The sequence below is a fragment of the Ischnura elegans genome, chromosome 12 (genome assembly GCF_921293095.1).
Source record: "Ischnura elegans chromosome 12, ioIscEleg1.1, whole genome shotgun sequence".
Taxonomy (NCBI): Eukaryota; Metazoa; Arthropoda; class Insecta; order Odonata; family Coenagrionidae; genus Ischnura; species Ischnura elegans.
Genome location: NC_060257.1, coordinates 4,201,109 through 4,345,287, shown reverse-complemented (window position 1 = coordinate 4,345,287; position 144,179 = coordinate 4,201,109). Strand labels below are relative to the sequence as shown.

Below are 144,179 nucleotides of genomic sequence, written 5' to 3'. Positions count from 1 at the left end.
CCAACACATGAGGCTTCAGAATTTTCGTGAAAGAGTAATCGCCAGTCTTATTTTCAAAAACTAGCCGGCAGAAATTCCAGCGCCAATCCAGCGAAAGGAAAAGATCCATTTGCCAATACAAATACAAAGTGAAAAGGGTTCAAGAGCACAAAGAAAAAGATGTCGTAACTGCTCACCGACAGGAATAAGAAGAGACGTCGTCACGTACTGCCCAATGTGTGATGGTGAACCAGGACTATGTCTTGAACCCTATTTTAGAGTGTTCCATAACTATTAATCGGTAAATATGTTGCAAAATCCAATTACAACTGTTGCAATGTTTATCCAATTACTGTTTGAATTAATAATGAATGTGAATTGTATTCAAAGAAGAAATATATTTCAGTTGAAGTTTTGAAACAAAATATCGTGTAATTATTTTGAAATACACATTTTTTTAGTATACTTAAATACATTTTTATGTTCAAAGTTTTTGCTACTCTGGCTTGCATTAGTCTAATCGTGAGACCAATAAATTAAATTGCTATGCGAGGAAAGAGCTTGCTTGCCGACATTAGCAGAATAGGAAACATCACGGAGAGCGGGTCGCCTCCGATAGGCGGCATGGTAATGACCTGAAAAATTGTTGGTAAAATTGTCGTCAATATTAATAAATTGGTCATAGATATTCATTACATTACAGAAATATTATCCGAAACAAATAGTAGGAAATAGAAAGATATGCGCTAACTTCTATTTTTGAAAACAATCTCGCCGATCGGGCAGCCGCCGATAGGCGGCGGAGATAATGTTTAAAAATTAACGGTTTAAAAATGAAATTCAGCGAAAATATTGGTGTAAAATTTGTTTATGTAAAGCAACGGTTGGTAAACAAAAGAAAAAGATTCCCGGTCCTAAGTCGTGTCCTGAATGTTCGCACCGAATGTGTTAACAGAAAAGTACACCGCGTTAGCCAACACAGACGTCGGAACAAAGCATGTTGTATTTCCAAAATATTTTCCTCTCTTCTGCCATCCAAAGAAACGTCTACCCATGTTAGTACCTACCTATCCATACGTCAACAACCTCTCCAACACTAATTTATCTGACGATGAGCTATCGCTCTTAAATCTCGGTCTTAACTTTAATGTCATTCCCAAAAAAGCTTCTCTTAATACTCACTTAATAGCCAACATCGAATCATCGATCAAATTCCTCGACATGGGGACAAAGAATCATACCCGTAAAGGCTGCTAACAAAGAATTAAAGCTAACATTTCAAAGCACAACCACGTGGGATCACTCCCCAATCTTCCATTAATTAAATCTCTCAAATTCTAAGAATGCTTCAGAAGAATGCTTCTACCTGAAATCAGATAAAGGCAATAGCTGTGTGATACTAGACATAAACACGTATCATCCGAAAATAACATCCCTACTGGAAAGCGGCTCGTACACTTCCGAACTTCCGAAAAATCCTCTTAACCGCTTGAGCCAGGACACTAAGGCTACATTGCCCGCTTGTAATAATCTCCTCAGCAAATCTCTCAAGTTCAAACTTTACGTCTCCAATCCCCGCCTGCCACGTCTATATGGGTTCCCAAAAATCTACAAAAAAAAAGATTGTCCCATGTGTAATGGTTCAAACACCATTACGCTGTGCCACCTTAATCGGCGCATTCATTTCTCTACCCGCCCTTTCCGATAACCTTTCCCAACCCCCAGACCACGGCTCGTGGGGGAGAGTGTGTGTGCGTAATGGGAATGAATGACAAATAGATAAGGTTGTGTGAGTGGGTTTGGAGGACGGGAACTCAGGTATTTTCCCGTTGCATAACGTGTTCCCCCTCCCTCCCCCTTTTGTGTTACCTCACCCCAAGACAGGGGAATATAAAAGGTTGTGCGCGTTTCAAAAAAGGTAGATTGACTTGTGTGTTGGGCGAAGCTTATGCCCGAACTAGGTGCGACGATATCCGAGACAAGGCAGTGAAGAAGAGGGGCCGATCAACCCATCATCTGGTTGATTTCTTGAAATCACGGTCTGAAATAAGAGACCCCCCCTTTCCGAGGAGCAAGGACCAGCTTGAAAAGACGCATCTCTTACGTTCTTGGTCCAGCTTCATCCAACAGAAGAAGAGAAGCCTGCAGTCGGAAGGAACGAGTTTGCTAGATCTCACCTGGTCTAACCATGGACCACGGTCGAGTAAGGTCGTAACCACCACCCCCCCCCCCCCCCGCAAGTCCCCTCTTTTCACCTGCCCAGTTTCAAGACGGACAGTCACGAAATACGTCAGTTATCCAGTGGAAGAGAAATTAATTACCAAATTCAATATAACACTCATTGGGCTGGACTATTATTTACCTCCCCAACAAGAAATAACTAAAGCAAATTGTATCATTCATTGCGTGTTATCAATCGAACTATTTTTGTTATTATTGTTTTTAATTTCAATTCTTTCATCTCGCAAATCAGTTTATATTTTTGTGCTTTCTCATTGATGTCTCATGAACTGTTTTCATCCACACATACGTCATTAGTTCATAAGAGGGTAATTTTCAGTTGTATGCAATGTTTTTTGTTTAAATTATATTTTGGTTAGATGGAAGTTGTGTTTTTTTCAATTCCTTCACGGGTCACCTCAAATATCCACTGTCGTTCCTTTTGTCCCGGTCATTTTCCTTTTTGAATGCGTTGTGTAGGATGATGGCATAGGCGTCAGAACGTTACCCTTAAGGTCATATCGGGGACCCCCCATTCGCAATTATCTCTTTAGAAGGGGAATCTTTTCATTCACCGTAATTGTACGAATGACATAGGTTTGTCACGCCGGTCCCGTGAGGGAGGGATCCACGCGGATTTTTATTTTATTTTTTTGTTTTGTGAGACATCTCCCTCCGTTTCTATCTAAATATCCGGGCGAGCCAGGGGTGGGATGCCACACATGAGACCTATTGTATCATCCATGAACTCTCCCATATGTGATGTATCGAAATGGCTTTCTAAGGAGTTTGCACAACTTCAATTTCACAGTAATTCCAACATGAAAAACACGTATGATTTCACCTCGAAAATTCAAGACACGACCTTAAAAAGATCCGAAGTAGTTTCCTTTGATGCCGAATCTCTCTTCCCAAAAGTGCCCATGCCAGATACCTTGAATTTCCTAAAAACAATGGTGACTGAGAAGACTGCCTATAATGAGGAGGGCGTAAATTTTTTATACAACCACATGCCTTTCGTATTACGCAACGCCCCTAGCCACGACCACCGAGAGAGAAGGCCTGAGCGCTCCATCGTGACGTCAGGAGGCGTAGGCGTAGATGAAATTCCTCCGAATTCTTCCGAACTTATCCGCCGAACTTAGCGCGAAAAGTCCATAGCGGTAAGGATTTTCGCCAAAGGCCCTTCGACTCAAAGGCTCGGAACTCTTGTCTCCGAACTCTGCCATCCGAACCAGCCATACCTGGAGATCAAGACTTATATAGGTAGTACGGCGCAGGAATACCTATTGGCAATCAAGGGAAGTGGGTGCTGAGGCATAAGAATGCAGTTTGTATAGAGAAGTACTCCACTTTATCCTATCATAACTCTCTCTCCTCCAACACCTCATCCTGCTGTCTTTCCCATCCTTGAATTCCAATGACTTGCCTCTACCAGCTATCAAACCACTTGGCTGTCTCCAACCCAGGAGATAGAGGAGAGAAAACCCGGCTGTACGCTGTTCTCCCCCAACCCCGGCTGGGATGACGGGCGTTTTCCAGAGGTCCAGTCAACACGGGCGCCTACCAGGAGTTTTACAACGAGGCAGCTAAGTTGGACATCGCTGTATTCCCCCCACTCCTTTGCAAAATCCTCCCCTCCACTCTGACAGTGCGCGGGGGTCGGTCAGCCATCTTCTTTCTCTGCGCTCGCAGTGAACACATCGGTTGACTGAGAGAGTGATTACTTAAAAATCATTTTTTGTGCTGGCAGGCAAACACAGCTTTGTAGCTTAGCTTTGGTAATGTTTTTTATGAGATAAATAGTTATCATCGTTGCTTTCTGTAATAATTTTGATTTTTGAATGTTTATGCTTTTAATAGATCTTGATTGAAAATGACTCGTAATTTTGTGACAATTGTTTCCTTAAGTGCTGATTATTCTTGTTTGTGGAGTCTTTCCCTCATGCAGCTAGTGACAGACGTTCGGAGTTCTGTGTGTCTGGGGCTTACGTTACAAATTTGCAAGATTTTAAAGACGTACTGCCACAATATTAACAACGTGGAGAGCGAGGGCAGCAAAATGGAAGCTGAGATAGCTAACCGTTGTTCTTTATTGAAGATCTAGAAGGAAGGGCTGCTAAATACACAGGGTTTATCCGGGCATTGATGAGTGAACTATTACAATTTCAGAATCAAACTCAGACCTTCTACAAAGGGGTTAAAATTTGGCAGGGGGAGGTCAACCGCATTCTGGTGGATGAGAGAAATTTGGCACAAATTGGCCATGCCTTGGTCAGTGCGCGAATGATATTTCACGACTGCGTCAGGCTCTTGAAAATTGCGTTAATGGTAGACTGAGCAGTGGTTCGATTCCTGAAATTGAAGAGTCAGGGAAGCGGAAACGGAAGGCAGCTAAGATTTTTCGTTCGAGTGAGAGTGATAGTGAGGACCAGACTCCCAGGAACATAATTAAACGCTACATCCACCCACTGTGAATGACTCAGGTAATGTAAAAGCTTATGTTTTTAATTTGAAGGCTAACATGACAGAAACCATTCATCGGTATTATTTTAATGAATTGTTTTTTAATGGCATGGTGGACTGACGGTAAGTGAATGCTACTGATATATTTTTCTAATTCACATACATTTGCAGCTGATGTACCTTCCCAGGAAACTGGTTATCAGGATGACAAATCATTTTCAACCAACATGAGGGAGGCAGAAGCTATAACTTCACAAGGCAAATATTCCCAGAGAAAAATATCTGTTCTGGAACTATGCTGGTGTGAACATGATGTAACTGTAGTAGACATGTGGACATTAGCTTGGTGAAAACTGTAATGCAGTTGAAACATTCCAGTACAATTGTCAGAGAAGTTGCTGGGTATTTTCCGCAGCACACTTTCAACAAAGATGCCACCTTTTTCCATAATAGAAATTACAAAAAACTTTATGTAGTATTATAATTAATGCTATTACTGAAACGTACTCTCGTAAAGTTTCCCAACTCCGATAAGAATGTGGAAACTCTGCTTTGTTTTTCGTAACCACTCATCACAAATCGAACACGTCTATGTTGTAAAATTTTTATTTCCTTAATCGAACCAAGCGGACTACACACTCGCAGCTTACTCTGAGGTCAAGCTAGAGCCTCTTAGTAGCTCTCATTTACCTATTTGTCCTTTTTCCAAATAATCTCTTTATAAATGCCTCAGGTAAATTTTATAAGAAGAGGTCTTGGTACCTGAAAAGTGCAATTTGAAAAGTACTCTACATTGGAAGAGCTAACATCAATTAACATAAAATATGAAACGTTCTGTTGTTTGCAGTATCTTCGCAAGGATCAGTGGCAATTGCCAGGTATTTGGAATAACTTGATAAAAAATTGGACGAGATACTACAAAACCAACTCGAGTCCAAAAGCTCTATAGCTGGTGTTCCCAGAAGCATATGTGTAGCAGATACATCAAAGCTGTCTTGCGTTAGTCATGCTGAGGTGATGAAGATAGAAGAATTTTTGAAAGATGATTTGAAAGATGACAGAAATTTTGTAAGTAGATATACATTATTACATTATCTGCATTTTTCATTATAGATTTTGTGTAATTAACATAAATGATTAACCACTTGTTGTTTGGATGATTAACATTTTGCCAACTGGCACGTCAAAACCTAATTATTGAAATTTAAGCAAATAAATGACTTTTTTCATGGGCTGATTTGATTATTGTTTTTGTATTTTAGGAACACTGGCTTAGCCTTGTAGGTGACAAGAAAGTAGAGCACGTTATTCGGCGGACGCTGGAAATGATATTCGCCGACAACATTGTGGCACAGTTCAACTGGATGGGTAAAAGCAGCAAATACCCTTTGAAAGACCTCAAGCTCGTCAAGGTTTTTTACAATAAGTGTAGTTGGATTTGGGAAAAAAATCTGAATGAATCCTCCCAGTGATGAGTTTTAACTTTATTATTGGTATCATAGTGCCAATTATTTAATTCACTTCGTTTAAAATTCACATTTTTAGAACAGAAACTGTGAGAAGGAACAATAAGACATCAGATTCCACTGATGATGAGAACAAACCATTTGCTGCAATTGTTTTAGATTCACTAAGGATGGTGATGGAGGGCGAGAGGATAAGCGGAAGAAAGAGGCCTGATGACTCCATAATTACACTGGCTTGTCCCAACGTAACAAACGTTGAACTATTTCTAATGAAATATGGAAAGTGCTGACAGGAGTCGGAGGGTTGCAATATTCTACAGGTGGATAATGATTATGTTGAAAATAATTCTGAAAACTTTTAACTGACTTCAGATAATGAGTCTTGTAATAAATCATCACTTCAAACTGAAATAAGGGTGTCAGAGAGTGGTGATACTTATTCCGCCCCACCCATCCCATGTGACGAGAATTTGCCTGAGATATTGAGAGTGCGGAACATGAATCACAATATTCCTGCCAGTGACATAACTGATCTTCTGCACATATTGAAGCCATTTCATGAAATTCTACCATTGGATGGCCGTACTCTACTGCGAACCCCTAAGTGCTTTCATAACATTACTTCCTGCTGTGGGGGCTCCATTACATATTTTGGCGTGAAAGGACGTTGTGTTGAAGAGAATGAGTTGCCTCTGGTTTGGCCTCTTGTATCCCTACGTCAAGAAATCGGCCTCTACATACAATAAAATTTTAACTGTTGCTGTTATTGTTGATGGTTTGCCCCTTTCTGCCAGCTCTACAGTATCCTTTTGGACTATCTTAGGCATACTAGATCGAGCTGTTGACAATGTGCCATTTGTAATTGGTATTTTTATGACCTGAAACTAAGATAAATAATTCTAATTAATTTTCAAATATGTTTGTTGATGAGTACTTGATACTTCAGTCACAGAGAATTAAAGCTAATAATTAGATTTATTAATTCCGGGTGAGTTGTATTTTGGCTGATGCTCCAGCACGATCATTTTTTAAATGTATTGTGTCTCATAACTCACTCCATGGCTGTGAGAAGTATGTGCAAGGTATGTTTGTGGGCCTAGAAACCTGGCCCTACTAAATAAACTTGCAACTGAGAGAAAACACCTTTTAAAATCTTGGCGGAGGATCATCTGCATAGCAAAAGTAGACTAGTGATTTGGACATAGGTTTAGACTCAGGTGCCCTTGGACTAAATGCAATTCACGTGTCAGTATGATGGTCCAATCCACATATGAGTGGAGTAAGTTCCAAGACATTGCAGACTGGGATCAGTTAGCAGAGATGAACTTTCAAATAGGTAAGTTCCGTTGTCTAACACCATACCGAAAGTTATCGCGCAAACCAACGTCTCCTAAATATTTCAAATTTTGAAAAACAACAGATTTTAAATCTCTTTTATTTTACCCTAGGTCCTATGTTTTGAAAGATGTTCCCCCAACAGACTTGTACGAACATTTCCTAATTTTACATTGTGCAATGCATATATTATGCAGTAAATGAGCTTCGTCAACTACAGAAGACTTTTCTGCTAAACGGTTATAGCTTCTTTAGATCCCTCCTTTACAACCGAAGACGTGACGACTGAGGAAGAACGCCAGAAACCATCTGCAAGGGCTGGGATTCCATTCGTATTCACCGTTTCAGGCAAAATTGCCAGAATCCTCCAGAGGCATGAAATCGAAGCCCATTTTCGCCCGCCGCCTAAACTTAAAGAGGCCAACTCGTGACGGCCAAGGACCCTTGTGGACTTCTGACTCCGGATATCTACCAGATACCATGCACATGCGGCCTGGTGTACGTGGGATAGACAGGGAGAACCATCGACACTAGATTAAAAGAGCATCAACGACATTTTAGACTCGGCCAGCCTAAAAAACCGGCCGTGGACGACCACAGCATTTCCTCCGACCACGCCATCTGTTGGAAGAACACCAAGGTCCTTTGTCGGATAGATACATTTTGGCGTTAGATAAACACCGGCGGTTGCCATGTAACTTCAGATCCCTCCCTCGACCATCAGTCTTTCTTCAATCTAAAATTCATTGCCGGCTTAAGCATTAAAATATCCGACTTTAAAAAACCCGCCGTTCTTGTCCAATGCCGCCGAGGCCAAGACTTTGCACACAAAAAAGCATTGTACTGTTCCTCCTAAGTGTGTCCGTTGTGGGGAAGATCATATTCATGGAGATGGAGTTGGCAAACCTGACCCGGTGGAATTCCCGAATAACCTTCCACGATATCATGAATTCGTCTGTCTGAGGAAAATAAATGGGTTTCTAATGTTTTAATTGCTTCGCCTCTTCGTGGAAAATATTTCGACATTGTACTCTAAAGATGTTTTGAAAAATAGTAATCACAACCTCTCACATGTATGTGAAGACGTCAGCAACTTTGGGAGCTTAGATAATTACTCAGCCTTTCCATTTGAAAATTTCATGAGCAGGCTTAAGCTGTTAGTAAGGGGTCCAAACATCCGGCATCGACGCCTTGGCCAGGTTCTTGCCCAAGCATTGAAGTCTTGTAGGGGAGACTCGGTACAATGTCTCAAGTCCTCATCTCCTCCAAATCGGCGAACTCCTTCTCCATGACAGCTGTCTACCTGGCAACGTGGGGACTCAGTATCTCTTCTTCCACGGACGTAAGCTCGTGCAGATCATCTTCTTTTGACAGCTACAGGGCTGAGTGGCACTCAGGGCAGCCACATGAGGAGGGTTAGTGCGATCTTCAGACGGGAATATCATCTTGAAGGATCTCTGTTGGCAGTTATTTTTTCTTCCAAGAGGGACACACAGTTTGTTACTAATGTTCCCTCCTAGAGGGACAGTACGCTGTTATTTTTCTTTCAAAGGGCACCCGTGAGTGAAAATGTCTGGGGATACAGGATGTCACAGAGGTGTTTCCGTCACTGAAATTGCTGGTCCTGCTCTTATCAGCATCGACCCTTCAACGTCCGAGATTTCCCAGCAAGTTCAGTGGAACGTTTATATTTCTATCTTGAAAAATAAACGTAGAGCGATGGACGTTCCAAATGAGAAAAAAGTTCCCCACTTGCAGAGTGTGGTTGGCTTTCAATATGCAGCCTTAATCACGAATTTAGCATACCCTACTAAACCAAAGGAAATGCCTTCGGATGATATTATGAAACTTCTTTAAGATGCAATTGAACCAAAGCACTCCATAATAGCTGAACGTTTTAAATTTTATGAGACCAAACAAGGTTCATCAGATGCGATATCGTAGTTCGAGTCTCACTTAAAATTGAAGGCCCAATCATGTCAATTTGGACCTGAAATGAGTTATGCATTGAGGGATACGTTAGTGTGTAGTTTTAAGTCTGAGAGTATTCGCAAGAGACTTTCGGCGGGGTAAGTCCATCATTTAGAGACGAGATGTTTAGAGATTGGTCAGAGTATGGAGACGGCTATGCAATTTGTTACATCAGTGAATAAGCTTTGGCCTCAATACGCCGCAAAATATCTCCAAGCAGCCCTAGACAAGGTGGTAGACTGGTACGCCAGATGGAGAATTGACCTAAACCCGTCAAAAACTAAGACGGTCATGTTCCAAAGATGGAAGAGGAAGAATCTTCGTCCTGCGGCCCCAGTATCGCTAAGAGGAGTGAACATCCCATGGAGTGAAAACGCAACATACCTAGGAATAGAACTGGACCGAAAACTACGCTTTCGCCACCAACTTTGCGGAATTCAGAAACAGCTCAGCAAAAATAACCTGCTCCTCAGACCAATCCTAAGCTCCAAACTAATACCTCAGCAACTAAGGCTGCGAAGTTTCAAATCAATCCTGCTCCCAAGTATAACCTACGCCTCCCCAATCTGGTCTGGGTTGGCCTTTAAAGGTGCAATTAGAAAAATCGACTAGGCCATCAGAAGAATCCTGAGAATAATCACTATGCCGAAGCGGGCGGGAACGAAGCTGACAACGGAGGAGTCGCCGCTGGAATAAAAACTCAAGACTGCAGCAAAGATTTTCTACGAGAAGACATCCTCTTCCCAAATTGATGATATTGCTTCTCTCAAAGTAGCACGTCTCAACCCATGGGATCGCTACTGCTGACCGGTCTCCTCTACAGGAGAAAACGATGACCAGCCGCCACAATGGAATTGATAATTCCCAGTCCTGGAAGACAGGACACGCGAAAACGCAACATAATCGTAGTGCCTGAAAAGGTGGGATGACGAGAACATGAATGAATCACCGGTTCGGCAGTTGCTCACGGATTGAGGTGGTGAGAGGGTCTCCATGACCAGCAGCAGAAGCTGATTGGACTGCAGAAGACTTAAAGGCACCATTAATGGGGATTATCGATTAGAATGGCTGGGGATCAATTTGAAATACCATTCAGCACGTTGCAGGACAGAATGAGGAGTGGAATTGCTTTTGATCAAAGCTTAGGCCGAAAGTGTGCCTTCCCTCCTGCACACGAAGCAGCTCTAGCTGACAACGTAAAAACTTTATCGGAGATTTTCTATGGTATCACTGCACTGAAATTTAGAAAAATTGCATTCGCATACGCAGACAAACTAACAAAGCTTTAGGTTTGATAAAGAAAAAGATAGCTAAAAACATATTGGCAGTGCCCTTATGTTTTTCAGCCCTTTTTTCCATGGAAAGATGTTTTTTAAATCATTGACTTCATAGTATGTCCATACTTGGAATTACTTTCTTGTGATTCCATGAATGCGGGATTAATTAAATAAAGATAAATATTTCAGTTTAACGTGTTTATTTCCTCGAAACTTCATATTTCTTCAGTTACAAACATTCAGTAGAACATGACGTTACCGACTATCTGTAACCCAGGGTAGGATTAATACCGGTCAAACTGATTTTGCAATATTAAATAGGTAAGGTTAATTAGGACTCACTAAACCATTAACCAGTGACGTGCAATTCTTGTTACACATTACAGTGACGTGCGGTCTGGGAGACCGCAATAAATCAAAAATTCATAAAATGTTTCAACGCCATATTTATTGTTTTGTTTAATTTTTATTTAAATTCTTAAATATTCTTAAACTTATGTTAAATTTGTTACATTCCTATTACGAACCAATTTGTCAGTAAAAATTGTTATTTGAAGCAGGATCAAAATACTGACGCCCAAAACAATTGAGTTATAATTATCATATTTATGCATCAATGTTTCTCCAGATTTAAAAATAACGTCTTAAATGTTAAAGTTTGAAGAATAAGTAGTAAGTAGCCATGAAATTTATCCCGCTTATTCCTTTTCTTCATGCATTCTGCAGGCGATCAAAATTACAAATTTTCACAAAAGCACACACAGGCTTTTTGCATTGGAAAAATAAGAAAGAGGTTTTCCGTAGTTTTTTTACGGCGGGAAAAATGTCTACATATTGTCCGTATCTCAAACCTTACAACTTCTTCTGCCTCATCCTACGGTAGACGGAGAATTTGCGCAATAATTTATCCAACCTGTCTCGGGAGTCTTAGATTTTACATTTTTCCTTCACATGTGGAGTCCAACGAGATCTCCACCATTGACTTCATACGGTTAAATCGTGTCATATCTCTCTTATCTTTCTCAGACTGCTGAAGCACATAAAGATGACAAAGGAAATATTCTGAAAAATACTGCCATTGTCAACCTCCCGGATGTGTATCTACAGTACATTTTATCTAAAGTATCTACGTAACTTTAGTTGCGTTGTAAAATGCAATTACCACTGGTTTCCCTAACTCTATATCATCACTCACCCTGTAGTGTATAAATAAAACTAAGCAAACAGGCTTATATATTTTGGGGACATTGGATATTACAGTCTTGTTCTCCAAGAATCCGTAAAATGAAGAGCCCATTATGCGTCCATTGGATGATGCAAAATCATTAGGCCCTTTTATTTTTTTATCGTACCAACGTATTCAATTGTCAAATTCGCTCATCAAAAATCTGGGACTAATTATCAAGAGCCTCAATATCCTTACCTAGATATGTAATGTCATCCTTCAAACCAGGTTTCTTTGTAACGGTGTTGTGGAAGGGTATACGAATTTTCCTCTTTGGTTCATTTGGATGACCACTTATAGCGATTTCCCCTATAAAAAATTGTTCTTGCGTGGGGAGATCTTTTACTGCATCACTTCTGTCATCATCTGTGATCCCTCCTTCACTATCAGTTGTATTTGCCGGCATTTGTCGACAGATTTCCACACTACTTCAGAAACAACGCACTCGATGGTTTTCTGGTTGCTTGAAAAAATAGGGCCAAAAAAACGCTTCGGACAAATGTAGACGCAACGTCACTTGCTTTTCGACCTTTCACTCTCGATGTTTCCTGGGCTCTTTTTTATATCTTATGGAGGTAAAACTTGATGCTGAGATGTTCTGTCCCCAAATACTCAAGAGGGGACCGACTGCTCAAAGATACCCGTAAATAAATGCTAAGCTCCAGCCGTGGGCGCGAGAAATTTCGGGTTTCTATTGGTTCCAAATTACAAAGTACATTATATGTGTACTGCCTGATAGGGGTATGAAAACTTCACCACTATTATATTATAATTATTGATAAAATGTATACAAATATTATCATTTAAAGAAAAAAATGAGTGATATTTCCAATAAAAACTGGATTTCATTTGTTTTGCGTTCACCTTCAGAAACTACTTGAATGGTCATTTATTTTAACGCAATGAATTTTAGAAAAAATAAGTGCTTAAATATTCACTTTGTACAACTAAAGAGGCTTCTTAACAAAATATTAATTATTCTTATGCGTAATAAATAACTACGAATTGTTTTTAACAACTTTTTGAATCATTTCCTTTAGCATTACCATAATTAGTTTTTTCTAATTTAGTTACGTGCGGTCTCACAGACCGCTAATCGAATTCAATTGTAAATGTACAGAAATGAATAAAAATAACGTTAAAATTTAAGAGTGGGATGTCCTTGTTATGCAAAAATATGAAGATAACGAGAATTATATATATTTTGAAAGATTTATTTTGAAAATATTTATATTTTTAGAAACGCAGCTGTCTCTCAGACCGCACGTCACCGGTTAAGGTTTAAGGTCTGGAATAGGTAAAATATATTGTATGCACGCGATTCCACATTGCGATTGCGTTCTAAATTTTAAATAAAGTGAAGTTTTACACTCATTTTCTCTTAGGAGACCGCCATTACCCCGGTCTCCCCTGAGTTCAATGTTTTTCTTCAGCCTCTGTAATCGAATGGAAACCAAACTCAGCAAGTATTGCCGCCTTGGAAAGTGCGGGGAAGCAGTGGCTGCGACATGCAGGAGAACGCATAAAATATGCAGAGGAAGAATTCGAAATAAAGTTAACTTGTAAAAATGTTTGTTTGAATCAAATTAATATTGTGATGAATAAATCGTCTCTATGCCATTTGTTTATTCTTATGCCGAATTTACACCTTTTGCACTCATTTCATGTGCTCTTTTACTTTATTTTTATTTGATACGTTTACGATACAATCGGAATTATGATGAAGTGGGTCGATTTCTGGTTCTTCTAGTAGTTCCATAATCAGGCTCAGGGAGGCGCCACATTTTCGACTACTTCACATTTCTCTTCCATCTCTTACAGGAGTCCTAAAAGACCTCTTGTATGAGCTCCTAAAGACTCCTGGAATACATCTTTTAGGAGTGCATATGACATCATGAAGAAATTTAGAATTTTCTTATAGAACTCTACTATAGGACATTCGTAAGACCTCGTGTGTGAGTCCTGTGTTGACTGGAAACAAGCAGCATGTCTGCGTACGTTTCAGAAATAATGATCATATCTCAGAGGTTATACGATATAGATGTCCTAGCAGACGACGAGTACCCAGCCGTGATTTTGTCTAGTGCTCTACCCCCCTTGTACGACCTTGTGATTACGGCATTGGAGAGCTTTGGTCACAGTATCACGACCGAGACAGATTCGGATTCAGTTTCCGGACCGTAAGACCTCATCGCGAGAGAAGAAGACTCCTGTGGAGATAGTTGGGCTATAGATGATAATTGTATATATTAGGGACTAAGATATTGTGGCTCCGTCTTATACGAATCGCGCACCACAATTGCGAATGCCCCGCGATCGGCAGCCTGTATGCTGCCTGGCTCCAAGACCATATGAAATACCACAAGTGGTCTAAGGCCTGGCTGACGCCGAACGGGAGTCATTCTTGAAAGTGAGCTCTGTAGTGAACGAAATAAATCGTGATTGTTTTCCACTCGTGTTAATTTGTACTTGTAAAGAACCTACTCCTACTCAAGATCAAGTTTTGAGGATAGAAGTGAGTAGGCAACGATGAAGAAGGCGGAAGATTTTGGAAGAACGATATTGGGGAAGAACTCTATAACTTTTACCATAACCACGTTGAGACGGAACTCAACGATGATGTCGTATCCAATAACCAAAGCCCTCGCCTTCAATTGCGGATATTCTGTCATATCCCACGTTGCTTTCAACTTACAGGAAAGATCACGCTCCAGTTGACGAAATGGAGAAAACGGAGACATTTTCGAACCAGAGTGGAGAATAATTTAGGGTCTCGGATTTGTCCCCGGGAGCATTCACATCGAGGGCAACGAGGGTATCGTGGACTTGCGTTTTTTGCGTGGGCCAAGACATACTTTGACACCTAACTATGGACATGTTAAGTCCGAAACTTAGCAGTCGTCTGTGACAAGGGATTAGAAATAGACGAGAATCCTCATCGGTGCCCCTGCACAGCGGATTTTTTAATCATAGAAAGTACGTCACTTTGCTCACCCCGAAAGAGTTCAAATTGGACTGGGAGGAGCAGTGTGTTGAATACAAGTGGGAATATTTGTCAAAGGAAACAAAGTATTGGATTCTAAAGCAAAATTCAAGATCCTAGAGCAATGACGTAGTACTGAAGGGTCTAATTGGGGATTTAACTATGGAAAAGGCAGCAATCTTTTCTGAGCACCATTATTAGCTCCAAGGACATATCAATGGTCATATCAGGTTGATACAGCAGGAGGCTTATTTGCTCGGCAAAAGTGTGGATTCCGAATTAGAGAAGAAGGCAAAAGAACTGCTGGTTGACCATTCACAACTCTTCAACCCTCGCCGAACAAGACTTAGGCCCCTATTAGCCGAGGCAACCAGACGCGCCACCGGTGGCGCGTCTGGTTGCCTCGGCTAATAGGGGCCTGAGCAACCCAAGGTGGAAGGCGCGGTTGCGGGGCTCAGGCGACTGGTTTCGGTGGAAAGTCTGGTTGCGCGTCTGGTTGCCTCGGCTAATAGGACTCATTTGATTCTATGCCCCACGACTAACCAGTTCCACCGGACGCGCAACCGGTGGCGCGTCTGGTTGCCTCGGCTAATAGGGGCCTTAGACATCACCCTTTGGATGACGAATAATAGGAGCAGCGGATTACTGATGCGTGTTAACTTATTTCTTTATTAATATCTTTCTTAACTTATTTCTCTTGTCATGTTTCTCGTTATTTCTTTCTTATTTAATTCATCTCTTTCTTTAATAATTTCTTTCCTCGTTTATTTCTTCTTCTCTTTCTTTCCTGCTTTCTTACTTAATTCATTTCATTATTTACTTACTTATTTATATATTTATTCCCATATTTATGCTACAGGCGAGGACTTAACCCCTCCGCCACCGGCAAATTTCACGAGGAACACAAACATCCATTCCTTGAGCAGCTGAGAAACCACTCGAGCGAGAATCGAACACACTAACTCCAAATTGAAGGCGAGAATTTTACTCCCGCTACCACCGAATTAAAAAACAATTACTTTTCGAACAAGGGAAGGAGAAATTGCGCAAGGAGACGGTGCAAGGCACTTATTCGTGAAAGGGTATCATGACGCGGCTAAACAACACATTACTTCCATTACATAAATCAAGAACTGTGACGTTTTCCCAATTTAAAAGATGATTGGCAGTATGAACACTTCTTTCTTCAGGAGAAGAATTTCGTCCATATTCATTCTGAGCAAATCCATACCAAACACTGTCAGTAGCATGGATTGGCATGTCAATGAGCCTGGCTCCGGTAAATCTCTGCTTGTACATTCAGAAGCCCAAGGCGTTGACGAAAATTTTGGAATATGACATCAGTTGCCGGGAACCAACAGTCATCAACTGCCTATCCACCTCTAACAGCAGGACGACGTGATAGTCCAACCGGGACAGGAAATAGAAGCGCTTCGAAGGTCGAAGTTCACCTTTGGCTATGCCTAAATAGACCGGGCACCCTGGAGTTGACGCCCTTGACTTATTTAGAATTCTTCAATGTATTCATAGCTGAAGCCACCGGGAAGAGAGGAAACGACCGCTCCCAATGGAAGGCATTTCTTGAAGAAGTGCCAGCGAGGGAATTGTGTTGCACGACTTCGGTGTTGCCGACACTGGGAGTTATTTTTCCTCATGACATTGCTAGTTGAATTCCCGTGCAAGAGTTATGAGGATCTGTCCACTGTAGATGGCATTATTCACGCGACATTTCAAGAAGCAGCGATGGCCAGAGGGCTGCTCGACGAGCATTCAGAATTTGATCACGCCCTTCCAGAAGGCACCGGCTTTCAAGATGGGACGAGGCCTCCTCTGCCACTTGTTTTTCGCCGTCATCATTGTCGGAGCTCCGGCAGCCATTCTTTGGGAAGCATTCCAAGTTTCCTTCAGCGAAGATTACGTGAGAAATCAAGACAATGAGTGGGTTGCGCACGACCATGGCACGATGCAACATCGATCAAGTGCTCCGTCCGCACGGAAGATGAATGCGGGATTCGGGTCTCCCGGAGGGCGAAAATGTCTCCACGGAATTAGGAAGAGAAGTCGCGCGATGGGATGCCGAGGAAGCCGCCAAGTCAGCCGAGTAGCGGCGACTTAAACTGAAAGAAGAACAACGGAGTATTTCAGAAGCTATTACCACTGCCGTCATCGCATAAGACAAGGTGAACAAAGTTGTTTTCATCGATGGGCCCAGCGTTACAGGAAAAACCTTAGTTTTGCACAACATAACGGCCAGATTATGTTCTGAGGGCGAAGTTGTGCACAGCTTCCACGGGAATAGTCGCTCTAAATCGTCTGGGAAGAATCAAGGCGCACTCCATGCCCCAGCGGTCATTAGACTCAAACGGCCCTCGTGCGACTTAAGGTATATTCGGAGGGAGTCGAAGAGCAGAGAGAATTAGAAGGGCCCCTTTGATTACCGGGGTAATGGGGTGACTTTGTGACAAGAAATAATTTCGCACATTTTTTAATCACGCGCCGAGACGTTTGAGCGAAAATAGTGTCCAGCACCGACAAATGTCAGCGTGACGCGTGCTGACACCAAGCAACCAGGTTGAAGAAAAGAGACCGGATGGAGTGCTTGTAAGCGCGATGGAAAAGCGTGGAGAAAATTGGAAATGGTCCCTGACACCCGACGTGATTTTGTACACGAGCGAAGTTTTATTCCATATTAAGCCTCCACAGAGGTATTTTTAGACTATAAAAGAGGCATTTTTATATTATAAAAGAGGTATTTTTAGTGTTAAAGAATTGGACTAATTTGAACTGAAGCTTCCGCCTGATTTTCTAAAATTTATCAAAGAATAACTTGTCAATTTTTTTTATATTTCTAATGTCCACATGTTCATATAATGTTCATATTTGTATGTTATATGTTCGACCCTAATGTATAATTACCTTGTCTTGATTTATTTCTCTATTGGTAATTTTTTATTGTTTTGAATTGTAAAAATGCCTTTGAGTATAATAACTAAGGTTTGAGTTAGTAATATTCCATTCTCCCGTGTATTTCTTATGCAAAAATTTTCATGTCAATTAGCAAAAAATGGCTAAGTCATTAATTATTATCAGTATGCGGTTTTGTACAGGAAGGATAGAGTTACAAAAAACACCGAATATTACACGGATCTTATAAATCGAGTTGCCGCGACGGGAGAAAACCATCAAATTGTGTCACAGAGTCACCCCAGTTTACGGTATTTGGGATTAGGCTACCATGGCCCACAGATTCATAGAATATTTCCTCCACCTGATTATCGGCAAAAGAAACGTGGATCATGTATCAATCCTTTGAAAAGAAAATGTTCACACTCTTGCCACGCTAAGGAGAGGATGACAGTGTACTTTGATGGGTTTGATGAAATTTGCCCCAAAAGCAAGGAGAAATTCTCTCCCTCCCTGAAGGCTTTGTTGAGGAAGAATGCGCGTCCTTCGTCGAGACCACGAGAACCAATGAGAGAATGGACCAAGTGAGGCGACTCTCCAACACCGCTCACTCCTTGGTTTCCTTCGATAAGCATAAGCAAGTGCTGTTCTTCAACAGTCTGTGGAATTCCATGTTCAGGACACTGCCGAAGGAGACACCAGAGGAAAAAATCGGATACTTCGCTGTAAAATACAAATCCCGAGTGTATGATGAGAAAATTGTTTCAATGAAAATTGTCGGCGAGACCTCTAACCAGGATGACGATGCTAACAATTTTAACTTTAAGAGGCAGCCGACGATTGAATAGAGAAAGGACATAGCCTTAAACAGAATTTAGGGTATTCTTCGGTAATTCCCTTGCACATATACATGATGGTCACTTCCTTTCAGAATGATGTGTTTACGGACGAATCACTGAACCTCCTAGCCTTCACAAGAAATACGCAGATTTAAAAATCGAATTATACACCGACAATTTCGACTTTAAGAGACAACCGGAGGCTTTTTAGAGAAAATGAATCCCATTATAAAGATTGGGTATTTTTCGGTAATTCCCTTGCACGTATACATGATGGCCACTTACTTTGAGAATGATTCCTTCATGAATAAATAACAACCTCCAAGCCTTCACAAGAAATTTGTGGATTTAAAAATCGAATTATATATTAAGGAAACAGAAAAGTGTGCCCAGACGACAGAAAGTTGAGGGAACACTGTGCTAAGTCAGTGCTACCAATATTAAATAAATTCTCAGAGCACTTCTTACATTCAGATTTGACCAACAAGCCAGCGGAAATTGACATAGATGGAGATAGGAATAGTGGTGAAAAGATTCTTTGTAGCTTATCCATCGAACATTTGGAGAAGACCTCTTTCGTTATCGGCTCCTCGAGAAGGACGTGAATCTAAGGCATTTACTACCTATGAGCGGCTGCTATTGCTCCAGTATGGATTCGCCAAATTGAGAGAGTTTTTTGATGAAATACCCACAGCAGTGAGAGACAAGGGAATACAGAAAGCAGCAAACGAAAGGGCTATTGCTAACCCACACTACATAATAGAAATTGTTTCGATTTGATTCGATTAATGTCCTTGGAAGCAATTAGGGAGGTTCGTGTCGAAATGCTGCAATATCTGGAGGAAATATTCAGAGATCTTCCTCTTGTTGCATTAACATTTTCCAAAAACCACGTCGATATTTGCGATTTCGTTGACCAATAGAAAGTCGGAGAGCAGAATGGGCAGACCGACCTTCTTTTGCTTTTTGCATTGAGTTCAATGTGCCGTGCGCCGTCAAAATTTTGCCGAGTGTCTTGGAAGTCTTGGTCTTGGTCACCCTGAACCATTCTAATCCTAGCATCTGGAACTGCCCTTTCGGTGATTAATCTCTCAGTCGCACTCATGTAGTGGAGCCACCCTCCTAGCTAGTCGTCCTTGAGGATTCGTAAAATTTGCAACCGGCAATATTCGCGTAACGTAGCCCTATGAAGAGAGGCGAAAGAGTTCGCAATATGAAACGGCGACTGTAATGTATTGTCTGCTATAATACGCATAGTAATATTCATATGTCAGCACATTATGTATTTCATTTGTTTTTCGCTTTGCGCCGATAAACGCGTCGGGACGCTACGGTACTCACGACTGAACCTACATGTCGTGCAGCCATTACAGCGACTATATTCGACAGTTTTAAGATCCACGAGGTTTCTGTCTTACCCTATGTCTCTACACTAAAAACGAGATTTGGAAAGGAAATATAGGAACTATTCTTCTCTTCCCGGGGTCCGTCGGGAATTGTCTACAGGTAAAGGAGGACCACGGAAGGGTTTACGAGTGGGAGAGGACAAGCAACGTTGTTCCTACACTGCCTGTAGCTCACCTCGTGTCTGAAATACTGCCGAAGCCGCTCGTCTACGATGCCACAAAGTGTTGGGATCTGCCAGTTGAATGGTCCCATGTTAGGCGTTAGTTTTTGACAGAATCGCCTCCTAAGGCTAGCCTGGTCCGTAGATAAACGGAAGTAGAGAAAAATAAAAATTAACATTGGGCACCAGTGCGAGAAGGATGAGGGAGGAATCCTCCCGCCAGCACACATTAGACAGAGTTGCTTTTTCTTCTGCTTGAGTTAATCCCGCCCAAAATGATTTCCTGTGTCTGCTTTTTGTTTCTTTATTCGAAATTGTGGGTAGTGAGTTATACCTCACTTCCTGCGCGTTCTTCACCGTGACAAGTTGTGATTTTTTTGGAGGGCGATCGCTATCCCTTAACAATTGCTGTACTGCCATCAATATCAACATATAAGGAAAAGAGAATTAGGAAAAGGGAGTGATTCCCTCAGAATACTGATGGTGTTAATAATGCACTAGTTTTTAGTGCCACCCTTTCATCACCGGGAATCAGGATATAAAGTGGAGGACTTTAATAAGAAGGGCTTTGAAGAAAGGTGAGCAACAAGGAATTCAGGAAGGGCAAATACAGGAAAAGAAAAACTACGGAACTGCAAGGTAGCTTTAGCAGTCCTTCACTAGTTCCTGAATCTATGCCTTAAGAATATAGTCGACTAGGAATCTTCTATGGTTTTCTGGCATTTTCCACAGGTAACTTCTTCACATGAGATTGATCAATAATGTACTGGCAATCATTAGCATGTGTTCAGAGCAGAATTCAAGTTGCCTTCCCCCTCTTTCATTTCAGTTTTCTAATCCACATTCTTTATTGCATATTATTCTGCACCGGATTCCTCCCTGCATATTCAAGGTGTGGTCAGATGAGGGTGAAGTAGCACATTTCTTTTGCTTTTTCATCCAAAAATATTTCCATAATACGCTTGATGAATCATAACTCTTCAGGGCTCTGACGATCCTGGTGGTGGCACAGATTTTTCAAAGGCTGCTCAATCCCTGCTGCAGTGCATAGTTGAGGCAAGTACACCACTCTGTTTGCAGGATGGGACATCAAGCCATGGTCCCCTCGGCACCTTTTGTTAAGGGCAGGCAGGCAAATGACATCAGGTTTCTCTCCACCCTTCCCTCCTCCCCCTTTCGTCATGGTGCACACGACCTCCGATTTTGGTCACCCCCTCCAAATGCCACAACCAAACTTTGAACAGATTGCATGCAAAAAGGAGAGATACACACCTACATACATGATGGGAGAAAAATCCCTGCTACGATGGCTGTTCAGCAATTGCACTCCTTCAGTTCTTTCGTCAAAATTGCCTGGGAATTTTTGGGAATTTCGTCAAAATTTGGGAATCACATCAAATATTTTTCCATTCAGAGTAATTTCTCATTTGAGAAACAAGAAGTCACCAGGAGCGAGAGCTGAGCAAGGTGCATGGGAAAGAAGGATGTTCGAGTGTTTGACCAAAATTTTAAGATTTGTGAGGGCTGAATACAATTGGCTTTTTGGTCGTCTGTCATCGGGCTTGAGAAAAATTTTGCATCAACACAATGCATTTAAAAATTTTCATTTGATATATTGTAACGTGATCGAACTGATATCCCACAGCCTTTTGCAAGTTCCCTGATGATAAAATGTTGATTTTCCCAATCTAGGGTGTGGATTTTGTTGTTGTGAGGGTCATCAGTTGATGTGGAAGGACATCCAGAATAGTCTTTGTCTTCATTCCACTGAAAGCCAAAAATTTTGACAGAAACTCTGCTTGTTCCAGTCAAACATTTGGAAACCTGCCAAAAGAAAAAAACAACCACATAACTAGGTAAACAATCATATAAATTGCATTCAGAAAACTGCACTGTAATCAGCTTACCTCTAAGAACAAGACGACACCAAGCAGATTTAATTGGAACTAACTGGGTCCACACAATTCAAATAGTCTATCTTTTCAAACAACCCTTGTACATGCTGAAGAATCTTTCATTTCAAACAGACAACAATACTGTCAAGACAATGGGAGGTCCTCAAGCCAGTACACCAGATTACTGGATGTTCTGGTAAACAGCAGGACTTATTTACAGGGGCTGTACCATCAGGACATCAACTATGAAGCAATTAAATAATTCCCAGAGATTCCCATGTTTTTAAGGGCCATTTAATCATTTTAATGCTTAGGGCAACACCTCCAGGTGATAGGAACTCATCTACACATGCAATGAATGCAATCCGATTAGATGTGGTTCAGTAAACATCTACATGTACTATAAAACTTCAGCTCACCTAATGTCAAATGAGGAGGAAAATAACAGGCATTAATATCCTCATCATTCCAAAAAATTACTTTCTTTACTTCCTCCTACAATAGAATCTACTATAAATTTTCTTAAAATGAAATTTTAATTATCACAATGAAATGTAATACATGGCAACTGCATATGGAATACACAGCAAAATGAAATACACTGCATTGAAACTGCAGACACCGGGAATTCACGTCTCATATGCAAACCGTTGTGCTAAATAGTTTCTGTAAATGAGCTGGTTGTATGCGAGTAAGTGAAGAATGCCCACAGAGCTACTATCCGGACAGAAAGTTCCAGCAACAGAAAATTACAAATTACTTGAAGAGAAATTGAATTAGGTACTTGAAATCACTTCATGCATCCTTGACTAATTTTTCCTGGTCGGTCACAGAATTCCCTGAGTTTTCTCAAAATAATAAAATCCCTTGCGTACTCAGGGTTTTCCACATTATTGGACATACAGATTGTAAATCAAATTCGCAGTGCTCTTTACAATTATCAAATAAGTAATCCTACGCCAAGTAGAATAATCTCACATGGCACAGCATTACAGATACATACATACTTTGGACAGACAAACGTGGCCACTGGCCAATACCGAATCAAGAGCCTTTTCCTTCATAATGGAAAACTCTTCTAACTATGTATTCAAATGTGGTAACTGCTCAAACAACCTTTCTACATTTGCTCCATCTACCACATGGCTCTAGGCCAGAGAAGACAAATGCTTGCAGCATAGAAAATGAAATACAAGACATCAGAAGAAAATAAATTTAATGCAAGTGATCGATACAGTTGTCAACCAAGGAGCATTTTAAGAACCCTGTACGATTACACTCAGGCTACCAGCAATAAACCCCTTCATCTTGTTTCATTTTTTAGCAATCAAATTTCTTAATTGTAAAAGCAATGAAGATATGCATGAGGCTATCAACTAGTATGGATTACACACTTGATTACACCAAAGCTTGAATAAATATAAGTTAAAAAATTTCCATGACATTTGATGTGGTAAGTCCCTTTAAAACAGTCCAATTCTAACAATTACAAAAATTATCAGAATTAAAACATCATGCATAACTATATTGCATTCCAAACAATAGATGAAGGCACACAAATGATCACTTTTATGTCACAGCTCAACCAGTCAATTTGATTAATTATGGAAAAATCGGACCTTGGCATGTGGAAGACAATTTTGAACTCATATGTTCATGAGGTTACTGAAAATACATTTTTCTTCAAAAACTAGATCTATTCTCTTGCTCCCCCAAAGGAGAGCAATTGGAAGACATTGACAATTGGAAGACTTTTTCAAACAACACTCATGGCATCTCGTGCTCAAATACCCCGTCTAGAACATCCAAACATCCTTTTAAATGCAATTAGCTCATTCTACACTTATTTCCAGCCTGATTGACCTGTTTTCATTCCCATTCTTGTCGAGTTAAGCAAATCTAACCAAATTCGTATCAATTATTATCACTTTCACCTGCTTTGATGGTTATTTCCCAACAGACTAAAGTCATTTGAAACTGATTTTCAATAAATGCACCCTTCAATTTGAAAAATCAGAACTGTGGATAAACTGGAGATGACAAGATAATTTGGCAAAAACAATTTAAATCATCTGGAGAAGAGATTTTCTTGCCTGAAATCATTCCATTTTTCAGAAATAATCACTCTGTATTCATTCCTGAGATTTCTAAACGAGTAACATATTACATAAATACAGACCCAAATTCATCATCACATTCATCTGCCATAGTAAAAAAAACAAGTGAAAGCTGGCATTAGATAACAGATTGAAATTAGCTATGGGTCCACTCTATTTGTAAATTCTTCTATTGCATGGGGATCAGTAAAAGAACGGAGCAAAACCCATTGCCAGCGGAAAAGTCAACTCGTTTCTCTAAAGTTAATTACTGTACTGCTGATACCTCTAAGTTCAGGCAAAAAATACAAAATCAACGACTGATGAGATGAACACCGAACTACACATCAACAGATAATTGTAATCTACCACATATTGCCATTGATAAGGATCACATTTCATGGTAACTAATGTTCTGAGTTCTAGAAGCACATAAGACTAACAAGAAACTTCTCGTGTAGACAGATGCATCTCAGATGCGATTCTGAATGCAAATTAGAAAAGGACACTAAATAAATTCTGAGCCCCAAGCTTTGTACCACACATTACAGATTTAAGACATTAACAATGGAACTCAAACTGGAAGTTGAAAATCATACTTTTAAAAATAAGGAAATATGATATGTAGTCTACTTAGCACCAGAAAAGCAAATATTAAAACATAAATGCATATTACTCAGAGGCATGAAATTGAAATCACAAAACTGACTAGTTGAATGTTTTCTTCAATGAGGTGGAAAAACAAAGGCACTGTGCCCAACAACTTGCGTAAAGGAAGATGTATAACGAAACCACATGTAAAAACTGCTATAAAAATCCCTGAAGAAACATTCGTATTTTTAAAAATTCGAAAATAGTAATTTCATATAAAATGAAATACCAATTAATTACCCACAAAAGCAATCGAGATGAGGCATGGAAAACAAAAATTTGCTCAAGAACAGCTAAAAATATACAATGCATCCACAAAATGAACACTTTGACAGAGTCCAGAAAACAATGGAACATTTTCCTTGGGTGAGTATGAGGGGAAATCTCTAAAAGAGCTAACAGACCAAGTGGAATCTGGTAAAACAATGAAGAAAAATGATTACTGCAATAACAGTGATGGAACACTTATGTAGTTGGATGATGAAATGCTTTAAACAATAAAGTTTTCTTTGTATTTTTATGCTCAAGACAGTAGCAGAGCTCTGAAGCAAGAATTTCTCTTTTTTCTATTTTGGAAGCAGTTAGCCACAAAAGTGTCTGGTGCTTATCACTCACAGTTTTTTTTCCATTTTCCTTTGTAACAAAGAATATATTTAATGCTTTGAATGGGTACATAATAATGTTTCCATGAAGTTCCGTCATTCAAGGAATATCAAGAGTTTTGCTCCAAATAATTGAAAATTATATAATATCGCATTAGAACGTAAACAAATCCATAAAAATGAAAACGCTACATGTTATCCAGAGAGAAAATCACAACCTTCCAGTTGTAAAGCAATTATTATTTGCTATAGAATTGTAAACTTAGAACTAAGATTTTAGCTCCATGCCTCAATTTCAGGATAAGTTACATTATCCATCACTAACCTTCAGTAATCACCAAATTTTTCAAGTAGAAGATTCCCTCGAACAAATAACGGAACTCCCTTTGGTAGACTATTATCTTAGACTCTGAAAAAATCCACAATCACCACAATTAAAGAAATGCAACGAAATGCAAATCACAAAGAAAAGAGAAAACATCAAATATTTACAGAAACGATTATAAGTTCATAGAAGAGAATGTGATAGCAGCCAATCACAGGGGAATTGTGACTGATGATGACAGTCTGGAAATGCATACTCTAACACTTAAAATGATACATTTTGATGGCTGGTTGAGTCTCCAATCGTGTGGAGGGTAGAACACATCATTTCCACAGAGACAGACATTTCCATCTATCCTTCCCCGGTGAACTCCTTAGTTTGTCTCCTTGAGCACTTCACGGAATTTGTCGAGGAAGATGTTGGCGTGGTGAGGCTGGTAGACGAGGCTCGGACGCATTCGGATGGCGCTGTCACCACATCCACCCAACTGCACACCTGTCCACAAAGAGACATCTCCATTTAAGATGCTCCATCAAAAACTGCACAATCAAGACCCATTCATGCCCTTTTGTTTACAATAACACCTTCAACACAGTCATGTTTCAGAGCTGAAGGGGCTAAAATTTTGTCATTATGTTTTGGTCAAAATGTGTCTTGGTTTGATGAGCCGCTTGTGTCATTAGAAGGTTTCAAAGTGCTTTTTGTATTTTTACATGTTACTTGTGACTACCTATAAAAAAGGCCATGTGTACTCATAAGGTAGGATAATTAGTTCAATTTATTCATAGGCGATGGTGACATTTTTACATTGATTGCATTATTTAAATGCATGTGCTTTGATTTTCTGTATTACTATACCCCTGCTTTATTTTAATTGTCATTTGTAAATAAAGTTGTCAGAAAAATGCACATGCAGTATTCGATATTCGAGTAGGGTGTTTGGAAAAAATTAGGTATTTGAATTTGATATCATAATTCGAGAAAAATGCTATTTATGTCATCTCTAACTTAAGCTTAATACTTTCCTCTCCCATAAGATCATAGTGATCAATCTCACAAGACTGTCCACACAGTTGTGCACTTGAGCAATGCAGCACTGGACAGAGAAGAAAACCACCAGAGACCGACAAACACAAAGTGAACGGCAAAGAGGAGGGAGGTGGTGGCTGCTTGTTAGAGGGGATGGGAGTTGCCTGCCACATTGAAGAAATAGATTTTGCCCAGCCAATGGCAGGGGTGGGAGTTTATGCGTTCATTTAACCTAGGAAGAGGAGTTCCCCTGATAATGATAGACTTCACCTCAAGCATTCGTGAGCGAAAATCATTGAATAATGTTAGAGCTCTCAGCATCTTAAAATGAATGACATTGCGGTAATGTATTATAACAGCTAGGAAGAGATTGTAAATGTAAAATATATCCAGCCACGACATCAACTTCATTATGAGCATTTGTAATCCTTCCAGTAAGCCTACATTAAAAGAATAATTTCTTACGTGACCTAAAGGCCTTTTTTGACAAGGGATGGCTTTCAATTCATTAAAAGCATGAATTTCCAACATGCGGGTTCATTATACATGGACTCCACTATTTCAATGTGTTACTGGGCAAAGGGGCTTGCTTTTAATCATACCACTTCTAGTGTTTTCAATTTATGATGCAACAAATCTTGCTTGAATTAGGGCATAATGACCTATAAGTGAAATTTCCTAAGTTTTTTCTTTTTAAAAATTCCTGATAAGCAAGCCAGATACTTATTCTTACCTTGTCACTACAGATTTCTGTTAATGAAATTCTTCAAAAAAGAGACATTAGAAATCAATAAATGATATGGATAAAATCTACAATTCTTAATGCTACGGATCTGCCACCACTCCTACACCAACTACACATACTTATCCCAAGTGACCATAATACAAAAAAGCAACATTTTCAACCTGACCCAGTTAGATTTACTTCAAATTCGGCTCATCAATTGATCCTTGTATGAAGAGAAAAAATGCCGAGCAAATTTCAAGTAAATTAAGAGACAGATTAAGTTGGGATGCTTTTGCAACCACTTCAACCCATATATTGGCAGATGTAGGCACACTAGTCAAACTCACATTTTTTAAAAGTGGAATTAGCAGAGATTTAAATTGATAATCAACACGGCCTGTTAGTAAACATTTCAAACCAAAGGCCACTAAATTTAAAACTTTGACCTAGCATGTACACAATTTTCCATCTAGCATGCCGCAGGTGATGAGTCGTACTCACCTTTATTACGCAGCCTGGAGAGGATGTCGTCTCGTAGTCGGCCAGTCGGGCAGTTCATGGCGATGAAAGTCCCTCTGCCTCGAGCAGCACTCAACAAATGAGGAAATTCATTCTGGAAGAACAAGACATTCGGAATATTCAAATCAGTTGAGTGTGGACAGACATCACAAATGCGAGCACCCCTGTATCATTGAGTCATAAAGGCAAAATTGCAAACGTACTGTTTGGTTATTATGGCTGAGATCCCGGAATATATGGGAATAGCAGGTAATGAGATGCAAATGCAAAGCCAAAGATGCACTCAGGCCTTTGGACTAAGAACAGCCTTTGGTACCAGCGGAAGTGATACCAGATATATAACTCAGCAAAATTAGAAGAATAAATGGCTAACGATAAAAGACAAGCTATGCTGTAACATCTGCGTGGCAGACTTCCGTGAGAAATAAGGAAAGAGTGAAAATGTTACTACCAGCTGAACAACATCAAGTCAAAGACAACAAATATTACATGGCATAGGAGAATGGTATGTACTTCATTTTGTAGCCTAAAAATAGGATACCAACTGTGCTCATCTTCCATAAAGGCATCATCATCTGCAATTGTCAATTGAGACCTCAGTGGATTGTCGACTATTAAGTTTTTCCTCGGCATAACCAACTTGTCCCAACTAATCTCCATCGTTGTTATGAAAATCTTTTAAATTTGTGAACATAGTGACACAATGGTAGTTCTATGGGATTTCAACACTATATTTTATGATGTCAGTCTAAAGCACTCTAAGTGCCTTTTCAAGCAAAATTGCTTCAGAAAGCCACCAGTACAACACAATCAATTGATTTTGACGTAACTTGGCACTCCATGGATAAAAACTAGGGATGGTCAATTTGGATACCTCGGATCCAAATTCGCTGCAGGCATCACATCTGGATCCAAAATTTTAAATTTATGCTTCAGTGAATGCAGTGTCCCATACCAGGGAGTGGGAAGAGTTCCCATTCTAACCTTCGCATGCACCGTTGCACTGCGATGCTTGCCCTACTCATGAACCATTTTGTTTAAAAGCTCTCGTGGGGATTTTCCAACAGAATTTCAGCCACGGAAATTTTTACAGCGAAATATGACAGGCGCACAGTGTGACTCTTATAAATAGATTGAACAACCACGAGGAGAATCTCACCGCCATAGGATAACAACCACGTCGAAAGCGACTATGTCGCAGATATCTGACACATTTGCCCTTGACTCCCTCATTCGTGGCCTTATTGCTTGAAAGATGTGGGGAGTGTGCTCCTTCCCCTCCACCTATCCCCTACGCACTTCTGCTGCCCACCCCTTCCTTTCACTGAGTGTTCATCTCGTTCTGTTCCCGAAACTCGTCGCACGTGACGCTAATGTTGTTCTAAACATTATTAATTGTGTTGCAGATTGGGCAGGTGCAAACGCAAGCATAACAGTTTGGATCCTTAGTGTGTAAAGATTATATCATTTTTTTTATAATTTGAAAGCTTATACCAATGATTTTTAATCAGTAAAAATATTAAAATGTGTATGTAAATCTAAAAATCATTCCCTTGATTGTATGCACCCAGAAGAAACTTGAATAATTACTTCATTTTATAGCAGGAATTTGAAAATGCATTTGAATATGAAAATATCTGAAGATCCCGCTCCGAAAATCAAGGATCCCATTTGGATATGAAAAAAATCCTGGATCTGTCTAGCCCTAATAAAAACCATTCGATACATGGCAAAATTACGGAGCACTTTGAAAATACATTATTCACATGCATTCACTTTGGCAGGCCTTTAATTTCAGACGATACGTAAGCAATGAGGCATATAGTTGAATCTACGAATAAAGCAATCACTTCAATAATAAACATGCACTTCAATTATAAATTGCAGTCGTAGATGTGGAATTTATTAGTAAATAATAGTGACTGTTTCACAGTTGTTCTTGGCATCAGAGTAATAAAGGTTTATATGGTAAATGAAATAAGATTGAGGAATTTCCTTAACTTGCATCTTATAACTAGAGGTCCGTGAATTTTGCGAGAATCGATATTGCGAAATAATGCGAAATAACACGAAATAACGCGAAATCGGTAATTAAAAACATAATTTCAGGTTATTTGCGATTTAAGGTGGATTAGCAAAAAAATCACATCTAATGAGTCATAATCCAATGTTTAACGCTGCCGACGTTCATTTGCTCTATCTCATTACGATTCCAAGGTCAATTGGCTCGTTTAGTCTCGTGCATAATATCGCGCACTGTAGTGATTTCTCCGCCAGAATTTTCCGTTAAATTTATCACAGCCTCTCTCTTTGATTCCCATGTATCAATCCTGAAATATTTAGAATGAGGTGCTTTCTCACCTGAAGAATTAGATATTGTGAATTTAAAATGTGCGGAAATAAATTTAACGCGGCCGCGGAAGAGCGGAAATACAAGCTTACGCGCCCGGTACACGTCAATGCCGAGCAGTAATTCCGGTGACTCAACGCGACGCATTAGACAGCGTTATTGGATAACTTGTAGCAGGAAAACCTTGAGTGTGGGTCTAATGTGACAATTTCGTTGGCTTAAACACGGCCGCTGGCTGGGACCGGGCCGCCGTACACGGCGCGGCCCACAGCGTGACAGAGAGTCGTTTCGTCTGAAAGCGGCCTGAATTTCATGGCGTCGTGACGTGAACGGTCGCGAAAAGTCGTTTCGTAAGAAAGCGGCCGCAATGTAGCACTGACTGTATTTCACGCCTTACACGACGCACCGCTGGGCCGGATTGAAATGGGCGCTGTGGTGACCACGGCGGCCCTCAACGGTGCCGTGCGGTCAACTGTGCGATTCGTTTCGTTTAAAGATATCCATAGACACGTATGGTTATTTGAAAGCGCAATGCGCTAGCAGTTGAGGGAAGGGAAGGAAGGAACAGAAAGGATAGGAGGAGAGGGGGTTCTCCTTATTAGCAGACGGATCGTTGGATATTCGGCTCTTCACTGAGCTACAATGCAAACAAAATCATTTCGACCTTGGCCAAATCTAATATCTAATTCTTCAGGTGAGAAAGCGTCTAATTCTAGATGTTGCAGGATCGATTAATGGGAAATAATTTTTCAAGTTTCTTTGAATCCGATTATGTTTTGTTATGTGTGCTTCTTTCACTGCCTTCCCTGACCAATTGGCAACAGCTGTAATCAAAACTAAGCGATTTTGTTGTATCTGGCTGCTGTCCTACCTTCCCTCAACACCTAGGTGAGGGGTATTGAAAGGGAACCCACGACATTAAACATTTCCGCCAATTTGTAATTTATACAGTACTATGGTTATACCGTAGCTACCTGGCACTCAGTTTGAAAACACCATCATGATGGATTGTGTTTTGCGGTTGCACTGTTTTTTTTATCGTAATTCCAGCTTTAAATATCGAACGAAGGATAGGAATTTTAAAATGCCAAAAGCTAGTGATACTGTTCATACCAGGGCAAGAGAATTCAGTTCAGAAGGATTTTATGTGAAAGACAGAGTATTACTGTGCTAAGTTTACGATAAAAGATTTGAATTTGAAAGATGTGACACTTTGTTAAAGCGCATCAGTAGTGATACACATATATACGTGCGAAAGAAAGGGGACCCGCAAAATGACAGCTATCATTTGAACACACAGTCACTCAGTCAAAGAAAGCGAAGGAGGAGCTTGCTGTTGCTACTTCTGAAGCATTTTTAAAGGCTTTATTTAGTGTAGAGAAACTTGACAATCCAAAAATTCTGGAATGGCTCTCGAAGTATACACCCATGAGGTAGTGGGAATTTGCTGTTTGCCGATCGTATTCACCAAGACTACATACTTGAACCATTCATATACCTTGAACCAATATAAGTTGAACCATTTCTTTCATTTAGTTTTGTCAGAAATTTTGTACAGTCGAAACTGTGTTAAAAGTTATGTAAAATGCTTAATAAAAGTATAAGTATGTATTCATTAAACGGGTAGCGTAAAATAATAAAACGCCTATAAACATGGGAAAATTGTTGCATTAAAATAACACCACCAAGATTTTCTATAACACCAAAATCACATGGTATTAAAACGAATTTTAGCAAAAAATAAAACCACTTTCACGGACCTCTACTCATAACATTCAGAATACTGGGTCATAACGTATGTTCTGCACAAAAAAAGTTTTCAGAGCAGCTTTCAAGCTAATTACAAGTCCATCTCCGAACTGGAACTTAACGTTTTCCCTTCCAATTCCAGACCTAGACTCAAGAGAGAGAGGAATCGAGGACCAAAGAACCAAACCAAAGCATCCCCAAAATTCTATTTAGAGAAATGTCACTTCAGTCACCCTCACCTGTAACTCTTCTATTCCTTTGAGAGTCATCTCCCCGGTGACCTGGGCATTCTCGAGTAATTTATCCTTCTTGATCACCCCCAGAACACTCTCAAGCACCAACAGTTTGCTTGGGTCTCCCATCCATGTGTTGAAAATGCGGTAGCTCTGTTGTGGCCTGAGAAAAATTAATGGTTAACCAACGGTAACAGCTTCCTCCTTCACCCTATTACATATAGAAGTTGAGTTCTTGCACATGGAGGTTAACTTGACCAACCAATACACCCCTTCCTAATAAAGCTGCATGAATTAAGTAAGCAGGTTCGTAAATAGGTGCAAAGTTATTTGAACCAAATGTGATGTTAGTCACGAAAAAATCATTTGTCTTAGACAGGATTTAAACCTGGATCTTCAAATTGTGCTTGGAATCAAAGGCTTTTGGGAGCAGCTGTGTATTGCCCTTTGTCAGGCAAGGTTTCGTAGCCATTGCATGCAGCATCATCAGGCAATGAAGATCATCATTCAGCTCTGCAATGGCTGCATAAGCTCGGGTGATAAAGCACTATGTGCAGCAGCTCCCGAAAGCCTTAGATGTCAATGAAATTTGCTGTGAAAGCCTACGTTTCAAGTTCTACTAATTGCCAGTCCGGTACAACACCACTTAAATCACCAAGCTTTGGATAGATTCAGAATAACTGATATCAAAATGTTTTTAAATAAGTAAAGAGAGGATTTCCCATGCAAAATATCAACCACATTTCACATTATAATTAATGAGAATAGTTAGCCAACATTGTAATAAGTCAAATTACACCCATTGTGTAGATCCCCAAAGAACACTTCAAATTGGTGAAGTTTATTTCTTGAGCCCCTATTTCATTTAAACACTCTCCAGATCCATATTAATGCTATAGAAAATTCTTACTGCAAATTCTCTTTTATACACTATGATTGCCATGTACACTAGGGCGGATCGGAAAAATCGATTTTTTTCAAATCCATCTGGCCCAATGAAAAAAAGTTGTCGGACCGATCAAAAATATGGCCTGAAAAATTTGAGACCTCTACGTGAACCCCTGACCCTCGCTCAAATGCAATTAAGGGGGGGAAGGTCAAAATTCGAAAAATGTAATAGTTTATGGTCATTTCCTATAGATTTTGCTGAGTTACTGCCCTTCTAGTACAAAAATTTCGTGCATTTTGACGTATCTGCCACCGTTTAGCCACAAAATGCCTAATTTGAGTCCGCGCCCGCGAAGAAAATATTCCAACGCCCACGCAGCGTCGTGGATACAAGAGCCGCAGGCCGATCCCTTCCCCTCCCCGCTCGATTCTCCCCCTCCCACGCCTCCAATACAGCAAAACTCATCCCGCGTGTGCTGCTAGGAGGTCGTTTATCCTTGATTATATAAATCGGAAGATGGTAGAAGGTAATAAAGGAAGCGTAGTGAGACGACTTGTCGCTTATTAGGCGCCTCGTCGGAGTTAAACAAATCGATGTTACCAACTTTTAGAGAAGCGATGAAATACTTTTAGATCCGAGAACGCAGAAAGGAGCCTACGGTCTATGTAAAGTCCTCTTGTGTGGCTATAAAGGTGTGCGAACTATGGTGACGCTTCCCTTCAATTATGTGTGTGACCAAATGGATTTAGCATTACCATAGGAAGTACTAAAACTTACAGAAAATGCGAATAGGCCAAAAGTAGGGTTTTTGTTGAAGTGCAAAACTCACACACTTTTGAATGAACATTTGAAATTATGCAATATTTTTGTGTGTAAGTGCAAGAAGGAGCATAAAGTTCCCCCTAATGAAGGAGTATATTGAGATACCAGCTGACGAAACTGATTATGATGACTGCTGGATTGAGTCCTAAAGAAACTCAACAACTGAGGGAAAAAAAGGGAATCGTCGAAGAGCGTTGAGTCGACATCGTCAATTCTTGTATGGGATTCTTGTATTCAAATGTGATAGAGGTATATGCAAGAACCAAGAAACAGCAATGATCATCCCCGCATCTTTAGCTGACGCAAAAATCATCACTTCTTAAGATACATCCAAGGCAGTGTACCAGAATTACTTACGTAGACAGACAAAGATGCTAATTATTGTGAATAAGAAAAGAGAGGTATCAATGGGCTACATTTTGATGGAATGAAAGACTATACTTTTGTCTGATGAAAAAGGGCAAGAGGACTTATCAATCCCAGTTTAGAGGGGAATGTGTGGTGTTAGTTGAAGAAACAGGGTCCCACTTTTGGGGGTTTGCATCCCCCGTCGGATGATTAGCAAAAGTTATAAAATCTGCGATTCTCGATTCCTTTCCGAGTGAAAATTATGTAAAAAAAATTACAAAGGATTTGAATGCGATGGTACCAAGTGAATACCGCCCAAAAAGGAGGCATCATCCCTCTGCTACAAGCATAATTACAACATCCCTTGCTGTGTGAGTAAACTCTTCTCGGGATTCCCACCGGGTTATGGCGAACGTTTCTAGCTCCGACTCGGGGCTCATCATCAGGGATAAATTTTGTTGAATCCCGAGAAGTGTTTACCCACACCATTCGCCGGGAAAGCATCAAATCATATTTCATTCCTTGCAAAGGTCTATTTGATAATTGCACTAAATTGACTTAGATTTGCAACATAAACATTGGGAGGGCAGTCTAGTGACCGAAATTGCATTGTTGCAAGGATGCGTTTGGCGGCCAATCCGAGATTTTTTTAACTGCTGGATTTTAATATCGACTTTAAGGACTACCCGCTGATGACATATTGGGAGAGACCACAGTGCCTGCGGCTATATCTGACTTTAGTGCTGTGGATTTTCAAAAATCTATTGATGAACGTTCAAATTTGAAGATAAATATTTCTTTTTATCATACATACGGACGAGAGATTCGTGAAGAAACTCACAAAAACTTTGTTGACAACAGCGAAAGACGAGGAATGACACTGACATAAGAAATACAGATTGGAAAGCAGATAATTGAGTAATTCTTTCGTGATTGTTCCTCCACAGACGATACTGAAACTTTAAATATTAGTTACAGTAACGAAGAAAGACATACTTGGTGTGAATTTTGGTGCATTTGGGGCATGGAAGAGGCGTGCGGGGAGGGGACGCGAGCGACCTTCGCACAAAATCCATTTTGCCACATCTGCCGGACAATGCCGAAATTGAAGCGCATATGCAAAGTTCGCACTCCTTTATAGCCACTCAAGAGGACTTTACATAGACCGTAGGCTCCTTTCCTGCGTTCTCGGATCTAAAAGTATTTCATCGCTTCTCTAAAAGTTGGTAACATCGATTTGTTTAACTCCGACAAGGCGCCTAATAAGCGACAAGTCGTCTCACTACGCTTCCTTTATTACCTTCTACCATCTTCCGATTTATATAATCAAGGATAAACGACCTCCTAGCAGCACACGCGGGATGAGTTTTGCTGTATTGGAGGCGTGGGAGGGGGAGAATCGAGCGGGGAGGGGAAGGGATCGGCCTGCAGCTCTTGTATCCGCGATGCTGCGTGGGCGTTGGAATATTTTCTTCGCGGGCGCGGACTCAAATTAGGCATTTTGTGGCTAAACGGTGGCAGATACGTCAAAATGCACGAAATTTTTGTACTAGAAGGGCAGTAACTCAGCAAAATCTATAGGAAATGACCATAAACTATTACATTTTTCGAATTTTGACCCTCCCCCCCTAAATTGCATTTGAGCGAGGGTCAGGGGTTCACGTAGAGGTCTCAAATTTTTCAGGCCTTATTTTTGATCGGTCCCACAACTTTTTTTCATTGGGCCAGATGGATTTGAAAAAAATCGATTTTTCCGATCCGCCCTAATGTACACCATAGGCCTCTATGAACTTAATAGCTATGTCAAAGAAAACAGAGAGGTTGGAAGTGTATGCAATTTTGTGATGGTTGATCAAAAGGATTGAGCAATCCTCACCTCATCTCGGCCGTGTGATAGAAACCACCCGTGGACATTTTCTTGGAAAAGGTGACGATGTCAGGGGGTGAGTCCAGGTTGAAGTACTCGTGGCACCATATCTTCCCAGTGGACCCTCCGCCTGTCTGCACCTCATCAATGAGCAGGGCAGCACCGTTCTGCGTGCAGAGGAACACAAGAACTGCGTTGATAAAGTACTCAAATACAAGTCCATGCTTTGAATTTAACATCATCGGCTTGAGCATTGCATGCCATCATCAAGTACAACCTGTTGTATGGCTTATCCTAATACAAATACTGTCCCATTAACTGTGTGTCATTTCCGATCTTTGCAATGATGACTTTAGGACATCATTAATGAGTGTGTCACACTTCCAGACCCAAGAATTAAGCACAGAAGGAAACAAGTGACACTGTATGCAGTCACGCACACAGGTACAAAGTTAGCAGGAACAAAATATTAAATTAAACTTCGTTAATCTCACATACGATTTTAAAAACAACCAGTTTTGTCGCTGTGTGGTGTGTGAAAACTGGTTGCTATTAAAATCATTTACGTGAAATTTACAAAATTTTTCATTTAACCTGAACCAATTTCACCAAATCACGCCTTAAACTAACTGTATTATCAAGGAGCAAAATGATTTTTTCAAGGCAAACTTCATCCTTGATGTATATAATTCCACCAATGTATGTGACTACGTAAAAACACCCTTCATGAGGTGCTTTGAAATACATCAGTTGCGGATTAGCAACAAAAAAGGGTTTATTTCTCCAACGTGGTTTAGTAAGCAAGACCAGTAACACAGTGTGGACTTGAGGCAACAACTCTTTGTTAGGCAAACCCAGTCTGAGATTCGCCTTGGAAGAAAATGGAGGATGGTGCAACTGGTAGCACACCTGACCGGCAATTGGGATATCTGGGTTCGAATCCCGGTCAAATCGCATGATTTTTAATGGCAAATTTCATTTTTGTTGCATATAAGAGCGTTTCTACGTAACTGTCATATCAGGGTTCAAAAATTCAATTTGAGATAAATGAACCGTTCAAAGTCCTGAAATGGTGTAAATATTTCAAATTTTAATAATCCGTACTTGTTTATCCCCATACTCCAACCATTTTTTACGAAAACGCCGCGGAATTGAGCTCTTGTTTCATATGAGCAAATGATTCCGTTTACAGAGCCATTCTTTTACTGAAGATTTCGCAACGAAGATACGATTTTTCCGTGAAAATTTTCAGTTAACCATCCTCCCCAATCATGACTATTACTTACCAATCCATTTCATCAATACTTGAAAGTCACATGTTCCTGCAGAGGAATGTAATGCAACAGTGCGTCGTTTTGGTGTCAGTCAGTGACGATTGACATCCATTTTTTTCCGCTGACCGAAAACGAAGAATGCGGGAGATAAATCGTTTCGTACCCTAATCAAGTCCATCCCAAGGATGAAAGATCACAATAAAAAAAATCCCCAGTATTCACCGATTTTGTTCCTGAGGGCCGTCACTGACTGACATTTTAACTTTTCGTAGCGCTCAAGTTTTAAATTTCGGTGCGCGCGCTTCACTGCCCCCGAATGGTACCCTAAATTCCTCGAGTAATATGTTCCTCAAGTAATTATAGTATATCAGTTTTATTTTTATTGGTAAATTTATTGTTTATTCAGCGGAGCATTGTATTTTTTGTCAATTGTTGGCTTCGGCGTAACGCGTACCACCGTCACCTTCATTGTCGTCGCGTCGCATCGGTACGTTTGTTGTGAAAGCGGAACATAGGAGCGGAATGATTGTTTGGAACTGCAATCGTTACTCGTGGGATAAGTCAGGATTGATTAAGATGGGAAAGTAGGGAGCAGAGAGACAGCGCGAGTATCTTGAGAGAAAAAAGCGAAGCGGTGAATACGAGGAATTACGGAGGAAGAACAGAGAGCAACAACGAGATCGTCGTTCCGCTTTTTTGTCACGTATTGTACGCCATCAGAACAAGAAGCACCAGAGTGCACGTCGAGAGCGGCTAAGAGCGGCGCCACAAGACCAACCTTCAACTTCGGGTATTCCGGTATGCTGTCTGTCATCTAACAAGATAAATAATATAAATGATAGTGTACATGTTTACTTTAGTATTAACTGCTTGTCTCCATAGGTTAAGGCAGGATCTGGAACTGCTTCGAGCACTTTTGCAAGCCGTCAGCACCGGGGAAAGTGCATCAAGCGTGTTTCGAATGCGCTGCCAGCGTCGCCTCGCAAGAGGAAGGAGCTCATCGTTGAGATCGCTCGGATTAATGGTCTCGTGGTCAAGAACGCCCCTGCCCCCATCCAGCCGGTTCGTCGGGCAGCCAGAGTATCCACAGTGGTTCGGAAAGCTGTCGACGAATTTTATAATAGTGACACTATATCATTCCAGTGTCCAGGGAAGAGAGACTGTCGGAAAGTACAGGTAGATGGGGTCGCAATACTTGTACAATGTTTGCCAGGCTGCGGCCACCGAATGTCTTGCTAAGAAAGGACACTCCCCATTATGTATGCACATGCATTGTTCATGAAAATATTCGTTTCTTGTTACTTGCATTACACCAGAAAGGCTTGCCAATTCATACAGAGTTTAGACAGTTCATTAGCCAGGTCGTTTGTGACCAGACATCTAGTGAATGCATGCAGTCAGGATGTGAGCATTGTCCAGGGCTCGCGTTTATTGAAATGCCCGACTACGTGGCAAATGATACCTGCGAATGGAACCGGTGGGAGGCTAGTGAAAACAAATGGGTAAATTTGAATGCTAAAAAAGGAACAGTCCTTGAGTGTTTTCAAATGCTGACTGAAAGTTTACCGTTTTTCTAGAGCCATACATATGTGAAGCGTCAGCAGAGTGAGTCTTTTAAACGTGCAAGGGAGAACATTGCGGCCAAACAGGTAGTAGCTCAGGTTGACTTTGCGAGCAAATATGAGTGTCAGCATCAGAATGAGATTCAGAGTGCGCACTGGGGTCATAAAAAGGTGCCCATATTCACAGCTGTATTATGGTACAAAACGGATCCAAACGGACCCCTTGAAATAAAATCTTATGCTATGGCATGTGATAACACGGATCAGGACAAGTACCATGTTCACTGTGCATTAAAATTTCTACTAAGAGAGGCAATGGTGGTTAAACCTGACATGGAAGAGTTGATAATTTACTCGGATGGCTCTTCAAGCCAGTTTAAAAATAAATATACTCTGTGTAACATTACATATTTGTCCAAAATATTCGGAATTTCCATTAAATGGAATTTTTTTAATCATATCATGGCAAAGGTGCTGTTGACGCAGTTGGGGGCAAAGCCAAAAACATGGCTTGGGTAGCTTCTAAGTCGGGTTCTATTCTAATGAATGCCGCTAATTTTGTGCAAGTGTGCAGTAAAACCAGCAACAAAATAAAATTTGCAGAGATCCCTGTGTACGAAATTTCTGCCACCAAAATAATGCTGGACCAACAGTGGCATGATATTAAAACCATAAGGAACACTCTCTCTATTCATCATGTTGAGGTTGTTGCTGTAAACGTTATCAAGGTGTCTCCTTTGACATTAGATAACAGTGCCAGGCGTACTCACCGTTTTAAGTGAGAATCTAAAAATCGAAAAACTTACTGGAAAAAATGGATAATAATCATAATCATAATCATAATCATAATCAAATATGTGTTTATATCCCTATAATAATATGTGTTTTTATATTAATTTTTTCCAAAAAATGTATGTACTTTGTAATGATTATTCCATGGAAAATAAAAATTTTCAAGCATTAAATCACAAGTGTCAGTCAGTGACAATTCCTGCCAGTCAGTGACACTCCGTTTTTATGACCAAAGTGAGGAAACCATTACTTACACAAAGTCACGATTTTCCATACGTTTGGGCAACACTTAAAACTAGTTTATGTATTTCGTGGATTTTCTTTATCTTGCATAATTTCAGAGCAATGCGAAGAAATGTGACAACGTCACAAAACGGAGTTTCATTTTTGTCAGTCAGTGACGGCGACTTAGAAGTTTAAAATCTCCGGTTCTACTGGGGTTAGAGGGTGGTACCAAAGCCAATGTACGCTTTCACTAACCTACTTTTGGCAGAATCCTCCAGAAATATCCCAAATTTATTTGTATTAAGTCAAAGGGGAAATATATGAACAAAAACCGGGTGTGACGGTCAGTCAGTGACGGGTAGAAACGCTCATAAAGCCACATATTACCAGCATTTTACCACAAATGTTAGATAAGAGTAATAATTACCGTATAAGCACGTGTAAGAGGCGCACCTTTTTTCCCAGAAATTGCAGCCGAAAATGAGGTTGCGCCTCTTACACAAACTTCTTATCTTCCCCCCTCCCCTTCACCAGTCCCAAGTCTAAGGGGAACTGAGTATCCTTGGTTTTCAGTGTGAGTCAGTCATCTGTAATCCTAGGTAAAAAACAAGCGGTAGGCAGGGGAGTTTCCCCCTTAGTGACGTATTTTTAAAATGCTTCTGTTTGCTTTTCTTGTAAGCATCGCGCCGTCACGTCGGTACCCCGGAGGTGAACATGGAAAAGATCGCGCGGGGGTTTTTCGCTCCGGAGGGCGCGCTAAATTTACTGCCACGAGTGGGCATCCCGCGGCATTTATACTGCATATAGTAATCGGTTATCAAACGTAGAGAAACGCGAGTTTTTGGAAGACATACCTGGTCAATAGTCAATATCTGTCTTGCCGAGTGATTTCCATTACGCTGAGGACCTGATTTTCCAAAAATCATCTTCAGACGCTAATATGAGGATTATTGCAACTGAAAATTATATTGGTGTCAAAACCTGCGCTTTAAAAAATTCGAACGAGTGTGTTCATTGTTGGACTAAATTGTGGATGGAAGAAATCAGAAATGCTTATAAGTGAAGAGCGCGGAAGGAGAGATCCAGGGGAAGGAGCGCGCTCCCTCCCCTCCGTATTTCAAGCTACGAGGCTATGAGCGAAGGAGCACGGGAAGAACACGTCCGATCTTGCATGCGACGTCGTTGCCTTCAAAGCGAAGGGGCAGCAATGTGATATACGCAGTTTGCGTTGCCTAAAGTTTCCAGTCCGTCTTGTCTTGTTTGAATGCGCTTATGCTACGCTTGTTTCTTCCGAAATTGTCCTGTTTGCACTATTTTGAATATTAGTAGCCTTGTTGTAACTATAAATCTTTGTGTCAAACAATTAGAGCTTAAAAAACTCAAATTCTGTCTGATATGCGTCGCGTTAGATCTTTCTTTTTTTTGAACCTCGTGCGTGTCATACAATTATTGAAAGCTATCGAGATATCTTCGGGCTCAGTAGATGACTCACCTAGCATTTGGCCTCCATAAAATGGGAGATCGATCAAGGTCAGTTGGTGAGACGGGGTAGGGATGAAACACGTTGCCATTGTTCCCCTGTAACTTGATGTTTTCCTATTTTCCTGTGGGGTCTCGGAAAGGAAAAAAAAAACGGCAGAGGGATTGGCTGATGGAGGGCCGAGTGTGGTTCCGTTAAATCTACGACGTGGTTATTATCCCACGGCGCTGAGATTGTTGTCCAAGCTCTTGGGAAGGTTTATGCTATGTGCCTGTCGTGTTTTGCCTTAAAATTTTCCACTGCTGCAATTCTATTGCAATACTCTTGCGAGAGCATTTAAACAAAATTCTTCGTGAATAGGACAAGCATCTTAGAGCAACGGCGTATGCGAAGAGAGGATCGGAACTCTTTCTACTCCCTCTTATGCCGCTATTATCGCCGCAGTTATCAAAATTTCCTCTTTTAATTAATATTGAAAGAGGAAAGTTCGATAACTGTCGAAATTCCAGGCGTACGTCTGCAACACCGCGCTATAGTATTAAAAAAATGCCGCAAATTTTTTTTCTTCGTAGCTCCGATGCTCAAAATAGGGGTGCACCTCTTACACGTGTGCGCCTCTTACACACTTTTATACGGTAATACTTTTCCATGCAGTCTGGAAATAGTTATATGATTAAATTTTGCCTCACAACTTTTGCTACAGCACAGCCATGGCAAGCACTCCCCACCAAATGTATCTCTATGGCTATGGCAAATGTTACATATGCAATTTGTTGTCACTTACAAAAAACATGGATACCATGTGTCTCGCTGCAATTGCAATTACATAGATTTTTATAATTAACAATACATTAAAGATCTCTTAAGGACATATTTTAAATTTAGCACTTTTGACTGACACAGATTTTTCAGATGCAGTTTCCATGCCAATACTCCATTATTGAAACATAATTTCAAAAGTTGACAGCACATGCAAAACAAATTCAAGTGGGGCTGGGTGGAATCTCACTGAATTTCCTCCTCCCCCATAATTGAACAAAAGTTTTTATTATTGAACAAGGTGTGATTTTCATTTGACTCTTTATGTAAATGCCTTGAAAATTACACTTGACTTTGGAGCATATCACATAATGAATTCTCACCTTCTTAGCAATGGCTTGCAGCCTCTGAAAGAATTCTGGCGACGCATGGTGATCACCTCCTTCCGACTGGATCGGCTCCACCACAATGCCTGCCACTGGCATCTTCTTATTCTTCCAGTCTTCCATCAGTGACTCAACCTTCATAAAAAAGACAAATTACACCACCATCAATCAGAAAAGTAGTGGAACTTTACAACAATGACAAAATAAATTAAACTTTTATAAGAGTGAACATGCTTCACTGCACTGCAGCATCATTAGCCAGGGGAGGGATCAAGGGGGATTGAACCCCCCCCCCGAAATGAAAAAAATAAATAGATACTTTATGCTCACTTGGTGCTCACAGGATGATATTATATAGCGGCGCAGGGACATCTAGTAGTCCAATGCGACTCAATGCGAATGCGAATGAAGTCAATAATTATCTAAGCGAATTTGTAGGTGCAGTGTGTGTAGTTATAGTGCAGAGTGTGAAATAATAGTGCTGTGAATTAGTAGAGAGGTGAGTGACTTATGAGCCTCCTGAGGGACCGCAGAAATGACATCGACACCGAGGAGTTAATTCATTTGGTCGCTGCAAAAAAAAAGCTAGAAGTCTAAATTCAATTTTATAATAATATTTTTATATTTTCCTGTAAGGGTTTATAATAAATATGTATATTTAACCGTACACGCTATTTTATTTATTGTAAGGGTGTCGCTTGCGGTCTCATGCCAGCTCGGTTTCGCTCTCGGGGTAATGGAAGAATCGCAGAGTCACGTTCGAGTGATGGGTCTAGCATCCGAAACTCGGTGCAACCTCTCGCGTGGGATCCATCCTCGTGCATGACTCTGACACCCTACTCCGATTAACAACTTGGAACTTGCTCTCGCGTGGGAATTGGTCTCCGCGTATTCCTCCAACACTTAATGCCGTAACACGTTGCAGTATCTTGGCGTAGGAAGGCGTATGATGTGCATGATCATGCTGCCTTTTCCGGCCAATAGGAAGACGCCGAGAGGGTCACGAGACGGACGCGACACAGGAGGAAGCCTCTTGGAGGGAATAGACACGAGGAGTCTTACGCTGTATCTCGGAGGGGGAGTTTGTACCTTGCTCTGACAATTAAACGTGTGGAACCAGACTTGTCATCTTATTCTGCCTTCTACGAACCTGGCCCTTCCTATGAGCTTAGTGCTTACATTATTTTATAAAAATAATTTTATGTTTCTCTGCTACATATTCCATAAACCCCCCCCGAAAATATTTTCTGGCTACGGCCTTGAGCATCATCAGGACTGAATAAATACAGTGAAACTCTGACTAAAGGACGGTGTTCAATTCCTTGGCTTATACATTCTCATAAGGATAGACACTCTAAAATACGTACTCTCCCACTTATGGACACTTTATAGGACTCTTTTTGCAAACACTATTGCCATAGGTTTTCAGACCAATTTCTTAAAAATTGTTTCGTAAATTTAAGGATTTCATGCAATTGGCTTAAATTCCTCCACTATAATACTTGCTTAGGTAATATTAAGCGTGTAAATGAGGTTTTCTTTAGGTCACCTCCGACTTACAGACACTTTTTATTTATTCCCAACTTCCCCACCAACAGCAGATAGAGGCCTTTACAATGCAGGAATTAACAAAGCACGACACAAACACTCATGCCCTGAATAGGGACCACCTACGCAGGTGGGGTTCGAACCTGCAACCTACCGTTTGGCAGGCGAGGACTTTGGCCCAACGCCACCAAGGTCGGCAACTTCTCACTTACGGACACATTTCAAAGGACCATTAGTGTCTGCAAAAGAGAGGTTTCACTGTATAGCTAACTTTGTTGTGAGGGTTTGTTCTGGAATATCTGTGGTAGGTCAATGAGCAAGGTATGGAAAGGAACAATGGTCACCAATTTCTCCATGTTTCCGGTGCAACCGCGTCGGAAACGTGGAGAAATTGGAACCAGAACACCACAGAAACCTACGTAGTCACAATGGTCACCAATAAATGGCAAACACACTTGGCTATTAGATACTGGAAAATAAAAACTTCACAATGTTGATTACAAAAGGAACAAAAATTGGTATAAGAAATCAGAGTGAAGATCCAGTCTGCAATAAAGATGGTGAATAATTTTGTTAAATATAACATTTTCAGAAAAAAATTAAAACTTCATTGATTCAAATGCACTTTCAATGGTGGAAGAGGAAATAAGATATGAAGGCCAACGACAGATGATTGGGCAGATGTGCAACGACAGATGATTGGAAAGGAAGCTATGGAAAGTGTAGCGCACGGTAACTATGTTGAAAAATCGAGTTTGAATATAATCAGACTCTCCAGAGGAGCGACTTCCAAAAGTGAATATTCATCAAAAGAGGGCACAGCAAGTAAACTTTCATCCAAAACATGCCACCTTGCTCAGATGCACTAAAGTGGACACAGGAAGTGCGCTCTTAGAGCATTACAGCAGAAGCTTCAGAGTTGGGTCCTGAATGCTCCACTCTAAAATAGCTACAGTGAGCACTGAGATCTTCCTGAGTCTTTCACTAGCAATGATAGTGAATGGATCTATCTTGTGCTCTCTGCCTCCAAAGGTAGCCTTGGCTAACCTTGAAAGTTTTTCCCCATGCCGAGCAACCGTGCTGAGTGCTCCTTGGCCATTACACGTGATCAGAAAACAGAGATTTGCTGAACACGTTGGGAGGTATATCAACTGCCCTGTACTGCTCTCAGCGAGGCTGACTGACAACTTCTGTAGAACCTTAATCATACATGGAACTGCGTACCCCACACAGAAAGGAGCCATTCCAACTGTGGAGAAGAACCCAGTCAAATCCACGGGTGTGTGATGACTCTCTGATTGACATCACTTCCACTAAAATTAGAGCCTCACTTAAACAAAAACCTTTAATCCCTGAAATTGAAATTGGTGCCGGTGATCATTTGAATGTACAAACCTGCTCCAAACACCGATCATCTTCTTTCTTATTCTCTGCCGCATTTTCGTGGAGGGGATATTTGTAGAGTGGAAAGGGCGCAATGGGCCAATCAAAAGAGGGAACGTCCATCTTGTGAATCGGCTTGGAATGAGTCGTGGCCAAGGCACCAAACGTCCTCCCGTGGAAAGCCCCTGTCGGCAACAAATGAAAGGAGTTTTAGATAATGGCCGGAAATTCACCATTCGCAATCATTTCCCTCATGATGACCCAGGAGTTGAAATTTTGGAGGTCATTAAACACTCTGGTATGCAAAAGCAGCTCCTGAACATAATTTGCCCGTAAAGCACAACGTCATATTACACTAGACTCTTATTATTACGAAGTTAATGGGACCGAAAAACCAGAGGTTCGTAATAACGAAGTTCGTATGAACATTTCGTTTAGGAATAATTGCATAGAAAGTACTTGATCGAAATTTCTTGTCTCTTCAATCTCCCGTAGTTAAAGTTGCACTGCAGAATAGCCACAGCCATGCATAAAATATACGTGATTAAATCACGTGCTATATATGATTTTTCAATAGAAGAATGTGGTATGACACAATCGAGGGTCGATATCTTCCAGAATACAGTAAGTCCTCGATATACAAACAAGATGAGTTCCGAGAGCTTGTACATAAGTTAATAAACCTACACAAGCCATCGAAAAGTGCTGTTATCCTGAAGAATGCAACACTTCATTACAATTGCATGTTAACTCACGATTGTGACAACCTATCTAGCAGCATGAGTGACACAGCTGGAGCCGAAAAAATCGTGGTCCGCAGCAAGGAAGAACGAGTGGAACTCTGATCACGGAACAGTTCACGGCTTCACAAAGGATTACATGATACTTTGTTGAGATTATGCCCGAAGTGAATGTTCCTCTACACCGCACCTTGTCACATCAGCCAACTCCAAAAGCACCAAATTTGAAATTTCGGGAATGCTTGAAATTTTCGACTGTTTGTACCTCTGAGAGTTCATTAATCCAATGTTGGTCAAAAGAGGACTTCCTGTACGTCCAATTTACAAGCAGTAATGGGCAGGTCATCATGATTCCACAGAAATGAAGCTTATTATATGATGTTACGTACATACTGAAGTATCTCCTACTGAAGAAAGAACCATAATTGATGCCCTTAGGCCAAGTGCACGAGGAGAACTTAAACGTAGCACAATGATTATTAAGTAGCATAGTGTACATCCACCTAAATGCCATTCATTATTCAGGGAACTTCGTAATAATGCTCTTTTCGTAACCGCTGGGACCGGGACTGAGGTTCGTAATTTCATAATTCTTTTGCCATAGATTGGATGAGCCTTTTGTCGGGACCAATGATTTGCTTTGTAATAACGAGAACTTTGTAATAAGGTTGTTCGTATTAACGAGAGTCTACTCTTTTCTTATTTTGATTCATATTTTTTACGTACTGAAGCAAAGAAAAACACAGAAAATTTTCAGTCACGTTTCGTTCTTACTTAATAAACAGAAGCAAGGGATGGATATTTTGAAGTTCATAGCACTGCAACCTTAATTTTCCAATTCACCCCCATCTTTTAGAATCCAATGCAACATTCATCGACTCACCAAGCCACACAAAAATCATCCCAACCAACACACAAAGCATTTGGCATCCTGTTAACCCCTAATACATGTATAGACTCGTAGCATGAAGAATTGCTTTTTTAATAGCATAATACCTCAGAAAAGGCTTACATACAGCCATTGGTAAATAAAAATTTCCGCAAGTTATATTAACACTTTCTACTGTAATAATATTAATATTTGAATCCCCCAGATGGAAATAGCATTTTGTGACTCAACTGTATTCTAAGGTATGGCAAGAGCTACACATTGTGATAGTGAAGCTGTCTTTACTAATACAGTAAAACCTCTATGTAGTGTACCTCTTTACATTGTAAACCTCCATACTTCGTACCAACCCTCTGGTCCCGTCAGATTTACATGTAAATTTATAGGCAAACCTCTATATAGTGAACCTCTTTTATCTCGTAAAACCTCCATATATCGTACCAACAAGACAGCCCCGAGACAGCCTAACTACCTCCGCAAATCGTACCGAGACAACTAGAGACCATTAATGCAGCCGCGATTACCTAAATAGAATGACATTTTCAGCGATAAATGTTTCACGCTTATTTTTTCTTATACACCTTTAATAATTTTCACGTTAACCATTAGTTAGGGCATCCAACTATCCTAATCATATTAAGTGACGGTAAATGAAGACAGAACACAACGTTTTCTCTCGAATCATGGTCAAAATCGGGCGATAGCACTCGCTTTCTTTTACTGATGGCTTTATTTTCTTGTAAGTGCCTACATACTATGTTCAGTTAATAAAAGAGGCGACCAGCGCAGCATATAATCACTTGCTGACGGAAATATTTCAACTAACTTCACTCCCATCCAAGGAGACAGAATTACTCGACCGCATTGCTACTTGCGCTTCTAAAATGAAAATATTTCATGAATTTTCCGCGACTTGAAATAAATCAAATACAGTTTCGCAGTTATTTTATTCCCATATTTCCCGGTGTAGCACTTTCTTACTACCGCCTTGGTAATTTTTTCGATGCTTTCGTGAACGATCGTAGTTTAAAATTTATTGCACTTAGCGACAGTCATATGTCTTGCCAGCGTATTTATGCCGCGAAATCTGACATCGAGACTCCGGGACGTCAATTTCTAGCAATACTGAACGAACATCAATCCATGCGCGACAGTGTTAGGTGAAGGAGACAGCTAATTAGCTGATACGCGGTAGGGCAATGAAATTTTTTACCGTCGCCGCCGCATTCTGAAGTAGTTCGCCCAGCATTTTCACCGGGAAATCACATCCTTTCGCAGACCTAGCGTTTCTGTGTGCCCTTGACAGAGTTTTTCTTTGGAACGCTATGTGCATTTTATTTTGGAGAGAGGGAATTCAACAAAATTTTCAAAATTACGCTCAATTTTTTGTCTATTTTTTTGCAGTAGTCACGCGTTTATTTATTTTTTTTTTATCTTAAACAAGTCACATGTTATAAGAATGATAAATCAATTCTAAAAGATATAATAAGTAGTATTTTCAATTATTTGCAATAAAATATGAAAACTACTTAATTAATCATAGGCTGATGATGGATTCGAGAAATAAAAGAAGGCGACTGCTTGACATTACCCCATAATTAGCAATTTTCCTGGCCATCAACGAGGACAGGCAGAAGGCAGTGACCTTTGGAATACCATCATTCACCCTCATATCTATTTTAAACAACCGAGGAAAAACAGAAGAAACTGTATATCTAGGCTGCACAAATGAAGACACTCAGGCAGTTAAATACGAGGATGAAGAAATTATGTTCAGAAACATAAAACTATTGTTCTTTCCTCCGAACACTATTAGTAAATTACAACCCTTAGACCAGGGAATTATTTCTTAGGTCAAAAGGCATTAACGAAAACAGCAAGTGATTTATTTATAGTGAAAATGACATTAAAAAGTGCTCGTGGAATTGAAAACATTATTTCGAAAGAGTTTGAAAAAAAATTTAAGCAAACCCATTAACTAATTTATTTTCTAAAAAGGCCTCTTGAACAATTTACTTTTACCTTTGTGTAATCATTAAATTGTAAATATAAAATGGTGCCTACCACTAAAACCTCTCTACAGTGAACCTCCAAACATCAAATTGCCCAAATTTTGGTGCCCTCCATTACGATGTAAAGAGGTTTTACTGTAAATTGAAATGCTACTTATTGCTTCACAAAGATATTTTATTTCCCCAAAAACTGTTGTGTAGACTTTTGAGTTTCTAAAAGGGAAGAGTTCCATGATTATATTCATTTTTTACAGCCTTGAAATGGCATTTTGAAATCATTGAGAAAGGTTGAGCACACACTTTCATTCATAATATTTGGAAAAAGCAACTTTAAATTGTCATAAATGAGTTATTTTTGTTTTAGCCTGACGTTGTATGTACTGCCAAGTAATGCTTTAATGGCTGTTCTGTTATGGGACATATGCAGACATAGATCATTAAGACATAAGACAGAAGCCATAATAAATTGCTTGTCTCCAATGGGAGATGTAAGCCATAACAAAAAAATTAAAATTCTAGCTTCCCATGGAAACAGTTGAGTTTCAATAACATACCTGGAACTAGAGATTGTGTTTTCTTTTTTGCATTACATATTTAGAAATTTTCCAACATATTTCAAATTGTATTTTTCTGGAGTATAACTGGCTTTCATTCACCCTCTGAGTAACTCTATACAGTGGAACCTCGATTTATCGTTTTTCGGGGGGATGGATGAAAAAAACGATGAATGCAGGAATGTTTCTCCGGGTTGCCTATGTCCCAGGAAACGCTGGATGAAAAAAAAAAAAAAAAAAAAAAACGATGAATGCGGGAATGTTTGTCTGGGTTGCCCATGTCCCAGGAAACACTGGATTTTTGCGAATTATGACATTCATTAGTGGATTCAAAAAAGATTTTAGCTGATTACAGGAAAATTATTACTTTATCGAAACACTTTGGTCATATTGTTGATTCGGATTATATCTCTTTCAAATATCCTAAAGGAACACGCCGCCTTGCTAAAAAAGTTTCACTCCTCTCGGAATTTTCACTGTTATTTTACTGTAAAAATTCTTATCCATCAAATGCCATTTCAAGTACACGTATTTACGAGAGAAATGTGCGTGTTATGCCTCAAACAACTGATTTCGCCGTCGCAGTGATTGGTTATGAGATGGATCCAGAAGGCCAAAAATATTTTATTATTTGAAATGTTCCTTTCTTGCATTAAATTTTTAATATGATTGAGGCAATGTGGCGTTAATCGTCAGCGGCACGCCCACCTGATCCTCGGCTTCATCCCACTTCTTGTTTTCACCAGGGATCTCGCTCTACCCCCACCCCTGCCGTCATGTACTAGCGGACATACCGAGGCGTGCTGTAATACTCACGCATTTCTAGCCCGGATTCTTTTCTTCATCTTCAATTATTTTCAGTCCATCTTTTAAAGTTCTCACTTGTGTCTTCGGAAGGGCCATGGTCCGAAGACGAATAAGAATAAAACTAATAAAAATGAAACCGGACTCTATTGAACCCACACGGAAAACACTCGCCGGTTTTAAGTCAACCCACCCTGGAAAGTACGGAACCACTCGTACGAGGTGAAGTTCGGCACTAATGCTATCGCGTACGGCATAAGCAGAGCTTACTGCAGAGGGTGAAGCATGACCATATGACTGCGCAAATTTTTTATCCTATGGAGAAGGCAACTTACCCACTCATTTCTAACAATAAGTAGCGTAGCTCTAGATGAGCATATGAATTCAGATTGCTAGTAGGGAGAAACAAAATATCCTGAGAAGACATAGCTTCGTTAGCACCTCAGACAAGTGAGACTTGTAGCATAACTCGTAAATTGTAACCAGATGCCCTGTTTTCGAAAAAAATCCGAATCAACTGCCGTGAAGCTCACTATCAGCTGCGAGGATATCGATATTCGCTTTTCGCACCTTTTGGGCTAACCGGTGATTCATGCAGCAGTTGACCTCCAGGGGGTCTATTCTCTAACTCGAAGCTCCCGTCGTGGTAGCTTCGAACTAGCTACCAGAATTGGCTACCAACCTTATTCTCTAACAGGGAGTAGCTTTCTCAGACCGAGAATTTCTGGTAGCTTTCTCAGACCGGATATGGGGTATAAGAAATATTTCGTGCGAACTCAGATTTTACTCTTAGAACCAATGAAATCGCTCGTTTCATTTCGTAACCTGCGGGAAAATCATAATGTAGTCGTTCTCGGCTGACTTTTTCTTCTAGTTGAAATTAATGTGCTTTGTAAATTACGAAATGCTGAGTGCCTTCAGCTTTCATAATAATAGAAATACGAATAATAATAGAAATACGTAGAAATAATTATATTTGGCTAAGCGGCTTTTATATCAATTCAATAGTTTCGATCGATGCAGCAGTTTATGTCACGATTGATAATCATGTAGGCCATGTAAATATAATGAAGAGAAAATGTTAGTAAACTACCAACACATTAAACCAATGCTATCGCATTGTCGTTCTAATTCCCGAGAACTTTACACTCAGCGCTCCTTATGTTTTTGCCTGTTTGATGCAAAAATTTTGATGACCAACTGTTTCTGTGCTGGGATTGTTCCTTCTTGCACTCCGAGAGAACATCGCAATAACATGTGAATACGATAAGTGTATATTATTTCGGGGAATATCTTCAACAAAGTTAATGGGAAGGTGGAGAAAATTATGTTTGAAAGTTACGTCATTTCACTCAGATTGGCCTAAGCAATCATTTTAGGCTCACAATATGCTTCAAACGATATTTACACAAAACTCTACTGTCGTGCCGTTCTCACGACGGCTAAATTAATATTTAAATGGTTTTATGAATAAGTATTATATGCCAACCGCCAAGCTTGCACTATTGCAAGCGAGGGCGATTCATTAGAACTTGACCATCATTATGAAAAAACAACCTATTAAACGTAGTTCCTTCTCCCAATATTAAAGTCATATTATATTATTGTTTTTGTGATGACTTCCTCCGTGGGCTTCTGGAATATCCATGGCTACACTTTCTCAAAATTCAAAACAAATACACCAACTTAACTACCGGCACTGAAATTAAATGCGTATATACGGCCAAAGACACACAAATGAAAGCAGAATGATATCATGAACACATTTATTCATTGGAAGAGCAAAAAATTTATTAATAACTATCATGAAACACCTTACATTGCATTATAACACAATAATATATCCACCTCTCTCCGGTCTGCATCTATGTAACACTAAACTCTCTTCACACAATCACTTCACAACAAAGATCGTTGCTAATAATGCACGGTAAAGTTAATCATAAATGTATAAACACTTGCAAAAATAAGACATCCATCTCTGTGCAGTGGATACATTGGCATTGGTAATGATTTCAACGCATCAATATTGATGAAATATTTGTACCGTCACTACAACAGTCTCTCGCAACATCAATAATAATCACTGTTTTCGGGGTTTTTCTTCTCACTAGTAATGACTTCATGCAAAATAAGATTTCACGTGATACAAAATGATTGAAAGCAACATTTTTCTTCTCCAAATAATGAAATCAACTAGTTAAGGCGATCGATAGTTCACTCCGAAACATATGTGTTTAGTCACGAAATTTTTCACTCATGCCCACTACTTTGTTAAGAATACAATAATTGAAGGCTTCAAATAATTTACGCAGCATTCCCGACCTCATTAAAGAAAATAATTACGCAAAACAACAAAAATAGTCAACACTTTTCTTGTTTACCACTCAATCGCTAGCCGTGTCAAGGGGCGTAGTCCAGTACACGCTCCCAATGCTCCCGAGTGCTCCCGCTTCAGACGCTACAGATTCGTGGTCCACTTTCGCTCCTATCGCTCCCAGTGCTACCCTACTGGATCACGGCTGGAGCGATTGTAGCATTTGTTAGTCGTTTGTTTTACTAGTATCGTCTGCTCGGATATTAGATCGCCTGAATTAGGGATTGTTATAGCCCCTTGTACTTTACCTAGCTTGTTAGAGAGGTCAGTAATATAAATGACAAAAAGAATATGACCATGGGGTACACCACAAGAAACCTATTTAATATTAGATCTTCATTGGATACCATGATCGGGCACCACAGCAGACCGATCTTATCCTGAAGATTTTACCCACTGGTTTGCAAATCCTCTAACAACAAGGTGATAAACTTAAACTATAAAGAGCAGATCATATGATACATATGAAAGAAGATAAGACTGATTAAATACCTTGTGGCGCATCGTCCGCCACAATGTAGAGTTGGACCAGTGGATAAGTGTCCGCCTACTAATCGGACGGCGCGCGTTCGAGTCCTGGCGCCGGCCGGTATTTTTTCCTATATATTTTCAGGAATTCTAGAAGGTTCGAGGAAGATCCGGCGCGGCGTTCCAGAATATTCGCCGCATGTATATAAGCTAGCCATCTGGGCTACCCAGTTCAGTTCTGTATTGTCAAGTCACAATAAACGCCTCTCCGCAGATAACCGAAGTGTGTTATTTAGCGTAGCCATCGCTACAACCTTATTAGAGAAATTTCAATGAAACCAAAAATAAGCCTTAACTCACCTAAAAGCCTGCGTTTAAACGATATACACGTACAAGTTAATGCCTATTTGCGTGAATTATTTTTGTGGACCGAAACAGAACATGTAGATACGGATGTTTGAACCAAGCTAAAATAGGTTAAATTTGCCGATCATGCATTTGCACAAGTTGAGTGGTTACACGTGTAACCACTTAACGTGCAACAACGCAACCGTACGGTACATTTCGTGTTCTTTCTCGCGTTCATACATTTAGACTTGTGCGGATTTATGTAGGTGTAAAAAGGCCTTAAGTGGAGTGTCCTTTATACGATTTATCAATTGCACTCATGACATTGTATGACAGTCTCAAAAGCAGTCCTACACTTGAACCAATCTCGTCAACAACGAGCCTTAAGCATAAATGCAATGCGTGTCAACCTGGCCTTAAGAAAATTACATAAGTAAAATACAACCGAACATCAATAATTGATTAAACTTCAGTTGAAGATTAGAGGAAGATATCATCATTTAACAGAATACAATCTTCATGGGGAAAGCTTGAAGAAAATCTAGGTTGGCCGCCAAAAAGCAACAAACGGAATGCTTTAACTAGAAGTTCAATACCCTAACCTAAGAAGTCATATTCTATCTCAATTTCACGCAATATCAAGTTCAAATAACTAATAATTGATCTAAATAACAAATAAATCAATATAACTTACAAAATTAACATAATTCTTATGTAACGGACGGAATGCTTCGACCGGAAAGTTCACTCACTACATGTCTTATTAATTTCGAATAGCCATTTTCTATCTACCCTTCTCGCTAGCTCAAGCTTAAACCACTAATAATTAAATAATATTATATATAATTAATTATCACAACAACAAAGTTCATAAGATATCTTGGTCTTGCCGCTCAATTTCTTCCCCGATCTGGCCCGTGGCGACTCTGAATTCTGAAACCATTGAGTTACAGCCATTTGCCTCACCGTAATATCCCCCGAATAGTTCTTTAACCATTTGTTTTTAGCATTTACTATCCAGGCTCTCTTAGCGACTTCTTCCATCAACTCCAAATGGTCATATTATTGCCGGCCAGGTCCACAATTGTTATGAACACCATTTTCTTTTGCCTTCCTTCCCGTTCAAATTCGCGCTGAAAACCGGTTCGCTCCAGCCGCCCTACCTATTTCTTGGGAGCGTTTGTAGCGAGAGAGAAGCGAATATAGTGACGTCATGCGTGACGTACGAGAGCGCCACGGGAGCTTTTGTAGCTTCTACTGGACCACGCAAAGACTCGCTCCCAGTGCTTCGGAGCACTGGGAGCTTGTACTGGACTACGCCCAAGAAAGACTGATGGGATAGAACAAAAGATTAGCGACACGCGCCACTTGGTTCACGGCGGTTCCGGCGGTTCATAGGAATTCCCATGGCCCTATGGGAATTCCCTATGTATTTTGATGGTAGCTAGCTGAAGCGCGGGGTTCGAGGGCGCGCTTCGCGAAGCTACCGTGGTAGCTAGTTTGAAGCTATGGAAGTAGCTTCAAATCCCATAGAGAATAAGGGTTGGAGCCTAATACAGTAGACTCTCGTTAATACGAACAACGTTGTTACGAAGTTCTCGTTATTACGAAGCAAATCGATGGTCCCGTCGAAAAGGCCTATCCAAGCTATAGTAAAAGAAACGTTATTACAAAATTTTCGTTTTTACGAAATTACGAACCTAAGTCCCGGTCCCGGCGGTTACAATATGAACTTTATTACGAAGTTACACGCACAAGTCACGGCATTTAGGTGGATATTCACTACACTTAAGTTTTAATAATCGCGCCACGTTTAAGTTATTCTCGTGTACTATGCTTAAGAGCGTCAATTATGGTTCTTTATTCAGTTTACGCGGTACATCATATAACAGCCTTCATTCCTGTGAAGTCGTGGTGACCCACTCATAACCGTTAGTAAATTGGATGTACAGTCAATCCTCTTCCTATGCACATTCGATGTACGAATTTTCAGAGATACGAGCATTCGAAACTTTCAAATTTGGCGCCTTTCGATTTGGCCGATACTACGCGGTTTGGCGCTGTGAAACTCTCACTGTAATCACCATCTGAATAAGGTATCATTGAATCTGGTGTGAATTTAGGAACTGTTCAGCGTTTCGCCCGTTCTTCGTTACCGCGGGGAGACATTTTTTCGGCTCCGGATGCATCGCAGGCACCGATGGATAAGGTCGCCACAATCGTGAGTTAGCGCATACGTGTAATGCAGTGTTGCATCCCGCAGGATAACCGTACTCCTCGATAACTTACATGCAGTCCGGCTGGCGGCACAATAGGAGGGGTGGATAGTCCTGCGTCAGCACAGTTTAAAGCCAATCGCTGTCCCCCAAACGCACCTCACACCCTCGTCTAGTCATACAACGTTGTCAAATGCATTTTCGAGCACCGAAATAAGCCTGACCAACCAAAATAAGCCCATTCTTCGAATCACAAGAACAAGTAAGTATCCCTCTAGGTCCTTCACGCTCGTCGTCCCTTCCGGTTATTTTCTTCATGGAACACTTTGCAAGCGTTTCCCTTTCTTACCTGGCTCCCATACCCCCTACCCAGCCCATTGTCTGTTACTGGACAACTCTCGGTGGCCGGACTGTAATTTTATCAACCTTGGAACAAGGTCTTGGGACGCATCTAGTTTGAACATCGGAGTTCGTGTGTTCGGGAAGACATCAACCTTCGATTGCGTCATGGCGCAGTCTTCTGTTGAAAAACTGAAACGAATTTTCTTGTATATATATATTTCCGCGTAATTTAATAGCGTTTATAATACACTATTTCTTTCGACGATTCTTAAAAGAAACGTTCTTACGAACTTCGTTATTACGAACCTCCAATTTTTCGGCCCCGTGAACTTCGTAATAACGAGAGTATACTGTAAGCTACCGGTAGCTTCTGCAAGCTCCCTTCGCCGAAGCTTCAGCGTTAGAGAATACAAGTGGGAGCAAGTACCTTAATTAAGCATCTTTCCACCAGAAAGCTACCGCGCTTCGAGTTAGAGAATAGACCCCCAGAGGTGGGGATCTTTGAAGCGAGTCAGCTAAAAAATGAAAAAGGTTTCTTTTGTTCTCAAATAACTTGATATTTTCTTTCGAAGCTAAGGTCTTCGTAATACGATCCCTGCTCCAGCTAGAACCTTTTTTTTATTTCGGAGAAGAGGAAAGCTTCAGACGGGGAGAGGCGAGTGCTGAATGGAGGGGGATAAATCTTGGGAAATGCGCTAATGTAACTATCCCACGGCACTCAGCTTCTCCCTTTCGTATTTCAATCTCCTGGGAAAGATTTAAACTTTGTGTCTGTCGTTATTGACCATAAATAACACATTGTAAACACTTCGTCTCATTTTTGTCAAATGATGGATGCGGGAAAATTATACGACGGGACCGCGATCTTCAAACGATCAATGCGGGAAAACAATACTTCGGGGAACGATAGATGCGGGAAAAAATTACATTGTCTTTATGGAACTTAATTTGGGACCAGGAGCGGCGAACGATGAATGTGGGAAAACGATGAATGCGGGAACGATAGATCGGGGTTCCACTGTATATCTAACCTAGAAAAACCTAATATTTCAATATTTTTAATCACATCAAGCTACTTGATACTTAAAGTATTGTTGGTATCACCAACTAGGAATGCCAGTACTTTATTATTCTTTGGAGCTAGATAACTTTAGCTACTAATTTCGGAAATAACATATGCAATATTACCCTCAATAAAATCCAAACTTTATTTTTCCTTTGATATTTACTAGCGTTATATGTGTCATGCCTTTCCCATAGTTTCCATTTCAAGGACATGCAATTGTGGTCCACTCCATTCCCTACCCACCACTTCTGGTTTGGCAAAATGCTGCACTGACATCAGTTGTGCCCAAGATGCACTCTGATTGCTTATCAGTAAGCTGCAATTTATAACGATGAACATAAACTTCTATCTAATCTTTCTAACGACTTATACCCAATGAAGAATACCATTTTTGCTCCCTTACATCTTGTTTCACATTTGGTATATCTTATTTCATCAAAATAAATTATATTTTGTCAAGAACAACTACACAACAAGACTGCACACAGATAGCTGACCTTTGAAGGACAGAATGGATAGCTTGGGTGCTCCAGGTGGCTGATTGACCATGCATGAATCCATATCCTCCTGGGAGAAGGGAGTCTTATCAACGTCAACACCCTGCTCCTTGCGCTGCTTAAGGCGGTACCAGAAGAAAATCCCCTTGTATGCGTTCTCATTAGAGCAGGAGCCACAAGCCATTGTGGTTACTTGTTTAAGACCCACAGGAGCTACCTGCACAGAAACAAATCATCGTGATTAGGAACTGAACTGTTTGGTTCCACCACTTCTGAAGCAAAGAACCACAATCAGAACTGATGCCAAAATAATCCACATGGAAATACTCCCTTTATGATACTAATATGTTATGGAGGACCAATAGTAAAGTGAATCCCCTCATATGCTAAAACCATTATTTTCAGATGAAGAATCACTACAAAGTGCATGTGAGCTTTGCCTTGTTAAAAAAAATGTGATTTATAAACAAAATTGACAAAACTTGAAATTTGAAAAAGCACAAAATCAGCTCAGATCTGCCTCTCATCCAATGATGATGTTACCACCAGAGATCAATGGATAAGCGAATATATTTCACTGCATGCCGTAGTTAATTCCTCATAACACCTAAGAGCAAGGGCGTACCCAGGATCAAAACTAGGGGGAGGCAAGCCATGGTTGTTCAAGTTGTTGGTAAGATTTAAGCATGGAAACGGTGAATGCAATCAACATTTTAAGGAAACTGTAACAGCTCTTTATTACTTTTTAAAATTATTTACTTGAAAAAATATTAGGTATTTTCCTTAGTGACATTAATGATTTTTGCTCCTAGGGGAGGCAGCTGCCCCATCGCTGAGTACGCCCACGCCCATGACAATAGGGATGTTCACCAATTAAGATTCGACTCCAGTTTCAGCAAAAACAGGCCACATTTTACTTGTGCTCAAATTTATAGTCATCTGCCTCCTAAACTTAAAATCACCTCTGAATAAGTAAAATTTAACAGGCAATTTAAAAAAATAAAATCATACTAATCCAATATTATGAGTTGTAAATTTTATGAATGCAAGTATGTTATGTGCTCTTTTTGTGCGTTTTTATGTTATATACTTTTCTCTCTAATTTAATGAGATATTTTTTTAGCTCCAACCCCTCCCCTTCCAATGTCTCTAAGGGCATACAGAAATAAAGACTATATTATTATTATTAATCGATCATCAATTTTAAGTCTACATGAAATCCTTCATTCTAAAAGAATCAACACACACTTACATCGAGAAGGACACTCTTCAATTTCGACGGCCACTCTGCACCTGGAAACATTCCCAAGGCTGGACGGTTCACCATCGCACTCTGTCCATTGGAGAAAAAATAACTAAGTAATATCATTTTGACCCTTGATTTCCAGGGTCCACAAACAATAGTGAAATCTACTCTATAGTTCCACTTGAATGTATCCCTGATGTCCACTTTCTACTGCTAAAGGGTGTTGAAAAATATAGAGACAAATGCTGTTTGGTCTTCAAAACAATACTTGAGACATCAAAATTGTCCAAATTCATATAATTTTAGAAGAACTTGTATGTGTTATCTCAATCAGGTCTATTGTTAATGCTATTTAACAATTCATGTTCCTTACTAAGTTGACAGCTACATACAATGAATACACAAGCAGATTTTATTTCCCACGAACTCGAATGGGATACTAATTGCAGATGTGGGAATCAAAGATATTGCAACTTAGCTATTTCCAGATGTGTATTTAAATGAGTTATATATTGTTTCAAGGATATAATTGAGAGCTTTAAGGGATAAAATAAATCAAAAACTTACGACAGCTTCAGGGGACGTCGCAGCTTTGACAAGAGCAGGATGGTTGTAGCCAAGAGGTACAGATGATATCTGAGTAAACAGGTCCAAAATAACGTTTCCATCAGCATCTACAAGGTAGTTGCCCAAAGACCTTCTGTAGTCACTGAAGAGTTGCACAGACCCTGCTTGCTGAAAAGAAAATTACTTAGCATAGTCATTCCTGCTGACAAGAAAATTCCTTTAAGCCTGTTTGTCTCTTCCCGGACCCGTAGCGCACAAATTAGCAACAAGTTCAGGGGTGGGTGCACCAGGGGGAGGGAACGTGGAGGGGAAGGCAACCTAGAGTCTAATCTCGGGAGAAGAAGAGAAAATGATCAAAGGTCGTTGAAACGGAGGCCAACACCATTCGGTAAAGATAGCCACCCTAGGATGAGTCGTGGGAGTGAAAGGAATTTTGAGAGTGCCTATCACTCAACTGAGCCTGGAAACAGCACAAGCGGTGAAAGTAAACGATCTGAGTGGAGAGAGTGAAGAGGGAGAGGAAGACCCCCCACCAAACCCAACTGGGAGCCGTTCACAAAAATGGACTCGCCCCAGTCAAACAAGTTTCTGCGCACGGGTCATGACAAAATAAACTGACTATAGTTTAGCCAGTGCCTCAGTAGTCTTCTTTTCTGACACTTAACAAGAAAATAAGCCAAAGCCTAAAGTTTCCAGCACAACAACTTCTAACCAGAGATTGGAAAAAGTCATAACTTCACATTCATACTGCTGCACTGCTTGAAACAAGTTAACTTGTATGCAGTGACATGCACAGTTGCAAAGTAATACATCATGGATGAAATTTGAGATGAAAAAATATTTGGCTCAGCCAGGATTCGAACCCAGATCTTCTGACTGCAGTCAGGTATGCTACCAGTTACACCACCAAGCCATCTTCTTCCACGAATTTCTTCATAACTAACGCCATCCTTGGTGTACATAAATTTTCACCCGTGCACGTGACTACATACAAAGTCATTTGTATCATGCTTTGCTATGAGTATGAAGTTTACGACTTTTTCCAGTCTCCGATTAGGAGTTGTTGTGCTGGAAACTTTAGCCTTTGGCTGATTTTCTTCGAAGACATCTACGTCTAGAGAAAAGGGAGAGGGCACGTGATAGGCTGATGACTGTTTAAGCAAATAAAAATTAATATCTTTCAGAAAAAAATGGAAAACATAATCTTAGAATTTCACAACATTTCCATATCTGATAGAGACAAGAATTGACTGAGATATTTTCCCAAACAGTTAGGTATGGGACTTTAATTTTCCCCTGAATAATAAAGATTTTTCCCTCTTAGTGACACTGAAATTTGGTGATACTAGCAAAAAGAGCCAACCTAAATTGAAAAGTTTTGTAGCACTTTATGAAAAAACACAATATGAAGTTACTATTTTAGATATCAATGCAATGTTTTTTTTTATTTTACTAAAAAGGAATTATTTGTTGATTATAATATTCTAATATATGGGATAAAGGATAAATTTAATTATTACAACAATATTGGTTAGAAAATCTGGTCTACGCTCGAGCCGATATATCGGCTCATGACACTGTACACTCGTGGAGCAAAAGCCGATATATCGGCCCGTGGCACTGAGAGGGTTAAATAAACACTCAGTGGATCTCAGCAGTGGCAGATCCATGGGGGGCTATACGCATTGGGTCGAAGCATACACTGTATAAAATCAAAATTTTTTGAGGTTTGCACGAAAATATTTAGTAATTATTTTTTAACAAATTAGTTTTAAACTTGGGTCATACTTGCATCTTTTCTTGTCAAAGAATTTTCCTAAAACAGTGAGCCTTGAAAATCCCACAGCTCCAAAATTCCCCAACCTCCCTTGGCCAGGGAGGAATTCCCCAGACCCTTTTCACTTTTAGATCTGCCGCTAGATCTCATGTCAGCAAGCTCATTTCTCTTTTGTTCCTTATTTTTGTAAAGAGGGTGCATTCTGAAACCCCCACCACATGCCGATAGAGGCGGTTTCAGCAGGTAGAATGCATGTACAGAAACAGAATAATCAGCATGTCAGTGTACATGAAACTATCAAATCTTTTCACACGCTTGACTCAAAATTCACAACACCAGCAACATGAAATACCTGAATGGCATTGAGTTCCTTCAAGAGTTCGTTGGATTTTGGTCCAGGGACTTTGGTGACCATGTGGGGTGCTTTGGGCTCCCCAGCCACAAGACTAGCTGCAGCGCTTGCATTTCCACGGCAGCTAACTATGCAAGGTAAAGAGAGAAATTTAATACATTATTTAGGTTATAGGCACAAAAGTATATCTCTAAATTATAACACTTGTCCCACTTCCACCACAGATCACTGTTGGCATGCAGGAAGGGGCGATTTCACCATGGCTGGGACCACACCCCAGCCTCCAGCCTGTAATTGTCAACTAGAGATGGGAAAACAACATCTTTCTCCTGTGGACATTTTAAAACACTGAATGAAAAATGTTTTTCAATTGTTTTCCATTAAACTTTTAATTGCAGAGGCATCTTGAAAGATTAACTTAAATTATTTTTTACTCTGTGGATTTTTCGCACTATTTGTGCATTGCGGGTGACTCCATAAAAAGTTATCACCGTGGCTAGTCCCGGTATACTTTCATAAGTCCAGAGCGAACACCTCTAGTGTTCAAAGTTCGGGCTTTGCTCTCCGGCTGTGGCGCCATGCGCACGACCTGGACTGCTAGTCCCATCATATGCTCAGCAGTCCATACCACCTTGTCCGGTATAGTCCACAAATTTCCACAGGGGAGAATGACGCTTCGGTAGCTTAACTGGCTAAAGCACTCGGCCGGAAATCGAGGGATCCGGGTTCGAATCCTGGTCAAGGCGAATGATTTTTCCTCTGTGGATTTTTCGCATTAACTTAAACTTTGTATTTCCGGAGAATTTTTTATTAAAACACAATTATGGTTTCGACGACATTATCTGACCAAAAGATGATGTTCACCGTCAAAACCATGGTCATCTTGAAATAAAAAATTCTGCGGAAAAACAAAGTTTAAGTTATTCATTGAAGATGTTCAGCAAATTCCAAAAGTTTTCGCTGGAAACCACCAACTAGAGAGACATGTCCAAGGAGCATTTAGTTTATTCCCCAGAAATGAACACTTCCCAATTATCACTACAACAACTATCACATCCAACAGCTATCATTTCCATGGATTAGTAATAACATGGAAATACAATAAGTTATATTATAACCAATGGTATTTTCAATGACAACCTGCATGCATTAACCAATATTTTGATCATTCTTTAATGCTAAGGCCTTAATGAATACACAATTAAAATGTTGATCTGCAAGTTAGTACTCCATGTTTGAGAAAATATTCACAGAAATAGCACTGTTATGAGTGCCTCAAAAAAGGTTGGCACTCCTGTGTGTTCCTCCAGTTAGTCACCACCGCCTGTGGCGCACATGGGACTATGGCAGAGGTCAGTCAGCTGTGAGGGCAGTACATTGTAAGACGTGACTGTAACATGTACTTTCTGTTGAGTTAATAAAGATAACTCCATTGGAAGTTTTATATTAATTTCAAAAGTGATTGGATTACATCACAACAAGCACCATTCTCAGGATGAAAATGAAATGAAATTGCAATTCTAGAGATTACTTCGTCAAAGAGTGATTTCTATTTGTCATTATGGTGAAAAATTTGACATTTTAATTGTGTCACATACAGTGGTACATTTGTGATACATTACAGATACATTTTTTCAGTACTTAACCCATCACCGTCCATAATCAGGAAAAAAACAAATCATACCACAACCATTGAATTGACATTATCTTAGACATGAGTTTCGAAGTGAATCACAATTAATCTGGCTTGATGACGATGAGAATTTATCACACAGCCTCGGTCACGAATAAATAAAATTTAGAGGTATGAGTAAATTTGTCTCATCCATTCATTAACAACTACATGGAGGGCATGGTAGTACATTGATTGCAAGGCTGGGCAGCCTCCGTCAGGTTGTTAGACCTTTCTTTGCCTACTGCAACAACCCAATTTTAACACTACCTGCCAGTTGCAGTCAACAGACAAGAGCAACACAATTACGGTATGAATGGTGACCCATCCAACGTTATTCCAGGAGCAACATTACTTGAATTCACTGATAATAAGTAAACCGGTGTATAAATGTGGCCCAGAGAATAGGGAACCTAGGAATTGGGAATTTCTAGTGAACTTATTGGCAATCTTAACGGGAAGACGATATCGCAATTACACTTGCAGGTTATCCCAAGGTGACCGGATGCTCAAACTTTTGCCTTCCGAAAGACACAAATGAGAAATAAGACGTAATCACCAGTAAAATTCTAAAGGAGGAAACACCTGACTTCATTTTCTCGACCGCTGCAACTATAGCAATCAAAATAATGGAGGAAAAGTGTACCAGAGGATCCTTATCCCGCGTGTAACTGCGATTCTGTGGCTTGAAGAGAATAGAAGACAAAATATATCTTTACCATTTCATTTAGACTACGAAACTTAATCCCGAAGAGAATTAAAGCTCATAATGTAAAAACTTAAGTTATTCATAATGTAAAACAAAAAATGTATTCTATTTCGAGGATCCCCTAATCAAAAGATATGCCAATGCTTCTGTGACCAATTAATCTTTACGACGCAATTAACCTACTTAAAAACCGTTTTAACCTCTTGGGTTGGCCAAAACTAACTGAAAATTTCAAGGCACGACACTCCGTTTGCAGTAAGTGTGATGAATAATTCGTTGCATCCGTACGATAAGAGCACTCATAAATTCCACCAACTTCGCCCTCATCTTCTGATTAGGTGGCAGGTAAATAAGTAAATACGCCAACCCTCTATTAAACATGCCCTAAGTAATTAGAAAAACAACACAACTTACGATGTTGAAGAAATAATTTCGCTGGACGAGTTGGAACTCTGCAAATAGACATAGCGACGGAGATGTAACCCTGGTGGCTCAAAAAATCACAACGCGCCGAAGCAGTCCGCGCAACCAGCGAAGTTGACGCCGTGGGCTGGGAGGGGGCGTGAAACTACGGCACACGGATGGGGAGTGGGGTGTGGGAACAGATGAACAGACACACTGCGCCTGCGCTGACTTCACTGCTGCCGCTGCGTTCAATTGAGAGAGACCTTGAAAATTACCAACGGGATGAACGTCATTGGCTTCAATGAAGACGTCTTCATTTCAATCAATCGCATTATCAGAGTTTTGAATTTTTGTATCTGTGGTGGATAGTTGATGCCTCGATAAGAATTTATCTTTCAATTTTAGCCCTTCAAAGTTCACTGGAATGATGTTAATCCCTTCACAAGTTTTTTCTTGCCGTTGACACCCTCGGATTAAGATAAATGTCCACATACATTTGATTTCAGCGCCAAATTAGCGTCGGTTTCATTAAAATTAAATCGTTTTAATTTTAATTACTTTCAAAGTTTATAAAGGTAATCAAATGTATGCATTTTGATTGAAATTGCGATTAATGGTTTATTTACTCAGATAAAAATTGTATGCAAATTATTTTTATTTTCTTATTTTAAATTTGCCACAAATATTTATTTATAAATCCAGCTATGATAATTACTGTTTAATTGCCCGCATGCCGCGCAGGCGACGTAGGTAAAATTGATATAATCTAATTGCATGTTTTTTTGCGCATACAATATGAAATCTGTGTATAACATATAAAACAAATAATATTATGTATTTGTAAATATTACGTACGGTAAGATGAAACGCAGCGCCCAAAAAAACAACACACATACCACGGTATAGGTGTGAATAGACGTGCTATAAACTGTGTGCCACGTGTCGCAGCGAGGGGGGTTTTGGGGGGATAAACCCCCCCCCTCCCGAGCTCACAAAAAATTTTAAGGTGAATCTATGTTACTTAATTGTATTAATATTACGTGTAGAATAGTGTGAGGATTAATAAAATATCCCTCACCTAAAACTAACCATTTATCTTAATTTTTTCTGGCGGAAGGCCTCCGCACCTCCCGCTTATCCTGGCGGGTATTCCATGCCTCCTGGCCCTCGAGTATTAGTTGCGCCTGAAACCCCCTTAGCCTTAATATCTAGCTGCGCCCTTGCTGAAATCATTCAAGCACCGTCATCACATCACATCTGATGTGATATATTGTCATTGTTATTGTTTGTAACCTGCTAGACATAATTTAGTGTGTCATTTGTTTTGGCGCCAAACAATAAATGGAACGCTACCTTTTAGCGTCACTTGCACGGTAACCATCATAGCGTCAAGTCATTACATTGGCGACGAGGATGGGATGCCGAATTTTATGGAGAAGTTTGTGTTGGGGGTGGACAATTGGGAGTCCTATGAGGAGAGATTGGACGAGTACTTTATTGTGTTGGACTTGGGAGAGGAAGAGGTGCCCGCAGCTAAGAAGAAAGCGTTGCTGTTATCGTCGATAGGGAAGGAGGCGTACGAAGTCGTACGTAATTTGTGCGAGCCCAAGAAGCCGTCGCAGTGCTCGCTTGATGAAATCAAGGGTAAGCTGAGGAGTCATTTCAACCCTCAGAAATCGGCAATTGCTGAGAGGCACAAGTTCCATCAGAGGACACAAGGGAAGGAGGAGAGCGTCCCCGAGTTTGCGGCTGGCCTTCGCAGCGCGTCGCGTCATTGCAAGTACGGCGGATTCCTGGATGAGGCCCTGCGAGACCAGTTTGTCCTGGGACTCAGGGATTCGGCTATCGCCCAGGCATTGTATTTGGAGGACGAAAGTTTAACTTTCGCCCGAGCAGTGGAGATAGCCGCATCCCGGGAAAAGGCACTGGTGTACGCGGAGACGAGTAAAAACGCAGCAGAGGGAAGAAATTTGGAAGTTGGGGGAGGCGCAGCAGAAGTGCATTATGTGAAAGGTGAGATGGAGGAAGACGACGACGCCGAGGCGGTGCATCGAGTAGGCACGGGAGTGCCAGGAGGAAGCTCCCGTAGATGGCAGAAGCAGGAGAGAAGGCCACCAAGTGTAGACAGGTGCAACTGCTGTGGTTACGTGGGCCACAGGGCTGCAAGCTGCAAGTACAGGTCGTACAAATGTGACATTTGCAAAAAGACAGGGCACCTTAAGGCAATGTGCAGGGAAAGTAGAAGGATAAAGTGGAAGCCATTGTAAAATCACCAGCTCCGAAAGATGTCCCCCAACTAAGATCTTTCTTGGGTCTTGTAGAATATTACTCCAAGTTTTTACCGGGCCTAGCTTCTGTGCTGTTTCCTTTGCATGAACTTCTTAAGAAGGGTGTCGTATGGTTTTGGTCAGCAGACTGTGATGCAGCCTTTATGAAAATTAAAAGGTTAATCACATCACATAGGGTATTGGCACATTATGATCCAACTGTAGATGTGATATTAGAATGTGATGCTTCACCATTTGGCGTAGGTTCGGTGCTGCTCCATAAATACACCAATGGAGAGGAAAGGCCAATTGCCTTTGCATCTAGGTCACTGAGTAGTGCAGAAAGGAATTATTCACAAATAGATAGAGAGGCTTTGGCCATCATTTTTGGGGTGAAAAAGTTCCATCAGTATTTATATGGTCGTCACTTTGTTTTGAAAACAGACCATAAACCGCTGCTCCACATTTTTGGGGAAAATAGAGGGATACCACAAATGGCTGCCAACAGGTTACAGCGCTGGGCAGTAATATTGCAAGCCTATGATTATGAAATACGGTATATCAAAGCAGAGCAAAATGTAGTTGCAGATGGATTATCTAGGTTACCCGTGGAGCAGGAGTCAAATATTACAGAGGAAATCTCCTATTTGCAGGTAGGAGAAAGTGAATTTCTTCCTGTTACCTCAAAGGTAATAAGCAAAGCTTCTCGGGTGGATAAATGTGTAAGTAAGGTAATTGATTTTTGCTTGTTTGGCTGGCCAAGTAAGGTGGGTGAGGAGTTGAAGCCATATTTTGATAGGCGATATGAGTTGACAGTGGAGCAAGGTTGTTTGATGTGGGGAAATAGAGTTATAGTGCCAGAAGGGTTAAAACTGAAACTATTGTCAGAGTTGCATTCAGGGCACTTGGGGATGGCAAAATCAAAATCATTGGCAAGGTCATATGTTTGGTGGCCAAAGTTGGATCAGGACATTGAAAAGATGGTAAAGTCTTGTGAGTCCTGCTTATCAAATAAGCCAACACCAAATAGGGTACCATTAAAGAGTTGGGACTGGCCAGAGAAACCATGGCAAAGACTACATTTAGATCTGGCAGGACCCTTCGTGGGAAAGATGTTTATGGTTTTAATTGATAGCCACACAAAGTGGCCAGAGGTAAAGGAGTTAAGAACTAGTTCAGGTGAGGAGATCATTTCTCACCTAAGAAATGTATTTTCTGTCTTTGGACTCCCGGAGCAGATTGTTACCGACAATGGCCCCCAATTCACTGGTGGAGAATTTGCAAAATTCTGTGAAATGAATTGTATAAGACACATATTTTCTCCACCATATCATCCAGCAACCAATGGGGCTGCTGAAAATATGGTAAAGATTTTCAAAAACAAACTGAAAACCCTTTTGCACTCAGGAGTTCCCTTGCATGTTGCCTTGCCCAGATTCCTTTTTGACTATAGACTGGCACCTCACTCTACCACGGGGGAAGCTCCAAGCAAACTGATGTTTGGAAGACTCCCGCGTTCTCGGCTCGCGGTAGTGAAGCCAAATACGAGAGAGGTTGTTACAAACCACCAAAGGGCTCAAGGAGGAGCTCAGGGGGGTTCTTTTGAGCGAGTGTTTAGAAGTGGTCAAGAGGTGATGGTGAAAGTTTACCCATATGGTATAGGGAAGTGGGTGAAGGGAGTGGTGAAAGAGGTTCTCGGTACAAGGAACTACAAAATTTTGACTGATGATGGGAATCTCATTCACAGGCATACTAATCAAATCCAGGGCAGGGAGACAAGAGTGACAATGAGGGAGAGGCCAAGTTGTGTGCAGATTGAGGATGTAGCTGTTGCTCCAGAAATAGCTCCCAGAAGCGAAGAGGTAGGCATGTCAGAAGAGGGATCGGTGCAATCTGTGGGGGGATGGGAGTCTCAAAATTGTGTCTGGGGACCGAGGCTGCCCAAAGTGGGAGGGAATGTGAATGACCAGAGTGTGACGGGAAACAGTGTCCCTCAAAGGAGGTACCCTCTTAGAGAGAGGAAAAGAAGGGAGTGTTTGGATCTGTGAAGTTTTTTTTTTCTGCTTATTTGTAATGTTCAATTTGTAAACATGAAGTATGTCTCCTTTGGTTTTTCTTCTCTCTCCAATATAGAGTTTCATTTTTTTGTGATGTTGCAAAATTGTAATCGAATTTTTTTTTTTTTTTTTTGAGGGAGGGAGATGATGTGATATATTGTCATTGTTATTGTTTGTAACCTGCTAGACATAATTTAGTGTGTCATTTGTTTTGGCGCCAAACAATAAATGGAACGCTACCTTTTAGCGTCACTTGCACGGTAACCATCATAGCGTCAAGTCATTACAACATCTAAGAAGAAGCGTGTTTTCATCAACTTATTTTAAGCGCAGAGTGTGGCAGCGGCGAAATTGGGGCGAAATGAACACGTTGGTAACATGAAAAGCGGGACATTTGAAGACCATTTATAAGAAGGCCCTCACAGGTTCTCCAAAAAAACATCAGATAAACCCCTCGACTACAGTATCTACAGCATAATCTAATGGTTTATATCAGCTGTACATCAGTATGAATGCTTCCCCAGTAAATCCCAATAGGCCACTGTTGGATTGATCTGATCTCTTAAATCTTACGTCGCAGATTACTGATAAAGATGTACAGAATCGCCGTAAAATAAATGGGTAATAGTTTACATTGTACTTTGGGGGCTAAAATAAGATCGCTGATAAACAGCTCTTTGTAAAGAATGCATAAGCACAACTTTATATAACATTTCATAAATTACATTACGGTGTTCCGAATTACATTGGTCTTCCCCCCGCCAGTGGCGGATACAGATGGGGGGCGCAGGGGGCGCGCGCCCCCCCCCTTGTGGTTCCGCATGTATTGCCGAACATTGCAAAACCACAATAGGGTAGTTTCCTTCATCAAAGAAAACGAAAGGCATTGATTGCGATTCATTGCCCACCATTAGCGTATTCATAATACACAAATTATTTGGTTTTTGAAATACCGGTTTAGACGAATGGCAAGGGTCAAATTTTATCCTCATTTGAAAAAGGCCAGATTGGCGCCCATGCGATTCCACTCCGCATGACGTCACAGGGACCTAGTTTCTACACGAGAGGATAGGAGTTATACATCGTCTGAGGTTACCAATGCATGCATGAGGCACAGAGCTCAGGGAAACGTGTCTTAATAATCACCTATTAAAACTGGCTAAGTTCGGAAAGTTTTCTTCGTTTGATAAGGTATTAATAAACCTTTTTTAAGCCAAGCGCTACCCTTCAGCAAGGTACTCAGCTATCCGCTAGCATCCTGCGACGTATCAGCGCTAAGCCTCGCCTCAAGGTCACCTCACCGGGCGGGAGGGGGAACCAGAAATACGACGTACGGGGATATTTCCCGACATTCATACTTAAGCGTCGCGTTTTCGCGCGCTTGAAAATTTTCACTTTTCATTTGATCGCGAAAAATAGATGTTGTCGTTTAAAAATCTAAAACCGTGAAATACGTACTCCAGGAGTAATAATCTTTCGATTAAAGCAATAAAAAAATAATAGGAAACCACCCTATTGTAACTTTATTATATCATAAGATGGCATTGTCTTTTCCATGTTTATAATCACTTTTTAAAAAATTTTCATATGCTCTGCCTGTGACTTGATCATCTTTTATTACGATAAAATTAAAGACAATTCAAGATATGTTGCGCCACCCCCTTGAGTTTTTTCTGTATCCGCCACTGCCCCCCGCACAATATAAATGGAAGTTCCTCGACCGGGCCCAAAGATTTGTAGCGCTGCTTTCTCCATGCTATTTTCAACTTCACAGGCGCGATACTTTATTATAATCCTCTAAAATGGTCATAATGCAAAAATGAATCACTATCAGAGCTAAATCAATACGTACTACATGTACAGAGGTGATATTTACTTTTCATCGCCATTTGTAACTATACTTACGACTATCCGACGACCAAAATTACTTTTAAGACAAGTTATGAAAAACCCGAAAATTTATTCTCTAAAATACCCCGACAATTAAACGCATACGTTATCGTTAATGTGTTCCTTAACGGCATTATTCTCAGCAGCCCTTTTCGCCTGGAGTGGGGAGTTACTACCATTTTTCCATTGCTTACGTGGCAAAAAGTGTTCTTATCATTTATCAGTGGTATTGCCCTAGTACAATTAAACATCAAGGGATCTTGCATCAATGTACGTGTACGTGACACGACGAATCCACATCAGTCGACACAGTAACGTTTTAGTCTAGATTTGGCCTTGTAGATGATTTATTACACGTACGATTCAGTACACATAATAGTCGTATACGTCATTTCCGATTTACGACCAATCCGACCTGTGACCAAGCCTTCGGAAGGAAGGAAGATTTCTCTTTTCTTCGGAGCGAAAATTTTCTCTCCGAAACCCTGAGGCTATCTCAACCCGACTAGATACCCGAAAACCATTCGGCAATCATTAAATCATATTTTAAACTCCTTGCAATTCCCCATGTATAGCCATTATGTTCGTTGTACCGAAAACAACTACTGTATCTACTTATGACTTTCGCCATATGTAACTCTTATCCCGTTGCTGGTGAAGAGCAGAGGAAATTATATTACTTACCTAATTACTTGTTTCCACGAAGAATTACTGGTTATCAATCGATACGGGCGTGCACGCTGCTGGCACGAGGTGAATTGCATTCTTCACTGGGAGATTATGACACGTTGACGGAGACATCGTTAGTAGATAAGATAAGACGCCTCCAACACAGGCGGGAGTGGGTCCCACTGATTAGATCGTATCGTGCGTGCCTGGACACGTAGCGCCAGGCCACACCTCGAACGGTTGTCCCCTTGTGGAGACCACCCGCGATACATCTGATAAGGAGACCTTAAGCCCATGGGCACCTATGCTCTCATACGCCGTTATTCGATATAGATTACATTTAATAAAGTTTTAAACGGGGCACGTGATTGCGCCGGTTGGAATGGCATGAATTTCTGACTATGGCGTGAAATTGCGCGAATGCACGAACGAAATTAGTTCACGCCGTTTTACACGAGGCACGTCATTGCGCAATCTGACGTATGCACGAAGGCGCAATCAAATTTGCGTCGTGTAAAGGCCGTTTTACACGGGGCACGTACTTGCACAATCTGACGTGTGTACGAAGGCGCAGTCAAAAAGTGGTGAATTGGTAGAACACATAAGAGAATGCGTGGACGTGAGATGCCAAAATAGCCCTAGTTCTGATTCCGTTCATGCATTCGCGTAATTCCACGCCATTTTAGAAATTAATGCAGCTCTAACCTGCGCAATTCCGTGCCCCGTGTAAAACGGCCTTAAAGCGGTGAATTGCTAGAACACATGCGAGATGGGAGACGGCAAAAAAGCTCCTGCTCCATTCAGTGGCGGATACAGAAAAAACTCAAGGGGGGGGCGCAACATATCTTGAATTGTCTTTAATTTTATCTTAATAAAAGATGATCAAGTCACAGGCAGAGTATATGAAAATTTTATTTAAAGTGATTATAAACATGTAAAAGACAATGCCATCTTATGATATAAAAAAATTACAATTGTGATTTTGCAATGTTCGGCAACACATGCGGAACCGCAAGGGGGGGGCGCGCGCCCCCTGCGCCCCCCATCTGTATCCGCCACTGGCTCCATTTCCAATATGTTTTCAGTGCTAACCTGCGCAATAACGCGCCCCGTGCAAAATGGCCTGACAGGAGTTACTTTGCCATCCCACGTCCATGCTTTCTCGCACGCGTTCCGGCAATTCATCGCTTTACACGACGCAATTTTGACTGTCCCTTCGTTCTCACGTCAGATTGTGAAATTACATGCCACGTGTACAACGGCCTTAACGTCTGCTCCCGAATCGCTTTGCAGATAAAGATAGGTCAATCCCCTTGGCAACAGGACCAGTGTCGCAGCGAGGAGGGGGTTTTGGGGGATAAACCCCCCCCCCCCCCCCCCAGAGCTCAGAGAAATTTTTAAGCTTTTTTACTTGATCGGATTGATATTACTAACAGAATAGCGTAAGGATTAATAAAATTGCATCTAAACCCCCCCTCCAGCCTTAATTCCTAGCTGCGCCCCTGAACAGGACCACATTTCGTGATAAATACACTGAAAGAGCCAGTGCATGAAACTGATGAAAGGCAATCACAGAGAGTAATATCATTATCACCTTTGTCCACAGGGCCCGGCTTTACCGTAAGGCAAAAGAGGAACGTGTCCAGGGGCGTCGCAGTCCAAAGGGCGCCTTCTGTCACCTCATGCTATGCCTTATCATCAAAATCGGAGCTCAAGTGAGGAGGGGCGCTCAATGGAGAGGTGCCTATGGCGTAACGTTGGGTAAATCCGGCCCTGTTTGTTCAGAGAAGACAGAGGCGAATGATAAGACTGCCTGCCAGGCCTCCGGACAGCTAGATTAACTGCAGATGAAAACCAAGTTGGCTATTAATTTTAGCATAATGAAAACGAAATTAAGAGGCTATTTTATGAAATGAAGGTTTTCCGATGCCTTCCGAATGGACAAAACATTTCCGTTGTAGGTAGTGGGTGCTATTAAGAGCTACTCATTCCAAGAACAAGGCGTTGAAATAAAAGTTCAACAATGTTGATGCTGCTTGAACGTGATTTTCATGGCCCATTTAACTCTGTCAGACAAGATCGTAGCGAGCGAGGGATCCAGGGGTTCAGAACCCCGAATGTTTGGGAGACACGGTATCGGGTAAGCCCCCTCTACATGGACCCCTCCGAAATTCCGCCTTCTCCAAAATTATTTTGCCAAACCCCCTGAATGGAAATCAGTTTGCTTCCGTACGGAGAGCCATACTTCAACTAGCGGCAACTTGGCCGGTGGGTGTGCTATTAACACCGTTCGCAATTATTCCGATGGGTTTCCATTCCGGACAATTGATTTCTATTGGTTTGCAACGCGATCGGAATTTGTATTGTTTGAAAACTTCCATTCCCATGACGTTATGAATCCTCACACCAGGGGCGCTGCTAGAAATTAAGGCTAGAGGGGGGGGGGGGGTTCAGGCGCAACTAACACTGGGGTGCCTGGAGGCGTGGTATACCCGCCAGGGTAATCGGGAGGTGGGGGGTTTTGTTGAGTTTTACGGCCTTTTGAGGGATATTTTGTTAATCCTCACACTATTCTGTAAGCAATATTAATCCAATTAAGTAAAATAGATTTTAATTAAAAATTTCTCTGAGCTCTGGGGGGGATTTTATGCCCCAAAACCCCCACCTCGCTGCTCAACTGCTTCGCACTGACTCGTCGGAGTGGAAATTTTCAAACTTAGCAATCGCAATCGACCTTTTGGAATGAAGACCGACAGTAATAATTTCGAACAGAGTCATGAGCCCCCCAGGGGTAATTAGCGCAACAATGTAAGGGCTTTGTGGGTTTCAGGCCTCCCCTTTGAAAACAATTGCTTTTTAGCGATTGCACTCAGGAAACAACTACCACACGGCTAATTATCCTCTGACTTTCTCTTAACTATTAGAATCGAAATGATCCCAAAATCGGATAACTAATACCGCCGTTGGCCTCAAATTTAATTTTCTTTTCGAAAAATTCGGCGGATTTCGGAAATAAATACCAACGGAGAGCAAGCCGTAATAACTTCGGCTGTTTCGGTACGCACCAACGACCACTATTAATTTCATCAATATAAAAACAAAATTATTAGCTTATTTATTGAAATTCATGATTTTCCTATGCGTGGAAATTGAAAAATATATATCACTGAAGGCAATCCGCATTCCACCCAAGCGAATTTCTGGCGACGCGTCTGCCAATCATACTCAGGGGAAATACTTGAGAATTCGTTATCATATTCGAGATAAATGATTCAATAATAAATGGAAGTGATAAGATACGGAAAAGGCCCTGCAGCTGTCGAACGATCTCGTCGTAGAATGGTCGCAAAAAAATAAAACTAATATAAAGCAGTATGAGTGAGTGATATATATATATATATTGGCAAGGCACGACCAAAACTAATGAAAGGACAGCCGTTAAATCATAAAGATATATTCCTTGCATCATATATAGACGAGCTTATAAGAATTTTTTCGAGAAACAATTCTTGGAGTAGTTATAACCCCATTAATATAAAAATTTTAACTCCATAAGAAAGGCATTGAATTCTTTCATCTTAAAACCTTTTTCGAATTTTTAAATCACTCACTCGAAATATGTGGTGAAAATTTACATCATTGGACGTAGAAGGAATGTTATATTCAATTATTTTGTTTTTTTTTCTAAATGGTTTGACTTATTCAGGTTAATTTATTTTTTAGTTCCAATATATCCATTTCAACAATAGACATCAGCAGTCGGCGGCGCCGACTCCATGGGGCCCGAGCCCCCACAAAAATTCGTTACGGGTGTGAGGAAAAAATGTGTCAGGCTTGTCGATTTTCCCCCGTAGTGTCCAGATATCGAGATTCGAGTTATCAGGGTTCTAATGTTGATCATATGGCTCTTCAAAAATGCTTAAAACTCACTAATTATAAAATTTCCCGGGGTTTATGCCCCCCCAATATTTTTTGTAAGTCGGTATCCCTGTCAGCAGTGGCAACCAGGCGTAAACGTGCACTCAAAGCAATTAATTAAGCGATATAAAATATTGCCATTTCTAACCAGAAATTGTCCACCTTGAAAATAAAGGCATAAGACTAGACATTATAGAGCGATTTGAAACTGTGCAAAGTGATACGAAATGTTTTCATGAATGAACAAGTGCTTGTCACCAACTCTCCTCTCCTTATTAAGATCCCCTTCCCGAAAACAATGGTCTAATTTTTTCTGCACCCACTCCTTAACCGACTTCAAGTCTTTGGAGGAGGTAAAAGTGGCTCCGTTACAAATTATTCGATGGCACTGCTTATCATCTCAAATTGAAATACTGTATTATCTCCGAAAGACTAACAAGGATAGTCCCTCAAGTGTAACCACTAGATCTCGTTCAAATTCTGTTAGATGATGGAAATGGATACCCATGAGGTTTGGGTTTTTTTTTCAGCCACTAACGCTTACTACTTTTCGATATATTAGCGAAGGAAAGTAACAATAAAACGCCTAAATATACACTACCCGCATCGTAACAATAGTCCCCTTATACAATCTACCGATTCGATCGATGGATTTTTCTTCCTCATAGGAAAATCCACTAGGATTGGTAGAAAATTAATTGCATATTCATGCTTGGTTTCGCTAATAGTAGAGCCCCCTTCGCTTCCATAGCGTTGGGGTATTCTTCCCTCGTCCCCTCCCTTCCGCTCCTATCCCTTCCCAGAGGCGTCGGCGGGCTCCCATCGCGGCGGCGCCTCTATCCTTTTTCCTACATCTCCTGCCCCTCCCCGGGTGATCGGGCGTATAAGCCACGGGCTTGGTTCCCGGCCCCGGTGTGTTGTATCCCTAAGAGGGTTCACCTAGAACCCTCATAGTCTCAGTCCCCTTATACTCCGCTGCTAGGCTGAATAGCACTGACGGCGCAGTGTTGTGCTGCTGGTTGCATAATTTTAGCCGTTTTCCTGATACTTTCAATCGCTAATATCTCGAAAAGTATTTAACGCTGGCGGCTGAAACAAAAACTAAACCTCGTGGGAATCCATTTCCTATCACCTGGAAAAATTCGAACGAGATGTGGTGAGACACTTGAGGGAATTTCCTTTTAAATCAAAGCTAAAATCAATCCCATCTCTATGAGTTTAGTCTAAATCACACGATCATTTTTTCCATCCTTTTCGAGCTATATTGTGGAATGATGATTGCGTAAAAATGACTGTTTCACGCATCCATTTAGGGCGATGGCTCTGGGGATGAAAATCCCATCTGTTTTGGCTATCACTTGGCACGTCCGTTTTTCCACCGCTGAAACTGTCTTTCAGGGAATCATAACACACGGCTGCTAACAGAAATTGTAATGACATGCATGGCTCATAATTGAATGACAGTGGTAAAAATGGAAAGTGACGGAATGAGCGATGGAAAAGGGATGTAGGGAATGACTGTGTGATTCAGACTTTACACGCGTGTTTAGTTTGAAAGTCTTGATAGACTGGTCTAATAAAGCAGGAGCTAATGAATAAACTCATGTAGCCCTATTTTCTTATGCCGTTAGAACCATAGCCTATATTTAAAATCCATATTTCCAAATCCGAAAGAAATTATGTGATCCCCGGGGAAGGCAAAACACTGGAGAAATTTCGCACTTTTTCTGGATATTTGCTTTTTTCTCCTGAAATATGCGTTACTTAGGGCAATAGGGAGTACAAATTTTAACAACGAATAAATTCTCCACAAAATTAGACCTAAGTCAGCTCTGAACTCATAATTGACCTGAGCTCTTCAAAAATAGGCCATTTTTTCAAAAAAGTTTACTTTATACTGTTTTTATAAACTCTCTATATTCTCTCTCATCTTGTCCACGCCAAATCTTGCAACTCTACTTCAACCCACTTTCCGTCTACTTATTACGCTGAAATTTTCAGGATAACTCATAATCAGTTGGCACTTTTCTTATATTCTAACACTTTTTTAATGATTCTAAGTGAATCTCAATATAGTTATTTAGAATTTTAAATTAAATATGGAGGGACCACAAAAAATGGCCACCAAAATCCAATGGTGCTGCGATTATTTAAAGGAATAAGAATGATAGAGTCAAAATAAAATATGTATTATTTTTAATCAATGTTCATTGAAAAATTGATTTAATATTTAATAAATTAATTTACTAACAGAAGGAGGAGCTTAAACATAAAAAGCAGATTAGGTAGGAAATTAAGTGTAACTTTTGAAAAGTCAGATTCTTCAAAAATGCTATTTTCTAAAAATTTATTTTTTTAAATTTCCGATGTACTTATTTTCTAAGTCAAACATTATTGGCTATAGTACTTACCCTAACAAAAAGAAACTATAATAAATATTGTAGTTAAAAAATAAATTAAATGTAGATCCTTGAGCCCTCCATCTTAGAATCTTTTGTGCCATGTTTCGGAATTAAATATTCATAAAAAGGAATCCCAAACAGTCAAAAGGAATGATAATTGTTTTATGAATGCGGGTGGCATAAACCAGAATTTGGTGATATGTAATTACTAGAGCGCGGAAAAAAGTCTCCAATTTTTCAAAAAAAGTCGTCAATATTTTATAAAAAAGTCTCTTGAAAAGTCTGAGTTATTTTCATGAGAAAGTGGCTGAATTTAAGTGAATTAATGGAAAAAAGAGGGAATAGACGCGTATTCGTGGGTTTACTGTTATATTATGGACTTTTAAGACATGAGATCACCATAATTTACAAAATATTTTGTTAAATTATGAATAACACTTGCTTTTATGATCAGCAATTGTTTAAGAATATAGTTGACCCCTGTAATTATTTAGCTGATCAATAGCTATCTTCATTTTGAAATAGGGATATTGAAGTCAAGTTAAAGGCTATGGATAACAGATTTTATTCATTAATTGCATGATATAAAATAAAGGAAAAAAACTTATTTTCATTCACTTTGAGTTGTATTACCAAAAAATTATTTAATGAAGTATTGATAGATAAGGTATTTTTCTACGTTTTCCATGGTAAATGTTGTGCGACGTTCGGTGAAAATAAGTTTATACGTCGAAAACGATCGCTCTACTTCACATGTTGCAATAGGAGCATATCGCAGCGTAGCCACTTCACTTAAGGTGAGTTTTTGTAAAACATTAGATGTCTGCCCCTTGACCTCTCCGTTGAGAATCTGAGCTATACCAGTCATTGACTTGAAGCCTTCGTTTTTATCCAAAACATTGCACAATTTGCCATAAACACTTACAGCTTGTTCACCCTTTACACATTCAAGTTTCTTCTTCTCATCCATTATTGTTGACACCGAATCACTGAGGCTCAGGATGGAAGATTCAAGATATTTGATTTTTTTTACCAACAACCCAAAGGATGCTGAAATACATGTCATATTCAATGGGTATGTTCTATCTTCAAAGAGTTCTAGAGTATTTTCTATACATTCTGCATCGTCTTCAGGGTCAATATTCTGTATAAACTGAAGTCAAAAATTAACAGTTTTCCTCTTCTTATTTAGAACGTGTAGTTGTAGTTATTTTTAACTGAGAAAAATTGCAGGAATTCTATTTTGTATAATGAAATTGATTCATCAGTCACAATCATAACTACAAATAATTGCTTACATTCTTAATTTTCTCGAAGTGTTGTGCATTGAACACGCAAGCTTTCAGCCATGTTCCAAATCTCGTGATGACTGGATTCGGAGGCAATGGCAGATCACAGCAAAATGTTTTGTATATTTCCACGCGCGATAGTGCTTTCAAAAATACCTACAAAAATATTAAATATTATTTCTGCAGTAATACCTATATTGGAAATTTTATTTTTTTAACAGCTAGTACCTACCTTCTTAATGGTAGAGACCCACTTATTTGCAGTGGGAAATATTTTGCAAATTTCTTCGCATACTCTGTTAAGTTTGCAATTCACATGCACTTTGCAAGTGATGTGAATCACTTTAGGGTAGAAAAACACCAAAACATTGGTGGCTTTAACCATGTACGCCGCTCCATCGGTTAGGAGAAGTAGTAAATTCTCTCTAGCGTTATTATCTCCAAACAAGGAAGCTTACTTGCAGGCAGGTAGGTACTTGCATAGTGAAGCATACGCGGTCTGCTTGGCTTCTGAAGACGTCTGTCCTTTCACCTTGTACATTTTCTTGGGCTGGGCTGCACAAACGAGCGGACGATGGTCTTGCAACGCTTGGGGACCTCAGCAAATGGCTGAAACTTTACGTGGCTTACTCGAATATATAGAATTGTTATTCAAGTATACCGGGACAAGCCACGGTGATAACTTTTTTTGGCTAAATGGTTTTTCCTCTGTGGATTTTCGCACAATTTGTGCGTAAAGAATTGTGTTCATACAATGTGTATGCATTCACCAGTCCTTGTTGAGCCTTCATTTTTTCTCTTCGACCGAGTGCCAAGAGCGCATTGTTTGCCTCTCAATGTAGGCTCATTTCGTAACCATCTACACTCAACGTGAGACATTCACTTCGTCGGAAATTCTTGATAACGTTTCGTATATTTGTATTTCCACTAACTTTATTCATTTTTTCAATAATCTCCTGCAAAAAAGTAGAGTGTAGATAGCATGCATAGATAGATAGCTAGCATACAGTTTAGCGCTGTCCCCTTGTCAGCAGACCACCCGGGTTCAAATAAGTTGGTTCATGATGTCCCTTTGTGAAGTCTCTGGACACCCTAAGCAAAAAAAAGGGTGAGGTGGCCCAGGGAAAGAAACAATATGAGAATTTAACATGCAATTGGATAAGTACGTGGTGAGCTCTACCCTCATATAACCAAACAACCTTCGAGTTGAAGCACTGCATGGGTTTACTTCATGAACGGTGGAGTTATCGAAAGAATTCATTGCAGTTTCCGGAGCTATTAATAACATTCCGCGTCAGCAATTGTTAGTAGCTTACATTTTACGGTAAATATCTGCTTTGTGTAGTATGCACCGCATAATTAACAAGATTTGTCCGACACAAAGTTGAACAAGTGTGGTAACAACAGCCAAATATTAACTTTGTCAAGTATTTTCAATAAAAAGTCCCAGAAAAGTCTCTTTTGATCGTAAAAGTCACGGCACATCAAAAAAGTCCCAAAAAGTCTCTAAGAAAATCATTAATAACTGTTTTATTTAATGAGATTGGCGAAGATTTGTATTTAAAACCACAATAGTCCCACTTTTACAAAAAGTCGAAACTTTTTTTCCGAGCTCTAGTAATTACGTATCACATCTACTCTAGAAAACACTTTCTTAGCTCTGATATGCAGTGTGAAATCATCAATTTGGGGGACAAGGTACCACTCACACACCATACTGAAGTTTAAAGCACGGTAATCACCACTTATGCACCACTCATTTAGGTTTTTTTACAATAAGTGGAGGGCAGACGACCAGGGGCTGTCGGGTCTTCCCATGATGCCCATCTTCAACGTGAGTTTGGATTCCCGTTTGGCAATGGCTTGCCCCTCAGGAGTGAGACACCAAGCTTTAGACTGCCTGGTCAGCAGTTGTGTGAATGTAATGTTCAGTAGCATTATAAAATTGCCAAGGCATTCCAGGCGCTTTTCTTTCTTTTTCCTCCTTCATTCCAATTCCTCCAAGGAATTCCAGGAAATTCTACCAAGGGATGCTGCTGGTAAGGGGAAAAGCCAATGCGAAACAATGCACACTTTGAGGTAACCAACAATGCGTCACCCTTTGAGGACAACAATTCTGGGCAGGGAGAGGGTCGTTGTACTATCCACCACGAATCACGTCGGTGCACTAGCCAGCAGGCCATAATGCCCAAGGAAGAATGGGCTGCCACACATTAGTTGCCATAAACTTCCCAATAAACGCTTGTCAAAGACTTGACTTTTCGTCTTATTTAACCTGGCCCGTGTGAGGCCATAATCCGTTCCCCTCTTCCCCCGGGCCAGAGAGAGAAAGAAGAGAAAAGGGAGAGAAAGGAAGTCAAGTCAAAGAGAAGTATAATAGACCCACAAGTTTTGATGGGAGAAATGTCGACTGCGAAAAGCTGATAATCAGACTGAGTGCTTTGCTTGCTGAGGACACAAGTTGAAACGACATCATTCTGCCATCCCCATTATGTTTAATGAAATCGTAGCAGAGAGCTTACAGCGGTTGTCTTCATAAAACTCGTAGTGAAAGACTTGTGAGACTTTGTAAGAGATCCTTAATGTGGAAACTGCAAATGTGGTGCAACCTGAGAGGGTAAACGTAGATATCCACCCCAGGATCCACCAAAAACTGTTTGTCTGAAATGAACAGGTCTGCCTGTTCTGGTTCAGCCCGCCTAAAAGGTCAGAATTGTGAGAGCAATTGCCGGGAGCCACTAAGCACCGAATTGTCAGTATCCTGGAACATGGTCGAGCACATCTGGTCGCCTTGTCCCAAAGGGGCACCAGCAGATGCCGACCGGCCTGGAAGGGTTCAGCTGCACTGACAATGGTGACAGTTGCAGGATTGCAAGTCATGCTTTACACAGATCATGGCAACTAGATGCAAGAGGTTCAATTTTGGGGGCCAATCAAGAGGCCGATTTTGGCCATCAGCATATCCTAAATTAGACCTAGATGACCGCTTCAAGGGCAGGCACAATTTTGTAGGACTCTGGCACTGAAGTTGAAATGACATCATTCTGCCATTCTCATGAAGTCTTATAAAATCGTAGCAGAGGACTTCTAGTGGTTGTTATGACACTTCATTGAACTTGTATGAGAGGTCTTGTTAAGGACTAGTTATGCCATACATTAATGATGCATTCCAGTTAATGTCTAAATGTATGAATGAACACAAAAATGCACCCTGTAACCACCCAACAGAAAATAGAACCTGTTCTAATTTGGTTCATGCATTCGCACATGCTCCCTTCCACCAAAATCTTTCATGAATTCACATATTAACGCGTACGTGTTAATTTACCATGCAATCAGTCCATTACACTTCGTAAAAGATTCCTAATGCAGTGCTAGCATGTGAGTTCTAGGGGAACTACCATTTCATAACTAAATGGCTATAATACAGAGGGGAAGTAAAGCAAGTTTATCCATTTTTTTACACAACATATTATTTTCAATATCAAAATACCTTAAGTCATACGCAAGGTAAAAGAATATGGTAGTCAGAAACTTTATGATGAGTTAAAAGGTAGATACAAAAAAAAATTAATCCCTCAGTATGGTTATCGACCTAAATAACTTTTAGCTCAGGACTAAAAAAAAATACAAAACATGTAAAGGGGAAAGGTTAAGTTGAAAAGGTTGGTGTTAAAAAATATTTTCCTGTTGGAGAGAATCAGCAGTAAGTACTTTGTGGTCCACTAGAGGTCACTCTTTAATGGGAGGGACATCAGCCGCCAATGTATGCTTTCACACAATCCAATTAGTATTTTCATGTAAGATTAGTTGTATTACACCATTGGGGAAACAGGATTCACAGCCGAAACACAAATGGAAGAGAGCACGTGGCCCATTCAACTGCATCAAACATGTTAAATGGAACTCCATTGTACTTTCCACAGAGCTTTATAATTACCCTAATCAATTCAAACTACACAATAAGTAATTTTTAAGGTGGCAGCCAAATCTTATGAGTTTTCAGGGAGGCAACCTGCAAGAGATACATAGCTCTCTGTCTCCCTCGCGAGGGTTTTTAAGTATATCAATTAAGTTGGCTCCCCTTTGAAAATTAAACATTGTCACTGAAAGTGATCAGGGTAATTATAAAGCAGTGTGAAAAGTAACTAAAAGTAAAAGAAAGTAGTTTCATTTAACAAGTTTAATATACAGAAATTCCATGAAGTATCACCTTCATCCATTAATTAAATGGGCCAAACAGTTGAGTTTTCAGTAGCGAAGCACAAAGCCTGAGAACATGGTATGGAGAACTTCGTATGGTCTGTGCAATCCACAAGTGAAAAATGTCACAGCGTGAATTCCTTCAATACAATCAAATCAGATACACAATTGATGTTCCAATTTTGTATTGATTCAAATTTCTAGAGATAAATTCAGCGTTCAACAATTGCACATTTCCATGAACTCTTCTGGTAACAGATGATCTCTCCTGGGAATAAAACAACAATGCTACTGCTACTTAACAGTAGGAAAATTTTTAAGTAAATGAAAGATCGTAGCACTTTTCCACAAGAATTTTTAATGCGTACAACGCGTTTCGGCTCTTGACTTGTCTTGTACCAGATGATGGCTCAGTGAGCCGAAACGCATGGTACGCATTAAAAATTCTTGTGGAAAAGTGCTACGATCTTTCATTTACTTAAATAAGTAGGAAAATTATTTAACTAATAAAGACTTTCATGATGCTGGCTGAGTATACCTGCCCTCAAAATAAAAAAATATATACAGAGAGCTATTTGTACATGAATTTCATGGAAAGACATCAGACAAGAAAAAATGCTATAAAAATATCTCAATTTTATTAACCCTGGCATAAACTTGGGACAGGATGATTTGGGTGGATGGTGGTTTTAAAGGGAAGAAAAGTCTTATTGTAGGGTTGATTCCGAGGGTACAATGGCATTGAGACCAACTATTGTCCAAGATTACCCCTTTCACCTACACTGACGAAGTAGCTTCTTCTTCTCTTCTGGAGGAATTTGATAGCTGTTCAAGTTGGGAACAATGTGCCTTCTGAAACGCTCCCTCAGCGACTGCCAACTGCGCCCTAATGAAAAGATTTGATACTTTATTACAAACACTTAAATAAGCCATGAAACAACCATGTCAACATTAGACAAATGGTTAATTTACAGGCAATAATTTACCAATAAATCCATCTCTCTGTTATGTGTGCTAACGAATGAAAAGCAAGGCCCATATAATCAAGAATTCGAAGTTTTAAACAGAATAATGGGTGGGAAAATGTAAACAGGGTGAATAGAAACAATTTTCAACTTTGGTTTGAAATTTTGCATATTTGTAGTTGTTCCATATAAACAATTTTTTGCCCAAACACAGGTCTCTGTTAGACCTATTTGTTTATAGTATTTAATTTTTTAAATTTTATTTGATTATTAAGAAAAAAAAATAAAACATGGTGTTTCTATTCACCCCGCAAATGGGGGTGAATAGAAACAGTGCTTCAATTTCATGTTTTTTTCTATTGAAACGAATCGGGGGTGAATGGAAACAGTTAAATGTGGTATTTTTAAATTGTAAATGGATAAATTCAAATTTATCTGGTGATTTTTGGAAAAATCACCAGATATCATCATAATCTCCGCGGAAGCCTACTTGAAATATAAATTTATTTCTCAACATAATGACTTAATTCAGTACATAAACAAAAGAAGTTAAATAACTGTAAGTAAAAAAATTGAATAGGTAGACAATTACCGTATTTAACCAGATTAAATTTTGATAAATAAATTGTGAAATCAGACAGGTCATCTTTGAAAAATATCATGCCTTTGAATTGCGCACTTGAGCACAATACTGGGGAGGATAGTTTTAGGATGACGTCGTTTCTGGAGACAAGAGATTGTTCTTCAGTCTTGTTAGTTTGTTGAACTCTTTTAAAAAATGTTCCAACGAATCCGTCGTCTTCAAGGTAAGCAACCTTGCCCATATAACATCTAAAAGATGCTTTTGTTTCACCAAAAAATTTGACCAACATATAGTCATCTTCATTGATGACGAGGTTTTCCCTGAGGCCTTGTCAGTACTTCCATCTAGATCAGGGGAATCTGAAGAGTCACTATCCTGCACTGAAAAGTCATCTTCAACTTCTGATGATAACTCCACACGCTTATGGTTTTTATTTGACTGAACTTGTTTGGAGGAACATTTGTTTGGGTTTTGGGGATTGAAGTTCTCATCGTCGTCGACAAAGTCCTCAACACCGATACTTTTGCCGGGTTTCACATGAACTTTGATTCTTTTATTTCTTATCTTAGGAGTCTGATCTTGTCTCAGAGTCTGAAGGAGCTCTTTGAAACTATTCTCAACAGCTTCATTGTTCTTCCGAACGCTTTCGGGATTCTGGTTTTCCTTGTCATCAATAATTTGTGGAAGCATAGACAGCACTTTGTTCCTGTTTAGAGGCGCTATACCGCACTTCTTAAAACCGGCGATCACATTTTCTTCCTTCAATGAATCGCACAACTTTTTCAACAACGTTGGAAATTTATCCTTGGGAACAGTTACTTCCGCTCTTCCTGGGCCCTTTTTCCACTCTTCGAGAATCTGTCGCCATGTTGACTTCAATGGCCGAAAAAATGCCACGTCCAGAGGTTGTGTCGTCTTTACACAACTTCACAGATTCTACTGATAAATGGGAAGATAAATTGTCCCCAATCAGAAATGTTCGACCTGTTTGTTTTTTCATGTATGGAAGAGCAACTGTCAGTACCCAATCTTCAAAGCAAAAGCAATCAAACCAGCCAGACTTTGTTCGACTGTACCTGGCATTTTTTGGCCCACCCTCTGTCCAGCTTTGGTACAAGTGCATTGCCTTGTACATAACGTAAGGGGGTAAAATAGTGCCATCAGCAGCGGCTGCAAACATCACAGACGTTGATGCCTTTGATGAGTTTATGATTCTTTCTGGATATTTCGTCCCTCTACGTGTAATGGCCTTTCGTTTACCAGGGTCATCACTTAGATTCGTCTCATTGTAGTTAACAATATTAGATAAAGGCACATCCTTTAATTCATTTTTCAGTTCATCAAAATAGCTGTTAATTGTTTCTGGTGTCACACCAGCTCTCGATCGTTTAATAATCTGACACATTCTCATGGCCAGCTGATCATTATGACGTTTTAAAAATGATTCAACAAAGTCATGGCCAGGGAGATTATCTTTAAACCTCTTCACTTTTTCCCTCTTCAGTCCAAGAAGTCTTTTATAAGGAGTCGTAGAGTTGTAGTATCAATAGGATAGCCCCATTCGCCACATATCTTCAGCCTTTCAACAAACAGTTGTTCTTCTTCGAGAGATAAAGCTGTCTGACCACCATGTTTCTTCATATTGGGGCCTCTTTTCAAGTGTCGATGTATAATACTATAATGCAAACCATGCTTCTCAGCAGACTTCCGAAGGCTTAGCCCCTTCTGTGCGTCAGAAAGTGCTTTTTTTTGGATCGTGCTTTTTGTAGCCCCCACTAACCACCGGTTTGTATTGTCTTGGCATTTTACAGAGCACTGAAAAAAACGGCTGTGTCAGTTAAGTGTCTAACATAGATACATATTACACAATATGTATTTTATATAGTATTGTCACGGGTTCTAATCAAAATTACCTGTTTACAGTTGAGAATAACGCAGCACTTTCTTTAAAACACTTAAAACGCACGATATCTTGTCAGAGCAGATTTTACTTCAATCCAAAGAATCAATATAAATAAACTGCAGTAACCAAGCGACGCCACATCACACACAGACGCCGCTACAGTATAAATGTGATTTAGTAATAAATTTTTCTTGCGGGGTGAAAAGAAACACTAAAAATGATTTGTTTCTATTCACCCCATAAATTCTGAAAACCTAACGAAGAAAAAAACACAAGAATCACGTGGTAAAATTTAACATGACAAACAAACAGGAACCAGTGCTGCCAACCAAACAAACCACTATTTCACTTTCAGCCTAAAGTGTACCAACCTAAAAAAATAATAGTTGCCACTATTTACCCATAGTTATGTAGGAAATAGATCATATATAAGAAAATGAAGTTTCGTTTCTATTCACCCCAATGTTTCTTTTCACCCCGTTCTACGGTATGTATTGTGGGTTGCATAATGCACATTTCTCTAGCTTTGCCAAAGCTGTGTGTGGAAGATGCATCGGTGTGTCCTTCATATAATTTGTTTGAAACAATCATAGGCTTTTTATTATAATTTTTTCGGTATCCTTAGAGACCCATTTACTTGGTTATCAAAAAAAACTACTGCTGCTCATGGCAACATTTTTCATCAAACTGGCCAGCACTGAAAGTGATAAAGCTAATCAAAATCAGCGAAAGGACATTCTCAGATATGCCAAAAGCAAATGGAAAAGTAAAAAAAAACAATATTATAAGAAGCAAAATAAGTATTGTTATCACATGAGAAATCACGGAAATCTCTGTGACCGGTCCTCAATGTGCTGTGTGCAAAACACAGAGATCTGTCCGCAACATGTTAATGATGCCAGAAACCAAGGTTCTTAGAGTACAGGTTGCCTCATTCGCGACTCAGGCTCCCATTGGCTTGACGTCACTGACGACCCAACTTCCAGCACCATTTCCAATTCTAGCCTTTTCGCAGGCGTAACTGCTCACCGCAGCGAGTTCTTGAAGTTACCCTCAATTGAACACTATAAGCTGAATTTTAAATTGAATACCGATTTATGAAAATAATAATTTTAAGATTTAAAAAAAGATAAATTCGTGTATTCAGTCGCCATAATGTCCTGATGAAGTGATGAAATGGGAAGGTGTGCGAGTTAATTCCATGTCCACACTTCCTTCCTGTAACTCTCAAAACACTTTTCCTTGCTACTTCTGCAATATAATTTAAACTTAGAAAATGGTTGGGAGGAAATAAGCAAAAAACGAATTAGTTGCTTCAAAAAATTACAGTTCCACCACTTTTTAAATAGAAATTATACTCGTTTTCATTCCTCGCCGAGATTTGAAAATATATAAGATAAAGAAAATTATGCAAGAGGACATTGAAATCCTTCACTTCAATGGGAAGAAAAAAATAAGCATATAGAGTGAAAAGAGTTGCAAATTTACCGTTATTACCATTTTCAAATCATTCGTAATAGGAATTCAAAGTGATCATATGTTAAGCAAAAAATGATACAGGTGAAAGGGAACTAACCTCAATATTATGCTGAGAGAAATAAGAATTTCCCGGTAAAATAATTTCTAGAAATGGAAAATGAACCACCAACAATTGCCGTTATCAAAACAGCACCATAGTTGCCCCCTTTAGTGGAGAACAGCCTTCGAATCAGAGGACTCTTCTCTATCTTAAATCCCACAGAGAGTTTCCACCGTAGCCTTTGGTCAAAAAACCTAAAAGAAAAATGTTTCATGGCACCAAAAAGCACTGCAGGAAACAAATTCGATAATTTTAAGTGACAATTGCTGAAACAAAAACTAGACTAATGCATATCAGCTATTTGGTCGATCATAAGTCTGTTGTAGAAATTTAGCTCCACCGTCAAGGTTCATTTTGAAGAGGGTATAAATAATAAGACTCGAGAATTTATGTAAAAGGATTTACTGAACAATTTTTTGAATCTTTTTAGTGGCACTACCAAAGTTGCTCTTCCTTATTGCATTTTTTTGTTCAAATATTTTATTCTTGTGAAGACCCTCTGCTTGGCATAACATTTAATGATTGCTTTGTCCAAGTTGGAGGCATAGCACAGAACATTGGTAATTTGTCAAATTTGTCCTAATTAGAGGGTAGAGTCTACTTCATTACAGTTCGCAGGTGAGTATAAATGTGAAAGAGTGCATAAAAATATTATATGGTTTGACTCAAATCAACATTTATAAGTTTATATAGGCTATTCTTAACCAATTTACTAGTTCGAGAGAAAAAATGATATGATTAAAATTAACGCAAGTTTCTTTTTATGTGAAATACGATTTAACACTTGATTCCTGATAAATATTTTTATACATGCTAAAACTTTTCTGTCCTTTGATTCCCTAAATTAATAAACAATTTTGCGCAACTGTGGCCTCGAAAATTTCTCAATAGCTCTATAAGGCATACAAAAGGACTCAAATTTACAGACTTAGTACTGGAAATTTGTTTATCTGATATCTTACCATTGGTACGCGATGTTACTCATAGCATACTTGTAAGGTAAACGATGAATTTGCAAAATAGTCCCTGCACGAATGAGTGCGCAATATATCAAGTTCAATTTGCCTTAAAAGGGAAGAATTCCTGATTTTCCAATGCAATAGGGGCATCTAAGTTCTTGATTACAAAATCTTTAGAATATCCACTTAGTTTGTCTGACTGATTCACTTTCACCACTTTTTTCACATGTGTGGGGGGCGAGACACGGTCAATGAAATCGATTAGTTAATATTAGAGATGGGTCAAATAGCAGATTTCTAGAACTCGAATATTGAATTCGAATATTAAATCATTGCTCCAATATTCAAATACCTCGAATACTAAACGATGAATGCGGGAATGTTTGACTCGGTTGCCTATGCAGCAGGATACACACGATTTTGGGGAGTAATTTTGATTTCCTTTAAAGGATTCGAACAGGAATTTAGCTGATTAATGAAATATTTTAATTTTATGGAAACAATTGGGCAAATAGTTGATTCAACTAACATCTCTTTCAAATATTCTAAGGGGACACACCACCTTCTGAAAAATGATTGCATGCCGTCTCGGCATTTACACTGCCACAATGGATTTCTGTCTGATGTATACATTCTTATCTACCAAACGCCATTTCACCTGCACGCCCATCTGATACATACTCCGCTTCATCCAACTTCTTATTTTCAACAGGTAGCTTGCTTTACCCCCACTCCTGCTGTCAAGTGATAGCGGACAATCTGAGGCGTTTTGCAAAATACAAGCGCTTCTCCACCGGATTTTCTTCAATTATTTTCAGTCCACCTTAGGAAGTTCTCACGAGATAAGAAGATGAATTCGAATTTCTATCAGGGAAAAACCAAATATCCTGAGAAAATATCCCTTCGTCTGTGACTGTAACAAAAGAAATTTATAGCACAACTCATAAATTGTAACTTGATATATGTTTTCGGAAAAAAATACTGCATCAACTTCCGAGAAGCTCTGCTGCTCATATTCAGTCTCGCCAGAATGCTAAGTCTCCGTCGTATTTCTTCGTCTTTCCGACATTTATTTTCTTGCGTAAAATGCTTAAAGGAAGTCAGAAATGCGTCGTATTTGGTCTCATTCTTTTTTAAATTACGTGCACATTAATAATATTTCAATCCATTAAAGGTGTAATATCAATTGCCGAAAGTCATTGTTAGACACCTTTTGGGCTAATAGGTGATTCATGCAGCAGTTGACCTTCAGAAACTGGGAATTTGAAGCGGGTAGGCTGAAAAAGGTCAGTGGGAGAGAAAAAGGGGGCGCGAATCAAACTTGATTTTTTTTTTAAGCTTAAGTCTTCGTAATATGATCCGTGCGCGAGCTATGACCTTTTTTTTATTTCGGAGAAGAGGAAAGCCTCAGAGTCTCAGGAGGTAGTGCTGAATGGGATAGCGGATCTTGGGAAATGCGCTAATGTAACTATCCCACAGTACTCAAGCAGCAGTTGACATCCAGAAATGAGGAACTTCGAAGCAGGAAGGCAGAAAAAGGTCAGTGGGGGAGAAAGAGGGAAGGGTAAAACATGATTCTATTATTCTCTTATTTTCGGAGTCAACTACCAACGACAGTGTACGGCGCGAAATTCAAAGTATTCGAGAGCGTGCCTTTAGCATAATTATTTGAGACCTCGAATATCGAATACTTTCTAGTATTAAGGTATTCGAGTATTCGCGGATACTATTCGCACATCTCTAGTTAATTAATACAATAAAAAGATTTTTAAAATTTAAGCACCCGCCTGTGATATGAGACATTCCGTCCAGCTTTCTTCGTTTTCGACAAGCTGTTGGAGAACGTTGCCACAGTACAACTGGAGCCCGGCATATCCGACGATTAAAGGCGCTCTTCACCCTCAAAAAGTTCGTCTTATGAGAAGTGGATTACAAAGACGATATCCACTGAAATTGCAGGAAATGTGTTCAGATTCGCGTTAAACACAAGGCGGCACAAGGTCTCAGAAACTTATTCTCTCTCGATTTCTAGCGCAAAAACAATGTAGTGGCTAGATCAGCTAGGATACAGGGTCGTCAGTGACGTAGCGGGACTTCTGCTGGTACATGCACAGTTACGAATGAGGCAACCTCACAGTCTAAGAACCTTGGCCAGAAACCATGATGAGGTTTACTTCACACAAGATGCACACAGCCTCCTACCTGGGACCACAGACTTAGACTCCATAAACTGCCAAATCCTATTCCCCTTCAAAGAATCAAAGCCGCGTTTCCTCTTACAACAGAGCCACATCAGGATCCTCATGTCTTCTTTGTATGAATACAACCTGTAATTTTACACAAAAAAAATGTAATTACACATTGCATTGTTACATATTGTATTTCCTCACACATAAGACAAGGTGTTTTTTTAGGTTACATTTCACAAAAAGTATGAAATTGAATTGGACAAAAAAGGATGAAAGAACATATTTTCACAACATCACGTGTTACAAAGAAAACAAAACCCTTAGATAAGAAAATGGAAAATGAATCAGCATATTAATCATCTTCCTGTTTCACCAATTTATCTATGGTCACGAGTTATGCATGAAACCTGGTAAACTTCCTTAGTTTGCAATCCCGTAACTATTAATCAGTAATAGCCCACAAAAAACTTGGCGGAGCAGCTTGCATTTGTAGAGGACAAAGTCATACCCTCAGCCCATAAGATGCTGGCTGATTATAGGGCACATATGTGAGAGTAAAAACAGTGCATCTGAGAGACAAGGAAATATAGTACTGCATGCTTATTACATTATGGTGTATACAAGGGGGATTTGAATGGAAATGATTAAAATTCAATAGAATTGTGAAAAGTAATATGATTAAGTAAGGAAATAAAACTTTGTAAGGTTCACTGTTATTTAATTATGGGCACGACCCGGGTTTCGTAACTTGGTTACATCGCTAGGTGACTGATCTTGCATCATACATTTATACACAAAGTACACAAGTGACAGTGAGGACATCTATCAGAAAGGAAAAGGACAGGTTGAAAGGGCGGGGGTGAGGGTTAAACATGGAATGGAATAGGGAGAGAGGGAGGGGTAAGGGGGAAAAGGGCAGCCTTGATTTGGGACGAGGGTTTTTCCTGTGAGGTTAGGTATCTGACCAGCCAGGGGAGGGCGGGGTTAAAGTGGGTGAGGAGACGAGAGCTAAAGAAGGTAGCGGTTTTGGGGAAGAAAGAGAGGATTAGCGGGGTACATTGAGTTTTCTAAATCACAATAGTCTATAGACTATATAAACTATATAGTCCGTTTACGCCTATAGTCCATAGATGGAAGGTCGTTGAGTCCGGCGGCTGTGGAAGGTGCTGGTATGGGTTAATGATTTCCCCGAAGGACATGAGTCACTGGGAGAATTTTGGTAAAAGCACTGCATAGTATTCGTTCTTGGAAATTTTAACGGCACACAGGTGGATAGGCACTTGAAAAGTCCCCCCCCACCCCCCTTGTTGGAAAACTTGGACTGAACATCAGGCAGACCATGTAGAAAAACGACATTTACAAGTCATTCCCGATTGTCAGAGTAAAAAATGATGATACTCATAAGGTTTTCATTTGCAGCACCCTCATATTTGTGTCCTATTGAGAGTGTTGCAAAATTCAAGAGAAGATTTCTCCCCTTACATGGCAGAAAAATGGTTATCACAACAATAGGGTGGTTTCCTTTTATTTTTTTATTGCCTAAATTGAAATATTATAACTCCTGGAGTACGCATTTCACACTTTTAGATTTTTAAATGACAATATCTATTTTTCATGATTAAATGAAAAGTGAAAAGTTTCAAGTGCGCGAAAATGCGACAGCTAAGTATGAATGACAGGAAAAGGCCGTATGATGTCATTCTAGTTCCCGCTGCCGCAAAGTGAGGTGACCTTGGGGCGAGGACATGTGCGCCGCTAGGCGCAGGCTGCTAGCAGGTAGCAAAGTACCCTGCTAGTAGGTAGCACTTGGCTAAATAATGGTTTATTAAAACCTTATCAAATGAAATAAATTTTCCGACCATAGCCAGTTTTAATAGGTGATTATCAAGACATGTTTCCCCGAGCTCTGTGCCTCATGCATGCATTGGTAATCTCAGATGATGTAAAACTCCTATTTACTCGTATAGAAACCAGGTCCCTGTGACGTCACGTGGAGTGGCGTCAGTCTGGCCTTTTTCAAATGAGGTTAAAATTGACCAATAACATTCGCCTAAACTGGGATTTCTAAAACCAAACAATTTGTATATTATGAATACACTAATGGTGGGTAACAAATCGCAATCAATGCCTTTCGTTTTCTTTGATGAGGAAAACTACCCTATTATTTTTCCTCCATTAGATTACTGAACCTGAGCATCCAGAGATAATTCCTGTGAACCAAATACAAAATTACAAAGGCTATAAAATTCTTGCATACAATTAATTTTCAGGCTCCAGAGGGACAAACATATTTCCTGACTCAGGGAATAGCTCCACTGGTTTGGCATTTATTCCAGGCAGAAATGTCTTTTGTCCATCTTTTTAATTTTCCTTTTTTGCTAATGAAAAACCTTTGTCTCTCATCAACTTCCTAAATCGCCCTCCTATATGTTGAACAATATCAACCAGAAATAGCCCGTCAAGTCTTGACCTACCCACCCATATAACAACTACATACGTACCAAAAGTCCCTGCTGTCACCACAACCAACTTATAGAAAGACATACCAAAGGAATTAAGAGCAAAATCTGTATTAATTCAAAAAAATGTTTTAATCTTCTTTTCATCCCAATTTCTAAAAATAATTAGAGTTGAATAGAAAATTTTCTTTTCTGTTTCTGCTCTTCAATTCTCTGATGCTGGTTAACCTTTCTTTATTTCAGCAATATTGAAATGTTTTTTGCATAATCATTCTACAATTGAAATAATACGAGGCATATTCATAGAGTAAGGGCCGTTTGCTTACATTTAAATATTTGCGCTTCAGAACACAGTTTTACTACTGCAGCGCCATCTATTGATTCAATGAGAAGCTATGGCAGCATTCGTTTTTTTTTTCCAGAAGTCATTTGCTCACCCTGCATGCAATCAACAATGTCTGCGACAATCGTTGATCCCACCAGCTGCTCTGTCATATTACGCAATAGGATATTTGTTGGGAACTCTTTGAGCACCCAACATACAGACCTGACCTTGCACCTAGCGACTACTTCCTCTACTTGCACTTGAAACAGTGGCTCGGTGGACAACGTTTCGAAACCGAAGAGGAAGTCAAGAATGGCACCATTGGTTCAACTCTCAGACAGTGAGCTTCTATGCACAGGGGTGTTGAAGAAGCTGGTGCAGTGGTACAAGCAATGCTTAGAAGTGAACGGCAATTTTGTAGAGAAGTGAAGCAGTATTGTAGCTAACTAAAATTGCCAATAAAATGTGTTTCATAAGAGTTTCTTTTTCCTGTGACCAAACGGCCCTTGCTTTATGGATACACCTCGTACACTGCATTGAACACAGCAAATATTTATGGACTTTTGGTTATCTTCCAAGCAATTTCTGATGCATTGTACCTTGCTGTCAGGGTTTTTTTATCCAACGCAATACAAAAATTAATTTATACAAAAAAGAATTCCTGCCCCACCAGATTACCTCGAGAAAGCAACCAGTATCAGCCAGGAAATGTTGGGGCCGCCCTAACGTTAACGAAACGAAATAGCCCAAAAAGTTTTTCAATGCCACAACAATTCTTTTGGCCAGAAACATCAAATTCTAATACAAAACTAGGTCTGTACGTTAAATGATGACTTTCTTATCATCAAATCAATCATTCAATGGGGCATCCAACTAATTGCAATCTGTATATTTAATACACAGGATGACGTGAGTTTTCTGATGTTAATAATGGCAAAAAAGGTACAGAAATTTGAAAGCAGACGACTGAAAAAACATTGAACTTGGCATTTTTGTAAAACTATGATACATATTAATAATATTTACGTAGAAATGTCAGTGTTAAACATAGCCAGAAAATAAAAGAACTTTAAAGCCACATAAGGTTTTCATACTAGTGTTCCCCTTGATTATGTATGTTATTTGAATACTTGGCAACTGTGAAGTTAATTTTTCAAATGCTCAACAATACTTATACATGCATTTAAATGCTTTCTTTCTTGTTTGAGTATTGTCTCGTGCCATTGCAAGAAGCATTAAAACACTTTTGTATTACCAAACAAAAACATATTAAAATATGTATTAATTTTTTTCACGTCAGTCAGCGTTACCCCATCAATGTGACCATCTCTTCATGCAAGTGGCATTCTTTTGGTTCCTTCCATTTTCATTTACAGACGTTTTATGATATGATGTAAATACTTGTTTAGCTTTTCATTCTGGAAAAGCGACCTTCTATTGTCGATATCATCAAAGTACAACTCACCTCTGATGGTAGGGGATTGTCCGCTTGCTAGTCGTGTCATTGGCCGCCTTGGATCGCTCACCACTGCCACTTTCTCCCTCTCCATCACTACTGCCACTTTCACTTTCATTGGATGGACGGCTGACAGGAGTCGAGGTCGCCACCTCACCAATGCTCCCCCACGCATCGTCCTTACGCAGCCACTGATTGCACGGAACGCTGTAATTTCTTCCTAAAACCCCTTTTGCCTTCACCTTCCTCATCGCAATCTTTTCATACTGAACAACACAATCCTCATCACACCCTTTGTCCTTCAGCGATGGCCCACAATCGTTCGCTTCCGATGCGAGGGAAATCACGTTCTCTCGTTCTTTTGACGTATTCCCCTCGTCAACAGCCATCGGTAGGCTGTCAACTTGCTTCCCTGCACTACAACCAACCCCCACTACCTCACCCTCATCCCCTCCCTTGCCACTCTCCGATACCTCATTATTTTTGGCTTTCAATGCACGGGAAGTATTCTCCTCTTCCTCCGACATGCTTGCATCATCAACAACCACAGACTGCCGGCCGGCAACTCGTTTTCTCAAAGTACTCAAAGAAATATCGTCCTCTTCAGAATCACAAACACGTTTCGCACTCATTTCCTCCTCGTTTCCTGAAGTCTTTGCTTGAGCTTCCTCTTGATTACTGCTCCTCTCTTTCTCGTCGCATCCTTCACTCGCACTGTCTTGCTGCCTCTCAGCCCCATCCTCCCCACACACTGACTTGACGTGATGCCCAGAATCACTGCACGCTTTCGAACAAGAGGGAAGATTTTCTTCATGGCTGCCAGCCTCGGACTGCTCCTGCATATTGGAACCACTGGCAAAAAGACTTACATTAGAATTTTATTTTATTCCCAAACCACCAAATACAGCTAATATTGGTCATTTTACATCGGGGAATTCAACAAATTTAACTATTATCCACACGTGAACAATCATGCCCTGGACAGGGGAAACCTACCCAGGCAGGATTCGAACCCGCGATCTTTGTTTGGCAGGCGAGGACTTTACCCCGCCGCCACCAGAGCTGGCAAATTTTTTTTATTATAGTGTTTGTTTAAATATTGTTCATTTTTTTACGGGTATCCATCACTTATCACTATAGATATATGTATTCCTAAAAAGTGTTATGTTCAGCAAATTTCAAGTCAAGTGAGGGGGTATATGTAAGGTAGTATAATTTACACTTTATGCACCATAGGCTGACTTTTCTTGGGGCTATTTTACGCCTATGGTCATCTCAATATGGTTGATTTGGCACAATGATTCAAAATTCAAGTGATTATTACCTTTTACAATTACTTCATTTGTTGATTTGTATTCTTCCTCCCTTTTCTCATCCTCATAAAGAGGTGACACGAGAGTTTTGGCAACTTTCTCAGTTGAGGAATGCAGGAAGATAGTTTGAACAAATACAGAGAGCAATCTTCAGACCCAGTTGTAATACAACAAAAACTGTGTCAAGCAAATTTGAGTTAAATGTAATTATTCATGTAATTGCACAATTCTGAGAATGTGGGTCAAACTGAGCATGCAACTAAAACAATATTTACAAATATATTAAATAAGAATTTGCTAGACCCAAAATACACATCTGATTTTATATTTGGCATCCCCACAACCATTTTAAAGGGAAAAGGATGGACTCTATAGAGCGGGTTGAAAATTTTATGGCCTAAAATAAAAATGCACGTGTTGTAGTTGACCCTTCCCACTCCCCACCTTCCGCTTTGCATCCCCTAAACTTCAAATCGAACACTTCAGCTCTTTTCGTCCAATATGAAGTCCTTTTAGCCCCTCTCCATCAATTTCTAACCACCCCCAACCCCATCGCCTAAACAATTGCATTAGTTAGCCCGCATCATGGGTTGTTCTACCTTGACAATGACACAATCTAAACCAAATTGGGTGGAGCTGCTAATTGACTGCAATGAAATTCTGATGTGTATCTCCTAAAGCCAATTGTAATAGGAATTAATATTCCCGGTTGGTTTTTCAGTTCGCAAGAAAATCATTACAGGGTAGGAGAATCCATCTCAGCGTGCCATAGGATGTGGTAAGAATGCTCTTGCCACCAGCCAGGGCCAATATTAACTCACGATTAGCAATATCCATGACTTATCTCCCATTTACTTTCAGAATTCTTAAAAATTTCCCAGGCTTAATGGTAAATCAGTCATGTTTAGGGATTTTACAGAGAAGTGCAGCTCAGTATATAGCAGATGAAGACCCAGGTAGGGCCCTTAATTAGTACAACACACGAGGGCCAGGAACCAACTTCTACGAATGTAGAAGAAGGAGAAAAAGGAACGGAAGCACAACCGCAATGTGAGCTCGACGATGCCTCCAGGGTAAGGACAAGGGTGGAAGGAGTGGGATGGGAGAATCCCTTGCCATGATTAAGGCGACAAAGGCTACCATTAGCAAAACCATAATTTGATGTTTCTACCAAAGGGGAAGATTTTTCTGTGAAGAAGAAAAATACTTTCATTCCTCCGTAGAAATAAAAATAAAAGCTGAGTTTACGGTGAAATAAAGTCGAGTAGCCGTAATAAGGTGAAGTAACAGTAGATGAAATTAAGTCACATTGCACTAAGCCGACGATATCCCTCGCCACCCAGCCAAGAGTAAAACAAAACACCCACTTCACAGTGCGCAGCAACGCTCGGCTCATTCAACCACGATTTTTATCTTTTTCACTGTGCCTCTGGAGATTTTCCAAACCCACTCATTTCAGGAGATTACACCCAATTTTCCCGAGACATTTTCCACACTTCCACTCCTCAATTTCATTTCTCTCACATTTCCACGATTTCTTGGGATGGTATGAACACGGAGAGTGGTGAAATGTTTGATTATATAGTACGTAATCAAAACCCACTTCAGAGAACTCAATTACACAGAGACATACACATCCTCCTCTACCATTTCCCTCCCTTCTGTAAACAATAAAATTTGTCTGGTAGATCTCACTGGACATAATATGGCCTCCTCGCCAAGACTCGGTCCTGATCACAATGTCGGCCATCCAAGCAACAATTACAGGGTGTCAAGCTAATCAAAGCAGAAAATTTCATAGTTCAATTCAGCATAATTCCTGGTTTTCCAGGGAAATTATACAAAATTCCAGGTTAATCTTATGTGATTACTGCGATAGGTAAGAGTTTTTAAACTCCAAAAATGACTTCAATACTTTTAATAATACATATTTAATATTTATGTATTTACAAGGACAAGGAATAGATTAGTTAGGACACATTGTATTTAAAATTTAAATTTATTCAATGCAAACCGAGATACTGCTTCGACCTCATAAGTACATGTTGACGTCACCTGGCATTCTATTCTTCGTGTTTTTGAATCTTACTAGTGCTAGACATTTCGATTCAATTTTCTTGTATAACATCCCACGTTTTAATGCATTGTAAAAATTCTACCAAGCTACTGCACTTAAAATCAGTAAGTAAAAACAGTCGTACTTTAGGCCAGAAAATGGGCATTGACCTGGCACAATTTTATGTGAAATGAATTTGAAATAAAAGATCTTGAATTTCCTGGTAGGAGCAAAAATTCATGAATAATTCACACAGAATGCCCAATTTTCCCTGTCGCTGGTCACCCCGAATCAGCATCTCAAGTTCCCAAACGTAATTTTTATCACTGTGACAATTAACAGGCAAAACCCTCAAACTCTAGGCTTTATCCCCTCAGAGCTCGACCACTTTCAAGGATCCACCTCCCTAATATCTATTCCTTATTCTGTTTATGACAGGTATCCTGAATAACAGGACTTAAGTCTGTGTCCCAGATCACAGAGCTTCTGTGCAACTTTCACATACATGGAAATCCAAAGGGTATAAATGAATTATTAAAGATCATAATTTTGGTTGATTAATGACCTTACCATTCATTTTCTGGACATGCTGATACCATATCCTTAAATCTTTTCAAGGCCCAGATGGTGAAGTCCTGCTGAACGGATTTCCATGACCAATTTCCACAAATCTGAAGCATAAAATAGCCAATGAAGTGGGATTCGAGACCTTAATTTTGCTGAATATACATTAAAATAGTTTCACATGCAATTAATCTATTTCCAAAGGTAAATCTACTGCATCTGGTGGTTAATATTAGGATTCCCTTGCAATGATATAAAATTTCTCTGATGCTGTCGACAATATTTCTTGACAATTCCCCGACTTATTTTAAAATCACCTGACTTTTCTTTGAACTTGTAAAAACCCGAAAATACACACGAGTTGGCCATATAAAATCTCAACTGAGGTCAAAACAACTGCCATGGCATTCTTATGTTAACTGGAGAACAACAGAGCCTATTTTCACACCAAAAGAAACCCTAAGGAGCCTCTGAGAACAAGGAAAATATATTCAAAATACAGAAGAAATATATTCATCTGATCAGAATGAATACCAACAGATAACCATGAGGGCCTCTATTCAGAAGATTGAAAATATTAACTCACATCTAGCACTATGAACCTCAGAGACAATTGCCACAGGAATCAAGAAACCTGGATATTGTAGTGGTCTGTGTAACAGCCCAGAAAGCCATAGATCTATGTTTTGATTCCAGGTTCAGAGGATGTTTCCCATAGAAATTTATATGAGTTGGACGATCATGTACTTTTGGATTTGCCTTAAGTCTAATCACTTAGATCAAAGGGGCTGGCTAAATAAAATCACTACTATTTGGGAAGAACCTCTATCCAAGAAAGAGGACGAGAAGTATAAAGCGATCAAAATTCCTATGTGAAGTGGCATTACTTATAAACCAAGGACAAGATTGAATGTACCACTCAGAACCAGTAATACGTACTGTAAATATGTATATAAATATGTACGTAGTTGCTACGTATTCACCTTTTTCTTTGCCACCTCCTTCCACAGACATTTATTGTTTCGAAGATACACGAGCAGCTGATGCATTTCCTTCACCGACATCCCTGTTTTCAATTTATCTGTTCCATATTCCTCTGATATTGTATCTCCATCGTCACTACCATGTGGAATGAGCCTGAAAAAATATTCCAGTAATTAAGGGCATTCGTATCAGGCATCCTCAATTGACTATCATGATTAAAACCAATTAAAAAACTATACTTTTAGCATTAGCAGCAAAGCATAATGCTTAAGCATAATCATTGTATGTGTAGCAGGAGGCCCACTTCCAGGGTCATTTAATTTTACATTAAATTTAACCAGCATGCATAAAACAACTCTTAAAAATCGTGAGGTCAATGCCAGAGGCCCAACAGCCGTAGGCCTCTGTTATTCTTGGGAAGCCCAGGGCTCTATGAGCACTTTCTAATATTATTGGACCACCCTGTCGATTTCTGTAACAACAATGCCTGTTCGCTGTCTGTTTGAAGTCTGTTGATAGCCTGTTGGAGATTTAGTGAACAGAGTATAAACAGCCTACGAACAATCTCGGACCACACACAAATAGGAACAACTTACGAACAGCCTTCCAACAGTTTGTACTCTGTTTGCAGCTTGTTCCTTAACAGGCAGGCAACAAGTATTTCGGGAACAATAGTGAACAAGCTCTTAACAGGCAGGGGCCGGTTGGTTGTATGCTTCAGCATACAGGGAACGAACAGACAACATTGAACAGGCACTCAACAGATAGGGTCCAGTTGTTAGTATGTTTCACCGCACAGGGAACGAACAGACAACAGTGAACAGGTTCTCAACAGGCAGGGACTGGTTGGCTGTCCGCTTCTCCCAACCAGTGGCAGATTTAGGGGGGGATCACAGGGGTCGTGACCCCCCAAATTTTATTAAATATTTTATTTTATTTTATTCTCAAACCACCGGATACAGCTCTTACTGGCCATTTTACACCGGGGTGTTCAACAAATGTAACAAGTAAACGTACACAAACGACCATGCCCTGGACCGGGGAAACCTACCCAGGCGGGACTCGAACCCGCGACCTCTTGTTTGGCAGGCGAGAACGTTACCCCACCGCCACCGAGGCCGGCCTTAAATTTAATTTAAGTGACTTAAGTGTAAGAGATTTAAATAAAAAATTTTTTTAGTTTAATCGTATTTTTTGCTATTAATTGTTCTCCATTATTAATTTAAACTTTTTAAATTATTCAATTTCATCGGTTGTTAAGAATAAAGGTGAAATTTTAAGCTCCAAAATGCACTTTAAAATGGATATTTAAAAAAAGTTAACACATGAGGATGCCCCTCTTTTACCAGATCATGAACCCCCAAACTTGAATCTGAATTCGCCCCTACTCTTAACTGGGAACGAACAGACAACAGTGAACAGGCTCTCAACAGGCAGGGGCAGGTTGGTTGTGCGCTTCACCAAACAAGGAACGAACAGACAACAGTGAACAGGCACTCAACAGGCAGAGCCGGTTGGTAGTATGTTTCACCGCACAGGGAACGAACAGACAACAGTGAACAGACACTAAACACCCTATCGATTTCGATAAAAATAATGCCTGTTCGCCGTCAGTTTGGAGCCTGTTGGAGATTTAGAGAACAGAGTATGAACAACCTACGAACAATCCAAATTTAATGGAGTACAAGGAAGTATAATTGAATCCAAAGAAAATATTATCTACTTAAACAGTAATTAAATACGTTTGAATTCATTATCACGATTACCAACAACCACGGATGACGGCTAATGAAGTGAGCACGCAAAATATATCAGCTATCTGCACGGCTTATGCACGTTAAATACTTAACTTCGCCAATTACAGGCAGGGGACAGTTGGTTGTATGTTTCAGCCAAAGAGTAGGTATATTCCCAAATAGTCCGACTGCAAGCTATCGCAAAAAACAACGTTGACTCACACCCTATTTATAAGCGTTGTTTCTCAAAATCAGCCCTAAACGAATTTAACTATGCATTAGAATATGAAAATTGGGGCGCAATCTATCAGGCTGAGTCACTCAATGAGAAATTTGAGGAAATTATAACTATATTTCAGCATCATTTTGAGGTTTGCTTTCCCTTGAAACAGATCCAGCCCAAAAACTATTCTAATTTAAGAAAAAGATGGGTCACCCCCGAAATTAGACTTATGTCTGATAGATTAAAAATGCTGTACAGCAATATGAAAGTGGTGAAAACAGAGCAGGCTAAGAATTCCTATATCGAGTTTAAAAAACAATATAACATGCTAATTACCAGGGCCAAGAGGAAATTCAATATTGATCTGGTACAGAACTCAAGTAATCCTAGTAAAACCGCTTGGAATATTATAAAAAATGCTACTTCATTACCTTCTAAAGATTGTATTCTTGACTCTATTTCTATTAATGGGAAAACCATTACAAACACTTGTGACATTGCCAATCACCTTAACAGGCACTTCATTGACTCAGTGAATCAGCTCCCAATTCATACTCCTTCACTGAAAACTACCACGAAAACACCCTTACCTCATAATTCTGTACCATTTTTCTTTACCCAAAATATGACAGGGAAGTACTAAAAATACTTCAGAAAATTAGTTCCAAACAATCATCCGGGTATGATGGTATTCCATGCTCTATACTAAAAGGTGCTGTGAAACAGCATATATGTATTGGCTCCTCTGGTACATTTAATTAATGCCTCCTTTGCCTTGGGGACTTTCCCTGACCAATTAAAAACAGCAAAAATTGTTCCTATTTTTAAGGGTGGCAATAGACGAAATATGAATAATTACAGACCGATTTCAGTTCTTTCCATCTTTTCTAAGGTCTTTGAAGGTGTTATGTCCCTTAGAATTTCTTCTTTTTTGGAAAGATTCCATGTTATCAGCAGTTCTCAATTTGGTTTCCTTAAAGGTAAGAGTACTGAGTATGCCATATATAGTTTCATAGATAAAATACTACAAGCATTAGATAATCAGGCTGATGTCCTAGGGATATTCTATGACTTAAGGAAGGCCTTCGATTGTGTTGATCATGACATTCTACTCAACAAATTAAATAAGTATAGTATATCTGGAAAAGCAAATCATTGGATAGAATCTTACCTAACAAAGCGTACGCAATTGGTAAACTTAAATGTTTCCTCTGGCAAGCTCTTAATTTCAAAAGGTGTCCCACAAGGGTCTACCTTAGGTCCATTACTTTTCCTTTTGTACATTAATGACCTTCCCTCACACTTCAACTCTGGTGACCTCATCATGTATGCAGATGATACCAATCACCTCTTAAAGTTCAATCATGAATCATATACTGGAGTTCAGCATGCCATCAACTCAATGACTAGGTGGTGTGAAATTAATAATGTTCTTCTGAACGAGAAAAAATCTACGTTCATACAATTTCACCCTCACCAAAAAAAAATACAGATAAGCCCATTGCTTAAACTAAATGGTAAAATACTATCTGGATCTACATCCACTAAATTTCTGGGAGTGTTGGTGGATGGTTGCATGTAGACACCATTTGTTCCAAGTTAACCTCAGGGTGCTACCTGCTAAGACGGCTTGTTCCTATCTCCAGTATGGAGACAGCTTTATCAATCTATTATGCTTATATCTATAGCAGGCTCAAATATAGCATTGCTGTATGGGGTCACTCACAACACACCCTGAGATTGTTTCGATTACAGAAATGGGCCGTGAGGATATTGGCAGGTGTTGGAAAACGCAGTAGCTGCAGAATCCTTTTTAAGGAGCTGAACCTCATGACCCTCACTTGCATTTATATCTACTCCTCAATTTTATACGTAAAAGAACAGCACATGTCCCTCAAGCTTCTAGTAAACAACGACATTCACAATCACAACACAAGATATAATAAAGACTTTAGAGTGATCTCTAATTACCTCTCTCTATATGCCAAAAGCCCAGTGTATGCTGGTGTGTTGTTTTTTAATTCTCTACCAAAAGAGATTAAGGAAACTAAATCTTTACTGCAATTCAAAAAACTGCTAAAAGGTTTTTTGATTGATGGAGCCTTTTACACTGTGAATGAGTATTTCAATCGATAGAGTTTTGGATTGTGTGTGTATAATGTGTATTTGTACTTGTAAAATAATTGTTTTTTCTTTTTTTAATCTTTTTATAATGAGTTTGTACTGATTGATATTTACTTCTCCATTCTTCTGTATATGACCTTGATTGTGTGTACATATTGTGAGTTTGTAGTATTTTGTACTCTTGACTTGCCCCATATCCAATTTCTTGGATCAACAGGGCTAATAAAAATTATTATTATTATTCCCTGTGGTTTCAGCGGACTGGGAACAGATAACAGTGAACAGGCTCAACTCAACTCAATATAACTCAACAGACAAGAGCCGGTTCATAGTCCGTTTCACGATACAGGGTACGAACAGAAAACAGTGAACAGGTTTTCAACAGGCAAGGAAAGATAGCATGGTGCTGCCACCTACCTATCGAAGGTAGCAAACGCAAACAATGACGCCGATACCCGATACCGTTATCCGGACAGTTTACGAGCACATGGTCGACTGTATTGTGGTGAAGTTGTTGGTTGTGGAGAAAACAGTTATTTATTTGAGTATTATTTAACTTGTGCTAAATGCCCGCAGTGTTGAATTAAGTAATTCTTGCATCCATTCAGTGATAGTGAAAGTCTTGAAGTGAAATTTGTTCTTGAGTGTGTATATTTAATAATTTATCGTGTGTCTTAGTTTTTGAATTACTGATATTTGTATTTAATATGTATTATGCGTATGTGTGTTACGTCGCCAATAAGAACCGACGAACATTGTCAGAGGACTGTGTTTCTTGTAGGTTTGTTTGTGAGAAGTGAAATCACATCGTGTTCATTCATATTCATTAATGGCGTGTTTCTCTTTTAAAATCACGCGTATTATATTGGTATAGTTCAGAATCCAAATTGTATTAATTTAAGGAAGTATTTCTTTGATGATGACATGTTAAATATTTGTTGGTGTAGTGGTTGTTCTGTTAATCTTGCTTTCAAAGCTTGCTTTTCTATAACTATTCAAGATTTTTATAACTGATGGAAGATGTGGAAAAGCACAATAAAAGTTTTTCTTACAATCACTCAAATGAATTTTAACTTTGAATTATATGTTTACATAAATTATCTCTTGTCTATTGTGTCCAAATTAGCAACAGCGAACAGGTAAGGAACAAAGTATGCGCCTAGGGAGAGAACAGACAAGAAACCGTCTTCTCACAGACAAAGAACAGACTAGGCGTTCCAATTTACATTCTACCAACAGGAACAGGGAACTAACAGCCTAAAGAAACAGGCAACGAACAGCCCCCCACCTGTTCACTGCCTGTGATCCAACAAGTAAGGAACAGAGAATGGCGCTTCCTTAACAGGGAGTGAACAGACAAGTAACCCTTTTCTCACAGACAAGGCGTTCCAATTTACATTCTACGAACAGTCGCCTGCCTGTTCTCACTTGGTCAAGGAACAGGGAACGAACAGCCAACTGAACAGACAACGAACAGGCGTTATTGTTACAGAAATCAACAGGGCATGCAAATACGCAAACTGAAAAATGAAAGAACATGCAACACCCTTGCAGTGATTACCGCCCCTCTATCTTTCTTCTCGCACTGGTCAACATACTCAAAATTTAAATTATCAAGATCCAGGAAAACTTATAATGGAATACCACAATGTTAATCAAGAGTTAGTGAATTTTATCAGGATACATCCTGGATAAACCCCATCTCTCTCCATTTTCAGTGTATTCTTCAAATTTTAAATCCAAGGTTTTTGTATTCTTAACTATAGCACCACATCCTGCACCACTTCATACTCTGGGTAACCAGTTTGCCCCAGCACTTTGGGTGCTTTTCAATGTAATACTTGATTAAGCAAATTTCAAGTGGAATGCTAGATTAAATTGTGCTATAAATGTTGGGATTCCCAACTTTGCTATTCACGATTTTTAAATTAATTTTGTTAAGGAAAATTAATGCCAAGTACGTTAGTTCCAACCATTGTCTTCATGACTAATGGGAATGTAGAAATACTGTTCCAATGCTGAAAAATGCCTTTTTAATGTTATTTAAGAAGAGCAAATTGACAAGTTTTTTCAAGAGTAAATTGATATAATTAATTTTGATCATTATAAGCCATGCCAGGCCATGAAATTTATTTTAAGAGCAAAGAAAAAAATATTAACAATTAAAAAGAAAAAAGGACTTGCACTAAAGAAAAAATATACAATACAGCAGAATTGACACTCTACGTAAAGGAACAAACATTATTGCTATTGATACCAACTGACTCGATGAACAGCAATTGGTTTTCAGGATAAATTACGTGATACAGGAAGGTATAACTCGTGCACTCATCGTCATGGCTACGTTATGTTAATTTACTAGAATTTTTACATCAAAGCAGATGTCATTCCAAAGAAAACTCTAAAATGGGCATCTCCTTTCACCAGATAAATTTAACTTGACACCATGCCATTTGGTCCAGCCGAGAGAGGTGAGTGTGGCAAGATGTTGACTCTTTTCACCTGCGAGATGTCCACCCAAGGATCACAGGTAAGTTTTAATAAAGAATGAAAGTCACGATACAGTGAATTGTCATAGCAAACTGAGTAATACTGAGGTCAGTTTCAAACAGAACCACTCATGAACACCAGCACCACCTACTATCCTCAAGGAGTCTTGACAATACTGTGCAGTGGTATGGGCGAGAATTACTTTTGCAAACTCATGGAATACTGACAGAAGTTCACTACGACTTTATTTCTAACTGACTTTCCTGAATGCTATCCCAGTAAAATCTTTACTCTTTTAATTCAAACTTATAGTCCACCATCTTTGAAAATATGTATCATTTCTTGATAGGCATGCAACACTTTCTGCCTCCTCTCTAGGAGAAAAAAAATCTGAAAACCTAAAAAGTTTCAAATGTTGATGGAGACTTTCCAGAGTGGTACAGCATGCGTAGAAAGGTTTTCGGGTTGACCTCCCTGTCGATTCATTTTCATGTCATGATATAAAACGTAAATACCGCAAGAATATGCAGTAAGAACGTCAAAGTACACAAGTAATATGCACATAAATGGGGGAATGCAAGGGAAAACATAGATGAAATGATAGAAGTTAAGTTATTAACTGGGGATTTATCTTCATGTCATGATACAGAGGTCAACCAAAAACCTTGCTACGCATGCTAAAAAGTTTCAGTTTCTCAATGCTGACATCAGTCCATCTAATATTTGTAATGGGACAAGTGCAATGTCTCTACTTCCGCTGTTTTTTTTTTTAAAGTTCACAATTTAAAGGATAGCCAGTGTATACAATAATGTATACTTAAAATCCAGACCCTGTTTTACTCTTCATACGAAACAAAATATTTTGGATTCAGAAGCACTTACTGTGATTTTTCTCAGACTTTATGCATACAACCATGGGTGTACACAACGAGGGGCAGGAGGGGGCAGCTGCCCCTCACTTGAAGCAAAATTCGCATAAGTCTTTACAGAAAATCAGACTGGATTGAATCGAAAGTTTTCAACAATTTTTCTTTAATATTGGTTTAAGACAAGTAACTAAATTTTTTAAACTAATAAAGCACTGTTATAATTGTCTTAAAATGTTGGTTTCATTCACCATTTCCACGCTAAAATGTAAAATGTTACAGCTTGAACGACCATGCCTTGCCCCCACCCTCTAGTTTTGATCCTGAATATGCTCTTGCATTCAACATTTAATCAGAGCCTCAGCTGAAAACATCAGAACATGGAAATCGTAGGAGTCTTACTAAAACCCTAGCATAAGTGTCATCGAACACTATCTTAAAAATGGATCATCAAATGATTTCATGAATATAAAATGCACAATCATTTCACAACAGTTGATATCTACGAAACGGGCCAGAATGACTTGAAATGAAAATCTCACCTGCATTCTTCCAGACTAATAAGTGCACCATAAAAGCAAGAAATATAAATATACGATGAACTAATCACATCTCCCTTTCCTGGTGCAATAGAGCCAGATGATATGGTTATGGCATCTGAATTTTCTGATGCACCTTCATCCACAACCACACCACCTCCAGCCTATAAAAAATAATTTTAAAACATGCAACATTACAAAACAGTTTCTAAGAGCGCATTTAATTCTTACACACACCCAACTTCCAACGTGTTTAATTGACGAAATTTAACAAATATGTAATCTCATCCCACTCTCAGTAAGTCTTTAAGTCCATCAACATTAACACCAACCATAAAAGATTAATAAAAAGTGTACAACTCAGTCAATCCAAAAGCAATCGAGAAATAAATGAGTAGGCATCGCATGGATGCGTGTATAGTATAGGCAGTAAAATATGATGTGAGACTACCTCTAACCTCTTGTCATTTTCCTACCTCGCAACCATTCCTTAATCTAGTCTAAACCACCACAGTAGATTTAGTTTAAGCACGTAACACACAAACAATGACTACCTCTCCATCTCTGGATACGTGCACGGTTAAATAAAAACAAGCTGAGTATTACCAAATCTTCTCGTAACTTTAAACAAACTCTTTTCCACATACTACTATACACTATACTAATTTCAAACTTTCAAAGTGTCATTTCCTAGTTAATAATTTAACTCCTAATACACTTCTATCATTTCATATACTTTTTCCCTTGTCGTTTCCCCATTCATGTGCATGTTACTTGTGTACTTTGACGTTCTTACTGCGTATTCTTGCGGAATGTTTTTTTTTTTTATTCTTCACCGAGTCGCAGCAAAATTGTAGCATTTCTGTACAAATAGATAAAAATAACAAATGCCAACAAAGAGATCGAAGTACTTAAAATGGGTACGCATGAAGCCAGATGCTGCCCTAATACAACACAGTGACAAAATGAATCCCGTGAAGGAGTAGCACCAAACTACATGAACTCTAGTGTAACAAGATTACAAACAACTTATTGAATGCCATCAATCACCTTGATTAACTGCACAATCACATCGCGGTCAGGAGCCTCTATAACGCGAAATTTCATTGAATTCCCTTTTTTATCACAAAAAAGGCGTTTTGATGGAAGAAAGTGCCTCATATTAGCATCAACAAGTTCTTTGTTGATGCTATTACCTTCCATTTTCACAAGATTCGATATTCTCTACTCGTCTCTCAAGCGTCGTCTGTTAATTCTTATCCGAGAATTAAACTTGACTTGCTCCATGGCGCAAACGATAGAGGGATCGAGGATAAAAGCACTATTCGTGGTAGGAATATTACGATGAAATCAAACACGAATACAGGCGCAAGAATAAATGACAAGGACAACAAGAATATTTCAAATATTCATGTTTGAACTCGGATAACTCACAGTTTTTTGTTTAAATGATGGTGCTGCCCACTAGTGACAGCACGGTATGAACCATATGAACGTCAAGTTAAAAGCAGCGCAACGTTAAAATAACAGCGCACACAAACATGAAAACAACAAGCCATGTGGTGTAATGGAAGTAAACCACTTAATAGTAACGGGAATGAATTATATTCTTAAAACTCACTGTTTAGGCTCACAGAACGGATTTTGCCCAGAGTAATCGCAAGCCCTCGTTTAGCAACTGCCTGTCTAGAGGGGTTTTCCATAAATTAATAATCATTTAGTTTTTACCGGGGCATCATGTTTGAAAAAATTAATCACTTAATCGTCGACACTAGTGGGTTCCTGAAAAGTCCGGAGCTTCAGGTAGCGTTTAACAGTCTTATTATGCGAATGCTTCCCTTTTTAATTTCAGCTTTGTTTCAACAAGTGCATGGGAACACAACACGATCCAAGGAATTTCTTCAATTTTATTAATCTCAATCTGTGTCTGCTTTCTGGAATAATAATTTCTTCAAGCATTCAAATAATGTCACTGAGTTTCCGTTTTCTGATGCTATTATTTGCTATCAATTGATTGGTAGTATAATGTTTGAGATGTAGTTTTTTATTAATCGACTGCAGATAATGGTTTCAAAATGTATTGCGTGTCAGTATTGTAATTTTTTCTTTTCTGTTTAGAACTTGGGAGTCTCCATTTACACTGTCCAAAATGTAGTCGACGAAGTGACATCCAAATCTCAGATTCGGAAACTTGTGGTGCTGCCCTATGACCTTCACATAAAGGAGCCAAGTGCCGAAAGTATTAAATTTAGTAAGTGTTTTACTTTTTTCTCAATGTGTGTTATTAGACATTAGAGTCTTTATTTTCTGTGGATAATAAGGTATTATATAATCTCAGTAACAGCCTTCACGTAGTAAGGGAACATAGATCGAGTCAATCGTGACGATGAATCCCATTTTCGGGTAGCACTAGTATAATTTTAATCATTGCAGTTATTCTGACCTTGCTGTGAACCTCTGTATCTAACAGACTAAGTTGGATTGACTGAGCAGGGTGAAATTCCTCGACTTAACTCATGCAATGATGTTGTCTTTAATGTTAAACTGCCTCTTTAAATGTTGTTTTTCTCTCCTGTCTGATAATCCCTTGGCTATTCGCTAACTAACCTTCACTTAAAACAGTTTCTTCCCCTAACATAGTGTCACTAGGTGCTGAGACGATGGTCATTCCATATCAATCGTGCAACCCACCAGCGTAGATTTTCATGAAATTTGGTACACACAGTTGGTTTGTGCACGTGGCTGCTTTTAAATTTCAGTCCTCTATGTAAACCCGTTCCATATATAGAGCAACCTGATTTTGTCCAAAATGTGACAATAATTTATCTGCAAATGTCATGAATTTTGTTAATTCTTCAAATGTTCATTTATCCTATCATTGAAGTAGGAACGGTTCATAAATAAATGTCGGTTGATAAAATTTCCAAACTACATACTACAAAATTTTCTCCAGAATTCAATTATTGTATCAGATTAATTGCAGTCATCTTATGAAAGGTCCTATAAACCTGGGAATTATAAATCGCACTTTATTTAAAGTGCCCTCAACTTTAATAATAAAATTTATGTGCACAAACTGTAGTTACAGTGCCTCAATATTATGGCTGGTATCATTGGCAAGAGAAGAAAATTTCCTACGTGATATGCATAGAATATCTTTGAAGAAATTACAACCGCACTATTAGTATTAAAAATATTTTATGGTATGTTAACAGATTATTCCACTTGTAAATGCAGAAAGAAATGTATTCACAGTAATATCCAAATTAAGAGGTGCAGAAATAAAAATGTATGCAACTGATAAACTAAAAATAGCAGTGGGTAAACGTGCACAGAACTCAGCTTATCAATTAAGCATCAACATGAGTTTACTGGTATGCTATTCACTAATGAATAAACTTAAGTTGCAAATGCATTGTTATAAAGCAAAAAGTCATACTATATTTGAAATAAAGAAAAATTAATGCAATTGAAGATGAGAAATTGGTAGAGGTGTGTGGTTAACCAAATTTTTAACTTAACGGCAGGTAATTTATATTACGAACTAAAATTTAACTGATGGAATGAGGTTATAGTTTATTCTAAAATTCCCTTCTCTTTGAAGTTTGAGCTTCCCACAGGTACCTGTCCATTTCGTGCTCTCTAGCACCCCTAGTGGTCATAGGTCACACTTAGCTGACAGTGCTACCTGAGCAGATTTTTACTAAACTTGGGAGGAAGGTAGTGTTTGGTCATAAAAGCCCAAGTGATAAATTTTCCATGCCACCATTCCTGCTGAGTGGATATATAGGCCACGTGAGTTACGCTCTCATCACCATTTTTCCTCCAAGGGGTCTTAGGGTGCGTTCGAGAAGAGTTTGCTTTGTTATTATTCAGATAAGAGGAAAGTTAACGAAATTATCATCACAGGTCTTCACTTCGTAAGCAGACAGAATAATTACGCAAAACCATGTTTTATTTTGAGAAAGTAGTTTTTTAATTATGAGTAACAGATGAGGAGTGGCAGAAAAGCTGTGACATGCTTTTTTGAGTGTAGCAGAGGGTGAGTTTGTGATGTCATCAACATATCTGCGAAAGGTTCAAGTCCGATGACTTTTCTCCAGAAATAATTTAAGTAGTCGGTAGTGGAATGGAATATGGAAAAATGCTGGTCTCTTAATTTTTCATACTTAATTTATCATCAGTCATTAAATTGAAACTTGAAGTATGTACATGGTGGAAGGGCTCCATATTAATAATGTCTGATATTTATGTATTTGATAATGGTGTAATAGCTGAAACTGGTCAAAATAAATTTTTATAAACTTGTGGAAGAAACAAAATGTCCTTCATTATTATTTACATCAGTCATGATGCAATAATGGTAATGAGGTTCCTGGTGGTGAGGAACCTATAATATGACCAGGACATGTACGCCTGCTTTGTGGATTTTGAAAAAGCATTTGATAGGGTAAACTCGGTAAAGTTAATGGATATTCTCAAGAAAATAGGAGTATATTGGAGGGGTAGGCGACTTATTCGTAATCAGTATATGGCCCAGACTGCGCAAGTGAGGGTAGCGGACAGAGAATCTGGGTGGGCAAGCATTGGCCGAGGTGTGAGGCAAGGCTGTCCTATATCGCCGCTGCTTTTTAATGTATATGCTGAGGAGATGGTAAGAGAAGCGTGGGACTAGGTGGAAGCTGGAGTGAAAGTGGGAGGAATTATGTTTAAATCAGTTTGGTTCGCGGATGACCAGGCGTTCATCAGTTAGTCAGCGAGGGGGCTTCAGGCTCTAGTGGATGCATTATACAAACGTTGCTAGGAGTATGGGAGGAGGATTAATCACAAGAAGACTAAGGTTATGCGGTTTTGTAAAGTATCGCGAGCGAGGAATGTGAGATTCAAGATAAAAGTAGGTTGGGAAAAACTTGAGCAGGTAGAACGATTCAACTATTTAGGCAGTATATTAGAGGAAAACAGATACAGTAGTAAAAACATCAGGAAGAAAATTGCATTATCAAAGGAGGCGTTCACGAACAGGAAGGAGCTTCTGAGAGGTTCGCTATGTAAGACTTTAAAGAAAAGGTTAGTGAAGAGTCTGATCTGGAGTGTAGCGCTTTACGGTGCAGAAACGTGGACACTTCGGAAGGAGGACGAGAAAAAAAAAGGTGTTTGAGATGTGGGTGTGGCGAAGAATGGAGAAGGTGAAATGGACGGAGAGGAGGAGGAAGGAGGAAGTGCTAGACATGGTGGGTGATGAGAGGCAGCTTTTAAATGAGGTACGGAGGAGACATAAGGTATGGATGGGGCAAGTAATTAGCGGGAGGAAATGTTGGAGACAGTGTCAGAGGGTAGAATGTTAGGTGATGAGGGAGAGGAAGGAAGAGAGTAGGGTGTTTAGAGAGAATGAAAGGGAATAGGCCTTATTCTGATTTGAAAAATGAAGTGCTTGAAGAAAGGGGATTTTCCCAGAATGTTTCTTTGGAGTTCTCCATGGAAACCTATCTTTATCTGAAGAATACTGTAATAATAATTTGGCATCAAAATGAAATTTGGTAAACAGTTTCATATTCTAGTTGGCCTGCTTTTAGCCAAAAGCTGTTTATTTTGTAGTGTTGTGGTTCCTCAATGTCCATAGCTAATACATGCTTAGATTTTATGTATTTGTAGTGTGAAAGTTCCTTTGTTGTTTTTTTTTAACTTCATTGGAATTTCTTGTTTCTCCAGTTACAGATTTTTCAAAGAAAACTGGCGATTATCACTCCTTATCAGCTACCGACATCCGAGTGATGGCATTGACGTACCAGATGGAGTTGGAGCTGAAAGGGTCGTCGCACCTCAAGTCGGAGCCTCTGAAGAGTAGAGATATCAATTTCACGAAGCAGTCGGCTGAGAGCCCAAGGGATATTTTTGGCTTCTATCTTCCACCCAAGAGGGTAATACATTCTTTCATTTTGGATATCCATATTTTGCCGATTTTAATGTCCAGCCAGTGAGATTTATTTTGACAAATTGAGCAAAGGTGGGGTAGAGGTATGTTAAGTGAACTCACAATCATTGAAAATAGTTAACCTATTTACTTTGAAGGCAAAATTTAGGGGATTCTTCTGTTATTAAAGAAGTCCTACTAGGTGTGCCACAGGGCTCTGTCTAGGGTCCTGTTCTGTTTTTGCTGTATATAAATGATCTACCAGGTACTCTTAAATCTGTCACAGGTGTCAAACCTATACTCTATGCTGACGATACTAATGTTATTGTATCTGCCCCATCATTGAATGGCTTGTCCCTTACAGCAGTCACTGCCACTAAACTCTTATATGAATGGTGTCAAAATAATTTTCTTAAACTGAACCTTGAAAAGTCTGGCCTTATTCATTTTTGTAACAAAAATAAAGCATCCGAAGCAATACCAATTGTTGTAGAGGGGAAACAACTCCCACTAATTTCCAGTACACAGTTCCTCGGAGTTATCCTGAACAAAAATATGACATGGGTAGAGCACATCAGCAAATTGCGCAGCAAGCTCAGTTCAACATGCTTTCTCATAAGAAGCATCAGGAACACTGTAAATAATGATGTCTTATTGTCCATTTACTATAGTGAATTTTACTCGCACATTATTTTCAGTATCCTGTTTTGAGGTTCCTCTCCCCATTCTACTGAAATCTTTAAAATTCAGAAGCGAATTATAAGGCTGATGTGCAATGCCCCCTATGATTCACCTTGTCGTCCCTTGTTCAAGAAACTGGACATATTACCACTACCATGTGTGCATATTTTTCATTTACTTGCTTACACAAAAAGAAATCTATTTCATTACATTAAGAACCGTGATGTCCACCATCATTCTACGAGGCAAATTGACCAGCTGCATGTTTCGTATGTGCGCACCAAGAATACCAGTGCTGGTCCAAATTGTATGGGCCTTCAATTCTACAATAAATTGCCACCTGAACTTAAGGCACCATTAAGTGTCACTACTTTTAAGACCAACCTACTTAAATATTTGAAATTAAAATTGTATTATTCTGTAGATGAATTCTTAAACAAAGTTTGACGTATCCTGCATCATTGTATATTTGTATTTATTGTATATATATTTTTTAACCTGACGTGTCCTATATCAGTGTACCCCTTGTACTTCTAGATCTCTGGACAAATAAACATTATTATTATTATTATTATTTAAAAAGTAATTTTGGTCATGACTTAGGGTGAAGGTCAATCATACATATAGGATGGTGGTAAGTCAGGGACTACAAAACGAAAGAGGTATGTATCCTATCCTGCCTACTTAGGCTGTCACACCATCAAAGGGTAAGTTCTTCACTAGAAGTGGGTTGAATTTAGATTAGCCATCCATTTTCATTCTATTGAGTGTAAAGAAATTCCTGCGATGCGTGTGATTGATGGGGAGGAGGTGGTGTGAGGGTGTAACATGCTTAAGCAGGTGATGACGTGTCGATTGTTTGAATTCAGGACTCGAAGAGGGACGAGGAGGGTAGCAGCAGTAGCCTCCTATTCTCGCCTCCCATCCTGCACGTCATCAACGAGCACCTTGGTGATCACTCCTACCTGGTGAAGTACTCTCCCTCAGCTGTGGATGTGGCCCTGTTCAGATCCCTGGTGTCTGGCGTGGACGTGGAGAAGTGCGAGCATTCCGAGTTGCCTATCAGCCTTTTTGAAGAGTTCCCTCACATTAAGCGTTGGATGTACCACATCAAGGAGATCAGTGCGGACATAACGGAAAGTCTTCCCGAGGGCGAGGAGTTGACCAATGAAGATGTGATCAACTTTGTTCAGAACATGGTGTCTGAATACTACAAAATGAAAGAGGTACGTTCCAGTCCTGCCTACGTAGGCTGACTAATCATTGACAAGTACTTTCTATTCTGGAATTGGGTTGGACTGTTCATTTTCATCCTATTCAGTGGAAATAAGTTCTAAATATGTTCTTTAGTAGCAGTCACTGTGTATTGCAGTGGAAGCCCAGTATAGGAAATATGGCATATTGTGTTTGATAGCCTTTGTACCACCAAACACCTTGTTTTACTTGTAAAATAAATCGGATACAGCTAGGCAAAAAAGTTCCTTCTGCACTATAAGCGAGGTATTACGACAGGTATCTCTAGTGCGTGGAAATATTTTTCTCTTACTTTAGGCCAATTGCATTATGAACCGTTTATTGTTTATGTTAAGACTCAGTGGTTTATGTAGTTTGAGATAGCGACACTGTTTACTGCAAAATTCTCGAGAACTTTCTTTTCTTTGATTATTTATAATGCTAATGCGATGGCGACCAAACTTAAGTGGTTGAATTCAATCAAAAGTGCAATGAGCTACCTTATGTAATGATGACCAGCGAGAGACAGATTATAATAATAGTCATATTGGTTTGGCAAAATTGCATTATAGAGTGACTGAAAATGAAATAGATAGGCTTAGAATGCAGCGAGTTCGTGATCATCAACCACAACAACAGCGAGCTCAACACAAGGAAATTGATCGATTAAGACGCAATGCTCCTGTGAGCGAGTAGCGTTCAACTGCGATTGGGTTTTATTTGGTTTGAAACTAAGTTCCCGCTGTTTGTAATTGGATGGCCACAATACGAGCAGAGGCACTACAAAGTGATTCTACAGCATGACAATGCCTGACCTCATGTTGCCAAACCCGTTAAAACCTACCTGTAAACACTCAAATGGGAAGTCCTAACCCACCCGCTATATTCATCAGATATTGCGCTGTCCGATTATAACTTGTTCAGTTTGATGGCAAATGGACAGGCTGATCAGCGGTTTCACTCATATGAAGACCTCAAAAATGGCTTGATTAGTGGATAGCCTCATAAGATGAGCATCTTTTCCCATAATGGTATTCAAGCTCTGCCAGAAAGATGGGAAAAAGTTGTAGCTAGCAATAGAAAGTACTGTGAATGATTCATTTGCAAGTATTTTTTTACAGTAAAGTAGTAATTTCATTAATAAAACAGCGAGAACTTAGTGCAATTAATAGATTATTGTGCCGATAAATCAGTAGCAGTTGGGGATATGAAAATCATTTGTCAATATTGTAAGGCATTAAATGGCAAAGCGGTGAATCTGCTGGATTATTTTGTGCTGGTGGAAAAATAAAATTGCCACAGTTGGTGCCACCACCAGATCCATTACGCTCATTAGTTTCTGGAATGAGAAATTATTCTACACCCTTATTAGCCAATGTTCAAAAATATAACTGTTGTTTTCAAATGACTTTGTCATCTTTGTATATTTAAACACAAAAAATGAAAAATATGTGGTTTATCCGTAAGAATTAATTTGCTGAACTCTATTGTAATTGTGTGCTGTTGTAAATGTAGATGATTTCATAAATTGCAAGGAAGTTTTATTTAATAGCCACATTTAATAGTGACAGGCCACAAACAGTACTGACCGAAAAAAACTGTTGGTGGGTACTTATTTGTTTACATAATTATCTGTAACGCAATGATTAGATAAATGAGGTTGAAAGAAGGACGAGTGTCAAATGTTTTGACTTCCTCAGATGTCTTGTAACTAAAATTAACAATAACGGTGTAGCAATTTTTGAGTTTTAGCTAGAAGAACTAACTGCAATTGATTTGTGCATACATAGATAAATATAGAGGTGAAACAAAGGTTACTGGGTCATCCAGTAAGTGAATAAATTTTTCCTAACTTATCAAGTAACAATTTGTTTATCTACGTGGGAAATTTGAAGTTTATCTGCAAGGTGCTTATCCTGGTAGTATATTTTCAGCATTAATGTTTTTTGCTCGCACACAGGTAGCAGAAATTTCAAGAGACATTAGATGGGAAAATCTTAACAAGAGCACATTGTAGTATTTACTGTGTGGTACTGTTCACTCTAACTAATTGTCGTTTTTTTACGTTTGTCCAATAGAGCAATTTGGAGAGTGGGGCAGAAGGAGATAGCTGCAAAATAGAAGAATTTGAAACCTCTCTGGGTGATGATGGGTTTTGTGATGATGAGGACGATGACTACTCTGAAGACGATGATGATGATGGAGGCTGGATAACTCCTGGCAACATCAAGGATGCAATGAAGAGAATGGGTGGGGAAACATGCGAAGATGTCACGGTTGAGGTTGGCTGCCTTACCACAGACTTTGCGATGCAGGTAATATCACTTTGGAAAAAGTCCATCACAAACTAAGATTTTCTCTCTGATGGTGGCTTGGTAAGCACTTTAGAAAACGCCTATCGCTGAGTTATGACAAAATAAGGTTTTCTCTTGTGCAGTGGCTTGGTAAGCATAGACTCCATCTCCAGGCCACACTGTAGACTTTAGATCCTTTTGATGCATGTGGAGGATGCCTAGTCTAAGAATCCTAGTTTGAGAAAAAATAATTATCATAAATTTAAAATTCAACTACGACAAATAGGGTTCAGGCACTTTGAACTTTTGTTTGAAACAAGAAATTAAACTGGAAACAACTATATTGTGGTAAATATTCTGAGACATTCAATAACTACAATATGGCGTAACATTTTTGACTGCAGGTTTCTAACCGCTATGCCCTGCCGAGGACAATAACTCTTTCCATGTGTTGGTGACAGGGAGTGTGGGAAACTCCGCATAAAACAAACGAATCATTAAAAAGGCAACTGGCTAATGTATTTCCATTTCAAGGCAATATGTGCAATCCAATAGGATTAAGCAGGGTGTCTGCTCAACTAGAAAACCTGGAAAAAACTAAAGGAATTTGGTAAATTACGTAGAAAAATAATTTTTTTACATGTGCATCTTTGGGGGAAAATTAGCCCAAGGGTTTGAATTCTTCGTAGGGATGAACGGATCCAGGATTTTTTCTGATCCGGATTGGATCCTTGATTTTCAGAAATGGATCTTTGGAGCTGGATATTTTCAGATCCAAATCATTTTTAATTACCTGCTATTAAATGAAGTAATTATTCAAGTTTCTTATGGGTACATACAAAAAAAGGGATGCTATTTTATTTGTTATTGGCATTTTAATATTTTTACTCATTACAACTCATTTTTATATGCTTTCAAGTTATTTTTTAAAAACACTAACATCTTTACTTGCTCAGGATCTAAACGGTTACGCTGAGTATCAGATAATAGTCCAGTGGTGCTGAAGGCTATCTCACTGGCAACAGTAGCAGGGGGAATACACAGGAGCTTTTTTGCTAGCCTTGTAAGTGTTGGAAGTCTCTCCTTCGTATTCATATATTCTGTTACCTGAGAGGTAGGTAGAGCTGGTTCACAAAAATATAGTTCTGTATATGTATTTTATATGTTCTATATATATTTGGATCTGATGTATCCGATCCGACCATACCTAATTCTTCGCCAAATATGAATCGCAGGATAGGCTGAGGGAGATATTCGAGAAAGAATGGATGGGTGCAAAGGCTTTCAAGTTCAAGGTCCAGACAGGAAGGAATGGAATGAAGGCAATACTAACAAGGAAAGGTCACATACCTTGCCCCGCCTCTTTTGATGCTGGATTTTTAATGGTGTTCGGAATGGCAAACACACATCTGAACTGGTAGTGGTTCCATTGAATAGGCCTTAGTTTGGCAGTAATTACATAGTTAATTTTGATATGAGAGAAAAGAAGGAGGAGGAGAAACAAGGAGAGAGGAAACAACGGGAAAGATTGATGAAGGAAGATATGAGAAAAGGGCTAATGACGGAATTTCAAGAAATTCTAATGTATTTTCAGATAGAGTATCAAGTGGGGTTAGAGGGGTTATGTTGATTTGATTTTTGAATCAAAAGTGAACTTTTCGACATCTTTTGAAGGAGATAGTAAAGTGTGTCCACGGTGGTTTTATTTCAAAAGTTTGGGATAATGTGATAATTCTTCTGCTACAGTTTTCTATGTGCCAATATTTGAGCTCAAGTTTTATAGAATTTACGTGTTCACGCGTATATGGGGGAAATTCAGCAGCGATTGTGCCAGAGCTCCAAGCACTTGCATCCCCTGAATCATGAAACATTCTTCCGTTACATAACATCATGAATTGAACACCATCACCATCTATGCTGCCTTCGTTGGGCATGTATATTATTGAAAAATACTAGTCTGTATAACCTCCTTCATGTGTTTCCCTCGATGTAAAAGTGCCAAAATTTCAATGTTGTTAAGCAGAGGTTTCATTGTGTTAGTAACTCTTGTCCTTTTGTTTATGTCCTTCTAGAATGTGTTGAAGCAGGTTGGACTCTCGGTCGTCAGTTTGGAGGGGCGTCTCATTCGAGAGCTGAGGACGCATGTTTTGCGTTGCCACGCATGCTTCAATATCACCAGCAATCCCGCTGGTGCTTCGTTGGTGCCCGGAGTTAGGTCCAATCTTCAAGGGGCTTCCATTGTGTTGGGGGCTGGTCTTAAGTATCAGTTTTGCCCCAAGTGTGGCTATCAGGGCACTTTGAAGAAAGTGGCAGTCACAGTGGACGAGAATGGAAAGCAAGTGATCAACGTCTCGTGCCGAAAGCCTATCACTGGTCGAGGGAAAAGGGTGAGCCACTTTCTAGTTGGTGCATCAAAAGCCCTTAAACCCTTACTTAGCATTATTGAACCCATCCCTCATGGTGTTAATGACATAAGCTGCTGGTCGCCTTCTTCCAATACCTTTACACTATTATAGCATGCTGTAAGATAGTCATAAATAATGCCCCTCTGCAACAGAAGGTGTAGGCTGTAAGAAAAAAAGTAAAAAGTATAGTGCAGATGGATGCAGGATAGTTTTGACATCATGTCTTGTAATTGAGACTTATGTTTTCATTTTGCTTATGTAGATGTTTTATGAGATTTAAAAAAAAATTTATTCCACCCTAGTCTCAATGCAATTCTTTCAAACCCTGTACTGCACCTACTTTTCAAAGTTTTAGCCACTTTGAGTGACTTGATACAAGTATTGTCATTGTGACTTACTTAGAATGTTGTTATTGTTTCTTTATTATTTGGTCCTAGTTAACTCAAGTTACTAAATTCAGCAGTATTAAATGCAATATTTTGCTCAGTTTACCCAGTTTAGCATAATTTTCTCTATGATAGTGTGTTTCACATTGTATATACTTTTCCCTTTGTTTTTATATTGTAGGCATACATCTGTGATCAACTGAATCATTATTTAGTCATTCGCAAACACGCGCAGCAAATAATTTGGATGCAATGCAATGCAAAATGCAATGGTGTAACTTTTTCTGATCCAGTTTATCAGTTAAAGGTAGACAATTATACTCACTGAGAAATGGTGCATATATAGCATTGAATCTCCTCTTAAAACCAGGGAGAGGGCAGGTTGTTTCTTCAAAATTAATTTCAGTCTAAGTGAGTGCTTATGTTATACGATCATTGTAGCAGAAACTGAGAATGATACGCAACTAATGTTGTACAGATTCAACCTACAATACAAGAAGTAGTGTATGGCAAATTCTCTGTTGAGAAATCCGTGCCACATATTATCATTGTATGTAGTTTTACCCTGGTGATTGATGGGTTGGAAACCTGTGGTTCTCTTATTTTATCATCTTTGAGCATTGTTTTCTCCGGTTTTATGGTTAGTTTGCGTGCAGTATTTATTTTCCTTTTAACATTAACATTCTCTCTCTTCAGTTTTCAGTCCCACGTCCTAAAGGAGGCAAGCATTCAAGTGACCCCATCATTTGTGCAGATCAGAGAGTGCCACAGCGCCATCCATCTCGCCTCGCCCGAATGAAAACCGATGCCTTGGATCCTGACTACATCGCAGGTAATCATTAACGCTGAAGGATTATCACAAGGATATTTATAAAGCTCTTTAAGGAAGTAATGGGCTTACAAGGGGTGTTATCAAAATATTCTATTGTGTTTACATGTTGTGGAATTATATCCCAGCTTTCTAGCCTTTGATGCTCACCTCGCACTTAATAAACATTCCACGTACAAGTATGAGGCAATGAGCTGTCTGCCGCATGGCAACAGCGAAGAAGAAAACTTAATAATCTGTTATTATACTAACAGAATTCCCATAATGTTGGCACTAAACCGGGACATTATAGAGAATTTTCGGAAGCCGATGGAATGCCCTCAATTGCTGTCTAAACCGGGACATTAGAGAATTTTCGGAAGCCGATGGAATGCCCTCAATTGCTGTCTAAACCAGGACTTTCCCAGCCAAATGGGAATGGTTGGCCACTTTAACTATGAGTAATAAAGAGAACGTATTTAAAAAGTCATCTCTACATTTCAGCGACTATGCATGTAGAAGTTTCTGACTGGGCAATAAAATGTTATAGGAGTAACTGAGTGTCCTATTGCTGATAGATACAGCAGGAAAATTTTTGCAATGATTGGGAAGCAGTTTCAGCAGGTGGAGGTGAAAGGAATTATTCAGCAAATAATCCTATAATGAGATTATGGGTGTCCCCGGATTAGGGAATTCTACATTTTGGGTGCTCATGAGTGAATATTCGGGAGTCACTACAGCTTCGAACCTTTTGTGGGGAACACATGTGAGAAATATTTGTGGCTGAGCCCTGAAGAAGATAGCATTTGTCAAGCATGTTGTGGGAATATTTTAGGATGAAAATGTAAAAGAGAAGTGCAATTTCACACTAGTCCTGCCACACCTTGAATATGCAGCAAGCATATGGTATCTGGCACAGAAAAACTTTACCCATAAACTTATTGAAGGACAAAGGAAAGCTGTTTGCTTGATCAGTAATTGATTTGGGCATACAGAAAGCAATACACAGTAGTTAAATGAATTAGGCAGGGAGCTGGTATATTTTCTTAGGGTACACACCAGACGTAGATTTCTCAAGCATTGAAGAATAGATATCTTTCAGAGTGACATGGAGAACATCATATTAGAACCTCATTATATTTCCAGGTCAGACAGAAACGATAATTTATGAGAGATATTTTGCCAAATGGGTAGGTATAGGAATTGGTTTTCCCCTGAAGGACTTATGTGCTAGGTGTAACTTTGCATGTGCATTTCCATTTTATTTGATAACGGCTGGTGTCCTAAAACCCCTTCCATGAACATATTGAGTCAGTTTGCAGGGTATTATGTGGATGAACTGTAAGATGGTTTTCAAAATATGGGTGAAATATGTTTTGCATGGAGAGTCTGGGAAAATGGCAACTGGCAAAGCATGCCACCTGTTCACTGAATGAGTTTTCTTTGGACCGTTTTTCAGGATTTTCCCCCTTTGTCATGCGTGACGTTAATTCGAGGGCAGCTGTGCTTGGAATTCATGGGAGCGATCTGAAGCATTGGCTGCGAAGGAATCCGAATGAAAATAAGCATGGGAGGAGACGGAAGAAGTAGAGGAGATGACGTGCTGATGGTGTAAAAATAAAGATCATCATGGATGGAAGCTGATTTATGAGTGTTGATTTTTTTACATGGGAGGAGACGGAAGAAGTAGAGGAGATGACGTGCTGATGGTGTAAATATAGATCATCATGGTTGGAAGCTGATTTATAAGTGTTGATTTTTTTACATGGTCCACAGGTTGTTGCAATTGTATTTAATTGGTGACTATCAGCTCATTTCTATGTACTGTTAACTTGCATTTTTGTTACATGGTAAAGATAATAAATTTAATTTTTGTAATTTGGAGGGAATGTGTGAAATAGTTCCACCATGCATTCCATTTCATTTCAAAATGTGAATAAATAGGAGAGATCTTGTGTACCTCAATCATGCATTGCCTTTGTCTACTCTGCTTAGTTTTGGACTCAACCACCTTCTAAAGTATTGTTCTATGCTTTGATTTCTTGAGCAATTAAGAATAGATATCTTTCAGAGTGACACGGAGAACATCCCAACACATTCTGCGCTCACTGTTTTTTAGAGAAAATGCTCGGAGACTGACATTTTGGCAAAAATTTGTATCCTTATTATTTTTTAACGAAGTGATCTTATGAGCTGTGATGCTAGGTATGCATTTTCGCTCTTTTTCCAAAATTAACCCTTCATTTGTTAAAAACTTGACAAAAAATCCACAGAGAAAAAATCATTCGCCTTGACCAGGATTCGAACCCGGATCCCTCGATTTCCGGCCGAGTGCTTTAGCCAGTTAAGCTACCGAGGCGTCATTCTTCCCTGTGGAAATTTTTTTCGGAAATTGAGGGATCCGGGTTCGAATCCCGGTCAAGGCGAATGATTTTTTCTCTGTGGATTTTTCGCACAATTGTGCATTGCGGGTGACTCCCGTAAAGTTATCACCGTGGCTAGTCCCGGTATACTTAAAAAAAAAAAAAAAACTTGACATGAAAATTTTCTAAGTATCCTGTCAAACTTTTGATACCTTCCTACAACACACGTATATGTTTCCGATATTTATTCGCTTTTTGGCCGTACTGCGGCGAACGCCAGTTCAGACGTAATTACTATCTGGAAAAATCTAATGAAAATAGCAATGCAGCTAATGTTAAGTTTTTAATTTGGAAATCTTCCTTTTTCATACAATTTTAAATGTTTTATCTCAATAAATTAATTATTATGATTAATACCAATATTTCCTGTAAATGTGATGTTCCCTGTAATGGAAAATGAGACTGAGTGAAATGATATCCTCTGAAAGGATTTTATAATCACATAAATAGGTTTATAAATAAAAAGGAAAATTTGTATAATCGAAGAATTATGTAAATGAAACATAGTGTTATACAAATCACAAATTGACAACCACGTGAAGAAGCATTTTTTTCATTTACTAATTACTATGCCCTTTCCCTAGGGCTACAACCTTGTCACGGTGGAAAGGCATGCGCGTTCCTATGACCCCTAGAGCTGCACTGGCGGGATTAATTCTAAATTATTCCCGGTAGGGCCACCCATGCCAGATAGGTCGAAGGGCAGGAGCCAGACGAAAGGTAGTCCATGCGATGGTGTCATGTGAAAAACACTGTTGGAATGGAAGTGGGAAACCCTACCAACTATCCCATCCCTGAAAACATGGAGTACAACCAAATGAGGAGGGGAGCCGGAGGTTGGGGGAGTGGGTTGCTGCTTGTTTTTTCTTATTACTGGTTGCCAAGTACGGCTAACTTTAATGCTGGTGTCTCTGTTGAAATTATTCTTATCTTCTTTGGATATTTCAATGGCTTCTCTGACGAGTCTCAGTTTAAAACCTTTAACTTTGGCGAGGATTTTGACTTCCTTGAGGTCGATGATGTGGCCAAGCACTGCGTGTTCGGCTACTGCGGACTTTGTTGATTGCCCCAGTCGAATCGCTCTCGCGTGCTCTTCTAGGCGTGTTTTGACCGACCTGCCTGTTTTGCCGATGTGGTTCTTCCCGCAGGTCTGGCAAGGAATTTGGGTTTACCAAATTTTTTTTTCAAAGTTTTTAATCATAATAACCACTTCTTTGTATAACCTCTGGCTTTCCTCTCTCTTTCTGTATTAATTCAAGGAATAGTATTTAGCCTCACCCTCCTCACTCAGTCATCAACATCAATTTGTCCACATTCTATTCCTCCCCCCCTTCGATTGACGCTTCTTCCCTTTTCCTCTCTGTTCTTCACCTTATCCTCCTAACCATATTTATCCAGCATTAAAATTGCATAAAAAAAATATAACTGGCAATCCTCACGCTCAAAACAGTGATGATTGTTGGCTGAATGATACTCCTTCATTATTCCTTAATGGACTTTGCAATGTGTACTACATATTTTTTAATATACTGAAAAATGTAAAGAAAAACTAAGAGAAGGTAAACAGCAGCTTTCAAAATCCAAAGATAAATAATGCGCGCAGCATCTCAGGCGGCACAGAATCCTCCGTATCTAATTCGTATGCAGATAGTATCCATTGACAAAAAGCGACGGAGCGGTAGTCAATGGATACTATCTGCATACGAATTAGATACGGAGGATTCTGTGCCGTCTGGGATAGAGATTGGCACACATATATTATAGGCATGAAAATGTTTCCAGAATGTGGCCAGAAAAACGAACAGTAAAGATAGCAAAAATGAGGTGGATCTCTTAATGACCAATGAGGTGTGCAGCCTTTGCAAAAGTTTTTGTGAACTATCCAGGATTAAAAATGAACTCCTCCATGGTGGGTAGGCCTACCTTCCATTGAGGGTCGTTGAAGGGTAGTGCTATCCACTGCCCACCCTTCAGCAATGTTAGAAAGGGTGTATTTTACAACATCTGAAAACCATACGTGGAGAAGTAGATGAAGGGTACGGCTGCCCTTAACAGAGGGTAGGTTACCCGCAATGTAGGGTAGACGAAGGGTAGTGCTACCCTTCCATTACCCTCAATGGAGGGTAGATGGATGGTAAGCTAAGGAGTTTGCATGAAGGTTATACCACTCCTGCGAGGAAGAAGGAATTCCTTATATATATATATATAAGGATCCCAGATAACACACACTTCTGTAATACAGCTGTAAGAATACACCAGTTATACATATGTATCTATACAGCTGTATTACACATGTATTACTCGCGTATTTTTACATGTGGAAATGATACACATGTAATACAGCTGTAAGAATACACCAGTTATACATATGTATCTATACAGCTGTATTACACATGTATTTTTCGTGTATTTCTACATGTGGAAATAATGTACATATGTAATACAGCTGTACGTATACACCAATTATACATATGTATTTATACAGCTGTATTACATGTGTATTTTTACATATGTACAAATACAGCTGAATTACACGAGTATGAAGTCATCATCGCCTCTAATATTCTTGAACAAATATTCAGGTAATAATCATTTCATAATAGGATTTATTTTCGATCTATAATTGTATTTAAAATGCCGGTACCCTTTTTGGAACCCATATTTAAATATGAACGCTGATGGTAATGTTTTGTTGTTAATTAATATGCTTAACGTACTATCCTGCGCCATGGCCTCCTGCGCTCAATCGCCATATTATTATTAGTCCTCTTTTTTTTCTCCGCACTCGTTGTTTACGTTGTGAAAGTTAATGTGGCCGGCTGTTGCTCGGCAAGATTTTCCGTTAATTGTAGAAGAAATACGGCACAATATGTTGTAGCTCGGCTCCTAATTGCTCCATTAGCACCAAGGACGTGTTTAAAAATTTTAGTTTCCCTCAAAATACTGAGAGAAGAGCGAAATGGCTTCAAATATGCCGCAGGGACAAGTGGCACCCGACAACGTCTTCCCGCTTGCGTGAGGTAAGTTTTTCTACACATAATGGTTCCTTGAATACAATTACCTTAAATTTTTAATAGTGTTGATCCACGTATTTCAATCATTTGGTTTGAACTGTGCACAAGTAGTAATTTTTAAAAATGTATTCCGGTTCAGATAATCCGGCAAGGTTCTTGACGAGTGTTTTAATGCTTCTTTGTTTTCTATTCATCAATAGAATGTGTGAAATTTTGTGATTAAAATACAATATTTAGTCTAGGTTGCTGAGATGATTGTCGTAGTGTTTACTAAGTACCAGAAAGTGTAACAATAACTTTTTAATGATGCTACTTCTGTATTCAATAAAAATATTTGTTTGTGTCAATGCCGGTATGAAGTAATCTTTCGGTCATTTACAACAAATAAAGGCAATTACGTTTTTTGACTAGAATATGCATATCCCAATACATATTAATGGATGAAACTTCGCTTTTCGTCGCTTTATTTGTGTGTTGTTCATGAGAAGATTGACTATCATATTTCGAAGTAGTATGAATGCTAAATTTTAAGATGCAATGAAAATCTCGACGAGTCGCTTTTGCGACGAATATTTTCCTTGATTCATTCCGAATTTTTTAATTCCAGTTTTGTATTAATAGGATTACATTCCTTCGGCTGGTTAAAACGGAAAAATACATCAACACCGAAATTTTGTCGTGGCCCAGGGCTGATGCTGCTGTCTGCTCCTGTGTACTTGAAATTTCAACATCTTTGGCCGAATAATTACTTGTGGTACGTATTCGAGCATAGTAACTAATTGTAAGATTTGAAATTTTACAGTTAATTAGGTTTTTTAAAAATGGTTTCAGTGATTATCAAAGAGGACGGTGCCATTCATGCCTAAAAATGTAGAGTCATTATAAAAATATGGCTTTGGAAAACTAGGAGTTTTTCATTATTTCTTCGTACATCATTATATTTCAAAACGTTATTGTCAGTGTATATTTTTCTAGGACTTATTGTTTTACTTATAGATTTCCTTTTACTAAGCCTATGTGTTTAAGTGTGCTTTTATAAATGCCATGTAAATAGTGATTGTGAAGAGTGGAAGCTTATTGTTAATGGTTAGATATAACTTATTCAAGACCTGATGTGGTGTTGTGTGAAAATATTATGGTTTTAATGATATTTTGGAGATTTCATGTGCAATTAAAACTTCTTAAGGCATTTCTTAGCGACATGTTGTGATAAACCTTGGATATTGTACTCCTAAATCCATTTATGGTGTTTATCCTTCCTTGTAGGGGGATTTTCTGCCATTTCATTTTGCATTGATCCTATATTCTAGTGATTAGTTATGTTTACCATTGGTATGCATTAATAAATTTGATTTGCATGATCACTTGCATGTTGTTGCTGCGAATGCAGGTTCCCAATTTTATGCATTGCTACTTCTGACCTGAAGATGCCAGCAGGATGGCTGGAGAAACTGTCGTCACCTATGGACAACTCAATGCGGAGGAATGCCCGGAAGCCAAGACTCTTATGATGTACCTACTTCAGTATATAATGAACTTTAAATTAATTGAAAATTTTCGAATGACAGAATATGCACAATTTGTGTGATATTTAATAATGTGTACATTGTACATTAAATGATAATTTTATATGAAAGAATTTGTATAGTTCCTGTTATATTTAATGATGTACATATTGTGCATTAAATGATAATTTTAAATGAAGGAATTTTTTGTCTTCACTATATTCTTAATTTGCATTACAAATGGTTATTGGATGCATTCCTTTCTCATGGAATTCAGGATTCCCAGCACGACATTCACTTTGTCATTGGTCAGGAATTGCTAGGATTGATTACTTCATTGTCCTAACCTCCACTCTTCCCTGTGCTAGTCCGCACTGCTTGATAACTCATCCTATGTACTTCCCTTTCTTTTATCTGTGAACTTCATAAAATGTTTTCCATTGAGAACTGTTCCATTTGCCCTTCAATCTTGCTATTCATGCACTCAGGGTTTTTCCAATCCATTTTATTCCTCTCTGGTATCTTATATGGTCCTCCTTTTTTACTACTCTGTAAAATTTGTTTCTGGCTGTCCATTTTATATTCTCAATGATGTTCGATCTTCAGGTTTTGAGGGCCATCACGTTTTATCAAGGAAGATTGAGGGCCTCTGCATTTGAACTAGTACAGCTGCTACTTAGAGTAGCTATGGTAAGATGATGTGTGATCAAGTGAAATTAGAAATACAGAGCATAAGTAAGGTTTAGTCAGATTAGTAATTTTTCCATTGACTGCATTTATAAGTCAGAGAAAATTCTTCTATTAATTCCCAGAGCAGCTAATATTAGAGGAATCAGCATGTTTAAGATAATGAGGTCAGCTAATGAATACTATTGAGCAAGAAACATAATTTAGATGTATCCATACATCGGATATACAGCTACATACATGTGTATATGTACATGTACAGCTGTAATACACGTGTATATGTACATATACAGCTGTAATACATGTGTATATGTACATATACAGCTGTAATACACATGTATATTAGCTGTATATGTACATATACAGCTGTAATACACGTGTATTACAGCTGTATTTTCCAGAAAAATACAGCTGTAATACATGTGTATTACAGCTGTATGGCAGGACTTTTGAGCTACTTTTACACGTGTAATACAGATGTATTACAGATGTATACATCAGCTATACACCATGTATAATGCATGTAATACAGCTGTATTACAGGTGTATTACATGTTTTGTGTTATCTGGGATAATATACTAATATAATGTTGCTACGGGTATATCACCATTGGTGGTGTGACATTTCCATACGACGTTTTGGTTTAGTGATGGATGTAATACAAATTATAGGTACAAGAAATCGCCGTGTACAGCTGTTTGAATGGGATGGTTATATACTCATTTTAAGGTGTTTTGCAATATTCCTTTTACAGGTACACCTCAGTAGAGTTCTAGAATATTGAATGATTTCTATATTTTCCTTTCAAGCTATCACTCGTTTCTTGTATTGAGCTCCAGTGCCTTTCCTCCTTGCTTTCGCTGCAGCTGCTTGAATGGGCGGCACTCCCCTTTAAGGTGTTTTTTTTCGGCGGTGGATTACGGTGCCTCTCTGGGCGAGCACCACTCTGGCGGGCTGTTCTAAGATTGAAGGAAGCACTTATAGAAGAAGCGAGGGGTGGTTATAGTATGGAGTAGTAAGATGTATTCGCTCCGCTCGTAAGAACTTCGAGGATAGCTTTCTTGGGAGTGGCATCGGCATGTCAAAAAGATGGGGTGGTACCATGCCGGTCCGGTACGATACAGGTCTTCCTTGTGCGTACAAGGAAGAACTGTATCATCATAGTCGCTCTTCCAGATCTCTCTTTCACAACAGAGGCCTTCGAAGGCCCAGTGGCGTAGCCAGGAATTTCGTTCAGGGGGGGGTCCAAAACCAGGGGGGGAATTTTTTTTTAATAGGGTACTAATTAATGGGTTTTAACCTTATTTCAATACTTTTCACAATCGAAAAAACTTCATATGCTAAGAAAATACTTTGTAATTCATGATTTTTTAATAATTTGTTTTCTTTTACTAAGTAAAATAATTGTGCTTTTATATTTCGGGGGGTCCGGAACCGCCCCTGGCTACACCACTGCGAAGGCCCCCTTCGTTAAGAACGCGATTACGTTCGCGAGACGACTTTCCTCTCCTTCGTCTCCTTTATATAAATAAGATATATATCTTATTCTCGTATTATTATCTTATAATCGTAAGATATATATCTTACGATTAAATTGAGGAGGGAAGAGCGACGGCTGTGATGCAAAAGGCCTCCTGAAGGAGGCCTTTTGATTCATTTTTGTCGTTCACGGAATGACCCGCTCCGAGATCCGTTCAACCAGCCAAACAAATACGAACCGTAACTCACCTTGCGTTCACATTCATTGCAAACAAAGTGTTCATATTATTATATTTAACGAATTAATGATTGCAAAAATGGAGCGGATGAACAGTGTAGAGAGAGATATTCTGATTAGTTTGATAATGAAATATAGGGACATTCTGGAAAATAAGAAGACGGATGCTGTGTCGGTTTCTGAAAAGGTACTATGCTGGAGAAAAATTGAAGATCTTTTCAATGCAAACGCCACCGTTCAGAAGGTAATAATCGAATAACATTGTGTTATACCACGGCCGTCTTTAAACAGGCCGGAGGGATGATATTTGGCAACAACGCGGAGGAGGCCTGTTTATTATTTGTTTATCATTCTACAACAGTGGACTCGTGGTGAATAAGATACTCGACATGACTCGTTTGAAGTTAATTTTCTTCCTCTAAACCCTATTTTTGCAGGAGATGACGTTAGAAGATTCATTTTTTTTTTAACCTATCATATTATCTGTAGTCGAAGGTAAGTTATTTATTTGTAAGTTGAAGCGTTGGAAGATGATGAGCTCATACTCAATCAGTTCGACCTCCTGGAAATTATGAGGAAACCAAAATTAATCACTGCCGAGGAATATTCGGGTCTCAATTACGTTTGTGGTATGCTGTCAGGAAGGCATTGCAGCACTTAACCATTGATATATGTGCATTTTCATGTATTTCATATGAGGGTAGTGAAGATTCCTATTTCAAAGACTTTACACGGCACACGGAATTGCACAATCTGACGTACGTGCGAAGGCGCAATCAAAATTTCGTCGTGTAAAGCGGTGAATTGCTACAACACATGCGAGAATGCAAGGACGCGAGACGGCAAAATAGCCCATGTTCTATTTTCGTTAGAACAGGGGCTATTTTGCCGTCTCTACTTACTACTTCCTCGGCACCACAGCCCGGTATGGGCTTTGGCCTCCGTCAAGACGCCTGTCCATTCTCTCCAGCTCTGCACTTTCTCCCGCCATCTGACAATCCTCATAGCCTTTATGCCTTCTTCCACATCCTCCATCCATCTTTTCCTCGGTCTTCCTCTTTTTCTCTTTCCATCCATATTTCCATGTAGAATCTTCTTAGGCATCCTTTCTTCACTCATTCTTTTTACATGACCTAGCCAAGCTAGCCGTTCGGTCTTCACAAATCTCACTATGTCTTCGCCTCGGATAATATTTTCTATTTCCTTATTTGTTCTTATCTTCCCATCTGTCACGGGACCATATATCTTTCGCAAAACCTTCCGTTCAAATATCCGCAGAGCTTGCTCGTTTCCAGCGGAGATGCTCCACGTTTCTGCTCCATATGTCACGACTGGTCTGATAAGTGTCTTATCGATCTTGAATTTCATCTCCTTAGATAGAAGAGTTGACTTCAGGAGCTTACTATTAGCAAAGTAAGCCCTGATTCCAGCCATTATCCTCTTGTTGATCTCTTCTGTCATTGAGTTCTTACAGTTTAAATTAGTACTGAGGTAGCTGAAATATTTTACATTTTCAAAGTTGTACTGCCCAAATGTAACGTTTTGAGTCCATCTTCTGTCTTCCGTGGTCTACATTTTCATGTATTTCGTTTTTCTCTCATTGATTCTGAGCCCTATATTCTTACTCTTCTGTTCTAAGATTTTGAATATTTCTTTCAGAGAATCCATATTCCGTGCCATTAGAACAATGTCGTCGGCATAGGCACATGCCTGTGTAGATTTATGCACAATTGTCCCCTCTAACCCCAGTTCTTTCATGGGTTCATGTATAGACAGATTAAATAGTACTGCTGATAGAGAATCTCCTTGTCTTACTCCAGTTGTTACCTTAAATTCTTCACTAGTCTTGCCCCCGATATAGGCCTTAGCTTGAGATCCTTCCATAGTCATATTTACCAACTTAATTAGTTTTTTTGGTATTCCAAATCCCTCCAATGCCTTCAACATTTTTCTTCTATTGACACTATCAAAAGCTTGCTGGAAATCAATGAAAAGCATATGTAGGTCAATGTTGTACTCATAACATTTCTCCATGCATTGTCTCATCACAAAGATTTGGTCGGTTGTTCCTCTTCCCGGCCTGAATCCACATTGGTATTCACCAAGGATTACTTCAGCATACGCGTTAAGTCTCCTCTGCAGTATACAAGAAAGTATCTTATAATTGACATTTAGTTATGTGATTCCCCTATAGTGGCTGCATTGCAATTTATCTCCCTTCTTGAATATATGGGCAAATTAAACCAATCTTCCATTTCTCAGGCATCTCTTCTTTCACCCATATTTCACATATCAGTCTATGTAGGTTCTTTGTTAAATTTTTTCCTCCATACTTGATTAACTCCGGTACAATTTGATCTTCCCCTGGAGCTCTCCCATTCCGCTGCCGTTTTAACGACTCCTCCACCTCAATTGATGGCCTACTAATATTGGTGTCCACCCTCATGTCCAACATTTCTCCATCATCCTCATCTTCCTGATCTATCTCATTGACATTCAGCAATTCCTTAAAGTACTCGGCCCATCTTACCATTACTTCTTCCTCTGTTCCAACCAACCTCCCATTCTTATCGTTACATGTGTTTGTTCTTGGTTGAAATTTATTTGTCATCCGTTTGATTGCCTGGTATAACTTTCTACTTTCATTTTGTGTGTTCAGTTCCTCAATCTTTTCCACATACCCTTTTAAGTAATGTTTTTTTCTTTTTTCGTACTTTTTTATTTGCTTGTCATCTGCTTTCTTTATAACTTTCGACATTTTGTCCTGTCTCTTTCTGGATGGTGTTCCTTCGATCTATATTCTTCCTTTCTATAGCTTTTCTGCACTCATTATCAAACGATTCTTCAATCCTTGTTCTCTTTCTTTCTCCTATGGTCTCCTTTGCAGCCTCTTCCATAGCCTTCTTTATATTAAGCCATTTTCTCTCTACCGAGTCATTTACACTCAGGTTCTCTGCTCCTTCTTCTAGTTTCTTACCCAGGATTTCCTGGTATTGGGCTACAATTTTGCCGTCTCGCATCTGTTCTAGCAATTCACCGCTTTACACGACGCAATTTTGATTGCGCCTTCGCACGTACGTCAGATTGCGCAATTCTGTGTACCGTGTAAAACGGACTTATTTCTCCTATGTCTGTAATAAGTGTTGGTCTTCATGCATTGGCCATTATGATGACTCTAGCAGAACCAAAGTATGAGGCTACATTTCTTAAAATTATCTTCCTTGACGATATTTTAAGGGATTTATGAAGACAGCTGTTTTCAGTGCAATGTACCGAACAGTTATTTTTTTGCAAGATTTATTAAAACTCTGACAAATGTATTTCTAAGTAATTATACTACAGTGAGGAATAACAGATTGGATGTCGCTAGACACACTTCCAATAAGAGAAAATGCTCGACAATTATGCGACTGCTTTCAATTCGGTGACTATATATTTCAATAAAATCATCTGTTTTATACATGACTAATTTGTATCATTCCTGTCTGCTCCTGCTTAACAATCAGCAATGGATGCACGATTATCCCGTGGTAAGTAAAACAGCAGTTTTTAGTGGATTTCCTTGCCGCAAAGCGATTTCTTTTGCCGATATTCTACGCCGAAACAATAGACTTGGTCGCAGGTGAGAGCAATCCCGCAGGCCTCCTAGATGACGGGCGCGCGACGTTGCCACATCGGTCACTCCGGCCTGTTTAAAGACGGCCGTGGTTATACACTTCCTTTCCGACGTAGCGGTTTAGTTCATTTATTATTGCTGTGGTCTTTTTTACACTGTAAGAAACGCAGCACGTTTCCTTCAATTATTATAATTTGCTTAAAAAATCGTGTTTATGATTGAAATATGATTTTACGAAACATGAGGCATGTGAATTTTGCGAATGTGGAAATCTATTTATTTATATGCCTAGCGCCGATTTGTTAAAATAAAGGAGAAATCAATTTCATTAGCGGCAGTGGAAGCAACTAAGGAAGGCGTGGGATAATATCAAGACTAAGCGTAAGAGAATGCAGGCACAGGAAACCCAACGGAAATTGGCCACTGGAGATGCGCCAAGTACTCCGCCAGTGGAAGACTCAAATCCTGAGCTGGATATAGCCATTCCCTCGACAGCAGAGGTGGAGCTAGCAGCAGCCAACAGCAGCCAAGACCAGCAGAGGCTGTGCCACGATCTCCAGGTGAAAAAACTGCAGGAAGAAATGTCTGCCGCCAGGGAGAGGCATGAGATGCAGATGGAGATCTTAAGGCTGCAACTAAGGCAACAGGAGCAGGCTCTGGTCCAACAAGTCAAGCTGGATGAGGTTAAATTAAAAATTGAAGAGGAAAAGTTGCTCCAACTGATGGTTTGTTGCGCTGGTATATTAAATTTAAAAGCTAGAATAAAAAAATGGCCACATACCAACTTCATTGCAATAATTAGCAATACATTATGGAAATATTACTACTTCATCGTATTAAACGATTTTTGCAAACTTTTAAATGACAAAAAAAATCCATCAATTGTCAATTATAACTCTGCAAGTGTGTAAATTAAGTGAGGATAATATTTGATTTAAAGTGAAATACATATCTAGATGTTTAACCTACGGACCTATATGACCCAGAAGGCAAATATTTAACGGCTAACTCTTCATCATCAAGAAATGACATCTATGCCTCACTTAGATACATTTATTTTATGCTATTCAATAGTAACTAAGTTGCAAATATTAATATTTTAGCTAATATATAGTTCTCTCAATTTTAGAGACAGTAGCTGCTCCTGTGTTGCCACATCTGCCTGGTTGGTTCCACTCTCCTGCCCTGTGTCTCCCTCTCTCTGTATTGCATTTCGTTGATGGTTTTCCTGTGGATCATGGCATTCCAGCTCAGGATGGGGTTCTCCTTGGGTTTCCTGTTACCTGCATTCTCTTCCCACGCCTTCCTTAGTTGCTAATGTCTAGCTTCGTACAGTCTCAGCAATTTTCACAGCATTTGTTTTGTTATGTTAAAGAGTGTCCCTATAATTCATGAACAAACTAACCAGCAATCAGCTGTAAATATAAATGAATATAAATGTGCTACTGTATATAAAATTGTAAATATTTTTAAATGATAAATATAATTAATTCTAAATAAACTTTAATTAGTTAAGCATTATTTTATTTTTATTAGAACAGTGTAATGACTGTGTGTCATATTGTGTATTTATTTTTTGTAATGTGTATGATGAAGAGTCAGATATTTTCAATGTGCATGGTATGTTTTGGTCCCAAGGTTGTCAGACGATCCTTTGAGTCTTGTCACCATATTTGTCAAAGGCAAGGGTTCCCACTCATAAATTTAGGTCATCGGTCGTCGAGGCATATGTAGTCAGCGTCTCCTCAACTAGTCATTAATGTCTAAATTTTCTGTACATATGGCCATTGTCTGGCTGACGAAGATGGGTTGCTCATTTCCTAGTGTGGGTCGAGTCAAGCCACCCTTCTCCTGGTCTTGGAGGTGTTGACCTGTGCCCTGACGACACGAGCGCGGGAATTTGGGCAGTCTGTGGGTAGACAAGAGCGATGGGGTGTGCTGCCCATCGCAGTTACATTTGTAAACTCATCACCAACCTCAGTCATTAAACTTCTCTGAGATCTGCTTCGCATGGATTTCAATTCTTTGGTGCCCTAAACCCGATTCCGGGTGACGCAGCCACTCGAGTCTCCCTCCTTGATCACGACAACAGCTCTGGCCTCATTGACATTTCAAATTGGATTCTACATAACTGCATTGATTTATTCAAAGCTTTCTATGGGCAGTGAGGTGACTAGGGATATGCTTCAGGAGTAGGATGGCCTGGGGTGGATAGGGCTGTGCGAGACTCAACCACCTGAGAGTTTCTGCGGTCGAGACGAGAATTTCATTTCTCAGCATTGTCGGGACGAGACTCTCGGTGCGGCGAGAGTCTCACCTGGATTGAGAGTCTTGACAAGAGTCGAGAAGTCTCACCCCTTCGAGATTTCTCGACACCGGTCGAGACTCCCGGCTCCTCGAAAAAAATAAAACTTTCTATTTTAGACATTGAAATTAATTTAAAAAAAAGATTATTTTAAGGCATGTTATATATGTATTTCCAAAACCAAAAATTTTGTAATATAAGATCGACATTGACAACTTTAGCACATTTTATTATTTAATTAACCAAAATTGACGGGTTACTATGAACCTTAGTTACCATAAGTAAACATTGCAAAAAGAATTATATAAAATTCTATAGAATTAGACTATGATCTCTTCTTTTTTGTAAATTTACAAGTGAATGTTTATTTTTTATTATATTACTATAACAAGAAACATTGATGTAACCATTAAACTTGCCTGTGTATCAAAATTATATGCTCAATTTCATTTTAAGCCCTGATAATGGTTTTTAAATAAACAGAAACATCGGCAAAATTTCAATTTAAAAACCTACACTCCAAGATTCAAATTTAATATGAAATATTGAGGTCAGGCAAAGGAAATAATTTTTTTTCCAAATCTATCGTTGGGAACTCTATAAGCATCATGCACACTCTTTAAAAAATTGGATGCAGAGGGTAAATCATTAAATAAAATATTTTTATTATGTGAATAAATCCATAAAAGTCGAAAGGGATACCTTAGTAAACTCTATCATTAATTGATTGCGGTATTCATCGGAAATTCTCGCCTTGCCCGAGAGTATCGACCGTTGTCGAGAAATCTCGAAGGGGTGAGACTTCTCGACTCTCGTCAAGACTCTTGCTGCGCCGAGAGTCTCGTCCCGACAATGCCGAGAAATGAAATTCTTGTCTCGGCGGTCGAGATGAGATTCTGGCTCAGCACTAGGGGTGGAACCCCCCACGTACTAGGTCTAGGAAAAAAATGACATGACTGGATATACATTTCACATCATTTTGGCACTAAAAATTTAACTTAAATCAGATGCAGTTATTATATGTCAAAACTAGACAATGGCTTTAAATATTTTTTTTATTTCTCTAAGTCTTTGGGGGAATCTATACCCCTCATCCCCCATAGTTACGCCTCTGCTCATGGGCATAAAATCAATCTTCTGAGCAAATAAAATGTTATCTGGGGGTGATGCAATACATAATGACAAACAATATAACAGGGGAACAGTGAAGTAGTATTTTCTGCACAGCTGGGCATTTTATAATAATATTAATATTTATTTGCCCAAAGGACACATTATATCATGATACAATCATAACACAAGTATATAGGGCACGTCAAAATTAACAAATTCACATAAAAAAATGTTACATATTGTTAATGCTTTAATGTTATAACTTGCATTAGCATTAGTTTCATGTTAAATATAAGAATTTGTCAACCATGTATGTTTCAAATTGCAATACTTAAGGAAACTTTGGATGAAGATACTTGAATTTCCTGAAAAATTATAAAACAGTAAAAAAAAACTTAAAATAGTCAACAGATGAATATTGTAAATATATGGCCTAACCAATTGGCAAGTTAGATGGTGAAGTTTAGTCTGTGATAAATTTGCCGCTGGAAATGTATGCAGGATGAGAGACAAGGTTGGGGAACTGTGGTGTTTACCATCAACCAGGAAATTTTCTAAACCACTGATTTAACCATGGTCATAATATATGGACCATGAATTATATATAAGGACCATGGATTTAATATATCGCTAGGATTTTCATGGGCACACCTCGTAACCCTCAACTTGAGAGTTACCATTGGAGGTCAAATGAATGAAAAGCATGATAAAAAGACATTGTAATTTGCTTGAAAACCTTTAAAACCAACAGGATTAAACCGTAGTTATCATGACAGTCGTCTGTGGCATTTAACCACCTCATGAAGTGAGATGGAAGTGTAAGAATGTGGGCACAGTAGGGCGAAAGGATGCATAGGGTAATAAATAATTAATATAAAAATAATAAAACTAAGGGGGCAAGGGAGGCTTGGTGGAAAAGACAGTGCGAGGGAATGGAAAAGTTTCAGAAGGAAGGAGAAGTAGGCATTGCATGTGTCCTTTGGAGGTCAAAAATTGACAAGATGGAAATGTTTAATGCTCCACTGTTTTGGGCAACCTAAAATACCTTTCGTTTGGGGGGGGGTGAATTTGCAGATATTCTTGCACACACATCGGAGAACTTAAACCATGTCTTGACCTCTGGAGGTCAACAATTTAACACCATGGATATGTAGACCACGTCACTCACTTGGTCACCATTTAAAACCTTTGGCTGGGATAATAGTTTCCCTGATGTTTTAAAACATACCTCTATGACCTTTGTCTCCTCATTATGACCTTCGGAGGTCAAAAAATCAACAAAATAGATCTGCAAACTACAAAACCGACTTGGGCACACTTCAAAACATATGATTCGACACGTTGGTTGTCATGATGGCCCGACGTTTGCCTCTATGACCTTTGACCTCAATATTAGCCTTGCAGGTAAATTAGCAGATAGGATGAGTATTTGGAAAATACCACTGACTTTGGCACCCTTAAAAGCCCATGGAATGACACAATTGCTAGTATGCTATAGTCTATTTGCCACCCCTATGAACTTGATTGTGACCTTAATAGGCCAACGGTTGAAATTTCGTAAATATAAGTACTTTTTTCTATCTCGAATTTTTTAGCATTGAAACCCCATAAAGCAAATTTAAGGTCATTGTGAGGTCAAATATGGTCAAATGATCAAATTTGTAAAATTTTGCTTTCACTAAACAAAATTTAGGACCTTTCACCATATTCATAAGTACATGTAATTGCCGTGAACGGCTGTTTCAATGTGATGGCTATTCTGCTTAAGGTATTTCTTAATATTCCTTTTATAGGTACACTCAAAGACACAACCCTAGTAGCACAAGAAATGTTGAGCATATGCTCAGGTTATTTCAGGGAAATATGTTTTGTACACAACATGAGCATATGCTTAAAATATGTTCAACATATGTTTAAAGCCACATGTTTTCAACATATGCTCGACATATTTCCAGCATATGTTCCGACGATGTGTTGAGCATATTTTCATAGAAATATGCTCCACATGTGTTCAACGAAATATGTTGAGCATATGTGCGTAGACATATGCTCCACATGTGTTCAACGAAATATGTTGAGTATATATACGTAGACATATGCTCCACATGTGTTCAACGAAATATGTTGAGCATATTTTCAAGAAAATATCTATGCGTTCTGAGAAATATTTCGTCAACAAATCAGCGATCAGGATTAGAATACTGCATGCTAGTTTTATAATTAATATAAAGGAATACATCTTGTTCTAGTTTATTCTAATTCAAGTATATCAATTCATAATTTTAACACTTTTAAAATAATTGAAGAGCGAGACGCATGCGTCGACGTTGTTGTGTGTGTTCATGTTGCTATGATTTCATTGCTCAAATCGCACGTTGGGAAACTATAACTTATACAAGAGGAGAGAGCCCAGTTACCTCGGAATCATCTAGAAGCATGAAATGTAAGTACATTGGCAGATAAATATATGAAATTACTATTTTACAATCAGTACTAACTGTTCTTGTGTGATATCGTAAAAGTTCTCAATGGCTATGTTTATGATCTGATGAATGTATGATATTACTATTTTAGTTCTAACTGTTCTAGTGTAGTATGGTAAAAGTTCTCGATGGCTATTTGTGAACTGAATTGTGGTCGTAAATGCCGTATTAAGTTATTCCTGCCCAATATAAATACTTGGATCGAATATGATGCTTGTAACCGAGTGAGTGCGAAAATGTTCGATCAAAATCAATCATAGCCACAATAAAATGTGAAGGAAGTAATAAATTCTTGGTCAAGGCTTAGAGCCTGTTCTAATTTCGTTTGTGAATCTATTCATAAACTCTTTTTTTGTTCATGCGAATATTGTAACAAGGCCATAAAATTATGATAACTGCACCATTTCATGAATGCGAATCTGGATGATGACTTAGCCCTCTCTTTCATGGTATCATTTTGAGGCATAATTAACTAATTTGTAGCCAAGTATCATTAACGAACTTATTTTGTGAATAATTGTCGCAGCGAAGTGCTAACAGTTAATATGAGTAGTCTCGACTAGGAATCGTGTTAACACAGTTGCACCATGAGATGAGGGAACGAAGCAAAGAAGGCATAGGTTACCCTTGGAGATGGCTCAAAAGGTGTGCATGATACGTACTGTCGTTAGTTTTTCCATCAGATTAATAAAAAAATTACTTTAGCACTTAGGCGATTCACTCAGAAGTAAGGGGACAAAAATAATCGAGTTGATTTGCAGTATCTACAGTATTCCTGTGGTTCGTGCCTCAAATACTAACCAAATCTGGCATATATATATTGCTTGGGTTTCACGGATTTCAAGACATACACCATATGCCCATTGGTATTTATAATTTCATGGACATTAGAGACCAAAGTCACATAATGTGTATATCTTAAGCGATTTTTTATGGAATAGATATAAGGCACCACATTATAGTGGAATTAAATTTAATGTTGTCAATCGAACCGTTTGTTCTGCTAAACATGATATTCTCAGGTTCATCATAATTTTCTTGCTTTCCATATTTCATTGCATATTTTAAGCAATGCAAAATCTGTTAATGAGAAATGTCTGTTTAGTCATGCAAAAAAATGACATTTTTATTTTTTAAAGAACTTCACCCTCTTGCATGGAAAGGAATCGGTGTCTTAAAATGTTCATGACCTCACTAATCTATTAGTATTATCTTCATCTAGCACTCAATAATTGTATTATGATGATGGACTTACATGGAAATGTATTGTAGGATTATTGATATTTAAGACCAATGTATATACACTAGCTGACATGAATAAATTTTACACTACATATTGTGTGAACTTATGATGCAATACTTCCCTTACTGCTACTTCCTCTCCTTAGTCTGACACATGCAAATTTTAAATTTTACAACTTAATGTTAATTTACCATTCATGAAAGATTTCAATATTCACTATTTTCAGGTTAAAGAAGTAATAATTTTCTGCTGTTTGTGCTTGTTTAGTGGATAAATATTGATTTCTGTTTATTTTAATCTACAGATGCTCTCCACTCTTGTCTTATGTTTAGCAGTGCTGATAAATGTGCCTTTCTTGAGTTAACTGGGGAGTGGCTACGACGGTCGTGCTGCCTGAAGAAGACTGAGAGAAATCAAGGAAAAGAATAGGCTTGAAATATTTGTTGATAATGTTAAATGCTTATGTTTTTTTATTAGAATAAATCTACTTCATTATCAAATTGCAGAACTATGTCATACTTGATTCTCCTATTATATCCTATGTAATCCATTATCTACCAATTGATTATATATTCCGTAGGAGCTCCATCAAAGGATAAAGTGGCAGTAGACTTTAATAATTACAAATAATTTGGGCTAAAGCATTAGTGGCTCATGATACGACCTATGTATCAATATTCTTATTAATGTTACTAAAACATGCCTTAACCCTTTTCCTTGTTCGTTCAATCTTTCGTACGTTGTAATCTAGCAGTGTGGAGTGTACCCAAGTAACATTGACCGTTGGGCCTCTGTTGGGGAACCGTAGTCACGGTTGGCTCATTGTGGGTGGATATGCCAACCAAATTCCGCTGTTGGCCCAACGCAGATATTGTTCGTTGGCCCAACGAAACGGTTTATGCTGTTGGCCCTACGGAAATCCCCAACGATGGCCCTACGAAATGGATTATCGTTGGGCCACCGTTGGGACATCATACCATTTCCTCAATTTCCACCATGAGCGCTGCAAACAAAATTCTGACAAGATCTTCAACGTAGAGATGGGCAAAATTCTATTGTAATCGATTTATCGTATCAAATGGTTATCGGATCGGTAGCATCTATTCATTAAAAAATAGGGATGGCATAATCGATTCCTTTGACAGTCAGTGCTACCGACTATGTGCAGGCAGAATAATTATTTTACCTTTGATGTATCCAATTATACTCCAAGTTGATACAATCAAATGAAGATAATGCCAAACAAATGGTAAGCTTTACCTCATCTCTCATCATATCATAATGCATCCGATTCACGTGTCCGTGGCTTTGTAAATTAGTGGTATTCCTACACGTAATGATAAATTTACTGCAATAACGACATGTCACAGTTTTTCCCTAGTTTTTATGAAAAAATTTCCATAATTGACTTTCTAAGGGAGCCGTATACATTTTTTCTTTCACTAGAATATCCAGTCTACTTGGATTAAATTTTAAAATAACAATATACCCAGTCAACACAACAATTATGGCCACAGTGTGGCCATACTGTGGCCACACTGTGGCAAGGCATTGTGGCCATA

General features: G+C 39.3%; 5 protein-coding genes and 1 long non-coding RNA gene across 10 annotated transcripts; 4 read left to right on the top strand and 2 right to left on the bottom strand.

The window, feature by feature from the left end:
- Positions 1-23,326: 23,326 nt before the first annotated feature.
- Positions 23,327-71,754, bottom strand: LOC124169613 (4-aminobutyrate aminotransferase, mitochondrial). 2 transcript variants are annotated; one of them, XM_046548252.1, is made up of 12 exons: positions 71,683-71,725; positions 64,794-65,047; positions 61,999-62,126; positions 59,870-60,037; positions 59,309-59,389; positions 58,057-58,273; positions 45,756-45,928; positions 42,810-42,947; positions 36,344-36,501; positions 32,415-32,571; positions 28,059-28,170; positions 23,327-26,296 (listed from the first exon to the last, which is right to left on the bottom strand). In XM_046548252.1, exons 2-12 carry the CDS (start codon positions 64,843-64,845, stop codon positions 26,175-26,177), a joined length of 1,506 nt encoding a protein of 501 aa, XP_046404208.1. In that variant the 5' UTR covers positions 64,846-65,047; positions 71,683-71,725; the 3' UTR covers positions 23,327-26,174. The 2 variants fall into 2 exon arrangements, with proteins under 2 accessions (XP_046404208.1, XP_046404209.1); XM_046548253.1 differs by lacking the exon at positions 64,794-65,047 and having other exon boundaries at positions 71,683-71,754.
- LOC124169514 (uncharacterized protein K02A2.6-like) lies at positions 67,963-69,099 on the top strand. The gene has a single exon (XM_046548147.1). The coding sequence runs from the start codon at positions 67,963-67,965 to the stop codon at positions 69,097-69,099; it is 1,137 nt and encodes a 378-aa protein (XP_046404103.1).
- A 12,341-nt stretch (positions 71,755-84,095) lies between the features above and the next one.
- LOC124168852 lies at positions 84,096-110,217 on the bottom strand. Of its 2 annotated transcripts, XM_046547204.1 has the most exons (8): positions 109,843-110,217; positions 109,529-109,654; positions 108,796-108,956; positions 100,814-100,967; positions 99,837-99,937; positions 95,907-96,749; positions 91,671-91,795; positions 84,096-84,365 (listed from the first exon to the last, which is right to left on the bottom strand). In XM_046547204.1, the coding sequence occupies exons 2-8, from the start codon at positions 109,559-109,561 to the stop codon at positions 84,253-84,255; spliced, it is 1,530 nt and encodes a 509-aa protein (XP_046403160.1). In that variant the 5' UTR covers positions 109,562-109,654; positions 109,843-110,217; the 3' UTR covers positions 84,096-84,252. The 2 variants fall into 2 exon arrangements, with proteins under 2 accessions (XP_046403160.1, XP_046403159.1); XM_046547203.1 differs by lacking the exon at positions 109,529-109,654.
- An 88-nt stretch (positions 110,218-110,305) lies between these two features.
- On the top strand, positions 110,306-124,475 carry LOC124168853 (RNA-binding protein NOB1). 2 transcript variants are annotated; one of them, XM_046547206.1, is made up of 9 exons: positions 110,306-110,595; positions 110,911-111,043; positions 114,502-114,710; positions 116,254-116,610; positions 118,696-118,932; positions 120,984-121,298; positions 122,399-122,534; positions 123,970-124,077; positions 124,178-124,475. In XM_046547206.1, the coding sequence occupies exons 1-9, from the start codon at positions 110,530-110,532 to the stop codon at positions 124,198-124,200; spliced, it is 1,584 nt and encodes a 527-aa protein (XP_046403162.1). In that variant the 5' UTR covers positions 110,306-110,529; the 3' UTR covers positions 124,201-124,475. The 2 variants fall into 2 exon arrangements, with proteins under 2 accessions (XP_046403162.1, XP_046403161.1); XM_046547205.1 differs by having other exon boundaries at positions 110,307-110,595; positions 123,970-124,475.
- A 3,097-nt stretch (positions 124,476-127,572) lies between these two features.
- Positions 127,573-129,422, top strand: LOC124168851. The gene is made up of 3 exons (XR_006866992.1): positions 127,573-127,953; positions 128,555-128,701; positions 129,338-129,422. It is a non-coding gene; the product is annotated as an uncharacterized LOC124168851 (long non-coding RNA).
- Positions 129,423-131,850: 2,428 nt separating this feature from the next.
- LOC124169164 (myb/SANT-like DNA-binding domain-containing protein 3) lies at positions 131,851-136,951 on the top strand. Of its 2 annotated transcripts, XM_046547674.1 has the most exons (3): positions 131,851-132,101; positions 135,806-136,198; positions 136,603-136,951. In XM_046547674.1, exons 1-3 carry the CDS (start codon positions 131,925-131,927, stop codon positions 136,609-136,611), a joined length of 579 nt encoding a protein of 192 aa, XP_046403630.1. In that variant the 5' UTR covers positions 131,851-131,924; the 3' UTR covers positions 136,612-136,951. The 2 variants fall into 2 exon arrangements, 1 of the variants encoding a protein (XP_046403630.1); XR_006867044.1 differs by lacking the exon at positions 135,806-136,198.
- The last annotated feature ends 7,228 nt before the right edge of the window (positions 136,952-144,179 follow it).

Coding starts and splice junctions, on each gene's coding strand:
- LOC124169613 (XM_046548252.1), bottom strand. CDS start 64,845: ATGTCTATTTGCAGAGTTCCAACTCGTCCAGCGAAATTATTTCTTCAA. Junction 59,390..59,869: donor CGACGTCCCCTGAAGCTGTC/GTAAGTTTTTGA, acceptor TCCAATGGACAG/AGTGCGATGGTGAACCGTCC. Junction 58,274..59,308: donor TGAAGAGTGTCCTTCTCGAT/GTAAGTGTGTGT, acceptor GTTTCTGTGCAG/GTAGCTCCTGTGGGTCTTAA.
- LOC124168852 (XM_046547203.1), bottom strand. CDS start 109,995: ATGGAAGGTAATAGCATCAACAAAGAACTTGTTGATGCTAATATGAGG. Junction 100,968..108,795: donor ATTAGTCTGGAAGAATGCAG/GTGAGATTTTCA, acceptor ATATTTTTTCAG/GCTCATTCCACATGGTAGTG. Junction 91,796..95,906: donor ACAATCCCCTACCATCAGAG/GTGAGTTGTACT, acceptor GTAAAATTACAG/GTTGTATTCATACAAAGAAG.
- LOC124168853 (XM_046547206.1), top strand. CDS start 110,530: ATGTTTGAAAAAATTAATCACTTAATCGTCGACACTAGTGGGTTCCTG. Junction 110,596..110,910: donor TGAAAAGTCCGGAGCTTCAG/GTAGCGTTTAAC, acceptor TTTTCTGTTTAG/AACTTGGGAGTCTCCATTTA. Junction 116,611..118,695: donor AATACTACAAAATGAAAGAG/GTACGTTCCAGT, acceptor TTTGTCCAATAG/AGCAATTTGGAGAGTGGGGC.
- LOC124169514 (XM_046548147.1), top strand. CDS start 67,963: ATGGCAAAATCAAAATCATTGGCAAGGTCATATGTTTGGTGGCCAAAG.
- LOC124169164 (XM_046547674.1), top strand. CDS start 131,925: ATGATTGCAAAAATGGAGCGGATGAACAGTGTAGAGAGAGATATTCTG. Junction 132,102..135,805: donor CAAACGCCACCGTTCAGAAG/GTAATAATCGAA, acceptor CAATTTCATTAG/CGGCAGTGGAAGCAACTAAG.